The following is a 144,179-nucleotide window of genomic DNA, read 5'->3' as shown; positions in this document are numbered from 1 at the left end:
CTGAACCACGGACCATTGGCCTACTTATTTTATTCTTACATTGATACCCCAACTTTCCTCCAAGAAGCACCTGGTGATGTACATTCCCCATTTTATCCTTGCAGCAACTCTATGAGGTCGGCTAGACTGAGAGACTGTGACTGACCCAAAGCTTCATGGCTGGTTCCCCAGGTCAGAGTCCCAGGTCTGACAGGAGACTCATCCAGAAATCTGGAGGGCACAGAGTTTGTGAAGACTAAGGGGAACAATGAGGAACAGAGACTCCAGCTTGTGAGGGGTGTGGTCGAGGTCAATGGATGCCAATGTTCTAATCATTAGGCTTGCCAATAGACCAAAAAAGGCAGTCTAGCCTGCTCCTGTGCATTTAACAACTGCTTAATTTGAACTACAGCTTGCGGTGCTTGTTCACAGCTTAGAACAGGGGTCAGCAACCTTTTTCAGCAGGGGGCCAGTCCACCGTCCCTCAGATCATGTGGTGGGCCGAACTATATATTTTTTGCTCATGTTAAAACACCAGGCAGGCCCCACAAATAACCCAGAGATGCGTTTTAAATAAAAATACACATTCTACTCATGTAAAAACACGCTGATTCCCGGACTGTCCGCTGGCTGGATTGAGAGGGCGATTGGGCCACATCCGGCCCCCGGGCCTTAGGTTGCCTACCCCTGACTTAGTAGTACCATCGCTCACTACAGTCTTCAGCTCAAGCTCCTGTAAAATGGCACAGGAGCAGTGGCCAGGATGAAAAGTTGGCAACCTTTCCGTTATTAGACCATATATCCTTCCCATGCCTTTGTCAATTGGGAATAAAGGTATAAACTGGTGTAGGACTCTGGGAGGATGCGCTGGATTCTATCTCTCTCTCTCTCTCTCTCTCTCTCTCCTCCACCTTTCCTGTCTTTTCCCTTGAAATTCAGTCCACCTGTTTCTAAACAGCAGGGGGCTGAGTGAGAGGGATTTTGCTTATTCTGTGTTTGGCAGCTATGGGGAGTCTTTGTTTGCTGTCCTCAATGGAAGATAATATTTAATTAAGTGCTAAAAGGTACGTTTCCAGAATCCTATTAACTCAACATGCGTAGAGGTCGAATGCTTGTCTAAATCATGCTGAAAGAACAGGCAGTTTTATAGCTGGCAGAAGGTGGAGATGTCCTCTATTCAGGGCTGAAAAGTATCCTTCTCTCCCAGAACCACCAGCCACCATGGAAAGCACCAGTGAGAGCCATGGCTGCAATCTGTGCTGGAGAACATCATTCACAATTCACCCAATGGAGCCCCAAATCTAGGTAAGGTAAAGATAAAGGACCCCTGGACAGTTAAGTCCAGTCAAAGGTGACTATGGGATAGCGGCGCTCATCTCGCTTTCAGGCCGAGGGAGCCAGCATTTGTTCAAAGACAGCTTTTCGGGTCATGTGGCCAGCAGGACTAAACCGCTTCTGGTGCAACGGGACACCGTGGCAGAAACCAGAGCGCATGGAAACGCTGTTTACCTTCCTGCCCCGGCTGTACCTAGTTATCTACTTGCACTGGTGTGCTTTCGAACTGCAAGATTGGCAGGAGCTGGGACAGAGCAACGGGAGCTCACCCAGTTGCGGGGATTTGAACCGCCGACCTTCTGATCAGCAAGCCCAAGAGGCTCAGTGGTTTAGACCACAGCGCCACCTGCATCCCTGCCCCAAATCTAAACATAATGAAGACCCATTGGTAAAGCAAAGAGAAAAGAGAAAAGGTTATTTACCTTCAGTTTCTTCCTGCTTGCAAGGATGGCTTTGTGGGAAAATGATGCCCCAGTCAAAATATATACCGTATTTTTCACTCTATAAGACGCACCAGACCATAAGATGACCTAGTTTTTGGAAGAGGAAAACAAGGGGGGGAAATTCTGAATCCCAGTCCTGGCTTATGGGATAGCCACACGCAGCCTCTCCCAGGCAAGGGGAGCCGTCATCCTGCACGCAGCTATCCCCCAAGAGCTGCGTTCCCTTTTCAAGAGCACATGGAGCGGAAAAGTCCCCAAGAGCAGCACACACGCTCCACGCATGTGCATCCGCTCCATAAGACTCACCCACATTTCCCCTTGCTTTTTGGGAGGGGAAAAGTGCGTTTTATAGAGCGAAAGATACGGTAATTGCTAGGTGAGAAAATGGTTAGGGCTCATGGAGTTAAACTTAGCTGATTGCAGCTACAGGGTGAGATGCAGAGTTTCTCGATAGAGCTGAATGGACTGTGATGGAACGGCAACACAGGTGGGGGCGTCCCTAGGGAGGAGGAAGAGCACCCATTGCAAGAGGGGAAGCCCTGCAGGTATGTCGTGCCCAGAAGCAGGGCTGTCAGGAGGCCCGCTGTGTCATTGGAGTGGCAAAATCAATTCCATGCTCTCACCTCGGACACCGATTCTGGGCCAGAGAAGCTAGGACAGCAGTTGCTGACCTCAGAATACACCAAGGTGGCTGTGAAAGGTGCTTTGCACAGAATAATTCCTGCCACCCCTCAGAGGAGGGAGAGACAGGAGGAAGTGGACTCAGAAGAGTCTTTTTCCATTCTTGCTCCTGCAGTCAATCGGAAGCTACGGAAGCCGTGCCAGACGTTTGGGTTCCAAAGAACATTCGCAAACCAGAACACTCCAGGAGCCAAAATGTTCGACTTGCAAGGCGTTCATCAACCAAGGTATGACTGCACTTGCTACCTTCCAAGGAAATGATATCAGAGAAAGGGAATTGCAGTCTGGAGAAGGCAAGTTGAGAGGAAAGGAGTAAGAAGCACTCGATCCATAATGTTTTCTAAGAGGAATAAAAGGTAAAGGGTCTCCTGAACATTAGGTCCAGTAGTGACCGACTCTGGGGTTGCAGCGCTCATCTCGCTTTATTGGCCGAGGGAGCCAGAGTACATCTTCCAGGCCATGTGGCCAGCATGACTAAGCCGCTTCTGGCAAACCAGAGCAGCACACGGAAACGCCATTTACCTTCCCGCTGGAGAGGTACCTATTTATCTACTTTCACTTTGAGGTGCTTTCGAACTGCTAGGTTGGCAGGAGCAGGGACTGAGCAACGGGAGCTCACCCTGTCGTGGGGATTCGAACCACCAACCTTCTGATCGGCAAGTCCTAGGCTCTGTGGTTTAACCCACAGCTCCACCCGCGTCCCTAACCTCCAAGTACCCCGCCTCAAATTTTACGTCAATGTTAAGTTGATTGTCAAATTACAGAACCAGTCCACTTCTCCAATATCTCAGGGGAGGAGGTCACAGGTCCCACCTTAGCAGCTCCTGTTAAAAGAACTTCAAGTAGCTCAGCAGGACATGAGGACCTCCTCTGATTTCAGAGAGTGGTAGCCAGCCAAAATAGGCATCCCTCAGCCAGCCTAAGCCAGCTCTTGGAGTCCTGGATGTGGTGCAGAGCAGTGGCGTAGCGTGGGTTGTCAGCACCCGGGGCAAGGCAAGTAATTTGCGCCCCCTAACCCTAACCCCCAGATGTTGCGCCCGGTGCGGCCAGCCCCCCCTGACCCCCCACACTACGCCACTGGTGCAGAGCCTTGCCTCTCAGCCCTAAGCTAGCCTCCGCTCTCCCACTGTCCTTCTGTTCCATCATCTGTCATCCCTGTGAAATACTTTCCAAAACGGATGAGTAGTACATGAAACCCTTAGGTTAAACCACCAGCCTAAAGACTGCTTTGGAAAGCTAATATTTGATTTCTGTCTTTCCAGCTTGTTTGCCTATTTAATATAACAAACCCCTTTCACATATAAATACAGCCGCCTCTTTCTGCACTGAGCTGTTGCTGCTCGCGCACAGGAGACGGGAGCTCAGAGCGCCACTCCCGCTGCCTGGGTTTTTTCAGCTGGCAACATGGCCTCTTTCCACAACCAGCCAGCGGACAAGGGCTGGGTGAGAATCCTGCTCCTTGTCCATTGCCAGCTGGTTGGGTGCACCCATTGGTCGTGATTCCCCAAGTTGACAAAGCCTCATTTGACAGCAACAGTGTTATCAGCCCAGTTCTGTGGAACACTCTGCCACTAGAGCTTTAGCAGACACCTTATGTTTTAACGCCTACTGAAAACATTTTATTCCTTCAGGTGATTTTAACACTTTTATATTTTTAAAAACTATATGGTGTTGTGTACAATCGTTGCAAACTGCTCTGACTTTTTAAAAAGTGAATGCCAGCATATTTTGTAAATAAACATCAACAAAATGTCAGAAATCCCTTCATATCACCCATACAGCACTGAAGTCTTGATATGTAGCAAGTTTGTACAACTTACTGGAGCAGCGATTTGGTCCAAGCTCAAGAAGATGTTGTAAAACGGATGTTTAGAAAGGACACAGTTGACTGTTCCTGCCGGAGGATTAAAGACAAACCGCAAACAGTACTGCACTGTGTTTGAAACACGTAACTTTACAAAAACAAAAACCCACATTTGTTGATGTGCCTGGATCAGGGAGGAAATGGTCTTGGGTTGACCTCATGAATAACACTGGGGGAGAACTGTTTGCATTTGAAGCAAAGTCTATCAAATCCACACTCTCCAAAACAATATAAGAAATGAAACACAAAAACAACCTTCAAAATCTGCACGGATCCAAATTTTACAATGCATTTCTGCTGCCAAATAGTATTTACAAAACTGCATATACAGTGGTACCTCGGGTTACATACGCTTCAGGTTACAGACTCCGCTAACCCAGAAATATTGCTTCAGGTTAAGAACTTTGCTTCAGAATGAGAACAGAAATTGTGCTCCGGTGGCGTGGCAGCAGAAGGAGGCCCCATTAGCTAAAGTGGTGCTTCAGGTTAAAAACAGTTACAAGTTAAGAACAGACCTCCGGAATGAATTAAGTTCTTAACCCGAGGTACCACTGTACTGCATTCAAAACGTATTCTTTACCCAAAACTCCGAAGAACTTTCATGAGGATTTTTTTTTTAAAAAGAAAACCTTCAAATTACTATAGAAATGTAGGGAACTGCATTTAAGTTTGAGAAAAAAGCCAGAACTGAAATTGACAGGTCCTTCCATTCCTACCCATGAATTAACCCATGAATCACTCAAAACTGAGATTCTGAAACAGGAATCTGCCTTATAACAAATCAGCCGATTGCTCCGTCTGACTCAGTGTTGTCAATACCAACTGATGATGGCTCTCCAGGGCTTCAGGCAGTGCTTTTCCCCCCAGCCCTACCTGGAGATGCTGAGGCTCAAACCTGGGACTTTCTGTATGCAAAGCAGCCGAGGTTCCCCAGCATGACTACTGCAATGTGCTCTACGTGGGGCTACCTTTGAAGGTGACCCGGAAACTACAACTAATCCAGAATGCGGCAGCTAGACGGGTGACTGCCGAGACCACATAACACCGGTCTTGAAAGACCTACATTGGCTCCCAGTACGTTTCCGAGCACAATTCAAAGTGTCGGTGTTGACCTTTAAAGCCCTAAATGGCCTCGGTCCCGTATATCTGAAGGAGCGTCTCCACCCCAATCGTTCTGCCCAGACACAGAGGTCTAGCTCCGAGGGCCTTCTGGCGGTTCCCTCACTGCGAGAAGCAAAGCTACAGGGAACCAGGCAGAGGGCCTTCTCGGTAGTGGCGCCCACCCTGTGGAACGCCCTCCCATCAGATGTCAAGGAAATAAGCAACTACCTGACTTTTAGAAGACATCTGAAGGCGGCCCTGTTTAGGGAAGTTTTTAATGTTTGATGTTTTATTGTGTTTTTAATATTCTGTTTGGAGCTGCCCAGAGTGGCTGGGGAAACCCAGCCAGATGGGCGGGGTATAAATAATAAAAGTTGTTGTTGTTGTTGTTGTAGTAGTAGTAGTAGTAGTAATTCATGATGATGATGATATTGATAGTAATAATAATTGCAATTCATGAGACAAGTGCAAGATGTACAATTTAGCGGTCCCAGCCCACTCACAAGGCAAAGTGGGGCAGTAGCTGTCTTGTGCGCCATCACTTCCTCCTAGCAGTGTGCAGAAGTGGGTGTGGGGAGGAGGAGAAGGAGGGATTGGAAGAGGTGGCATATTTTGTTTTGCCTCTAGCAGCAAAGCGTCCGGGATTGGCTCTGCACTTCAGAGTTCCTTTGTGGCTTCTGGCTGCAGGTAGGTATGGCATACCCTCCTAACATTTCTCTGATGAAAATAGCAGCATCCTATTCAACAACAACAAGAATAGAGTCATACCTAGGGTTACAGCTGCTTCTTCAGGTTGTGTTTTTTTGGGTTGCGGACAGCCGAAACCCAGAAGTACCAGAACAGATTACCTCTGGGTTTTGGCATTCGCGCATGTGCAGACACGCTAACTCATGCTTTGCGCATGCACAGAAGCGCCGAATCGCAACCCGCGTGTGCACAGACATGCAGACGCAGGTTGCGAATGCTGCGGGTTGCGAATGTGCATCCTGTACGGATCATGTTCACAACCCGAGCGTCAATAATAATAATAATAATAACGCCCCAGCCATCTTACTTGGTTGCCCCAGCCACTCTAGGTGGCTTCTAACATATATAAAAACATAATGAAACATTAAACATTAAACAACTTCCCTAAAGAGAGCCAGTGTGGTGTAGTGGTTAAGAGCGGTAGTCTTGCAATCTGGGGAACCGTGTTCGCGTCTCCGCTCCTCCACATGCAGCTGCTGGGTGACCTTGGGCCAGTCACACTTCTCTGAAGTCTCTCAGCCCCACTCACCTCACAGAGTGTTTGTTGTGGGGGAGGAAGGGAAAGGAGAATGTTAGCCGCTTTGAGACTCCTTAGGGTAGTGATAAAGCGGGATATCAAATCCAAACTCTTCTTCTAAACAATTTCCCTATCCAAGGGTTGCCTTCAGATGTCTTCTTAAGGTTGTGTAGTTACTCATCTCCTTGGCTTGGGGAAAACTCCATAGTCTCCAGCATTTCTCTGATGAAAGTTGGGATGTCCTAAGGAAAAGCGGGCCATTTTGGGATCAAATCAGAAACTGGGATGGCGTCTGTAAATCTGGGACTGTCCCTGGAAAATAGGGATATTTGGAGGATCTGGCGTATGACAGCTGCATCACTGTACTGTGGTACCTTGGTCTTTGAACTTAATTTGCTCCAGGAGTCCCTTCAACTCTTGAAAACCAAGGCATGGCTTCTGATTGGCTGCAGGAGGTTCCTGCACCCACATGGAAGCGGCGTCGGATGTCCGGCTTCCGAAAAACGTTTGCAAACCAGAACACTTACTTCTGTGTTTGCGGAGTTGGGGAGCCAATTTGTAACTTTTTCTTGGTGCCCTGTGCAGCGAAGTTGTGTGAGACACAGCTCAATACGCCAGCGTCTGCTCTCTCCCTCATGCCAGCTCTTAATAAATTAATAATAATTTTTTATTTATATCCCGCCCTCCCCAGCCGAAGCTGGGCTCAGGGCGGCTAACAACCATCAAAATAATCCAACATTCTAAAAACATTCATTATAAAATTAATTAAAATCAAATTGATGGCAACCATTAAGCAAAAATTCTGTGCAGATTGCCAGAGGAGGGAGTCAGGCTGCGCCCTGACCAAAGGCCTGGTGGAACAGCTCTGTCTTGCAGGCCCTGCGGAAAGATGTCAGGTCCCGCAGGGCCCTAGTCTCTTGTGACAGAGCGTTCCACCAGATTGGAGCCGCGGCCAAGAAAGCCCTGGCTCTAGCTGAGGCCAGCCTAACCCCTCTGTGGCCTGGGACCTTCAGGATGTTTATATTTGCAGACCGTAAATTTCTCTGTGGGACATACCAGGAAAGGCGGTCCCGTAGGTATGAGGGTCCTAAGCCGTATAGGGCTTTAAAGGTTAAAACCTCTTCTAGAGGATTTTCTAACCATATAATCAGAGGCCCATTACTGGAAGTGTGGAAGAGGTATAAAAGAATGATTGAGAAAGGTATCCCGTGGTGGATCTCCCCAACTAATATCATTAAAATAAAAAAAATAAATATGGCAGATGAAAAATGCACGTATGAGGATATTCTAGAAAAGACAGAAACAGGATGGAGGGTGAAGCCTTATGAGGTACTGAAAGATAAAATAAAAGAATGGTTCCACTTTCACCAGATTTACGCCTTATGGGGTGAGCATAAGAGATTGGGCATGAATGAAAAAAAATCGAGGTTTCAGGTTGAAATCTTGGAAAGTAATAATAAACTCCTCTCAAAAATGTATAAACAACTATTGGAATGGGACACTAAGGAAGATCAGGTGAAAGGGGTTATGGTAAAATGGGAGAAAGACATTGGTCATAACATAGATTATAACAAATGGCAAATACTCTGGACGAAAGGTGTAAAATTTACAGCTTGTGTAGCTCTGCGGGAAAATCTAGAGAAAATGGTTTATCGCTGGTACTTGACCCCAGCAAAGTTAGGAAAAATGTATAAATCTGTTGACAACACTTGCTGGAGATGCAGAGATAAGGTTGGGACCTTCTTCCACATTTGGTGGACCTGTGATGTAATAAAAGAATTTTGGACGCAAATTCATGATGAAATGAAAAAAATTCTGAAATATAACATCCCAAAACCCCCCGAGCTGTTTCTTTTAGGATTGATGGGTAGAGAAATAAAGAAAATAGACCAAACTTTTTTTCAATATGCCATGGCTGCAGCGAGGATCCAAATAACACAAAAATGGAAAACCTCTGACTTACCTGCTATAGGAGAGTGGCAATTGAGGCTATACCAATATATTGAACTAGCGAGATTAACACAAAAAATAAGACAATACAACTCAAGTAAACTTAAAGACGAATGGAAAATTTTTTTAATTTATTTTGAAAATACCCAGGGAATAAATAACTTATCAGTAGACGATAGCTGAAATCATCGATGTATATTTGCTTTATTAATACTGCAGAAATAATATAAGAATTGGTAATTCCAAGACCGAGTTGGACGGAAGCTCTGTTAATTGTATCTGCGGCTTTGGTTTTACCGTTTTACTCTTTCTGCTTTTTTTCTTTTTCTTCTTTTTTTTCACCCTTTCCTTTTTTCTTCTTTTTTCATTTTTAGTCTTTTTGACGGAACTCCTTTTTATCTTGATGGATCTCTTTTAGATGGAACTTTTTTTTCTTTGTTTTTTATATGTTTGTACTTACAATACTTGTAACATAATGTTGATTGTGTATTTTTTCTCAATAAAAATTTTCAATTAAAAAAAAAAAAACCTCTTCTCTCTGACCAATCTGTTTACGCCCTCGACAAGTGGCCTACGATATCTCACGCCGTATTTGTGTCAGTGCGATGCGTTCGCCCTCAGAAAAGATCTAGCAAATATTCTGTTACGCTCATTTGAGAGAGAATTATTAACGACAGCTTACAAATTGCTCTCTGCTTTGCAGCAAATTTATATATTGCACAGCAGGGGGATGGCATTCCCATCTCTGCTCTGTGGCATTTTCAAGCCTGTCTTTTATTAGAATGATAAAAACATAGAATTGTAGACTTGGAAGGGACCCCGAGGGACATCTAGTCTCACCCCCCTGCAATGCAGGAATCCCAGCTAATGCTTCCATGATAGATGGCCATTCAGCCTCTGCTTAGAAACCTTCAAGGAAGGAGAGAGCCCATAAAGCACTGGGGTAACAAGGTACAGAATAATATAAACCCATCTAAAAAGCAGAGACATCACCTTGCCAACAAAGATCCGTATAGTTAAAGCTCTGGTTTTCCCAGTAGTGATGTATGGAAGTGAGAGCTGGACCATAAAGAAGGCTGATCCCCGAAGAATTGATGCTTTTGAATTCTGGTGCTGGAGGAGACTCTGGAGAGTCCCCTGGACTGCAAGAAGATCAAACCTATCCATTCTGAAGGAAATCAGCCCTGAGTGCTCACTGGAAGGACAGATCCTGAAGCTGAGGCTCCAATACTTTGGCCACCTCATGAGCAGAGAAGACTCCCTGGAAAAGACCCTGATGTTGGGAAAGATGGAGGGCACAAAGAGAAGGGGACAACAAAGGACAAGATGGTTGGATAGTGTTCTCGAAGCTACCAGCATGAGTCTGACCAAACTGCGGGAGGCAGTGGAAGACAGGAGTGCCTGGCGTGCTCTGGTCCATGGGGTCACGAAGAGCCGGACACGACTAAACGACTAAACAACAACAACAAATCTACTATTTTATGATTCATGACCCTCACTAGCCCATGAGTGTGGGTTTGTGAGCCTTGCTTTAAAATATCATTACCTGTACATGTCTTTTTTGCTTTCTTCCTTTTCCTGGACTCATCGGTCAGTTTGACTGAGTTTCGGAAGTCTGCCACTGAGGTTTAGGAACTGACCCAAGTGGCGAAGCAGGACTTAAATGATCTGCCACAGAGCAGAAGGTCTCGTGCATTCAAAGCATTAATCTTGCAGCCACCAGGCTGACCTTGAGTCCGGCCGTCCCATTTATCTCATAATCACACTGAGTTTCCAGATTTAAGTTCCAAGGTGGCTGTTTCCGGAAATTAAATCATGTCCTCCAAGTTGAAACCGGAGCAAAAACCTGAAGCATGAATTGTAATCAATGCTTCGAGTTGGCACTTCTCTTGCAGCCATAATGGGACACGATAAAGAGATTTAGCACCTGTGGAGGCCAAACCAGCCCGTGGTTAGCTCATCTCTATCAGAAATAATCTGCTTCTGGGCTCGCCCAAGGGGCACCTTCACAAAAGATGCCAGCCTCATTGCCTGACCAGGGGACCATCTGGTATCAGCTTTTGCAGCCAGGATTGTTCCAGCAAACAGGAGAGGCATTGTGGTGAAGGGAATGTGTTGAATCAACATCTGTGCCACAAGCTTTTCATCCAAATACGGCAGGGTGACATCCAGGGGTTTAGGAATCAGCCAGCTGCCAGGCATCTTCAGACAATTCTCTTTGAAATGTTGGTCTGGAACTAGCTTTGAACAAGGTGTGTGTGTGTGTGTGTGTGTGTGTGTGTGTGCAGCTTTCAAGATTCAGCCCAGCATAAGACAGATGCAAATTGCTAAATTGGTGGCTGTCTGCCTTCCTCTGCTCCTTCCTTCCCTCTCCCAATTAACCTCCATCTCCAGGGGTTAGCGATGGGAGCTCAGAGGAAGAAAACAAACTGGGCTGGGTTCAAGAGGAGAGGTTTGTGAGTTGGCATGAGCTCCTGATGTGGGACCTGTCCCATGGGACATCACCCTGAAATCTTAGGGGCTGGGATTTCCCTGACCTGGCAACCCTAAAAGAAGAGGAAACCTCCCTATCTGTTTTCTTCAAAAAATGTTCGATTTTATAAGCCTCTATTAAAGAAGGCTGATCACCGAAGAATTGATGCTTTTGAATTCTGGTGCTGGAGGAGACTCTTGAGAGGCCCATGGACTGCAAGAAGATCAAACCTCTCCATTCTGAAGGAAATCAGCCCTGAGTGCTCACTGGAAGGACAGATCCTGAAGCTGAGGCTCCAATACTTTGGCCACCTCATGAGAAGAGAAGCCTCCCTGGAAAAGACCCTGATGCTGGGAAAGATGGAGGGCACAAGGAGAAGGGGCTGACACAGGACGAGATGGTTGGATAGTGTTCTTGAAGCTACCAGCATGAGCTTGACCCAACTGCGGGAGGCAGTGGAAGACAGGAGTGCCTGGCGTGCTCTGGTCCAGGGGGTCACGAAGAGTCGGACACGACTAAACGACTAAACAACAACAAATTATGTCAATCTTTCGTCCTTTGATAAACCAAACAACCCCAAACATTTCCGCCTTTCCTCTTAGGCAGTGTTTTCTTACTGACCTAAGACCTGAAGGACATTTGTAGCCAAATGAGAGCCCATGTCATGTAGTGGTTAGAGTGCTGGGAGAGACCAGGGTTCGAATCCTCACTCACTGGGTGACCTCTGGGCCAGTCTCATGTACCTCACAGGGTTGTTGTGAGGATAAAACAGAGGAGGAGAAGTATGTGAGTCACCTTGAGCTCCCTGGAAGAAAGGTGGGTGTAAATGTGATAAGTCAATAAAATAAAATTTTGTTTCCCAACACTAGGGTTCTGTTTTCAGGGTCCTGCTTGTACTGGGGAGGAAAGGAAAACCCTTCCAGCAATAAAGAAGGGAAATCCTTTCAGCAACAAATAGGTCAGTTGCCCCTCCTGCCCCCTCCCCATCACATCTACCGTATTTACCGGAGTCTAATGCACCATCAAATCTAATGTGCACCTCAATTTTCAGAACCTTGAAACCAAAAAAAGGATTTGCTGGTGAATGTAAATGTATCATTGAATCTAATGTGCACCTTAATTTTCACAGCGTAATTTGGCCCAAAAACAGTGAGCGTTAGATTTGAGTAAATACGGTATCATCCTCGCTTCCTGCGGCTGCTACTTCCTTTCCTCTGGTGCTGGCCGTGGTGCTGAATACCAAACGAGGCAGCTCCCAGCCTGGTTTCTCCCTAGACACTCCCCTTCTTGGACTGTTTGACTCAAGCACTGCATATGTGACCAGCATATTTCCCGGATATATTTTGGTGGACGACAGGAGGTGTCACGGTGGTGCTGGGTCTCCCCGACTGAAGCTCTGAGACTCTCCTCCAGTGTCCTGTGATACGGGTGCCCCACTGTTGACCTCTCCTTGCTTGATTCAGTATTTATGGAGAAAAGGGAGTTCATAATAGAAAAGCCTCATGAAATTTTAGCGACCTGGCAGAATGCAATTCCCAGGGCTATTAAGGAAGACATATATTAAGAAATGGAACTTTGACGTCTGCGTTAGACACAAAAATAGGGAAATGATTTATCCAAGGTGCTGTTTTCAGCTAGGTGTTGAGGCAAGCACTGGTGGGAGAGGAGGAATAATATTTTTATCCACTACCACATAGTCAAAGGTCTCTAGGAGGGATAGGGGAGAGGTTTAATTTAGTCTGCTTTCCACAGAAGACCAGCCCAATCTGATTCTCCCAAGTTTGGATTGGGATGCAACTCCCAGATAGATTACATGCTTCTCAAATTTGCAATTTTCAAAGGTGTTTTCAAAGATAGGCAAGCAAAGTTCACATTTTACTAGTGAAGGCACTGAAAAAGCACTGGAAAATGTGCATTTCACACGGAAAGTGTGTGTTTTAGATAAAGCATGCACACAGAATGCGTATAATGGACCTGTGATTGTCAGTGAGACTGAGATGGGATGAAATCAGCCGCTCAGCCCATCTCTAGACTTCAGGATGTGTACAAGGCAATGGTAGCATTCAGTGTTCATTCTGTTACCTTCTCTGGGATTTTGGGTGGTCTATTCCCCCTCTCCAGCTCTAGTACCTACCCATCTGCACTCAATCTCGCCTGCTGAGAGTACTTAAAAAAAAATTGGCCTCACCTTGGCTTCCAATCTATCTTGCCCCTCCATTCGATGACCTGGCTGTCTAAAGTAGCCTATTCCTACCTGCACCCTGTCCTGCTCTTCTGTCCTGACCTCACCCAACTCCCTGCCTTGGACCCAGCTTCAGCTTTGACGGACAGCCTCCATACCGCACCCTCGACCTCAGACTGGACTTGGACCTCACCGCACGGTTAACCCTCGGGACCAGCACAGCATGAAAGTGAATCTCCCCAATGATTCGTCCTAAATGCCTACCTTAAAAGACCATGAATTCACAAGATCATAGAGAGTTGAATAAGACCTTAAAGGCAGCTGTGGAGGAAGCCTCTCAGGCACCTGGGGTGGTGTGCCAGAGGCAAGACGGGGCAGGGCGTGCGGCCCCCATAGGGACAGGATGGGGTGCGTGGCACCCATAGGGATGGGGTGCGCCACGGGACCTCAGCTGCCCTACAGCTTGGGAGGAGGCAGTGGGCGGACACCGTGGAGCCTGCGGGTGCAGGAGAAGTGTGGCTCTGGTGCCCTGCAGGCCCCGTGGTGAATGCTGCCCGCCATTTTATCACTCCCTCAGTGGGGACACCCAGGGCAGGCCGCACCTACCACACACCCCTGCTTAAAGTGTTGGAAGAGGAGGAGGAGGAGGAGGAGGAGGAGGAGGAGGAGGAGGAGTTTGGATTTGATATCCCGCCTTTCACTCCCCTTCAGGAGTCTCAAAGCAGCTAACATTCTCCTTTCCCTTCCTCCCCCACAACAAACACTCTGTGAGGTGAGTGGGGCTGAGAGACTTCAGAGAAGTGTGACTGGCCCAAGGTCACCCAGCAGCTGCATGTGGAGGAGCGGGGAAGTGAACCCAGTTCACCAGATTACGAGACTACCACTCTTAACCACTACACCACACTGGAAACACGCCTGGGAAGGCCGCCAACTTCCCAAGTCATTGGGGCGTCTCTCCGGTGGTCCTCCCTGGCTGTAAATCTCCCTCAGTCCAGAGAGATCTGTGATAAGCGACCCCTCTCTCCTGAGAAGAGCACACACCTCTTCTGGCATCTCATTGCAGAAGAAAGACTCAATCAGTAGCTCTAAAACTACTTTATTTACAGTCTATATTACAAAGACTCCATCAGCAGATCTGTGCTCTTTGAGCACCAGTACAGAACAGCAACACTTCCAGAAGTGAAACTAACTTCCAACAGTACTCAGACTTCCTGTCCCACGCTCACATGATGTATACAAAAACATAGTGCAACAGTACCACTCGCTGGAGCAGCTTGGATAGATAAAAATCCTAACATAAAGGTCATGTAGCCCAACACCTGCTGATGCAGGAGATCTGTTGCTACAGCAGCCTGAATAAAAGGTGGTCATTCTGTTCCTGCTTAAAAATATCTACCAAAGGGGTCTGTTGTTGCTGTTTAGTTGTTTAGTCGTGTCTGACTCTTCGTGACCCCATGGACCAGAGCATGCCAGGCACTCCTGTCTTCCACTGCCTCCCGCAGTTTGGTCAGACTCATGCTGGTAGCTTCAAGAACACTGTCCAACCATCTTGTCCCCTTCTCCTTGTGCCCTCCATCTTTACCAACATCAGGGTCTTTTCCAGGGAGTCTTCTCTTCTCATGAGGTGGCCAAAGTATTGAAGCCTCAGCTTCAGGTTCTGTCCTTCCAGTGAGCACTCAGGGCTGATTTCCTTCAGAATGGAGAGGTTTGATCTTCTTGCAGTCCATGGGACTCTCAAGAGTCTCCTCCAGCACCAGAATTCAAAAGCATCCATTATTCGGCGATCAGCCTTCTTTATGGTCCAGCTCTCACTTCCATACATCACTACTGGGAAAACCATAGTTTTAACTATACGGACCTTTGTCGGCAAGGTGATGTCTCTGCTTTTTAAGATGCTGTCTAGGTTTGTCATTGCTTTTCTCCCAAGCAGCAGGCGTCTTTTAATTTCTTGACTTCTGTCACCATCTGAAAAAGCCTGCCCCACTGTTGGACAGCTTGCACTGTCAGGAAGTTCTTAGACCCGTATGATTGTAGAGCTGGACCCTGAGGTCCTCTAGTCCAACTCCATGACATCTCAGCTAAAGAATCCATGACAGATGGCCATGCAACGTCTGCTTAAAACCCCCCAACGAAGGAGAGTTCACCACCTCCCGAGGGAGTCTGTTCCTCTGTCAAAGAAGCTCTTACTGTCAGAAATTTCTTCCTACTGTTTAGTCATAGAATCATAGAATCATAGAGTTGGAAGAGACCACAAGGGCCATCGAGTCCAACCCCCTGCCAAGCAGGAAACACCATCAGAGCACTCCTGACATATGGTTGTCAAGCCTCTGCTTAAAGACCTCCAAAATAGGAGACTCCGCCACACTCCTTGGCAGCAAATTCCACTGTCTAACAGCTCTTACTATCAGGAAGTTCTTCCTAATGTTTAGGTGGAATCTTCTTTCTTGTAGTTTGGATCCATTGCTCCGTGTCCACTTCTCTGGAGCAGCAGAAAACAACCTTTCTCCCTCCTCTATGTGACATCCTTTTATATATTTGAACATGGCTATCATATCACCCCTTAACCTCCTCTTCTCCAGGCTAAACATGCCCAGCTCCCTTAGCCGTTCCTCATAAGGCATCGTTTCCAGGCCTTTGACCATTTTGGTTGCCTCCTCTGGACATGTTCCAGTTTGTCAGTGTCCTTCTTGAACTGTGGTGCCCAGAGCTGGACACAGTACTCCAGGTGAGGTCTGACCAGAGCAGAATACAGTGGCACTATTACTTCCCTTGATCTAGATGCTATACTCCTATTGATGCAGCCCAGAATGGCATTGGCTTTTTTAGCTGCTGTGTCACACTGTTGGCTCATGTCAAGTTTGTGGTCAACCAAGACTCCTAGATCCTTTTCACATGTACTGCTCTCAAGCCAGGTGTCACCCATCTTGTATTTGTGCCTCTCATTTTTTTTTGCCCAGGTGCAATACTTTACATTCCTCCCTGTTAAAATTCATCTTGTTTGTTCTCTAATCTGTCAAGGTCGTTTTGAAGTGTGATCCTGTCCTCTGGGGTGTTAGCCACCCCTCCCAGTTTGGTGTCATCTGCAAATTTGATCAGAATGCCCTTGAGTCCATCATCCAAGTCTTTGATAAAGATGTTGAATAAGACCGGGCCCAAGACAGAACCCTGTGGCACCCCACTAGTCACTCTTCTCCAGGATGAAGAGGAACCATTGATGAGCACCCTTTGGGTTCGGTCAGTCAGCCAGTTACAAATCCACTGAGTGGTAGCATAGTCTAGATCCCTCTTCTTGCAATTTGCCCAAGCCTTTTCTTAATGTCGACTAGGCTGGTGGCCAGTGCATAGTCTTGTGGGTGGTAAATTCCATGCATTATTATTATTCTTTTGCAAGGCATCTGAAAACGGCTGAGCCACCCACAGCTGTGTGATATGCAGACTTGTTGCAGGCTGCATTCCAACCAAGCTGGCTGTTTTAACAATCCCCGGGGGCAGAAGGAGCCTTCAGAAAAAACTGCTGGCGGGAATAAGGAGGTGCCATGGTCAGAGTCGCAATCAGTCTGCTCTTGGCAGGAGCGGCTGTCAAATTATCTGCTTGCTTCCCATATGTTATTCGGCGCTGCTTTCCAAAAACCACATTGGAAGCATATTTAGCCTGTCTTTGGTTTGGAGTAATTTCATTAAGATTGTGAAATGTATATCCGGTAGATTTATAGGACCGCATTATCCAACACTGTCATTAAGTTAGTGAAACTAAACATCCTCAGTGACAGAAGGGAGAGAGAGAGAGAAGCAACAGGGAGGGAAGGTAAGTGAATTGGAGGTCGCCAAAAGGCTATGATGCCCACTGCCAAGAAGAAATTGGGTCCCCCCTGACAGAGGTATAAAAGGTGCAAGGAGAGAGGATAATACTGTATTAAGGATGGAATAACTAATAGAGTGAGTAACGCAACAATAACAAAAATAATAGTAGACAAAGAAGATCGCACACAGGTGGAGGGAAGTACTGGGTTGCTGGGGAGGGAGCTGAAGGGATTAATTGAAATTGTTAAAGATTGGTATAGGATTTAAGAGATTTAAATTTCCATAACGATTCTATAAGGAAAGCAGAAAGCAGCAAGAAATATCAAGTAAAATATCAAGTAAAGAAATATCAAGTAAAGGTATGTATATGTCAGGGATGTGTATACCTGTGAAGAGATCCAAGATTTAGAACCTCAAAGCCAAAGAGAGAGCATTTGGGTCAAAATTAAGGGAGAGAAGAATAACAGGGACCTCATTGTGGGAGTTTACTATAGATCCCCAAGCCAAACAGAGGACATAGATGATGCCTTCCTGGAACAGATGGCCAAGCATGCAAAAGGAAGGGAGATAGTAGTAATGGGGGACTTCAATTACCCGGATATTTGTTGGATGTCAAACTCAGCCAAGAGCATAAGGTCAAACAGATTCCTCACTGGCCTTGCAGACAACTTCATTGTCCAGAAAGTGGGAGAAGCAACAAGAGGAACAGCCATTTTAGATCTGGTCCTAACCAATGTTGATGATCTGGTTAGTGGGGTAGAAGTGGAAGGATCATTAAGCGCGAGTGATCATGCTCTTCTGAAGTTTACTATACAGCGGAAAGGAGCAGCCAAGCATACTAGGACTCAATTTCTTGACTTTAAGAAAGCCGACTTCATAAAACTTAGGGAAGTGCTGGGTGAGATCCCATGGACAGTAATACTAAAAGGAAAGGGAGTTCATGATGGCTGGGAGTTTGTTAAGAGGGAGATACTAAAAGCACAACGTCAGGCAATACCAATGAGACGGAAACATGGAAGGTGCCTAAAGGAGCCAGGGTGGCTATCTAAAGAACTTTTAACTGAATTAAGATTTTAAAAGGATGTGTACAAAAAATGGAAAAGGGGGGAAATCACCAAAGAGGAATTCAAACAAATAGCCAGCACGTGTAGACACAAAGTCAGAAAAGCTAAAGCACAGAATGAACTCAGGCTTGCTAGAGAGGTTAAAAGCAACAAAAAAGGCTTTTATGGGTATGTTCGTAGCAAAAGGAAGAACAAAGAAACAGTGGGGTCACTCAGAGGAGCAGATGGTGAAATGCAAACAGGGGACACAGAAAGGGCTGAACTCCTCAATGCCTTCTTTGCCTCAGTCTTCTCCGATAAAGAAAACAATGCCCGACCTGAAGAATTTGGAGCAAATGATTCAGCAGAGGAAACACAGCCCAGAATAACTAAGGAGATAGTACAAGAATACTTGGCTAGTTTAGATGTATTCAAGTCTCCAGGGCCAGATGAACTGCATCCAAGAGTATTAAAAGAACTGGCAGATGTGATCTCAGAACCACTGGCAGTCATCTTTGAGAATTCCTGGAGAACAGGCGAAGTCCCGGCAGACTGGAGGAGGGCAAATGTTGTCCCTATTTTCAAAAAGGGGAAAATAGAGGACCCAAATAATTACCGCCCAGTCAGTCTGACATCAATACCAGGGAAGATTCTGGAGCAGATCATTAAGCAAACAGTCTGTGAACACCTAGAAAGGAATGCTGTGATCACCAGTAGTCAGCATGGATTTCTGAAAAAGAAGTCATGTCAGACTAACCTGATCTCGTTTTTTGACAGAATTACAAGCCTGGTAGATGAAGGGAACGCAGTCGATGTAGCCTACCTTGATTTCAGCAAGGCATTTGACAAGGTGCCCCATGATATTCTTGTAAAGAAACTGGTAAAATGCGGTCTTGACTATGCTACCACTCAGTGGATTTGTAACTGGCTGACTGACCGAACCCAAAGGGTGCTCATCAATGGTTCCTCTTCATCCTGGAGAAGAGTGACTAGTGGGGTGCCACAGGGTTCTGTCTTGGGCCCGGTCTTATTCAACATCTTTATCAAAGACTTGGATGATGGACTCAAGGGCATCCTGATCAAATTTGCAGATGACACCAAACTGGGAGGGGTGGCTAACACTCCAGAGGACAGGATCACACTTCAAAACGACCTTGACAGATTAGAGAACTGGGCAAAAACAAACAAGATGAATTTTAACAGGGAGAAATATAAAGTATTGCACTTGGGCAAAAAAAATGAGAGGCACAAATACAAGATGGGGACACCTGGCTTGAGAGCAGTACATGTGAAAAGGATCTAGGAGTCTTGGTTGACCACAAACTTGACATGAGCCAACAGTGTGACGCGGCAGCTAAAAAAGCCAATGCAATTCTGGGCTGCATCAATAGGAGTATAGCATCTAGATCAAGGGAAGTAATAGTGCCACTGTATTCTGCTCTGGTCAGACCTCACCTGGAGTACTGTGTCCAGTTCTGGGCACCACAATTCAAGAAGGACACTGACAAACTGGAACGTGTCCAGAGGAGGGCAACCAAAATGGTCAAAGGCCTGGAAACGATGCCTTATGAGGAACGGCTAAGGGAGCTGGGCATGTTTAGCCTGGAGAAGAGGAGGTTAAGGGGTGATATGATAGCCATGTTCAAATATATAAAAGGATGTCACATAGAGGAGGGAGAAAGGTTGTTTTCTGCTGCTCCAGAGAAGCGGACACGGAGCAATGGATCCAAACTACAAGAAAGAAGATTCCACCTAAACATTAGGAAGAACTTCCTGACAGTAAGAGCTGTTAGACAGTGGAATTTGCTGCCAAGGAGTGTGGTGGAGTCTCCTATTTTGGAGGTCTTTAAGCAGAGGCTTGACAACCATATGTCAGGAGTGCTCTGATGGTGTTTCCTGCTTGGCAGGGGGTTGGACTCGATGGCTCTTGTGGTCTCTTCCAACTCTATGATTCTATGATTCTATGAAAGGAGATCAGTGTAAATGAAAACATGAGTCTTATGGTTTTGCTATATATGATTTTATTTTGGAGTTGTCTGTTGTAAAGAATGTATATTATGTGAATAAAATAATAATAAGAAAGAAAGAAAGAAAGAAAGAAAGAAAGAAAGAAAGAAAGAAAGAAAGAGGAGGTCAATAATGCCTAAGGCAAGACAAAAATCAGCACCTTAGAAAGAGATTCAGGTGGAAGTTTAGGACCATGGACAGTGCTTCTGCAGCTGAGACCAAACATCCAAGTTGCCTCAGCAGTATCCTGGAGCGACCGGCTGAGTTCACATAGCATGGCTAGGTAGACCTTGACTGAGTGCTGCCCCCTCAGTTCTGCCTCCAGTTAAAAGGCTGCCATTTTCTTTTGCAGTCATTCCTTCTTTGAGGTAGAACCCAAACCAACTGGTATTCAAAACTCTCCTATGAAGAAAGGTTACAGTGTCTGGGACTTTTTACTTAAGACAGAAAGCGAGGAAGAGTTGACAGGATAGAAGTTTATAAAAGTTTTCATGGCATGGAGAAAGTGGATAGATATTTCTCTCTCTCCCTTTCTCATAACACCAAAATTTGTGGACATCCAGTGAAATTGAGTGCATGCCTGGCTGCAAACAGTATTTATGTTACTGCACCTTGATTTTTAGGGACGCGGGTGGCGCTGTGGGTTAAACCACAGAGCCTAGGACTTGCCGATCAGAAGGTTGGCGGTTCGAATCCCCACGATGGGGTGAGCTCCCGTTGCTCAGTCCCTGCTCCTGCCAACCTAGCAGTTCAAAAGCACGTCAAAGTGCAAGTAGATAAATAGGTACCACTCCGGCGGGAAGGTAAACGGCGTTTCCGTGCGCTGCTCTCGTTCGCCAGAAGCGGCTTAGTCATGCTGGCCACATGACCCGGAAGCTGTACGCCTGCTCCCTTGGCCAATAAAGCAAGATGAGTGCCAGAACCCCAGAGTCGGCCACGACTGGACCTAGTGGTCAGGGGTCCCTTTACCTTTACCTTGATTTTGCAAGATAAGCCAGAGCTGCTTTATGCAATAGTGTTTTTTGGAGTGGGGTGGGGTGCTGGCTGGCCTTTAACTTCCTCTTTTATCCTCATTCCCTCTTTTCAAAATGTCTCTCCCGCCCCACTCTGCTAGAAGAAGCCACAAGCAGCCTCCAAGTGGTTGCTGTAGCAACGCTACCTCCAATTTCTAAATCTTGCTTTAAAGGTAAGGTAAAGGTACCCCTGCCCGAACGGGCCAGTCTTGACAGACTCTGGGGTTTGTGCGCCCATCTCACATCTATTGGCCGGGGGCCAGCGCTGTCCGCAGACACTTCCGGGTCACGTGGCCAGCGTGACAACGCTGCTCTGGCGAGCCAGAGCCGCACACGGAACGCCGTTTACCTTCCCGCTGGTAAGCGGTACCTATTTATCTACTTGCACCCGGGGGTGCTTTCGAACTGCTAGGTGGGCAGGCGCTGGGACCGAGCAGCGGGAGCGCACCCCGCCGCGGGGATTCGAACCGCCGACCTTTCGATCGGCAAGCCCTAGGCGCTGAGGCTTTAGCCCACAGCGCCACCCGCGTCCCTAAATCTTGCTTTATCACCCTGCAATTTTTTTAAAAAAAACTTTGGATGGGTGAATGTTTCTGAAGATGAAGGGAAATGACTCAGAACCCAAACAACGAAAGCTATGGACTTACTGGTTCTGAATTATGTGACTTACGACATTTCACAGTTATGAAGAAGAACCTGGATCAGGCCAATTGACCATTGAGTCCAACATCCTGTTTTCATGGTGGCCAACTAGACACCTCGACATGAAATCCACAAGGATGGGAGTGGAACAGAAGTCTCCCCACTTGTGGTTTCCAGAGGGCTACTGTGGAGGAACACAGCCATTAAGGCTAGGACCCATTCATAGTCTTATCCTCCATTAATTTCCCCTGTCCTCTTAACCATTCGAGTTTAAAACCACCCCTGCCTCCTGTTTAACTACGGTAAGTGGAGCATGCAGAAATCTCTTCTTTTATATGTCTTGAATCTTCCAGGATTCAACTTCATTGGATGTTCACAAGTTCTACTGTTGGGAGAGCAGAGAAGAGACTTCCCTGTCCCCTTTCTCTACGCCATGCATGTGGGATGTGATACATCAGTAGCAGTCAAGTACAACTTGAAAGACCTACATTGGCTCCCAGTACTTTTCCGAGCACAATTCAAAGTGTTGGTGTTGGCCTTTAAAGCCCTAAATGGCCTCGGCCCAGTACACCTGAAGGAGCGTCTTCACCCCCATCGTTCTGCCCGGACTCTGAGGTCCAGCTCTGAGGGCCTTCTGGCGGTTCCCTCACTGCGAGAAGCAAAACTACAGGGAACCAGGCAGAGGGCCTTCTGGGTAGTAGCGCCCACCCTGTGGAACGCCCTCCCACCAGATGTCAAAGAGATAAACAACTACCTGACATTTAGAAGACATCCGAAGGCAGCCCTGTTCAGGGAAGTTTTTAATGTGTGACATTTTGATGTATTTTTAATCTTTGTTGGAAGGTGCCCAGAGTGGCTGGGGAAACCCAGCCAGATGGGTGGGGTACAAATAAATAATAATAATAATAATAATAATAATAATAATAATAATAATAATAACAATTCTTTGTTTTCCTAGAATGGACATGTGATGGAATGTATGGTCCAGCCAGTCGAAAACTTCCTGTTTCCTCCTGGCTGAGACATACTTCCTTTGCATGTGACTAGAGGTGGGCATGACCTTACCTGTCCAGGTAACAAAAAGGACAAAGCACGCAGCACTTCCCCCCTTTTCACTTCCTTCTTCATTGGACAAACTTCTAGCTAGGACTGCTCTGCTTCCAGCTAGCAGAAGCACTGGGATCATTCCTCCCTATGGGGTAGATCCACATGTACGTATCTGTAACCAAGTCTGCCTTCAGGAATCCAACTGTGAACCGATGTGAGTAAACTTCTTTTATTGACTTTACACAAGATAGTGGCGTGTTCATTCTTTTAAGAGGGATATAAGAAGAAGAAGAAGAAGAAGAAGAGTTTGGATTTGATATCCCGCCTTTCACTCCCATTAGGAGTCTCAAAGCGGCTAACAATCTCCTTTCCCTTCCTCCTCCACAACAAACACTCTGTGAGGTGAGTGGGGCTGAGAGACTTCAAAGAAGTGTGACTGGTCCAAGGTCACCCAGCAGCTGCATGTGGAGGAGCAGGGACGCGAACCCGGTTCCCCAGATTAGGAGTCTACCACTCTTAACCACTACACCACACTGGCATAAGGGAACTTATCAGGAACCTGATAGTGAGAGGCTTACACAAGCCTGCAACAAGTAACCGCTGTGTGTTTAAAAAGGGGAATGTGAAACTCTGCTACGTAAAGGAACTCGCTAGCGCAAGTTAGGAAGGATATTAATAAATAATATATCCTCTCCTGCAGGAGACTCTTGAGAGTCTCATGGACTGCAAGAAGATCAAACCTATCCATTCTGAAGGAAATCACCCCTGAGTGCTCACTGGAAGGACAGATCCTGAAGCTGAAGCTCCAATACTTTGGCCACCTCATGAGAAGAGAAGACTCCCTGGAAAAGACCCTGATGTTGGGAAAGATGGAGGGCACAAGGAGAAGGGGACGACAGGGGATGAGATGGTTGGACGGTGTTCTCGGAGCTACCAGCATGAGTCTGATCAAACTGCGGGAGGCAGTGGAAGACAGGAGTGCCTGGCGTGCTCTGGTCCATGGGGTCACGAAGAGTCGGACACGACTAAATGACTAAACAACAACAAACATCATCTCCTGCCTCCCTGAATATTCCCACAATGCATAAGTTTATGGATGTCTATCATGTCACCTTTTACACCCTTTCTATCTTAACTAAAAAGCCCCAAATGCTGCAACCTTTCCTCACAGGGCAGTTGTTCCATCTCCTTGATCATTTTGCTTGTCCTCTTCTGAACCTCTTCCTGCTCTACAATATCCCTTTTGCTGTAAGGTGATCAGAACCGTCCACAGAATTCGAACTGAGAGTGCACCACAGATTTGTACAGCAGAGTTACGATACTGGCATTTTCTGTTTTCAATTTCTTTCCTAATGATCCCTAATATGAGTCTTTGCAAGACAATGACCTTAGCAGGCCACTTGGATGTCTTCATCAGCATCCCAAAAGAACGAGCTGAGTTGCTGCAGCTACAAAGACGTGATGGTGGCCTCCAGGCTAAGGGGTGGGCTTTTCCTTCGCCCCCTCACGTAGCTGCTAGGGAGGAGAACAAGAGCTAGAGTTTGGTGTATATGAGCTGGAAGCAGGCTGGAAGCTGGGCATAGAGACCTGCTTGCTCTGTACCCAGATCTAAAGTTAATGGATAAGCAGTACCTGTTGGGTTGTTAATGCTATGAGCCCCTCCAGCATATGCTGAGGTTGTATATAGCTAAAGGTAAAGGGACCCCTGACCATTAGGTCCAGTCATGACTGACTCTGGGGTCGCGGCGCTCATCTCGCTTTACTGACCGAGGGAGCCGGCTTACAGCTTCCAGGTCATGTGGCCAGCATGACTAAGCTGCTTCTGGCGAACCAGAGCAGCTCATGGAAACACTGTTTACCTTCCCGCTGGAGTGGTACCTATTTATCTACTTGCACTTTGACGTGCTTTCGAACTGCTAGGTTGGCAGGAGCAGGGACCGAGCAACAGGAGCTCACCCTGTTGCGGGGATTCGAACCGCCGACCTTCTGATCAGCAAGTCCTAGGCTCTGTGGTTTAACTCACAGCGCCACCTGCGACCCTCGAGGTTGTATATAGGTGTCAATAAAACCATATATCATAAAGACACCACAGTCTCCACCGACCTTCATTCCAAGGAAACCAAACCTGGGTAAGTGCTGGAATTCCTGGAGTTTCTCACTGCTTGGAGACTGGGGTGGTGTGTAGCATTATAGATACCCTAACAGTTCTAGATGAAAGGCAGGTCCAATTAACAACCCGGAAAATGAGATTTCCCCTACTGCCACACACCAGCCAAATATCCCGCAGCCAGCTTTTGCAGCTATTTAAATGAGATGGGGGGAGGAGGGGATGGTTAAAAATGTAAACCAGAGAGAGCCCTCGACTCATACTTTCATAAAAGCAATAAAATGTATGGGGAGATGAGAGTTATAAATCTGAAGAGCAATAACATTCATCCCTCAACAAAAGCAACATGTTTATTTATCACTTTTACTATTTTCCGTAAAATTTACCGCCCACAATCTGCCAGAATGCAGGAGCGATAATTTAAATGGGCTCTGAGCTTGGAATGCGGTGGTGGAAGGAACAAACAGCGATCAAATATGTCTTCCTTTTGTTTTGCTCGTGTCCAATTCTCAAACAAAAGGGGGTGATTTATCGGAGAGGTAACAAACCGCTTTATTTCAAGAGCCCGACAGTGCGCTAGGGGTTGTGGGCTGGGGGGTGGGGAAGAGAAACGCACTCCACCCAGTAATTATGGAAAGCAGTGCGCTAGAGCAAAATGGCATTTGTGTCGCCGAGAATAATCTCCCCAAATGTTTGCAATAATGTAGAATTGGAATGAATCCAGACGTTGAAAAGGAAGGGGAGAATGGTGTGCAGTCTTGCAGTAAGGCACCACGACAGACCAGCAACAGAACATTAAATGGGGAGGAGAGGCAATGCTGAAGCTCTGACTCACTCCAAGGAGGCAATATAAAAAACACAGTGGGTGGGTGGTTGCAGGGGGAGCAATTCAGTAAAAAAGGGCTGGCTGCTATCAGGTTCTCAGGGAACAAAGCCGAGGGGAGTTAAGGAGGGGTCTTTGGAACCAGAACACATCCAAGGGAGACAGAGTAGTTTATTTTCAGAGACGGCAACCCGAAACAATCAGGAGTCATCACAAATGGTACATGGGAAGTGGCCTTATATGGAGTTGTTGTAAATAAAAAATCTGCCCTTTTCCCTTATGGGGTATCCAATAGCCCATATAGAGTCCTTACATAGGTTCCCTATTGGTAGGAGAAAATAAGAGAGGCCAACCAGAGAATATTGAGAAGCAAAGCAGCTAGTAAGCCTGATCTTTACTGATCTGTTGCAACAGGGTGCTCCCCTCACCCGCAGGAAAGGAGGAGGACCCAGAAAATTGCTGTGCAAGGGCTTATAAAGACTTTTGAAATTCCCATCCTCTAGATCAAGACCACCCCCAGAAACATTATGCATACATCACAGATACATCCCAGAAAAGGCGGTCTAAAACAGAACATTTGCATGTTGTTTTTCTCCTGTCGCAGTTTATCTCCTGTCTGGCAAGTTACTTGACTGGATTTCCTGGGGAGTCTGGCCATTCTTTTGTAGTGGTAAAATACTTATTTCCTGTGCCAGGTCACAGGCTCACAGCCTATTCATATCTTAAATGTGTCCTTAAGACAGGATTTGTGAGGAAAGAGACAATGGGGAGACTTTTCCAGTTTGACCTTGCAGAGAAAACATTTGGTCAGTTTAGGAATCGAAATGGTTCCAGGTTGGCCTTCCTGTGCTGACCTATGTACGGGCGGTTATGAACATTACCATATATCTAAGACCATAAAACTCCTATTACAGAGTCAAGCATTGGTCTATCAATCTCAGAATTGTGTAGAGTGATTGGCAGCACCTCTCCAGGGCTTTAGGTAAGGAGTCTCTCCCAATCCTACCTGGAGATTGAACCTGGAAGCTTCTGCATGTGAACCAGGTGCTCTACCAATGAGCTACAGCCTGTTATGGACAGGCTGGATGCAGAGAAATTGTGGGAAGAACCTGCTGTGGAACCCCCAAGAGAAGAAGGCTCAGAGAGCAGGCACTGGTGGTGGGACTACGGAGAGGGAGAAGAGGGTGAAGACAGCGAGGAGGGAGATGTCAGAAGCTGAGGAGTAGCAGGCCTTAGTGAGCAGGGGGAGTCTGTGTGTGAAAGCCTGGGAATCTGATTCAGAGGCTGAACTGGAGGAATCCCAGCCTGCACAGGAGTCCCTGCCTCCGGGGCCAGCTGAGCCGGGGCAGGGGCTTGAATCTGAAGGGTCCTCACCTGTGCTGGATCCTCAGGAGCAGACACCAGCTGAATCTGCCTCCGGAGGTGATGGAGGACCCATTGCCTGCAGGTGCTCCACTCTCAGCCCCGTCAGGGGAAGGTGAGGTTGCCTCTGGGTCCGGTAACCCTCCAGCCTCTCCTGGGCTGCAGAGGCTCAGGGCAGAGAGGCGGAGGGAACTAAGTTCCCGCAGGAGGAGTGCTCACCTCCAGGCCAGGAGAGGCGAGTCACCTGTGGACTGGGGCCGCCCTATGCCTCGGGGCAGATAAAAGCCAGCCAGCCCAGCCCCAGGTTGCGGGAGCAATGTTGTTGGTAGCCTGTTCCTGCCGGCACCCTGTCCTGCTTTCTGCCAGAGTTCCTGTCCACACCCGACTCCCTACCTTGGACCCAGCTTCAGCCTCGGATCACGCCACACGGTAACCCCCCGGGACCAGCACACTGTGGCAGAGAGAAGTCCAGAATCAGAGGCAAAAGCTAAAGCAAGAAAGTGGGATGAGGGAGACCAAGAAGCAGAGATGAGTCTGGCTGGTGAAGCGTCACGGGTGTCTCGTCCTCCTACTGCGACAAGCTCCCCTCCCCCCTGACAAGCTCCCCTCCCCCCCCAGTCTCCCAGAACCAGAAGAGGCATGAAAAAGGTGGAGGAGAGATTGGTGATGTTCAGATACAGTCTCCAATTGCTCTGGAGAGGAGGGGATTTAGGCAGCTGTGAGGATGTGGGGACCTTCAGTCTCTGCAACTGCTTCATGGGGGCCAAGACCTGCCAGACATGAGCTGCTGTTCTCATTAGGCGTAACACTCCTGTGCCAATCGTGTTTTGGCTAGCAAAGAGTTAACTCCAAGTTGCAGGGTGTGATTTACTGCTGGCTCATCATGGACACAGACTTCCTCCTATGTGACCTTGTCACACGTATAGCGTGGAGCTCATATTGTCAACTAACACGCCAAAGCTGCCAAGAAAATCTGCAAGAAGCCCATCGAAAGCATTCAGGCTCCCTAGCCTATCTCCTCCCACTCTGACCATAGATACGGTAGAGAACTTTGATTTGGTTCTCATCTGAATGCAGAAGTGCCTTTCCCAAAACAATACCCCGCTGTCATTCGAAATCTGCACTTCTTTGAATTTTGCGGTGCTGTTTAACCATAGAATGTGCAGAGAAAATTGTGTATTGTGAGAAAGTCTGCCTAGAAATGCATATATTGGTGAAAAACAAGCATCATATTATAGGAAATGGCTAGCAAACATATTTATGTTAGACAAAATTGCATATAGAAATGGATGTTCCCCATGAAGACAGACTGACTGTTCAAACGCTCTGAAAATTGTAGCTCTGTGGGGAGAATTGAGGTCTCCTAACAACTCATGGGACGCGGGTGGCGCTGTGGGCTAAAGCCTCAGCGCCTAGGGCTTGCCGATCGAAAGGTCGGCGGTTCGAATCCCCGCGGCGGGGTGCGCTCCCGCTGCTCGGTCCCAGCGCCTGCCAACCTAGCAGTTCGAAAGCACCCCCGGGGGCAAGTAGATAAATAGGTACCGCTTACCAGCGGGAAGGTAAACGGCGTTCCGTGTGCGGCTCTGGCTCGCCAGAGCAGCGTTGTCACGCTGGCCACGTGACCCGGAAGTGTCTCCGGACAGCGCTGGCCCCCGGCCAATAAATGTGAGATGGGCGCACAAACCCCAGAGTCTGGCAAGACTGGCCCGTTTGGGCAGGGGTACCTTTACCTTTACCTTTTAACAACTCTTAGCACTCATAACAAACTACACTCCCCAGAATTATTTGGGGAAGAGACAGCTTGAAGTGGCATTCCAGTGCTTTTAATGTATGGTGTTAATGTGGCCTAAGATGCCAGTGAATTTTTGTGAGGTCTTTTAAGAAAACAGATGTGGAACTATGGTGAAATGAACTTCAGAACGGAAACCCCAATGGACAGATGCATCCATCCTGATCTTGTCCTTTTTTATGCCTAACAGCTGGACAGGAAGAGTTTATCTGTTTCTTTTTGCATTTCAAAGCTCTCCAGATCCCATCAATTGGGACTGATGAACTCCTGTTCTTGGGCTTCTACGGAAAAAAAAAAAAAAACAGCTTTACTTGCCTCTAGGTGCTTGTTTTTGAAGAACAATGGTTTCAACCAAGTTATCTTTGCGATTGTAAGATTATAACTCAGAAAGCAGTGCTTGTAATTATGTCAGGAATATGCAGGAGCCAGATTTCTTGAGAAGGAGAGGCGCAGGAAGGCTTTGTAACATTTAAGACAAGAAGGTTCTATCTTTCTTCGTCAAGATGAGCATTGTGTTGATAACCTGTAAAGTTAATTGATTGGATAACGACAACAATAAAATATCCCATTTATATTAATGTCCTGTGATTTCCTGCCATTAAGCGAAGAATCTCATTTAAGTTTTAAAGAAACATTTCTGCTTTGTGAGTGTGGGGAGCACACCTGTATAATGCAAACAAATATTTACTCCACACACACACACACACACACACACACACACACCATAATTAGACACACACCAGTGGGCCTCAGATTCCACATCCACTGACACACCAGATTCCAAATAGGTTCCATGGAAACAATCAAAATGGCAGAGAGGAGTTCAGCTCAGAGAGAAGTAAAAGGGGGACAAGAGACAGCAGGGAACGTGTGTGACTCCATCTGCCTTTCCCTGAACATGGTATAACCTTATCCCTGACATTGAAAGACCCTTTTTTTTTTTTGGTCTGGAGATCAGCCAGGATAGAATCAATCAGCTTATTGGCCTCTTCAGCCACATTGCAGCCGTGTGAAAAGGTGACTTAATACACTCACACCCAGTTCTTTCAATGCACATTTGTGTGGAACCGGAGTTTTGTGACACAACCACAGCTGTGGGTGGTGTTATTCCATGCACACCCTGGACTCAAATGGCTAGGATTCTGTAAGTGGAGTCAGAACCACCCTGCCTTACAGCATGCTATTGCGATAGGGTAGAGACAGGGTTGCTAGAAATTTGCGCTGAAAATGCTAAGCTCCCTGGGTGACTTTCAGAGAGGTTGGTATGTGTACCTGTTCAGGAAAAGCAAAGAACGAGTCTTGTGGCACCTTAAAGACTTGCATATTTCTTAAAAGTCTTCATCAGATACACCTGGCCAAAGTAGACTCTTTTGGCCATGAAAGCGGTTTCCATAACCAGTGTGAGAGCCAGACTAGGAAAGTTTTCAGCTACAGTGGTACCTCGGGTTAAGAACTTAATTTGCTCTGGAGGTCCGTTCTTAACCTGAAACTGTTCTTAACCTGAAGCACCACTTTAGCTAATGGGGCCTCCCGCCGCCGCTGTGCAATTTCTGTTCTCATCCTGAAGCAAAGTTCTTAACCCGAGGTACTATTTCTGGGTTAGCGGAGTCTGTAACCTGAAGCATCTGTAAAGGTAAAGGTAAAGGGACCCCTGACCATTAGGTCCAGTCGTGGCTGACTCTGGGGTTGTGGCGCTCATATTGCTTTATTGGCCGAGGGAGCCGGTGTACAGCTTCCAGGTCATATGGACAGCATGACGAACCAGAGCGGCACACGGAAACGCAATTTACCTTCCTGCCAGAGCGGTACCTATTTATCTACTTGCACTTTGACATGCTTTCGAACTGCTAGGTTGGCTGGAGCAGGAACCGAGCAACGGGAGCTCACCCTGCCGCGGGGATTTGAACCGCCGACCTTCTGATCAGCAAGCCCAAGGCTCTGTGGTTTAACCCACAGCGCCACCCGCATCCCTGTAACCCAAGGTACCACTGTATTATTATTATTATTATTATTATTATTATTATACCGCCCTATACCCGGAGGTCTCAGGGCGGTTCACAGAACAAAATCAAAATATAAAACCACAAAATATATAATCAAAATAAAAACAACAACCCAATAATGTCCCCCCCCAAAAAAACCCACCACACCACCTTTTAAAAGGGCATAGGATGTCAATCAAATCAATCAAAGGCTTGGTTAAAAAGGAACGTTTTTGCCTGGCGCCTAAAGGTGTACAGTGGTACCTCGGGTTAAGAACTTAATTTGTTCTGGAGGTCCGTTCTTAACCTGAAATTGTTCTTAACCTGAGGTACCACTTTAGCTAATGGGGCCTCCCGCTGCTGCCGTGCGATTTCTGTTCTCATCCTGAAGCAAAGTTCTTAACCTGAGGTACTATTTCTGGGTTAGCTGAGTCTGTAACCTGAAGTGTCTGTAACCTGAAGCGTCTGTAACACAAGGTACCACTGTATAATGAAGGCGCCAGGTGAACTTCCCTGGGGAGAGCCAGTGCAACTCATGGAATGGCCAATGTCGCTCCTGCCGACGATCTTGATGACTGAGTTGGGATAGCAGGGTGCCCCCTGGACCTAACTTGTTTGGGGCTTTGTAGTAGGTAGGCAACCAATGCAGGTGTTTCCACGATGGCGTCACATGTTCTTGGCTAGATTGTCCCCACCTGCAATCTGGCCACTGCTTTCTGCACCACCTGGAGCCCCACAAAGAACCCATTGCAGTAATCAAGCCTTGTGGTTACCAGTGCCTGGACTACAGTCCAAGAAGAGTTGTAGCTGAAGAACAAGACAAAGCTGGCCAAAGGCACTCTGAACCACCAAGGAAACATGGACCTCTAGTGGCAAAGATGTACATGACTATGCTCTCGTTCCTACTTGCATGGTGTAGAGGCACTCCCACCAACATTTCTCCAAGGAAAATAGGGGTGTCCTATTTATCATCATCAGCTTCAACATCATCATATTTTTATTATTTATACCCTACCCATCTGACTGGGTGGCCCCAGTCATTCTGGGTGGCTGCAAATGTACCTCGCTCTATAAGACGCACCAGACCACAAGACGCACCTAGTTTTTGGAGGAGGAAAACAAGAAAAAATATATTCTGAATCTCAGAAGCCAGAACAGCAAGAGGGATTGCTGCGCAGTGAAAGCAGCAATCCCTCTTGCTGTTCTGGCTTCTGGGATAGCTGCACAGCCTGCATTCGCTCCATAAGATGCACACACATTTCCCCTTACTTTTTAGGAGGGAAAAAGTGAGTCTTATAGAGCAAAAAATATGGTATATAAAAAGACAATAAAATATTAAACATTCAAAAACTTCCCTGTGCAGGGCTGCCTTCAAATGGTTTGGGTGTCGGAGAACTCCACATCCTCCAACATCTCTCCAATGAAAATAGGGACGTCCTATTCAGTTATTCTTATTATTCTTATTAATCTTATTATTATTATTATTTCATTATTGATAGCCCTCCATACCCTCCAATGAAAATAGGGACGTCTTACCATACAACATTACTCCAATCAAAATAGGGACGTCCTAAGAAAAAAGCCGGACATTCCGGGATCAAATGAGAAACTGGGATGGCTTCTGTAAATCTGGGACTGTCCCTGGAAAATAGGGGAACTTGAAGGGTGCTGTGTAGGGGGAATGCTTCGCCCCCCCCCGGCACTTGGGCTACATAGTTCCACAGGGCGCACTTTTTAACATCAGCATGAGCAAACATCTGACGTTTGGGAGCACTTCACAAAAGACACCCAAGAACACAGTAGAAATATTAAGAAAATGTTTGTTTAATGAGTGGCATTTGACCTGAGGATTGTTTAGAGAGAGTCCGGCAGCTTTGGGGCTACCCCACGAATGAAGGGGAAGGGTAGAAATCATATCATTTTCACTACAACTATTTGGTCTCCAAAAAACAAAGAAAACCCATAAATAATCTTGCTTCACAAAGGCTCAAAGCACACACACAAAAAAAACCCCACACTCCCCTGCCCCCCGCAATAACTTTGCTGTTGCTCCTTATCAAATACATTCAGGAACACAGGAGCTCTGTTGGAGCCTTTTGGTCAAACATCAAAACAATAAAAGAAAAGCAAGAGGAAATAAGAAGCCAATGTAGAGAGCAGCATCGACACACCCCAGCAGCAGCAGCAGCAGCCCCAAGCAGTGCAAACGGTCTGTGAGTCCCCCCCCCGCCCCCCACGAAGCTGCATAAAAAATAGAGTTCTCTTGCAACATCCGTCATTGCAGCAGAAATATCTTTGCTGTCCTTGAACATGGAGAGAGAATTGTGCAGCCAAGACTTTGGATCTAAGTTAACTGGAGATAGAAAAGAATCTGGGTTCGACATATGGCTTTTGCGTCTACATGTGGGCAGGAGGCGTCGAGCTGGGAAGTGGGGCCTCTTTGTCCTGCGCCTCATCTCAATCTGAGATGCACTGGATCGTGAGCAGAGCTTTTACATTCCTGGCTGATTCCATCCCCCCTGACCCTGCAAATACAATTTGCTTCACTGTTATGTACTGAGTTGAATAGGATCCAAAAGGCAGCAGTCTGATTGGTCCTAGAACAATAGGATTCAGAATGCAGCAGTCTGATTGGTCCTAGAACAATAGGATTCAGAATGCAGCAGTCTGATTGGTCCTAGAACAATAGGGTCCAGAATGCAGCTGTCTGATTGGTCCACAGGAGCCACCCAATCCAGCTCCAGGTGGAAGTGAATCCGCAACCTGATTGGCCTACAGGTGAATCCCGGAATTAGCCAATCACGTGGGGCCCATTGTGTAAATAATGTATATAAAGCAAACATTCTGGGGGAACTTCCATTCCTCTTCTCCACTATGAGCTGAATAAAGAGCATGAAATCCATTCTCGACTCCAAGTACATTTCATTCACCTTCACCTCCTTGTGAAAAAAGGAGAATTGCAAAAAGCTTGTCGTTTTTGAGATGCTCTGTAGAGACTGAGAAATGACAGTGAGGGAACAGCCACAACCTGGGGATTTTCTATCAACTGGAGGCCATTTTCTCTTCTAGGTCTCTGCAAACCTCATCCTTTTGGGTCTTTTTTTAACCTCCTGGCTCCTAAGAGGCCCTTATTCCAGGTTGGAGCACTGTGGCGTTTTGCCTTGTGCATGCACACCTAGGAGGTATGAAAGCAAAGAGAAACAGATGCTGGTAATTTAATCAGTTTCATAGGTCATTGTAGTGAGCTTTTGCCACTGCAACTGGCCAAGTGGAAGGGAGATTCAAAATATAAATATAAGATTCCATGTTTGTCAGGTGAGAAAAGGGTTAGGACACATAGAGTTCCCTGCAAGTTCCTAGAGGGCACTCTGTGAGGTCACATCCTCTGTTTGCCCAGGTGAGAAGGGTAACAATAGGAAGATAATCTTCATCATTTCTTCACACCTGAGGAACAGTCACTCTCATGTCATGAAGCCGTAGGGAGAAGGTGATCTAAACCAGTGTTTCCCAAACCTGGGTCTCCAGCAGTTTTTGGATTACAGTTCCCATCATCCCTGACCACTGGTCTTGCTAGCTAGGAATGATGGGAGTTGTAGTCCAAAAACAGCTGGAGACCCAAGTTTGGGAAACACTGATCTAAACCATGTATTTTGTAATCTAGAAGGATATTTTGCCTGATTTACTTATTTCACTGATATTTTCTGCTTGAATCGAGTCTGCAACTTTATGTAAGTAAACAATATTTTTATATCTTTACATTACAGACTTCTATGTTGTTATTTTGTTTAGAGGGATCAATAAAGGGGAAGAGCCAGTCTGCCACAGACATCCTGGATAATTCTAGAAAGTTACACAGCTTTTCCCCAATGCTGCAAAGGGTGGCATATTTTCAATTCTGCGAAACTAGACTTACTAAAGTGAATAGGATCTTACTAAAGTGAATAGGAGAGAAGATAATTAATAAATAATATAATAATAATTTATTATTTATAGCCCATCCATCTGGCTGGGTTTCCTGTCCCAGCTTCCAAATCCATCCCAGAATACATGAATTCCATGTGTTAGGGATGAGGCTGTTGTAACCCTCCAGATTTTGTAGGATTACAAGTCTCCTCAGCCCCAGGCAGCATGGCCAATGGCCAGGGAGGATGAGAGCTGTCGTCCACCAACATCTGGAGGGGTCACAGGATCCACACACCTGCCACACACCAAACATCATCAAGGAGAGCTCTGGACATGGAGGCAAGTGAACTAAGCCTTGATGCCTCCCAAGTGAATGCAATAAAAGGCGATGACCCATTCTGACATGCAAAACTGCAGGTCTGGCCCAGGTAGTTAAGTGGGACTGGAATGAGGAGACCCCATTCCCCTCACAGATCTGCACTTCCCAGAGTGGTTTAACAATGCGTCCCTCTTCCCAGGGAACTCTGGGAATGTGGAAAGGGCCATAGCTCACTGTTAAAGCATCGGCCATGCGCACAGAAGGTCCCGGGTTCATCCAAACAAAGAATCTGATTTCGTGTAAGGCAGCTTCCTGTAATGAGGAGGTAGAATGCTCAGGGTGGGTGGTACCACTTTTTGGGACGCTCCCCTACAAGCAGAAAATGAAGTCCGCAACAGGAAGAGAATGGCGACTTCGTATCCCTGAACTACCAACCACCAACAAATCAGGAACTTGTGTGTTGTATTCCCGCCCCACTGGAAGGGAATTAAAAAATGGCACCCTCCAGCTGAAATTTAAAGTGGTACAGCCCACTCAACCACCTCAGGTCTGCAACTGTACTGTACTGTATGAGTAGACCAGGTGTTTGTGTGCAGATATGTGAACCAGGCTCAATTGTACAGAGCAGAGGAACCCAGGATGTGCGTACAAGTGCCAGCCAGGTCTGAATGAAAGACCTGAATCTTGAGGAGTGTCAGGGCAGCCAAATGGACCACGGGTTTTTGACCAGGAATACAAAACTGCATGGTTCGGATAAGGCCCCAGCGACGCCTCTGCAGTGGCCCAAAAGATCTGGGTACTGCAACCATCTGGAACAGAGCTGAGGTGATCCGTATTATGAAGTGGGGCAGGAGAGACAGCACTCTTCCAAACAGCAGCAGCAAAGATCCAGCTTCATTTTGCAAACCTCCCCCATCCGTATGTTAATGTTGGTCCCTAGTGAACGTAGATCTGTGTGGGCGGGCTTGCCAAGGCATCTTCTACTGGCAATGGTGGATGTTGACTGTTATTTGCTCATGCAAGGGAATTTGTTAACAGCGAGCAGCAGAGGTCCGAAAAAGGGCCACCCACTGGGTGGAAATAGTGACTCGCCAGGTGAAACCAAGCCGCACCTGCTTGGGCAGATCCCGTTCCTCCCAGCCAAAAGATGTCCCTACCCAACACGACCATCATCTTGGGTAATAGTCCTCTGGTACCCCCGTGAGGTTTCTGAGTTTCAGGGCCGTGTCCACTGTTTTGATGTAGCCGTTGATCAGTTTCCTCATCTCAAGGGTATAGGGGTCGTATTCCAACTTCCTGAGCCCGGATCGCTTGAAGTTCCCATCCTTCTGGCCTTCCACACACAGAAGACGGTCCTCAAGGACTGCGATGCCCAAGAGGCTGACCATTCTCTTGAGCTGAATGAAGAGGTCTTGTTTCAGGTCCTCAAAGTGCACCACCAGGACGCTTTTGCCGTATTTGAGCCAGTCAAGGGTGTGCGTCGCCCACCAAGGGGCATAGTTCTTGACGAATTCTGGCCATTCTGAAAGAAGAGAGAGGGGCATCCTGTTAATCAGCAGCAGAGCACAGGGTGGGATTCTGAGCACATTTGGTGCCAAGTGCAATGGGACCCACAACAGACACACGTTAGAAACAGCTGGTCCTTTGTCCATGATGGTAGAAATAAGGTAGCTGTATCAATTAAGTGTTTTAAATTTGTTGTTAGCCGCCCTGAGCCCGGTTTTCTGAACCGGGAAGGGCGGGGTATAAATAAAAATTTATTATTTATTATTAGTCTCTGAACAGACCTGGATCAGCTCAGCTTCAAAAAGGTATGAGTGGGAGGCTGGCCAGAGATATTTTGCTTCCTGAGACCCAAGACAAGATTTTTTTTAAAATTGCTTTTTTCCATCCCCGCCCCCCCCATAAAATTTATATTACACTAAAAAACCCAAAAGGAACAAAACAATCAACTCATCCATGAAAACAGTTTAGAACAGCTGCACATAGAGCAGAAATTTAAGGCTAGAAAAATGGAGAGAGCTGCAATAAACAGGTTCATTTGTCCCTAAGACACAAACCTGAATGAATTCCTGCCCCATGTCTACACCCGGGCTATGGGTTTGGAGGGAACAGAGATAAGAGGATAGAGCCCTCTTATACTTGAACAAATAAGAAGGCAACAAGACACAGATTTTAGTCTGTGTGTGTCCCAGGGTCTGGGGCAAACCTACAGGAGATTGGTGGAACATAAGCTGGGGTAGCAAACTGGGGTAGCAAGTTGGATAAAGAAGCCCAACAATGAAAAGGAAGCCTGAATTCTTGTAGAGAATTCTTGTTCTGAAGTAGGACTATATGGGAGCTCTGTGGTTCCTCGTGTGGATAAGCAGAGCGAAGATGACAGCCACCTTGAGCTGCTTAGAGAAAAAGTTGGATATACAGTGGTACCTCTGGTTACATACTTAATTCGTTCTGGAGGTCTGTTCTTAACCTGAAACTGTTCTTAACCTGAAGTACCACTTTAGCTAATGGGGCCTCCCGCTGCTGCCATGCCGCCACCGCACGATTTCTGTTCTCATCCTGAAGCAAAGTTCTTAACCCGAGGTAATATTTCTGGGTTAGCGGAGTCTGTAACCTGAAGCGTATGTAACCCGAGGTACTACTGTAGATGCAACAACAATAATAATAATGAATAATAACCAGTCTGGTTGGCTGGAATCACTCATGTTGTGATTACTGCATTGCATAACTCGAAGACCCTTGGGATCCGTCCCAACTCTTCCATTCTTTGATTCTGTGTACCTCGGAACCCGTTTATAAGGGTTGCTCCAACCTCACTACCAGGGCAGCAACCCAGAGAGGAACGAGTTATTGGCTCCAGGCAGATCAGCTCCTGACGTGGGTCCAATATAGTCAATGCTCTTTTGCAGGGAAGGGGCTGATTGGGAGGGTCATCTCATCATGTCTACCTTACCCCTGTTGCCATAAACGCATCATTCCCTAAGAAAAAACCTTTCCAGGCTAGGCTCTTTTTGTTGATGATTGATACGATCTCATTAGCAAGCTGCTCCGTTGGCCACCAGGTCCTGGGCTCAGTTAAACATGCTCCCTTGCTTTAGAAAAGAAGGAGAGGAAATCTTTCAATTACCCCTGAGGTTTCCTGCTAATTGATCCTCGCATTAAAATCGGGTGATAAAATGGATAATGAACCAGATATAATCTGCCAGAATTCCGTTTGCAACTGTAACAGGCCCGATGCCTCATTTGCAGTGCAGGAAAAGTTTGGACCCTTGAACTTTTCGTCTTCGCCTCCTTGAGGAAAAGAGAACCTTGTCCACCCTCCCCTCCCCACATCCCTTATTAATCCTCTTGAACGGTGTTTTATCCCCCACCTCTGAATTATTAAATGGACTCTCTGTTCCATTAAACAGAAGCGGGACAATTCACCTTGCATAATCATATCACATAAAACTTTGCTTTGGAACCGATCCAAGGGATATCATAAAATTAATGCCATGGAACAAAAACACAGAACTTTTTTTTTTTTTTTAATAATGTAAAAATCACATAGACTTAAGCTTGGGGGAGCCAGGAGGAAAAGTGTGATCGGAAGGAAGGGAGCAGGGTAAGTCTGCAGCCTGGCACTAAGGTGGGCATTGAAGATCTGCCCATCTGACCACATGGTAGTACAACTGACAGCTGCAGCAACCTAGCAAGAAGCTGACTAGATGCATTTTTAAAGCCTGGAGTTGCCAGTGCAACCAGTCTGGTTTTATTTCTTTTGGCTGAACTTGTACAGTTGTGCAGGGCAATCTATTTAAATTCCCTTGCAAGGGTCAAGACATGGGGCAGGAATTCATTCAGTTTGTGTCTTGACCAGGGACAGTTGGATCTGTTCATTGCAGCTCTCTCCTTTTTTTTTTTTAGTCTTAAATTTCAGGTCTCCACATTTCTGCAACATTCTTCCACTAAAACAAAAACCCTAAGCCTAAGGCTATATCATGGATAGTTGAAACTTTGGTGATGCATTCAACGATACAGTTATTTGACAGTGTAAAGGTAAAGGTAAAGGGACCCCTGACCATTAGGTCCAGTCGTAGACGACTCTGGGGTTGCGGCGCTCATCTTGCTTTATTGGCCGAGGGAGCTGGCATACATCTTCCAGGTCATGTGGCCAGCATGACTAAGCTGCTTCTGGCAAACCAGAGCAGCGCACGGAAATGCCGTTTACCTTCCCGCCGGAGTGGTACCTATTTATCTACTTGCACTTTGACATGCTTTCGAACTGCTAGGTTGGCAGGAGCTGGGACTGAGCAACAGGAGCTCACCCCGTCGCGGGGATTCAAACCACCGACCTTCTGATCAGCAAGTCCTAGGCTCTGTGGTTTAACCCACAGCGCCACCCACATCCCTATGCCAGCCATAGTGTTTTACATATGTGGTGTAAATACGGCCAGACTTTGTGCTTGTGTGCTTTTGAGAGTTTTGTCATGCCGCCTTGTGAAGGCACTGTGCCCTAAAAGGTAGGTTAAAAAAATAATCTTTTAATAAGCAGATAGAAGCTGGTGGGGTGGATCCCCATATTTACCTTTCCCTTTCCAGTGGGCGTGAGCAGCAAACCCAATGTGGCCTCCATATTTCCGGTTGAATTCAGCCATGAGTGCTTTGTAGGGGTTGCGGATCAGCAAGATGGCAGCATCAAACGCCTCGATTTCCTTCTGCCCGCTCTCATGAGTTTTGATGCAGATTGTCCTCCCACTTCGCCAGTGGTCCCGTTCGCCTTTGAACCCTTGGTGGGGGGTGGGGGAGAGGAATAGAAGAGCAAAGAATGAGCTCTAGGGACAAATATGGGAAGATGGAGTAAAGCTAAAGAGGAAGAAAAGAATGAAAGAGGACCCAACAAACAGCTTACCCTTTAAATCATGGGTAGGCAAACTAAGGCCTGGGGGCTAGATCTGGCCCAATTGCTCCTGGCTTGGCCCATGACTTTGCAGGTGAGTCTTCAACAAATTGTTGCAGTTTTCCCTTAATCCCCCTAAGCTATTTAAAGGGGCATCGTTGTGAACCTATTGAGCCCAGGGTCTAAAGCATGGGTAGGCAAACTAAGGCCCGTGGGCTGGATGCGGCCCAATCGCCTTCTCAATCTGGCCCACGGACAGTCCGGGAATCAGCATGTTTTTACATGAGTAGAATGTGTCCTTTTATTTATAATGCACCTCTGGGTTATTTGTGGGGCTTGCCTGGTGTTTTTACATGAGTAGAATGTGTGATTTTATTTAAAATTCATCTCTGGGTTATTTGTGGGGCATAGGAATTTGTTCATCCCCACCCTCAAAAAAATATAGTCTGGCCTCCCACAAGGTCTGAGGGACAGTGGACCAGCCCCCCGCTGGAAAAAGTTTGCTGACCCCTGCTCTAAATGTCCGTAAAGCCCACACATTCCCTAATTCTCAGCAATGTTGTCTCTGCTATCTCCGACCAGCTGATTTTCCTGCGTTCTCCTTGACATCTTTGTGGCTCCTTACAAACACAAATCCTTTTCTCCCTTACCACTTCCCCACAGGACCGAATGCAGTGAGGGTCAAAGAGATTTGTTTCAATTGTGTCTTCCTGGCTAAGACATTTCAATGGGCCTCATAACTCAGAAAACGGTGGTTTGTGTGCATGTGTGTGAGAGAGAGAGGCAGAAAGAGAGAGGAGCTCTGACGAGAATTCTTAAAGTGAGGGAAAACATTTGAAAAGCCAACCAGCCAACATCTGTAACCATCCTGCCCATTAATGTCAAATGGCCTTTGTCTCTCTCCACAGACTGGTTCATCTTGAGGCTTTATAGCAGTTTGTTCATTAAAGAAAGAAGAGAAACTGGGGTGTGTGAGGGGGCACCCAATGCCACAGTAGCTGAACGGAAGGTGATGGCCTCATGCCACATTCCAGAGAAACAGAGGAATGGTCTGTTGGGGATGTTTAGTCTGGAGAATAGGGGACTAAGAGGTGACATGAGATCCATCACCTGGTACTTTGGGGGCTTAGGTGAATCATAGAACTGTGGAGTTGGAATAATAATAATAACAACAACAACAACAACAACAACAACAATAATATTTATTTATACCCCACCCTTCCCAGTTCAAAAACTGGTGTCAGGGTGGCTAACAACAAATTTAAAACACTTAATTGTAAAAGCAGCATAAAATACAGTATAAAAACATGAATAACAATAAAATTCAAAGTTCAGAAATCAATTTGGGGGAAATCCATCTAATAAGCATTAGATAGTCACCAGGGCTACCTGGCTGAAATGGTCCTATTTGGGCCAGCAAGGAGGCCAGGGGAGAATTAGCTGTGGGGTCTCAGAGTGGGTAATCTTCATAAAAGGGGAGGGGGAGGGAAGAGAAGGGAAATAAAAGATCAGGCTGGATTCAAATTAAAGGCCAGGTGGAATAGCTCTGTCTTACAGGCCCGGTGGAAGGAGGTTAAATCCTGGAGGGCTCTAGTCTCATGGGACAGAGCATTCCACCAGGTCGGAGCCATCACTGAAAAGGCCCTGGCCCTGGTGGAAGATAGTCTGACTTCCTTAGGGCCCAGGACCTCTGAACTATGGTTATTCATGGACCTTAAGGTCCTCTGCGGGGCATACCAAGAGAAGCGGCGCTGTAAATACGAGGGGCCTAAGCCACAAAGGGCTTTAAAGGTCAAGACCAGCACCTTGAACATGACCCTATACGCCACCGGAAGGAATCCCAAGAACCATCTAGTCCAACCCCCCGCGGTGCAGGAATCACAACTAAAGAATCGCTAACAGGTGGCCATCCAACCTCTGCTTTGAAAGCTCCGGTGAAAGAGAATCCACCCCCCTCTGAAGTAGTTCGTTCCACTGTTGAACAACTCTTACGAAGTTCTTCCTAACATTTTAGTTGTCATCTCATTTCTGATGATTTGAACCCATTGGTTCGGGTCTCAGCCTCTGGAGCAGCCGAAAACAAACTTGCTCCATCTTCCCTGGGACAGCCTTTCAGATATGGCCACAAAGATAGCTATCGTGTCACCTCTCAGGCTGCTCTTTTCCAGGCTAAACATCCCCGACTCCCTCTGTCATTCCTCATAAGGTTTGTTCCTTTCCTTTGCTGGGGCAACACCTCTGCTTCTCTGGAGCTTTCCAGGGTCCTGAAGGCTCCAACCTCTGGACACCTGGAATGTTCTGCATCCTGCCTCCCTGCATTGACCTGCTTCCTTGCGAGGGTCCAGCTTCTCTGCAAGTGACATTTAAGGCGAACGAAGCCCTGGGTGAGCATCCCTTCAATTGAGGGGTGGACAGGACTCCCTTTGCAATCCCTCCATCAGTTAGCCAAGTAACCAGTTTCCTTTGTGGCAGACAGTGGGCATCTGTCAGCACAATTTCTTCTGAAAACCATCTGTTTGGCTCTCAGTCAACACAGTCAAAGACTGACAAAGCTCAGCGATGTTGGGAGGGAGGACAGATTGGGACACTAACCCATGCTAGCTACTATTTCTAGCCAACGGGGAGAGATCAGATGGCAGGAGATACAAGATATTAATTACATACATGTAATTTGCTTCTTTCAATTAGAACATGCACAAAAGAACACACAAACCATGCTCAAAGCATGGAAAACGCAAATAGGCAAACTATCCCCAACCCCATCCCCATTAATCCCCCTGGCGTACCACCCACTATTCCACCATGCAGCACAAAACCTCCAGATAAAAACCTGGCGAGCCAAAGGCTTATATCGCCTAATAGACTTTTATAAAAATAACAAACCCCTATCAACACAAGAAATACAAGACAAACTAGAAGACACCCAAATGCCCTGGTTAACACAACACCAACTACATGCCCTCCTAAACAACCCAACAGTAAAATCAGCAGCAACTAGGCCCCTGACAACCTTCGAAAACCTCCTCCTAACAAAACCTCCTATATCCGCAATATACAAAATAATACTCAAAAATCCCGCAAATCCCCTAGACGCAATCAAAAAACAATGGGAGAATGACATAGGCTATGAGATTAACCCCACTCAATGGACCAGAATGTGGTCTAAACCCCCCTTTAAATCCATATCAATGAAAAGAAAAGAACTCACACTGAAACTCACCTACAGGTGGTACCTAACACCAAGGAAACTAGCGCTAATACACCCTGGAACCTCACCAAAATGCTGGAGAGGGTGCACCTCCACAGGCACATACCTCCACATGTGGTGGGAGTGTCCCAAAATCCAACTGTTCTGGACGACAGCCATACAAGAAATATGTACAATAACTAAGCAAGTAATAGACATCACCCCAGAATTGGCCCTACTAAACATCTTCCAAGACAACAATGCCCATTTACACCACAAAGAACTCATAACCCACCTGCTCTCAGCAGCCAGAAACACCATAACCAGACACTGGAGAGACCTGTCAGGAGTAAGCATGGACCAATGGTACCAAATAGTATGGGAAACAGCCCTACTAGAAAAATTAACTAATAAACTGAAACTGACACGGGGACAAACAGAAGAAGACACCTTCACCCCGGTATGGCTCCCCTTTATCACACACACAGCCCAACAGGACATTGACAATAATCCACCAACAGCATACAAATCAATATGGCTAATCTGATCCAAAACACCCACCCACCTCACTCACACACGAAAACAAAGATCACCACAGCCAATCACAAGCAAACAATCACACCCTAGGCGAACCTCAACCTCTCTCACCACCAAAGGAACACAAGTGAACAACACAAACAACGCTGACACCAAACTCTACACACATTAAACATAATAGAAACACCGCCACCCGACCCCACCCCCATCCATCTTCCCTCTCTCCACCCCCCTTTTCTTCTCTCTTTCTTTTTTCTTCCCCCCCTAATGCCTCAACAAATGAAATGGATTTGTAAAAATGTTACATGAAAAAAAAAAACAAACCAAAAACGAGGCACTACACTTTTGTAAAACAAGAAAATCCTTAATAAAATATTTAAAAAAAAACCTAAAAAAAAAAAGAACATGCACAAAAGAGTTTCATGGCAGCTACTTTGCTCATTGCTCGGATATGCTTTGACCCAGCGAGGTAAGCGGAGACTGGCTCAGAACAAACAACCGCCAGCTACCATCTCTGATATCTGGCCAGCAGAAGCAAACAGTCATAATGATTGGCCACCACAATTATCGTGTGGCAATGAGTTCCATAGGTTTAATCTCATAGCAATAATAATAATAATAATAATAATAATAATAATAATAATAATAATTGTATTTATATCCCGCCCTCCCCAGCCGAAGCCGGGCTCAGGGCGGCTAACAACAATCAAATAATCAAACAATCAAATAATCTAACATTCTAAAACATTTCATTATAACAATTAATTAAAATCAAATTAATGGCAACCGTTAAGCAAAGTTCTGTGCAGGTTGCCAGAGGAGGGAGTCAGGCTGGGCCCTGACCAAAGGCTTGGTGGAACAACTCTGTCTTGCAGGCCCTGCGGAAAGATGTCAAGTCCCGCAGGGCCCTAGTCTCTTGTGACAGAGCGTTCCACCAGATTGGAGCAGCAGCCAAGAAAGCCCTGGCTCTAGTTGAGGCCAGCCTAACCTCTCTGTGGCCTGGGACCTTCAGGATGTTTTTATTTGCAGACCGTAGGTTCCTCTGTGGGGCATACCAGGAGAGGCGGTCCCGTAGGTACGAGGGTCCTAGGCCGTATAGGGCTTTAAAGGTTGAAACCAGCACCTTAAACCTGATCCTGTACTCCACCGGGAGCCAGTGCAGCTGGTATAGTACCGGATGAATGTGATCTCGCAGCGAAGACCCCATAAGGAGTCTCACCGTGGCATTCTGCACCTGCTGGAGTTTCTGGGTCAGTCTCAAGGGCAGCCCCACATAGAGCGAGTTACAATAATCCAGTCTGGAGGTGACCGTCGCGTGGATCACAGTGGCTAGGTCAGGGCGAGAAAGATAAGGGGCCAACTGCTTAGCTTGGTGGAGATGGAAAAATGCCGCCTTTGTTATAGCTGTAATCTGCGCCTCCATAGAGAGGGAGGTATTGAAGATTACACCCAAACTCTTAACGGACGGTGCTGGCACTAATTGCACCCCCACAAGAGATGGGAGTTGCCCCCCCAATCCCATATCGTCCCGTCCCAGCCAGAGGACCTCTGTCTTCGAAGGATTTAACTTCAACCGGCTTCCACGTAACCATCCAGCCACAGCTTCTAAACATCTGGTCAGTGTGTCTGGGGCCGAGTCAGGATGGCCATCCATCAACAGATAGAGTTGGGTGTCATCGGCATACTGATGGCAGCCCAGCCCAAAACTCCGGACAAGCTGGGCGAGGGGGCGCATAAAGATGTTAAAAAGCATCGGGGAGAGTATCGCACCCTGAGGCACTCCACACACCAAGGAGTGGCGCGATGACAGTTCCCCCCCAAGCGCCACCCTCTGTCCCCGACCAGAGAGAAACGAGCGCAGCCATTGAAGGACTGTGCCCCGGATCCCCACGTCAGCAAGGCAGTGGTCCAGAAGTTCGTGATCGACCATGTCAAAGGCTGCTGACAGGTCTAGAAGAATCAGCAGCCCCGACCCACCTCGATCCAGCTGCCTGCGGAGATCATCTGTTAGGGCGACCAGAGCCGTCTCGGTCCCATGACCAGCGCGAAAGCCGGACTGGAATGGATGTGACAGTAGTGCTCATATACGAATATAATAGCTATACATTCTAATTCTAAATAAATAACTGTAAATCTTTGTTGTTGTTGTCACATAGGCTGCAAACTGTGCAATCAGCCCAAATTAAGGAACATAATAGGACTGACTTCTGAGTGGGCATACATAGGATTGGGTTGCATATATGCCAGGTATTAATTTCAGTGCTTCATTACGAGTCATCATTACTGCTATCACGTAGCATTCCAATGACTTTTATTACCACCGGGAATAAGTAACTCTTGGGTTTTATAATACCCGCTGGCAGTGAGCTGCATGGGGCATGTAACGCAAGACTGATGGTTAACAAATAAGAACATAAGAAGAGCTGTGCTGGATCAGGCCAGTGGTCCATCTAGGTCAACATCCAATTCTCACAGTGAAGAAGAAGAAGAAGAAGAAGAAGAGGAGGAGGAGGAGGAGTTTGGATTTGATATCCCGCTTTATCACTACCCTAAGGAGTCTCCTGCCAACCTAGCAGTTCGAAAGCACGTGAAAGTGCAAGTAGATAAATAGATACCGCTCCAGCAGGAAGGTAAACAGCGTTTCTGTGTGCTGCTCTGGTTCACCAGAAGCGGCTTAGTCATGCTGGCCACATGACCCAGAAGCTATAAGCTGCCCAGAGTGGCTGAGGAAACCCAGCCAGATGGGCAGGGTATAAATATATTATTGTTATTATTGTTATTATTGTTATTGTTGTTGTTATTATTGTTGTTATTGTTGTTATTGTTGTTATTGTTATTATTGTTATTATTGTTATTATTGAGTTAGAAGGTACCCCAAGGTCCAATCTCCTGTAATGCAGCAATCAAAAACAACTTCAAAATCTCCAAGAAATGAGAGTCCACCATCTTTTGAGGGAGTCTGTTCCACTGTCAAACAGCTCTTACCATCAGGAAGTTCTTCCTGATGTTTAGTTGGAATCTCTTTTCTTATCATTTGAATCCATTGGTTCAGGTCTCACTGTCTGGGGCAGGAGAAAACAAGCTTGCTCTGTCTTCTATATGACTGCCCTTCAGATATTTGAAGATGGCTCTCATATCTCCTCGCAGTCTCCTCTTTTCCAGGCTAAACATCTCCCACTCCCTTGACCATTCCTCATATGGCTCGGTTTCCAGACTCTTCATCATCCACCAGGGCCAGGGCCTTCTCAGTGATGGCTCCGACCTGGTGGAATGCTCTGTCCCATGAGACCAGGGACCTGCAGGATTTAACTTCCTTCCGCAGGGCCTGTAAGACAGAGCTATTCCACCTGGCTTTCAATTTGAACTTAGCCTGATCTTTTATTCCCCTTCCTTCCTTCCTTCCTTCCTTCCTTCCTTCCTTCCTTCCTTCCTTCCCTCCCCCTCCCCTTTTATGAAGATTACCTGCTCTGGGATCCCACAGCTAATTCTCCCCTAGTCTCCTCGCTGGTCCAAATAGGACTAATTTAGCCAGCTGGCCCTGGTGATCATCTAATGTTTATTGGATGGAATTTCCCCCTAAATTGATTTTTGAATTCTGAATTTATCGTTATCCACATTTTATACTGTATTTTATACTGTTTTTTGTTGCATCGATTAAGTGTTTTAAATTTGTTGTTAGCTGCCCTGAGACTTGTTTTCTGAACGGGAAAGGGCGGGGTATAAATAGTAAAGGTAAAGGGACCCCTGACCATTAGGTCCAGTCGTGATTGACTCTGGGGTTGCAGCGCTCATCTCACTTTATTGGCTGAGGGAGCCGGCGTACAGCTTCTGGGTCATGTGGCCAGCATGACTAAGCCGCTTCTGGCAAACCAGAGCAGCACACGGAAACGCCGTTTACCTTCCCGCTGGAACGGTACCTATTTATCTACTTGCACTTTGACGTGCTTTCAAACTGCTAGGTTGGCAGGAGCAGGGACCGAGCAACGGGAGCTCACCCCACCGAGGGCATTCGAACCACCGACCTCCTGATCGGCAAGTCCTGCCTTTGTGGTTTAACCCACAGCGCCACCTGCGTCCCTAGGGGTATAAATAAAAATTTATAAATAAATAAAAATTTATTATCATCATCTTGGTTGCCCTCTTCTGTACACATTCCAGCTGGTCCTCCTTAAACTGGCGTGACCAGAACTGGAAACCGGGGTCCAGGTGTGGTCTGCCTGAGACAGAATAGAATGGTACAGTGGTGCCCCGCAAGACGGATGCCTCGCAAGACGGAAAACTCGCTAGACGAAAGAGTTTTCCGTTTTGGAGGTGCTTCACAAAACGAATTTCCTATGGGCTTGCTTCGCAAGACGACAATGTCTTGCGAGTTCCTGCTGGGTTTTTTTCCTCCCCCCCTTTTTCTAAGCCGCTAAGCCGCTTATCAGCTGATCTGATCAGCAGATAAGCCACTAAAAGCCGCTAAAAGCCGCTAATAGCGCTAATCCGCTAATCCGTCAATGGGCTTGCTTCGCAAGACGAAAAAACCGCTAGACGAAGAGAATCACAGAACGGATTCTTTTCGTCTTGTGAGGCACCACTGTAACCTTCCCTGTTACAGTGAGGAATTTCCTCTACCAACCTTTCATTCACGTGGGCTGCCTTTTCCCTGTCCCTTAAACCGCCTTAGGGGGAGAAGTAAACGATGAGTTTGTTGCCCATGAAATATTAACTCTGTAAATAATTTCCCACAAGAACGGAAAGAAAGATGGCCTCTGAATCAGCGAGGGCATGATGATCCAACCCAAAGCATACAATCACACATCTCCACGCAAGATGGAGAAATGTGTTGCATTATTCCAAAAAGCTTTGAGCTGCAGTATTTGCTCTGGAGAAAGGCCCATTTGTAATAGATTTCTTTCTTGCCCAAACAAGCAGAGTGCCTGTGTGTAAGAGAGATTTACTGTACTGCTCTGCCAGGGAGTCTTCTCAAACAGTAGGAAGACTCGGGGTGAAATGACCAGCTTTGTCATAGGATTATGACTGAGCTGGAGGAGTCTTAAGAAAACCCAACTCATCTCTATCTCTCTCTCCACTCACAACTGAAGCCGAAAGCTGTCACCTGACCCTTCTCTCCCGTGACAGTCTCCAGCCATTGGTGTTGCTGCTATGATGTCATGGAACACCCAATACAGCTTTGAAGCTCACTGAGTGAGTTTTTTGTAAACCACTTTGAGGCTTTGTTCTTTTTAACTGTTATATAAAAGGAAGATTTTACAGCCTGGATCTTTGCTAACCCAAAAACTATATGAACCTTTTTGTAAGGAAACCAAGTACTTTTCTTTTTAAGTCATTTTGAACCTTTTTTTCCCCATTTTGATTTTACTGCCGATATATGGAGACTTGTATGCTGGAACTTCTGGAAACCAAGTAACACACCTAGAAACACAGATGCTAAGCACCTGTGATTTATTCTAGCCTAAGTATTTTGATGTGGAATGTTTGTTTTAAAGTGGATGAGGGCAGATGCAAACCTAACCAAATTTTAAAATGCTTGGAGTGATCACCATTGTGCTTAACTCTGTTACTGGAGAGCAGTCCTGACAGAAACATACCGGGGGTGTGTGTGAGAGGTTAAACTGACTGCTCCCCACTCCCCAAAACATTTGGCCTCTTTCACACCAGGATCTGAAGATATTCTTACTTCTCTCTTTTTTCCCCCAAGTAAATTTTTATTGTTTTCCTTACATATTCTTTCCCAACAAACCATATTAATGCCATACATTCCCTTTGACTCTGCCGAGTCGCGACTCCCCTCCCTCCCTGCAATTGGTATATTTAACCCTTTCTATCACGCACATCATTCTCACAATAGTACTATTATACACTGAAGGTATTATGTCAATCCTGCTAGTGTCTTGACCTCTTTACAATTCTCCTTTAAATATTCAATAAATTTTGGTATCTTTGGTCTTCCTGGTCCCGGATCCTCCCTGACAATTTGGCAAGTTCTGCGTATTCTGTCAACTTCACCTGCCACTCCTGAATGGTTGGTATGTCTTGTGTTTTCCATCTTTGGGCCAGGAGGGTTCTTGCAGCGGCCGTAGCATACATGAACAGATTTTGGTCTCCCATTTTGATTTCCATTCCTATTAAACCTAATAGACATGCTTCCAGAGATATTCTTACTTCTCAATTTGCATGTCTCTGTTTAAGGCTGTTAATCCTGCTCCCTGCTCTTCCTAGCTGGTTTTATGGTCACAAACAAGCTGCATGTAGCTGGCCCTGACTGTGCCAATAAGCCGAAGTCTCTGCACATCCCTCGCCTCTCTGGGAGATTATCGGAGATTGATTGATGTAATGGGGCTTTTCTTTGGTATTCTGAGTTGGCCTTGAGGATTCTTCCCTGGGTTCCCCAGGAAGACTCCTCTTGTTAACTGATCTGCTTTTGTATACCATGGATATTTTAAAGCTCTGATGATGCAGAAATTCCAAGGGAGTATAGCAGTTAGTTTCCAGGCAACCGATCGCAATTCACACAAAAGGGTCTGAAGTCAGCCTGTTTCACAGTGGCTCTCAGCCCTGGGAGAAGGAGCAAGCTTGTTTTCTTCTGCTCTGGAGGGTAGGACCCAAACCAGTGGCTTCAACTGACAATAAAGGAAATTCTGCCTAAACAGCAGGAAGAACTTGTTGACAATAAGAGCTGTTCAAGAGTGTTCAAGAGACCATAGATAGTCATGGCTTCCCACGAAGAATCCTGGGAGCTGTGGCCTGTTAAGGGTGCTGAGATTTCTTTGTTCTTGTTGTTGTTTAGTCGTTTAGTCATGTCTGACTCTTCGTGACTCCATGGACCACAGCACGCCAGGCACTCCTGTCTTCCACTGCCTCCTGCAGTTTCGTCAAACTCATGCTGGTAGCTTCAAGAACACTGTCCCACCATCTCGTCCTCTGTCGTCCCCTTCTCCTTGTGCCCTCAATCTTTCCCAACATCAGGGTCTTTTCCAGGGAGTCTTCTCTTCTCTTCTCATGAGGTGGCCAAAGTATTGGAGCCTCAGCTTCACGATCTGTCCTTCCAGTGAGCACTCAGGGCTGATTTCCTTCAGAATGGATAGGTTTGATTTTCTTGCAGTCCATGGGACTCTCAAAAGTCTCCTCCAGTACCATCATTCAAAAGATTTCTTAGGAAACCCTTATTTCCCTTACGAGAACTACAATTCCCAGAGTCATCTGGGAAGAAGGACTGATAGTTAAGCTACTCTGGGAATTGCAGCTCTGGGAGGAAAACAGGGGCCTCCTAACAACTCTCACTACCACAAACTACAAGTCCCAGCATTCTTTGGGGGAAGCCATGACTGTTTAAAGTATTATCATAATGTTTCGAATGGATGGTGCAGATGTGGATTCACTACAGGAAAGGGTTTCAGCCCCCACCCCCTTCCTGATTCTTTTTATATTAAAAACACCAATAAATTCCAAAAGAAAACAAGCACTCCCCTCTCACCTTTGTTATAAAGAGAGCCGTCAAAGTAGTAGCTGCCAGTGTAGAAACCTGTTGCCAGTTCAATGAGGTGCCTTGCCCAGGTATTGCCCGCCCCAGGAAAGCTTGCAAGGGCAACAAACTGCTTGGCCCGAGCCGTTAAAAATCTCCGGTCCATACAGCGGTTATCTGTGAGCAGATCGAAATGAAGGCGTTAGCTAGGAATGGAGGGATCCTGTGGTCACTGGGAGTGAATAAGTGCACAAAACGCCAAGTAAATCAAGAGGAGGCCTTGGACATCTCCCTGGAGAGGGAATCCTAAAAGTGAGGGGACAACACCGAAAAGGCCCCGCCTGTCTCTGCTAGTTTCTTTATTATTTTTTCATTCAGAAACCACTTCCTATAAAGTGATTTCACAATAAAATTAAAAACGTATTGTTGCATGCACCCCAATCTCTGAGTGGCAAGAGACACAAGGGGTTCTTGCACCTACCAGCGGGTTGGTTTACTTGGAATGAAGGCCGATGGAGAGACTACTGCGATGTTCTCTACATGGAGCTACCTTTGAAAATGACCAGGAAACTACAATTAATCCAGAATGTGGCAGCTAGACTGGTGACTGGGAGTGGCCGCCGAGACCATATAACATCGGTCCTGAAAGATTTACATTGGCTCCCAGTACGTTTCTGAGCACAATTCAAAGTGTTGGTGCTGACCTTTAAAGCCCTAAAGGGCCTCAGTCCAGTATATCTGAAGGAGCGTCTCCACTCCCATCGTTCAGCCCAGACACTGAGGTCCAGCTCCGAGGGCCTTCTGGTTGTTCCCTCACTGCGAGAAGTGAGGTTACAAGGAACCAGGGAGAGGGCCTTTTCGGTAGTGGCGCCCGCCCTGTGGAATGGCCTCCCATCAGATGTCAAGGAAATAAGCAACTAACTGACTTTTAGAAGACATCTGGAGGCAGCCCTGTTTAGGGATGTTTTTAATGTTAGATGTTTTATCGTGTTTTTAATATTCTGTTGGGAGCTGCCCAGAGTGGCTGGGGAATCCCAGCCAGATGGGCGGGGTATACATACATACATACATATATACATACATACATACTGGGGTGCAAGTAACAGTATGCATAGGATTTGCTGCCTAAGTTATTGGAACTTTGTTCCCCCTGAAATCCGCAGCACTCATTGTGAATGTCTTACATCCATTTCAACAGAGCCAAAAGGAGATTGGTCTGAATGGAACACATAGAAATGCAATGCATGAACAAATCCAGAGAGGGAACTGAGTTAATAGAGCAAGAAGAAGAAGGGAACGAGAGGGAAGTGGAGAAAGGAAGTGGGCAACCGCTTCTTGCAAAAGTCAAACAGCGGTTTCCTGCATCTAACCAACGGAGCTATGTATCTGATGGAAGCCGGAACTAATTACTGTTTCATTCCAAAGCGAAATTTATATCTTTGGTAATTAAAAGAAATAAAAGGGTGAGGTGCTTTTTTGTTTTTTTTTTTAAAAAAAACAATTGACTCTCTAAGGATTCAGACGGCGGTGGGCTGGGGATATTCCCCAGTCCTACGCAGATGCCAGATGGGTTGAGAAAGGAACCTTCTTCCTGCAAATCACTTCCATACAAATGAGCCCTCTACCTTGAACTTAAGGGGAAGTGGGTGGCACTGTGGGTTAAACCACAGAGCCTAGGACTTGCCGATCAGAAGGTCGGTGGTTCAAATCCCCGTGATGGGGTGAGCTCCCATTGCTCGGTCCCTGCTCCTGCCCACCTAGCAGTTCGAAAGCACCTCAAAGTGCAAGTAGATAAATAGGTACAGCTCCGGCGGGAAGGTAAACGGCGTTTCCGTGCGCTGCTCTGGTTTGCCAGAAGCGGCTTCGTCATGCTGGCCACATGACCCGGAAGCTGTACGCCGGCTCCCTCAGCCAATAAAGCGAGATGAGCGCCACAACCCCAGAGTCGGCCATGACTGGACCTAATGCTCAGGGGTCCCTTTACCTTACCTTACCTTGAACTTGAGTCTGATAAACGATGAAATACTTGGAGGTGCCACAGCTCTCGAATTCCTCGCCACTGCATTTTTGGGAGCAGAGCTGCTCATCTTCTCTCTCGTGCAACGTGAAGAGGGTTGTAGGGAAACCGCAGTGGCAGGTGGTGGCAGCCAGTGCCGCGAGTGGGTATTCCTGGTGGAAGAACAGGGGAGAATAATTTTGTGCATTGCCTTTGAGAAGGAGTGCACTTAGAATCATGAACTTTAGACGTGGAAGGGTTCCGGGGGGGTCATCTAGTCCAGCCCCCAGAAAGGCCAGTGGTGCAGGATGATGGAAGTTGTGGTCCCTCTGGAAGGCCAAAGCAAAGAAGAGGATGTACCAATGAAGGAGGAAGGGATAACTAAGATGATAGGTAAAGGTAAAGGTACCCCTGCCCGAAGGCCAGTCGTGTCCGACTCTAGGGTTGTGCGCCCATCTCACTTAAGAGGCCGGGGGCCAGCGCGGTCCGGAGACACTTCCGGGTCACGTGGCCAGCGTGACGAAGCTGCTCTGGTGAGCCGGCACCAGCGCAGCACATGGAAACGCCATTTACCTTCCTGCTAGAAAGCGGTACCTATTTATCTACTTGCACTTCAGGGGTGCTTTCGAACTGCTAGGTGGGCAGGAGCTGGGACCGCAGACGGGAGCTCACCCCGCCGCGGGGATTTGAACCACCGCCCATGTGATCGGCAAGCCCTAGGCGCTGAGGATTTACCCACAGCGCCACCCGCGTCCCATCTAAGATGATAGACAATGCCAAAATGGCAAAGACGACTGTGAAAATTTGGGACCAAGATGAAAAAAAAGTTTATACAAGACTGGACTGAATATATAGAATATTTAAGGTCCACTTACAGGTAGGTAGCCGTGTTGGTCTGCCATAGTCGAAACAAAATAATAAAATTCCTTCCAGTAGCACCTTAAAAAGTTAAAGGGACCCCTGACCATTAGGTCCAGTCATGACCGACTCTGGGGTTGCGGTGCTCATCTCGCTTTATTGGCCGAGGGAGCCGGCATACAGCTTCCGGGTCATGTGGCCAGCATGACTAAGCCGCTTCTGGCGAACCAGAGCAGCGCACGGAAACGGCGTTTACCTTCCCGCTGGAGCGGTACCTATTTTATCTACTTGCACTTTCACGTGCTTTTGAACTGCTAGGTTGGCAGATAGTGTGCATGCACCTGAAAGCTCATACCAGTAACAAGCTTAGTTGGTCTCTAAGGTGCTACTGGAAGGAATTTTTTTATTTTGTTAAGGTCCACTGTAAAGACTTAAAAACATTAGCAGGATTGACATAGCATCTATGAAGTAATGTGGATTAGGGTTATCAATGGTCTTGTAACTGAATGGAAAACTAAAGATGTGTAAGGTAGAAAAGGGGAGAAATTGGAAACTGGGAGGGGGGGTGAAGTCTAGAACAGGGGTCAGCATGGTTTATCTTGCCTGGGCCGGATCGGTCCTGTAGAGAGCCCTCAGTGGGCTGGATTGTGTGTGCACGTGAGCGCACACCCCTGGATTTTTGGCGTCTGTGCAAATGTGATTTTTGGCGCTGCAGAAGCGAGTCCCCGCACCGCGCTGCACCGGTTTAGCACAGCGGGCGAGTGGGCGGCTCGGTTCGGGTGCAGCTCGTGGGTCAGTCAAATGACCTCTGTGGGCTGCTTTCGGCCCATGGGCCTTAGGTTGCTGACCCCTGGCCTAGAAGTGATGAATAAGTAAGTAATTTGGATGTTAAATTGTTAAGTTATTGAAAATCAAAAATAAAATATGAAAAAAGGAAAGCCACAGCAATATCTGGAGGCCCTCATCGTGCTGGGTGCAGCTGTGGGGTCTTGGGTTCGAATCTCCACTAAGCTATGAAACTGAACTGAATAATTTAGGGGCACTTTCCATCTGCTGCTCTAAGACACCCCTACCAATGCATTCTATGTGGGGCTTCCCCTGCAATTGAACTGAGGCAGCAGAATGCTGCGATACAGTTTCTGACAAGAGCGAGACCATATAACACCCCTGTTTAGAGATCAGTAACTACTCTTTTCAGCACCTGATAAAAACATTTCAGTTTAGACAAGTCTACTTGGCTATGTAGAATGCTTATAGGTGTTTTGATCTGTTTTTAGATTATCATTCATTTTAATTATCTTCTTATAAATAGTGGCTTTTAACTGTTTGTACTGATTATTTGAGGGACGCGGGTGGCGCTGTGGGTTAAACCACAGAGCCTAGGGCTTGCTGATCAGAAGGTCAGCAGTTCAAATCCCCACGACGGGATGAGCTCCTGTTGCTCGGTCCCTGCTCCTGCCAACCTAGCAGTTCGAAAGCACATCAAAGTGCAAGTAGATAAATAGGTACCGCTCCGGCGGGAAGGTAAACGGCGTTTCCGTGCACTGCTCTGGTTCGCCAGAAGCGGCTTAGTCATGCTGGCCACATGACTCGGAAGCTGTACGCCGGCTCCCTTGGCCAATAAAGCGAGATGAGCGCCGCAACCCCAGAGTCGGCCACGACTGGACCTAATGGTCATGGGTCCCTTTACCTTTACCTTTACTGATTATTTGATAGTTTTCTTCCTTTTGTAAGCCACTTGGGTTTTTTTTAACAATCAAGAGGCACATAAATTTTATGGAAAAAAATAATTATATGTATATTTCACAGGGTTGCTTCCCTGCACATTCCCTCCGGATATGTGCAAATTTTTTTTGCACACAATTTCCCCTAATAGATGCATTTTTGAAAGCCATCCCCCTATAAGTCATGCGTTTTTGGAGGTAATTTTCACAAACGTACACTTTTTGTGTACCCCTTCTTCCTTCTTTGCACACATTTGTTAGCTGGATAACGCATTGCAAACATTTGCAGAAGTGCAAATTTTGAAGGTGCAATTGAGTCGATGCGTTTTTGCTCAGAAATGTGGACCAGGCAGGTTTGCATCATTGCAAATGCAAACCAAATTTCTTTCCCCACTTCTGCACAGCTGAGTTGAGGATATCCTCATGTCTCCCTTCCCAAAAGCAGTGGTGTGGAAATTGCTGTTGCCGTCAGGGAGTTATTTACTACAGTCAAGAGTTATACAGCCAGGCTTATGGCACCCCTTTCAAAATCACGGCCCAGTGGCACTTGGATAATGCACGAGTTTGTCACCTGGACGAAGGCCGCTTAAAAGCCCATGGAGTACGACATCCGTGCCCTCATTTGAGCCTTAAAACGCAGAGTTATGAAGGCCGTGGTGAGGCCTGACAGGCAATTTAATACCCAGGAAGGCAACAAGGCTGGGTTAATCAAAGGGCACGCCACAATGAGTTTGTGTTGCCGCCTCAGAGAGCTGGCTGACAACAGCAGGGGCAAGGCCCAAACTGTGTGCCGTAAGAAAGCAGAGATAGTCCATGGTGGGGTGTGGGAGACCAGGGTTCGAATCCCCATTTGGCCATGAAGCTCATACTCTCCAAGTCTCTGTGATAGGAATTTTGAGGTCTTAGATATATGGTAATGTTCATAACAGCACATACATAGATCAGCACAGGAAGACCAACTTGGAACCATTTTGATTCCTAAACTAAGTACAGTGGTGCCTCGCAAGACGAAATTAATTCGTTCCGCAATTCTCTTCGTCTTGCGGTTTTTTCGTCTTGCGATGCACGGTTTCCCATAGGAATGCATTGAAAATCAATTAATGCGTTCCTAGGGAAACCACCTTCAGACCAGGTCCGGGGACAGTCTGTCCCCCGACCTCTTCTGAAGGCTGGGGGGGGGACAGGGGCTTTTCTTTACACTGCCAGCCTTCAGAAGGCTGTTCTGAGGGCTGGCGGTGGGAGGGGAGGCCCTTCTTCCCACCTCCCGCCCCGCAAGCTCCGGGCGGCCGTGCTTCGGGTGACAGGCTGCCGCCCCGAGCCTCGCGCGCCCGGCGGGACCTCCTGCCGGGTGCGCGAGGCTTGCAGACACTCGCCCGAAGCAAGGGGAGCTCTCCGAAGGGCTCCCCGTGCTTCGGGTGACAGGCTGCTGCCCCGAGCCTCGCGCGCCCGGCGGGACCTCCTGCCGGGCGCGCGAGGCTTGCAGGCATTCGCCCGAAGCAAGGGGAGCTCTCCGAAGGGCTCCCCGTGCTTCGGGTGACAGGCTGCCGCCCCGAGCCTCGCGCGCCCGGCGGCACCTCCTGCCGGGCGCGCGAGGCTTGCAGACACTCGCCCGAAGCAAGGGGAGCTCTCCGAAGGGCTCCCCGTGCTTCGGGTGACAGGCTGCCGCCCCGAGCCTCGCGCGCCCGGCGGGACCTCCTGCCGGGTGCGCGAGGCTTGCAGGCATTCGCCCGAAGCAAGGGGAGCTCTCCGAAGGGCTCCCCGTGCTTCGGGTGACAGGCTGCCGCCCCGAGCCTCGCGCGCCCGGCGGGACCTCCTGCCGGGCGCGCGAGGCTTGCAGACACTCGCCCGAAGCAGGGGGAGCCCTCCCGAGGGCTCCCCGTGCTTCGGGTGACAGGCTGCTGCCCCGAGCCTCGCGCGCCCGGCGGGACCTCCTGCCGGGTGCGCGAGGCTTGCAGACACTCGCCCGAAGCAAGGGGAGCTCTCCGAAGGGCTCCCCGTGCTTCGGGTGACAGGCTGCCGCCCCGAGCCTCGCGCGCCCGACGGGACCTCCTGCCGGGTGCGCGAGGCTTGCAGGCATTCGCCCGAAGCAAGGGGAGCTCTCCGAAGGGCTCCCCGTGCTTCGGGTGACAGGCTGCCGCCCCGAGCCTCGCGCGCCCGGCGGGACCTCCTGCCGGGTGCGCGAGGGTTGCAGACACTCGCCCGAAGCAAGGGGAGCTCTCCGAAGGGCTCCCCGTGCTTCGGGTGACAGGCTGCCGCCCCGAGCCTCACGCGCCCGGCGGGACCTCCTGCCGGGCGCGCGAGGCTTGCAGACACTCGCCCAAAGATTTTAAAATGCTGGGGGTCGGGAGCGAAGCGTTCGCTCCCGCCCGCCAGCATTTTGGGATCGCCCGGGGCAGCGGAGAAGTCTCCGCTGTCCCGGGAAGGCAGGCGGGGGGGGAGCAGGGACCTTTGCCCCCCGCCGGCCTTCAGGAGAGGTCCAGGACCTCTTCTGGGGGCCGGCTGTGGGCGAAGGTCTTTGCTCCCGACCACCAGCATTTTAAAAGAGGTCCCCGGAGATTTCCCTATGGGCTTTCGTCTTGCGAGGCAAGCCCATAGGGAAATTCGTCTTGCGAAGCGCCTCCAAAGCAGAAAACCCTTTCGTCTTGCGGGTTTTCCGTCTTGCGAGGCATTCGTCTTGCGGGGTACCACTGTAAATGTTTTCTCTACAAGGTCAAAGTTGGAAACCTCCCCATTGTCTCTTTCCTCACAAATCCTGTCTTAAGGGCACATTTAAGATATGAATAGGGTGTGAGCCTGTGACCTGGCCCAGGAACTAAGTATTTATCATTACAAAAGACTGGCCAGGCTCCCCAGGCAATCCAATCAAGTAACCTGCCAGACAGGAGATAAACAAGGACGGGAGAAAACCAACATTCAAATTTCTGTTTTAAGACCGCCTTTTCTGTGATGTAGGTATGATGTATCTGAGGGGTGGTCTTAGGTTACACCCCTTCTGTGATGTATGTATGATGTTTCTGGGGGTGGTCATGATCTACAGGGTGACAATTTCAAAAGTCTTTATAAGGCCTTGCACGCCATTTTTCTGGGTCCCTCCTCTCTCCTGCGGGTGAGGGGAGCACCCTGTTGCAACAGATCAATAAAGATCAAGCTTACTAGCTGCTTTGCTTCTCAATATTCTCTGGTTGGCCTCTGTTATTCTCTCCTACCAATAGGGAACCTATGTAAGGATACCCCATAAGGGATACCCCATAAGGGAAAAGGGCAGATTTTTGTTTACAACATCTCCCAATTTGCCAGGGATAGTCCTGGAATTACAAAAGCTGCCTCCGCTTTCCTTTTTCCGGTTTTCTTGGAGAACAATCAAAAGCAGTGTGTGTAGGTGCAGAAACAGAGTCCTGTTTCTACGGGGGGGGGGGTGAGAATACCTGCACCAAAATGAAGGAAACTGTGAAGGTCTTCCTATAATTTAGAAGGAAAAGGTCACCAATCCACTTTAAATTTTCAACAGCCATGCTTCCACAGCCAGCCGTTTCTTAGGAAACACAGGGAGCGTTGATTCCTTTGTTGTAAATGGAGATTTACACTGTCTACTCAGAAGGAAGTCCCACTGTATTCAATGGTGCTTGCTCCCAAGTAACTGGGTCAAGACTGGGCAGCCTTACATGGCAATCCTAAGCATTTTACTCAGAACTAAGTCCCACTGAGTTCAATAGGATTTGCTGTCTCCTGATCACTCTCACAGTTTCTATTATTTCTTCTCCCCTTGCATAGCAGTCAAGTGTCCCTTATTTGAAGGGACAGTCCCTTATTCCAGTGCCATGTCCCGCTGCTATCCCTTATTGATGGATGTCCCTTAAATGTCCCTTAAATGATGTCCCTTAAATTTCAAAGGAAGCAGCTCCTCTCCCTCCCTCCCTGCCGGCCAGGGAGGAGGGAGACTCCAACTGTGTTGCTTGGCTGTGTTGCTCACCCAATAAGAAGTCTAAGAACGACTGGGGGGGGTGGAGCTTGCATGCCTTGTGTGTGGCTAGTTAATGCAAGCTGAGGGGTTTTTTGAATGCTGGACGCCATTTTGTTGCACGTGCTGCTGCAAACTTTGCAGTGCAAAGCCAGGCCGGGGATCCATCTTAAGTTGAGGCTGCATAGGCCTTGTGGTGCATGTGGTTCAGATTCTATTCAGTTGAACCTCTGGTTACAAAGTTGTTTGGACAGTGTTCTCAGAGCTACCAGCATGAGTTTGACCAGACTGCAGGAGGACAGGAATATTGGAGTGCCTGGAACAGGTGAGGCTACAGGTCCCTTCTTTTGGCTGCTGGTCCCTTATTTTCAAGGCTGCTGGTCCCTTATTTTCAAATCTGTAAGTTGACAGCTATGTCCCCTTGTGATTTATGTTAAATAGAAATTCAATCCCAAAATGATCTTGAAGGATGATGTTGGAATATATGTTGCAGTGGAATTGACAGTACAAGGTGAAAAGCTTTTGGTGCTTGGAATCTATGCACCAAATGAGGGCAGGTCAGAATTTTTAAAAAATCTACAAGCCACTCTTATGGACTGTTTGGATTACAAAATTGTCTTGATGGGGAATTTGAACTGCATAGTCTCAACAATGATGGATAGAACCCAAAGGCAAAAACTTACTAATGACGGGAGGCTACCAAAGACGTTTTTCGAGATGGTGGACAATTTTGATCTGATAGACATATGGAGATTGAGGAATCCAATGGAGAAAGGTTTTAAATTTTTTTTCAAATACACATCTATCGTGCAGTCGCCTGGACTATATATGGTTAACTAAAGACTTCACCCCAAAGAGTGAGTGACTAAATCTGAGATTTGCCCAAGGACTTGTTCTTGCGGTGTTGACAGAATTAAAATTGTCTCTGCAGGGTTCTTTTAGATGGCGGATGAATGATGCTTTACTGAGAAATGATTTGATTGTAAATAAAGCTCAAAAGACCCTCAAGGACTACCGTATTTTTTGCTCTATAAGACTCACTTTTTCCCTCCTAAAAAGTAAGGGGAAGTGTGTGTGCGTCTTATGGAGTGAAGGCAGGCTGTGCAGCTATCACAGAAGCCAGAACAGCAAGAGGGATTTCTGCTTTCGCTGCGCAGCGATCCCTCTTGCTGTTCTGGCTTCTGAGATTCAGAATATTTTTTTTCTTGTTTTCCTCCTCCAAAAACTAGGTGCGTCTTGTGGTCAGGTGCGTCTTATAGAGCGAAAAATACGGTATTTTGAGTCGAACCTAAATCCTGGCTCTGAAACTTTTCCCCTTCGGGGTTCCCAAGCTGGTGGCTCCCTCCTTTGTATGCAGCCAATCATTGACAGTCTCCTCCTTCTATCTGCAAGATCATACCCCTTGGGTTCCAATCCTTGGTCACACTGGAAGGCTTGTGACCCAAGCTTAGGACGTTGAGACACAGCATCCTTCATCTCTTAGCTAGCTTACCTTTCCCGTGCAGAAGTCAACGCACCGGTCCACAGACATGTTTCTCATGACCCTGCTCACAGGCAAAGCCAAGGAGATGTTATCCGGACGGCGGAAGCATCCGCGGAATATGGCGCTGCCGTCTAACCGGGAGAGGAGACAAAAGTGGAAGGAAGGAAGCATTTAATGGCTGAACTCCCAAAGTCAAAGGCACAGATGATCCTGCAGGATTCCCAAACTGTGCTGGCAAGCATCCTTTGAGACCCTGCTCATCTGGGCAGCTTCCAACAAAATATTAAAATTCAGTAATGCATCAAACATTAAAAGCTTCCCTAAACAGGGCTGCCTTCAGATGTCTTCTAAAAGTCTGGTAGTTGTTGTTCTCTTTGACATCTGGGGGGAGGGCGTTCCACAGGATGGGTGCCACTACTGAGAAGGCCCTCTGCCTGGTTCCCTGTAACTTGGCTTCTCGCAGTGAGGGAACCGGCAGAAGGCCCTCAGCGATGGATCTCAGTGTCCAGGTAGAATGATGGGAGTGGAGACGCTCCTTCAGATATACTGGGCCAAGGCCTTTTAGGGCTTTAAAGGTCAACACCTATACTTTGAATTGTGCTCAGAAATGTTCTGAGAGCCAATGGAGGTCTTTCAAGACCGTTGTTATGTGGTCAAGCATTGGGCCCCACACCCACCATCACAACATACAAAAAATACGTTTGAATCCAACCAGGGGATCATGTGACAAAGCCAACCATTTCCTTCCTGACAGAGTTCCCCACCCACCCACTTGTAGGCCATGGGTGGGCAACCTTTAGCCCTGTGTTTCAGAATACCTTTTGGCACTCCCCGTTTCTTCCAACCCAAACAGGACTATGGTGCCCATGTGCCAGTGTTGGGCAGGGGTGGTCAATGTGCTGTCTTCCAGATGTTACTGAACTACAACTCCCACCCTCCCTGACTAATGGGAGTTGTGGTCCAAAACATCTGGACTGCCTTTCTACAAACCAAGTCACTACTTCATGAGTTAACCAAACCATCTCTATCAAGGCTTCCTGAAATAATATTTGAACAGTCCTCTTTGCAGATTTAACCCAAATGACGACTCGAACTGGAATGACAGAGCGAATCCAAAATAGATTAGGCTTCATTCAGATGCTACAAATGCAAGGTGAATATTTGGGTCACTGTACATCTCTAGAGGGAGATGTGAAAAATCCTGTGGGTTACTGTGATGTAAGCAGACACCAAAGGATTGCATCGTAGGTTAATTCCTGGTTTTGTTTTGTTTTTTAAATTACCTAGGATTTATTGATCAACTGATAAGAGAGCTTTTCAATTACCATTTTTCTGGTCTTTTATAATGTACTAATATGTTGAAAATTGACCCCATTCAAAAATGAAAATGAAAATTAAAGTTCACAAATCTAGAATATTGGTTCTGTAAAGTTTGGCAAATAGCTTTCTTCAAATGAGAGATCAAAGAAAGTCGGACAGTTTTTGGCACTCTGGCATCTGTTGATTTTTAAAATAGCCAGGAATCTGGTAGAACAGTTCCAACTCTGTATAAAATGGTTTGGTATTTTAAAAGGGGAAATAGGATGAACTGAAGAAGGGTTAGATGAATTAAAGAAAACGAAATGTGGATTTAATTCACTGAGTCATTTTGATTTTGATTCTGCTATAGATTTTGGAGCATCTTAAAAAGCAGAGACATCACCTTGTCAACCAATGTCCGTATAGTTAAAGCTATGGTTTCCCCAGTAGTGATGTATGGAAGTGAGAGCTGGACCATAAAGAAGGCTGATCGCCGAAGAATTGATGCTTTTGAATTACGGTGCTGGAGGAGACTCTTGAGAGTCCCATGGACTGCAAGAAGATCAAACCTATCCATTCTGAAGGAAATCAGCCCTGAGTGCTCACTGGAACGACAGATCGTGAAGCTGAGGCTCCAATACTTTGACCACCTCATGAGAAGAGAAGCCTCCCTGGAAAAGACCCTGATGTTGGGAAAGATGGAGGGCACAAGGAGAAGGGGACAACAGAGGACGAGATGGTTGGACAGTGTTCTCGAAGCTACCAGCATGAGTTTGACCAAACTGCGGGAGGCAGTGGAAGACAGGAGTGCCTGGCGTGCTCTGGTCCATGGGGTCATGAAGAGTCGGACACGACTAAACGACTAAACGACTAAACATCAACAGCAGCAGCAGCAGCAACAACAACAACAAAGATTTTGGAATGCAGTTTCTCTGCGTCCTATATATCTTGAGATATCTTCCCCAAACTTAGTATGAGGGTAGATGAGGGGGGCAGTACTCTCTGTTGCTGTTTGGACATTGGCTGACATTTTGAATCAAAATGGTGGACCAAAACATGACTTCATCCATTTTTTGACATCGGTTTCGCCACCTCTTGAGATATTGTCACCAAACTTAGCACAATAGTTCCTGAGGTGAGATGGCAGGCTTTGTGACTGTTTGGACAACAGGCACCATTTTGAATCAAGACAGTTATCCAAAACTTCATTTTGGTGTGAACAGCCCACAAGGTTTCGACTGCCTCTTGAGATATCAACAAATTTAGCATGATGGTCCCAGAGGTGAGGATGAGGATCTATGTAGATGTTTGGATACCAGGCGCTATTTTGACTCAAGATGGCAGACTGAAATGTGGCTTTAACATGACTTTACTCCATTTTTGGTGTGGTGGAACTCACAAATTACACCATCCACTTAAAAACACAATATTTTTTAGTTTCTAAAAAATCCTGGGCAGCTCCAGGCATAGGCGATAGAAGAAGAAAAAGAATGATGTGAAAGAAAAATTAGTATTATCTACTATAAATTTTTGGAAAGCGTTTTGTCCATCTGTTCTCTTTGGGTTTGGCTGCCTCTCAAGTTATCATTGCCAAACTTAGCACAAAGCTTCCCAAGGTGGGGACGGCAGTCATAATCAATGTTTGGACGCCAGGAGTCATTTTGAAACAAGCTGATGGCTTGAAACATTTCTTTGGCATGCCTTCACCCATTGGGGGGCATAGGTTCAGTCGCCACTGAAAGCATGGAATCGTAGAGTTGGAAGGACCCCCAAAGATAATCTAATTCAGCCCCCTGCGATGCAGGAATCACAGCTAAAGGATCTTTTACAGGTGGCCATCCAACCTCCATTAAAAAAATTCTAACAACTGAGAATCCGCAATATTCCTAGGGGGTCTGTTCCAACTGTTGAACAGCTCCAACACTCAGAAGGTTATTCCTAATGTTCAGTTGAAATCTTTCTTGTCATTTGATTCCGTTTCTCCCCCTTTGATTCTGGTTCTCCCCTCCTGAGAAGCAGAAAACAACTTTGCTTCAACTTCCATGTGACAGCTTTTCAGATATTTGAAGATGGCTCTCATATCTCCTTGCAGTCTCCTCTTTTCCAGGTTAAACATGCCCAGCTCCTTCAGCCATTCCTCATAAGGCTTGGTTTCCAGTCCCTTGATCCTTTGGTTGCCCACCTCTGCACACTCTCCAGCTTGCCAACACCCTTCTTAGATTGTGGTGCCCAGAACACCAGGACACCAGATAGCGCATGACCAAGGCAGAATAGCAATATCATCGTCAGACTTGGCGCAAGCATTCCCAAGCTGGAGGCAATGGACTTTGTCAATATTTGGGTGCCATTTTGAATCAAGATGGCAGACCAAAACGTGAATTTGGCTTGACTTCACCCGTCCTTTGGCATAGGTTTGGCCAACTCTCAATATATCATCACCAAACTCGGTATGGAGGTGGGGTGAAGGTATTTGTTAATGTTCTTCTTTATTGAATTTCTATACTGCCCTTCATCTGAGGATCACAGGATGGTTTACAATATAAAAGCACAAGAATACAAAACATGGTAAAAAACAAAACAAATACAATACCCCCAGTTTAATTAATTGTTTAATTAAAGGCCTGGGAGAAGAGAAATGTTTTTGCCTGTTGCCTAAAGATTTGTAATGAAGGTGTCAGAGGAGTCTCCCTGGGGAGAGCATTCCACAAGCAGAGAGTCACTGCAGAAAACTATGGATACTGGGTGCTGCTTTGATTTAAGACAACGGAACAAAATGAGTCTGTGGCATGACTTCACCCATTTTTTTGGTGTGATGGTCAAAACTCACAAATGACATTGTCAGGGAACTTCCATTGGCTCAGAGGCGAGAAATAGAAGGGCAGTTGTGTTACAGGGAGCCTCCAAAAATCTTGCGTAGCAGTTAGTTCCTCTTCCGGGGAGGAGGGAAGCACCATCTCCAGGTGGGGAAGAGGTGCAAGGACCAGAGGGTGCTGGTGAGAGCCTTAACACCATTCCTGGGCAAGCCGGACAGGAGGCAAACACGCCCTTACCATCACCCATCCTGCGCAGTAGTCTAAGGATCAAAGAGGGAAGAAGAAGGCTTGGGGTAACGAAACGCTTATGTTAGGGGAGGTCCAAAAAAGGACCACTCCCGGATTCTGCTAGCGATTGAGCCAGACATGAGCTTTGGAGCTCTTCACTGTAAATAGTTTGCACCAAAATAAAACCTGTAAAACACAGGTTTGGAGTCCTGCCTGGTTATTCTTGAGCAACTGCAACAGCCATCTGACAGACACTATTTGGTTTTTTAAAAACACACACAATATTTTGGGGTTTCTACTGATTTCTGGGCTGCAACAGGCACTCCCCGAGAGTATATTTATATAGTAGATTGAATATTGTGTTAAATGGAAGATTCTTGTAGAGTATATTGTGCTTTGAAGAAATGTATTCTGAATCCTGAAATCCTGTTCAAAGGCTACCTTTGAAGGTGACTCAGAAACTACAACTAATCCAGAATGCAGCAACTAGATTGGTGACTGGGAGCGGCTGCTGAGCCCACATGACAATGGTCCTGAAAGACCTACATTGGCTCCCAGTATGTTTCTGAGCACAATTCAAAGTGTTGGTGCTGACCTTTAAAGCCCTAAACTGCCTCGGTCCAGTATACCTGAAGGAGCGGCTCCAACCCCATCGTTCAGCTGAGGTCCAGCGCTGAGGGCCTTCTGGCGGTTCCCTCCCTGCGAGAAGTGAGGTTGCAGAGAACCAGGCAGAGGGCCTTTTCGGTAATGGTGCCCACCCTGTGGAACGCCCACCAATCAGATGTCAGGGAGATAAAGAATTACACAACTTTTAGAAAACATCTGAAGGCTCAGGGAAGTTTTTAATGTCTGACATTTTATTATTTTTTTATATTTTGCTGGAAGCTGCCCAGAGTGGCTGGGGAAACCCAGCCAGATGGGTGGGGTATAAATAATAAAATTATCATAATCATCATCATTATCATCATTATTAATGGGGGATTTAATTTATATTTATATTTTAAGCAATGCTAATTTTAGTATAATAAATAAATAAATATAATGAAGAAAAAGCCGACCCCTTCCAATTTATTTGTCCAAGTTCTTTAACAGCACTATAAGCCATGAAGCCAACAGAAACTCTTATTCCTGTCATTTGGAAAATTGCATCTGTCACCAACATCCGGAATATTTCTAAGCAAGCTGCCATAGCTCCTCTTTCGCCGCTTTTATGCCAAACCACAGCTCTCCACTATTGATTTCTCCCTCTTTAGCAATCTTTCTCTCTCGAGGGAATTCTACAGTTCTCACGAACTCTGCACAAATCAAAAGCTAAAATTAATCTCTCATGGCCACTGGCCACCAATCGTTAACAGTCACTAAGGTTAGACCCAATGGGCTCCTCTTTCGATTTTTGAATTTGAAAAGCACTGGCGTGTGTGTGTGTGTTGGGAGTAACACAACAACACTTGTTGTTGGTTACCTGAACCAGTGGGGGTGTCAATAGATAGAAAGGTAACTTATTCCTCCAGCATCAACCCTTGTAACTGTACAGTAAGACTGCAACTTATGTATGTCTTATGCTTCCAGGGGTTGCACTTAAAGGCAAAATCATGCAAACTCAGAATGATCCCCAAAACTACCACCACTGTCAGAGATCTTATGAAATTGGGGGTGCAAAATGCAGGGGCTTTTGTTGCAAAACGCTGCAAAGATTCGCTGCTAGATTTGCTGGCTTCATTCTTCTACATTTTTCTGTGTTCCAAAATCTTAATAATTTCCATTGTATTCCATTCAGATATAATAATCCCTTATATGACAGCTACAATATTGTGGTTTCGTTCGTGTTGTTATGTCAGGTAATTTATAAAGTTTCAAATGAGGAACTCTGTAATCCTTATTCTTTCCTGCACATGACAAGTTTCTCCCCAGGATGTTTCCCCATCTATATATGGTGTTTTATTCTTCCTTCCTACAACTTTTGATGGTTTCTGCCACGCCTTGGGAGAAGCGGTTATCTCACAGTTTCCAAAAGTCACTGCATCACTTCATCCCGTGATTTGGCTTCCAGTAAACAAGCCATCTTCGCCATTTCTCCAGCCTAGGAAGAACGGTCTGAATCCAGACTGCAAATAGTTAATCCGAAAGTTTCTATTCCCGCAGCTGGTAGACTCCTTTCTTCCCTGCCACTGATTTATGGCCAATTGTCCTTATCTCAAACACACTCCTTTATGAATAACGGAGGTTTGGGAGGACTTTGCTGCATATTTTCAAAGCATAGCGATTCCCCCCACTTCCCTCTCAGTTCCTTTCTTTCACGCACACAGTTCCAGTTTTGTTAAATTCCAAATTTACATTCCAGTTTCTTCCTTTGTAGTGTAGATTGCATTCCAGGGAGGGTTGCCATATCATAAATGTAGAGAAAAACTGCACCGTCTCTCACTGAATGAAATCCCGTCTCAATCCAAACCTTTTAAATCCTTGTAGCTGGGTTCGTTTTCGCAGTTTCTCATCTCCAGCATGCGCCTGTAGTTTACCCCAGTTAAAAAAACAACAACCCTATTAGCAGGATTGACTGTGGTTCCAAGAATAGGATTGGAAGGTCGTGGCAGCCGGAATGCTCCATGCACCCAGTGCCTTTGCCTGCCCTCATATTCCACGGGGAAGCGAGTGCCAGGCCGCCAGGCAAACTGCGGGTGAGAGCCAGGTTCCTCTTTCCACCAAAGGGGAATGCAGGGAATGCCATTCCCCCATCATTTTCTGATTAGCTCTTTCTCTCTCTCTCTCTCTCTCTCTCTCTCTGGGGTTGGAAGAGGTGCCCATCCCCTGGTGCACAGGAAGTAGGAAAGGCACTGTGAAAACACCTTTTGGCCTTTACCTTCGCAGGCTTGCTATGGACAATTGTGCTTCCTCCTGCAGGTTGCCAGCTTGATCTAGCTGCCCCATGGCCCACCAAGGTTCCCCCATAATCTCTTCCCTTCCCCTGCCTGCCTGGATTCTCCTCTCTGCCGTTGACATTTAAGCACCAGCTAATGAGCCTCCCGGCCCACCTCCTTAACTACAGAAGACAGGGAGGAACGCAATGAATGCAAAATTAGAGGCGAGATGCAGAAAAGCCTTTGAGAGCAGGGAAGAGATCAAAAGCCTATTTCAAACTCATTAAGGCAGCTCAAGCACCTAGGCCTTCCTTTCCCTGCATTGCACTCAATTGGTCGGCTGAGAGTGCTCTGGGAGGGATTCCTTCCCTCCCACAAACACCTTCACATTTTCCAGTCCCAACTATCCAAGGCTGCAGATCGCCAGTGTTCACAAACGCACCTCAAGCGTAGGATTTGAGATCATGGCGCAGCATCCAAAGGACCTCAGCTTTGGTTTTGAAACCCAAGCTTTCTTGTTGTTGTTGTTTAGTCGTTTAGTCGTGTCCGACTCTTCGTGACCCCATGGACCAGAGCAGGCCAGGCACTCCTGTCTTCCACTGCCTCCCGCAGTTTGGTCAAACTCATGCTGGTAGCTTCGAGAACACTGTCCAACCATCTTGCCCTCTGTCGTCCCCTTCTCCTTGTGCCCTCCATCTTTCCCAACATCAGGGTCTTTTCCAGGGAGTCTTCTCTTCTCATGAGGAGGCCAAAGTATTGGAGCCTCAGCTTCACGATCTGTCCTTCCAGTGAGCACTCAGGGCTGATATCCTTCAGAATGGAGAGGTTTGATCTTCTTGCAGTCCATGGGACTCTCAAGAGTCTCCTCCAGCACCATAATTCAAAAGCATCAATTCTTCGTCAGTCAGCCTTCTTTATGGTCCAGCTCTCACTTCCATACATCACTACTGGGAAAACCATAGCTTTAACTATACGGACCTTTGTTGGCAAGGTGCTGTCTCTGCTTTTTAAGATGCTGTCTAGGTTTGTCATTGCTTTTCCTTGTGAAAATAAGAACACAGAGCCAGCTGGAACAGGCCCATCGTCCAGCATCCTGTTCCCACAGTGGCCAGCTAGGTGCATGTAGGAAACTAGCAAGCAGGACCCAGTCACAAGAGTTCTCTTCTTGCCGATGATTTACAGCAACTGTTAATCAGAAGCTTAACTGTCTCCAACCATGGAGGCAGAACATACAGCCATCTCTGTGCACTCCTGGAGGAGCGAGTTCCATAGTTTAACTACTGCCTAGTAACAGTAAGGTAAGGGAGGCGGGTGGTGCTGTGGTCTAAAACAGTGACCCTCTTGGGCTTGCCAATCAGAAGGTTGGCGGTTTGAATCCCCATGACGGGGTGAGCTCCTGTTGCTCTGCCTCAGCTCCTGCCAACCTAGCAGTTTGAAAGCACACCAGTGCAAGTAGATAAATAGGTACCCCTGTGGCTGGTAAGTAAACAGTGTTTCCGTGCACTCTGGTTTCCATCACGGTGTTCTGTTGTGCCAGAAGTGGTTTAATCTTGCTGGCCACATGACCTTTTTTTTTTTAACAGCCTAGTAAAATTACCAGAGGGTATGTAGCAGCTGCAGCTGTAGTGAGGGTACAGTGTGGAGGGTGTAGTGCAGGGGCCAGCAAGCTTACCGCGCCTTGGGCCGGTGTCTCCAGCGCCAATTGCGCAATGGGCCAGAGGGCGGGGGAGCGCATGCCCATACACGTGCACACACGCTATTTCCGGCACACTTCCGGGTTGGAGGAGCCCCGGAAATAGCTTGTGCGCATGTGCATGGGCCTCCTCTGACCTGGATGTGCACCGGAAATAACGCTTGCGCATGCGCAAATAACGCACAAGCTATTTCCAGTGCTCCTCTGACCCGAAAGTAGGCAGCAACACAGCGCAGCATCGGTAAGAGTGGGTGGTGGCAGCAAGCAGCGGGGGTCGCTGCGGGCCGGATAAACACGTCCCTCAGGCCTTATCCAGCCCACGGGCCTTAGTTTGGGGACCCCTGGTCTAGTGTTCTGCAAAGCCACTTCTGAGCTAGGGAGGAGTTGGGGTTGCGGGCTTCACGCCCCTCCCCACACTCGCGGGGGCTGGCTGATAGCCCCCGTAATACTAGGGGAATCCTTGGACGCGTCATCCCCCTGGCCAGCCAATCGGCTGGCCCGGGAGGTGTGGCCGGCCCTATTTAGGGCCAGGGCTGGCCATGCCTCAGCTGTTCAGGTTTCCCCTCCCACCCATTAGGCTAGGCTCTCCGACTTTGCTATGGACTCGGGTTTGTCGCCATCGAGAAGCCTGGTAGGAATTTTTCCAATTGGCAGATTGGCACCAGCCACTTAGTTTTCGCCTACCTCGTAGCAAACCGTCACAGCTCCTTGGTATTGGCGGTTAGGCATTGGTATTGGTATTGTTCTGTAGATGGAAGAGAGGAGGAAGCGCCATCACCTGCACCACATATTGAGGGGTATTCCTATAAAGGATTCCGAGGGGCATGGCCTTGTCCTAAGCCTATGGAGGTGTGGGCCCACAGCACGCCCCCAAGTGGTGACCCCGGGGAGCTCCTAGTTGATGTGCATCAGCAAGACTCCCCCTACTGGTGGTTAACCCGTGCCGGCTTTCATGCAATCAGGCTGAAGCCGGTTAGATGATAGAACCAATGCCTAAGCCAATACCGCCCAATTCCTGTAATCAATAAAGTTGTGGCCTAATTTGACCCATTAACTCTAATTCTTGTGTCTCGTGTCTTTATTTCCGAGGGGAGAGGTGGGAACTCACCACGCAGGACACATGCCTACACATCCCTAATAGCCAACAGCATCAGAGTTACTTCCCTTGAGCTATTAGGACACCTTGATCTCAATGCCATCAGCCCCAGGCTCTGCTCCCTTGGGCCGCCCTAGTTCTCGATCCCAAACGAGTCAATACTTACACCTCCTTGCAGACTCTTGGGCCAACTCCAGGCGGTAGATTGAGAGTCGGTTCACCCCACCACAAATGTTGCTCTTTTCTCCCTTACACTCCATGTTGCATTCCGAATCACTGACGTTCGCCGCTTGGATCTTGTGGCCACAATAGCATTCAGCCCCAAACTCTAGGCCTGCGAAGAGGTAACCCCTGGAAAGGAGAGGGAGAGAGAGCATTTTGTTTGGAGGTTTTGGTGGTGGTAGCGGCGGCCTGTGTTCAGATTCAGTGGCTGGACTTGGCTACCCGAAAGCTGAACGTTTGTGCAGCTGACCTTGGTCCTGAACAGCACCTTCCGAAATCTCATGCTGTGCAGCCCACCTAGAAATTGGCCACTTTGCAGGTAAAGGATGTCCTCCTTTTTTATAATATGCTGAGATAAAACAGCTGCTTAGTCTTGAAAGAGAACAAAGTCAGAAGGAAGGAAAGATAAGAAAAGGAGAAAACTAAAGAAAGAGAAAGCGAGAAAAAAGGAAAAGAAAGGGAAAAAACAAAACAAAGAAGAAGAAAAACAAAAGGACTTCTGGCTCTCTTTGCTGCTGCTACTTATGATATTCATTCCTTAAGATCCAACCATTCTATCTGCTATAAGCCACTATTTTTCCAATCTTCAAATACAGATATTACAAGTTCATTTTCTCTTTTCATGCGCAAAAAGTCCATAAGAAATGTCCAATCCTTAACAAATGTCACTAATGGCTTCCCTCTAATTAAACACGTTAACATTCCCATCTCAGCCACGTCCAAGAGCTTTATCAGCTGTTCTTCGAACATGGCTAAGCCGTCTTTGTGCAGATAGCAACCAGGCGAGGGATGCTTCCACCGTAACTGCCTCACCACAGAAAGGCTGCCTGCACACAGAAGTTGGGAATTGCTTTCTATGCGCAGGGAGCAGGGCCGGCCAGGGCTTGGTGAAGCCTTCGCCCCAGGCAGCAGGCTCCTGGTAGCTGGGAGGGGTAGCAGATCCAGCCTCTGAGAAGCTTGCCATTCACTGCCTCTTGGACTTCTGGGCTGTCTCCTCCTCCACCACCTGTCCTTCGCCAGCCTCCCTTTTCTCCTCTGCCAGCGCACTAGGCCTTCCCTGGCCCGTCCCCAGTCTCCTTGGGCAGCAGCAGGAGGAGGAGCTGGCCGTGGCAGTGCGGGACTTGTGGAAGAGGAGATTGCGCAGGGTGTTATTTTCAGTTTTGCCTCAAGTGGCAAAATGCCCTGGGCCGGCCCTGGCAGGGAGTTGTGTGTCAATGTTGTTTTTCATGGGGTAACACATTCTATGGTCCCTGGAGGCCTTTGCCTCACAAAATTCCTTTCCTTCCTTCTTTTTCTTTCCCACTTTCCCCTCTTTTCTTTTCCTTTTCAAAAATATTGTACGCTTCCGAATGCGGCGCTGCGTCTTCTTACGTTTCGTGGGACAACCTCAAAATTTCTCTGGCACACACTGGGAAGTTTCCCCTGTAATCCGAGGAGGCCCTGACCACTGAAGATTGGGATTGCCTAATTTTGATTCAGATTTGGGGGTCTGAATCTGGTTAAATCAGGTCCGTACTGATCCAAATTGAACCAGGACCCTATCTGAACCAGTAATCCTAATAGGCATAGAGCATTATATGTATAATAATGAAGATAATACGCAATAATTGTTTGTATTTTTAGTGAACCGGGCCAGGGATGGGGACACTCTCGTTGAGATTAAGCAGCAAGGGAGGGATTTTGGGGCAGGGTGGGTTAGGGCCTGTTCCTAATATCAAGTATATTTAGAAAATTCCATCCACATAGTCCCCATCCCTAGTACTACTACTACTAATAATAATAATAATAATATATTTATACCCCGCCCATCTGGCTGGGTTTCCCCAGCCACTCTGGGACGGCTTTCAACAAAGTATTAAAATACAGTAGTCTGTTAAGCATTAAAAGTTTCCCTAAACATGGCTGCCTTCAGATGTCTTCTAAAAGTCTGGTGGTTGTTTTTCTCTGACATCTGGTGGGAGGGTGTTCCACAGGGTGGGTGCCACTACTGAGAAGGCCCTCTGCCTGGTTCCCTGTAGCTTGGCTTCTTTCAGTGAGTGAACTGCCAGAAGGCCCTTGGCGCTAGACCTCAGCGTCCGGGCAGAACGATGGGAGTGGAGACGCTCCTTCAGGTATACTGGGCCGAGGCCATTTAGGGCTTTCAAGGTCAGCACCAACATTTGGAATTGTGCTCGGAAACGTACTGGGAGCCAAAGGAAGGAAGACACCTGGACAGTTAGAGAGCTGGGCTGTGGGCCATTGCCTGCCTCAGTTTCCTAGAGTGTTCCTCCTGCTGTTCCCTAGGCCTCAGAGCCTGCTATGTTTGGGGAGACAGGGGACCCTCTAGTGATGGGTCCTGCTGCTCTGGTTCCTGTGCACTGACCTCCACCCCCTTGCCATCCTCCATCATCCTCAAGAGTCCCATTATACCAACTAAGGCTGTGAGGAGACTGGCCTGTGCCATGGTCCAGCAACAGATACCAGACAGATACCAGATATCCTATACACCCAGTGTCCTCGCTACAGCCCTGCTGGAAATTGGTCCTCTGAAGATGCTATTTGCATTGCAAGGAAAGCTCCCGTTGTCATGGACACAAATAGCAGCTGTGGGGGGGGGGGCTGTGTTCACTGGGAAAATAACATGGGGGGAGGGTTAAAAACCTCCCCTCCCCCGCCACATGGCTGTTTCAATCTGGATTCCGCATCTGCAGGTCCTTTCTCAAAATCCTAGGCTGGAGTATTGTTTAGTGGTTTGGGGGGTGCTGTTAATTTTTGGTATCTTTATTTTGAATCTCACAATTTATGTCGAAATTGTTCAAATTGGTTGTGTACTTTTTAAATGTTTTGTTTATGACTGCAGTGGTATCTCGGTTACATACGCTTCAGGTTACGGACTCCATTAACCCAGAAATAGTGCTTCAGGTTAAGAACTTTGCTTCAGGATAAGAACAGAAATCGGACTGCGGTGGAGCGGCAGCGACAGAAGACCCCATAAGCTAAAGTGGTGCTTCAGGTTAAGAACAGTTTCAGGTTAAGAACGCACCTTCGGAATGAATTAAGTACTTAACCCGAGGTACCACTGTATTATTTTTGTTATGTTTGTAGTTATGTGTTTCTTTTACATGCTGTAAGACGCTTTTAACTTTGGAAAGGTGGCATAGAAATAAAATGATGGGTGGACATTCACAACTGAGTCATTCTCAATTCCCCTACTGAGCCCAACTAAAACACTCTTTGAGACCCTCAAAGACCTCACTGTGAAACAGTTTAGCACAATACAAAATGATGAGCCAAGACCATCCACCATCCCTCAGCCTGGCCTACCTCACTGAGTTGTTGTGAGGATAAAAATGGGTGTGTGGTGGGGAGAAGAAAACCATGTACGATAGCCCTAAACTCTCGGGAGGAAGGCAAAGAAAAATAATCCACGATAATTAATTCATATTTGAAATGGAATTGTCTTGGGCCAAATGTCCATTGGGCCAATTTCCTGTTGCAGTTCTTGCTGCACAGATGTCTTCTGTGCGAAGAAGCAATTTGGGTTGCTTCTTGGCGCTCGGTGCCGAATGATTTACTCAAAGCGAGCAGGAGGAAGCATCACTTTTCAAGAGAAAAAAATCTCCATGTGCCTTATAGATCATAGAGTGGGACACGAACACATTACTTAAAGGCTAGGCAGGTTGGGGAAGCCAGTATGATGTGTGTTCTGCAATTGAAGCGATAAGTAAAAGAGACCCAGCAGGTGCTAGTGATGTGGCAAGATCCTGGGCCAGAAAAACAAGGTGGGAAAGGCTCCAGAGATGTTTTCTTTTAACCCAGAATCCCACATCTGAGAAGTTAGCTACATCCTCACTCACGTTGCTCCACACCAGGGAAGCAGGTCCTTTGCCACTGCTGGTGTCATTGGACTCCAGCTTCCCTCATCCCTTGCCATTTGCCAATCAATCTTTGGCCTTTGCTTCTGCAAAATGAGATTTTAGGGAAAGCGGACCCTAACCATGTTTCTGCCACAGGCTAAACTTTCTCTTGGTACCCCAAGCTGCTGTGAAAGGTCCACAGAGACCACGTTCCCATCATACGTTTAAAGCACTATAGACTTGGGATAGCTCCGTTGCTAAAGCACGATATTCTTAATCTCTGGGTTGTGGGTTCGAGCCCCACGTTGGGCAAAATATTCCTGTATTGCAGGGGTTGGACTAGATGACCCTTGGGGTCCCTTCCAACTCTACAATTTTATGATTCTGTGATTCTGTGAATACCAGTCACGGCTTCCCCCAGAGAAGCTGTCATTTGCTAAAAATGCTGATATTTGTTAAGAGACCGCTGTTCCCCTCCCAGAACTACAATTTCAAGAGTTCCCTGTGGAGAGGAATCGGTTGTTAAACCATTCCGGGAATTACAGCTCTCTGAGGGGAACAGGGGTCTGGTAAAAACTCTCAGCTCCCATGGTTCTCTGGAGGATGTCGTGACTGTTTAAAGTAGCATCATGGCATGGTGTAAATATGGCCTCTTTTGAGCCTTATCTCCCAACTGAGCCTTGCCTGTGACCTTTGCTCCTTCGGTTGTTAGAAGACCCCTCTTCCCCTCCCAGAGCCACAATTCCCAGAGTTCCCTGGGGAGGGAGACGGACTTGCTAAAGCGCCCCAGGAATCATAGCTCTCGACAACTCAACAAAAACCACAGCTCCCAGAATTCTCTGGGGGAAGAAGCCATGACTTAAAATGGTTCCCTACTCTTTTTCTGCAGCTACTGCAGGTTCCTCTCCGCCAGCGTTTCTAGGCTCCCCGTCTTGTCGAGAGAAGGCCATTCCACTGCAAATGAGGCCTTGCCTCCCCCCCCCCCAGCGTGGAAAAAAAATATCGATCTTTCGAAATTATTGGGAGGCGGTGAGGGAGGAAGAAAAGCAACCACGGGGAAAGAGCCGAGCCTCCGGAGCTGACAGGAGAGAAATACATTTGATGCCTTGGAATTAATGAAGTCCCAGCTCTCTCTCGCCACCCTACCGTTCGGCGCAGTTGTCTTGGCAACGGAACAATGTCATTTTTTTGTAGTCAAAGAAGGACACTCCGCGCAGGGCTCTCCGGTGGGTGTTGTCGACGTAACAGCCGATGTATTTTGCTGCGAAAGGGAGACAGGTGTTAAAAGGAGCTGTTCTTAATTTTAATTTAATTTCCCACTACTGGTGTCACCGGCCCTTGTTGAGGGACACCACAAACAACCAAAATCATTCTTTATGCTTCACATTTTTTTATTCGGGGAAATCAGGGCAGTGTCCCTCCTCATGCACGTCAGAAGAACATGCTGGATAAGGCCAATCCTGTTCTCGCAGCGGCCAACCAGGAGCCCCACAGCAAAACCAGCAAGAGCATTGGCTCCCAGTACATTTCCAAGCACAATTCAAAGTGTTGGTGCTGACCTTGAAAGCCCTAACCGGCCTCGGTCCTGTATACCTGAAGGAGCGTCTCCACCCCCATCGTTCAGCCCGGACACTGAGGTCCAGCTCCGAGGGCCTTCTGGCAGTTCCCTCATTGTGAGAAGTGAGGTTATAGGGAACCAGACAGAGGGCCTTCTCGGTAGTGGTGCCCGCCCTGTGGAGCACCCTCCCTTCAGATGTGAAGGAAATAAGCAGCTATCCTATCTTTAAAAGACAGCTGAAGGCAGCCCTGTTCAGGGAAGTTTTAAATATTTAACGCTGTATTGTTTTTAATACTTGATTGGGAGCTGCCTAGAGTGGCTGGGGAAACTCAGCCAGATGGGCGGGGTATAAATAAATAAATAAATAAATAAATAAATAATAAGAGTCATCTCCTCTCCTAGGGTTTCCAGTAACTGGGATTCAGTAACCCTGCTGCCTCCAGCTATGGAAGCAGAGCCGAGGCTTGGTAATGGACTGGACAAGAGCCGTTTGACGCATGTCGTACAGGCACTAAGTCCCTTTCCGCAGCCATTTTTTGCCGCCGCCTCTATCTTCCACTTTTGCTAAGCCCCCTCAGAGCATTCAAAGACAGAGTTTAACGTTCAGCCACGATGACCTGAGTTGCTGCATCCGTTCCGCTTAGCGACACACGACACACTGGGTGCCTGAGAGCAGAGGCAGCGCTGCCTCCTCAGTAGGAACTCTCTCGTTCACTGCTGAGAAAGTCACGGGGGAGGCTGCTCTTAAAGGGATTGTGAGGAGAGCATGGTCCCAGCGCCTGGGGAGAGATCAGGCATTTAGCAATGCTGTCGTGTCCCAGATTTCTGTATTTCCTTTTTCAAAAATGAGCCTTGAACAACTTTCAGGGAAGAAATTATCCATTGTTGTGTACAACTTGCCCAAAAGCAGACATCGGTCACGACACGATGCCTTGCTGCCTTTTGGCAGGGAGGAAGTGGCGCGGGATTCTTTTGAACTAGCAGCACAACGAAATCACAACGAAACAGCATCTCTGAGCAGATCTATAGGTTTAAAGCATGGAATCAGATCCGTATAATTGTAGAGTTGGAAGCAACACCAAACATAATCTACAGTCGTACCTCGGAAGCTGAATGTCTTGCGAGCCAAACATTTTGGCTCCCGAACAACGCAAACCCAGAAGTGAGTGTTCTGGTTTGCAAATGTTCTTTGGAACCCAAACGTCCGATGCACGTTCCATGGCTTCTGATTGGTTGCAGGAGCTTCCTACAGCCAATCGGAAGGCGCAAACTTGGTTTCTGAATGTTTTGGAAGTCGAACGGACTTCTGGAACAGATTCCATTCGACTTCCAAAGTACCACTGTATTCCAACCCCCTGCAATGCAGGAATCTCAACTAAAGCATCCATGACAGATGGCCGTCCAACCTCTGCTTAAAAACCTCCAGTGAAGGAGAGTCCACCACCTTCAAGGTGAGTCGGAAAAGCCTTAAGGTCCATAAATAGCCACACCCTAGTCGTCCCGGGCCCTAAGGAAGTTAGATTAGCCTCAACCAGAGCCAGGGCCTTTTCAACACTGGCTCCAGCCTGGTGGAACGCTCTGCCTCATGAGACCAGGGCCCTGCGGGATCTGATTTCTTTCCGCAGGGCCTGTAAGTTGTTCCGCCTGACCTTTGGCTTGGAATCAATTTGATTCCCTCCCCCTCTTTCTTTTGTCTTTCTCCTCCTGTGATGAGGCTGCATTTTAATGTTTTAATGTTGTATTTTAATCTTCCCTGATTGAAGTTGTATTTCAATCAACTTGTTTTTATTATGGGTTGTTAGCCGCCCTGAGCCCGGCCTTGGCTGGGGAGGGCGGGGTATAAATAAAATTTATCATCATCATCATCATTGTTATGTACTGAAGTTCTCACCCTGGGCCAGCAGGGGGATACTGTAGATAGTTATGCAAATAAGGGATCGAAAGTGACGTTCAGTGATTGGATAGTTTTAGAAAATTGTTACAGTTACGTGGTACTGGAGCTCTATATAAGCAGGCTGACTGAACCCTTCAGTTCGGTTCTGTTCTGGCCTCTGAATAAACAAGAGCTGTTTGAAGAATCGCTGTGTCGTCTGATATGTTCACCCACAACTTAACAATCATCATCATCATCTCCGGCCAGAAACACGATACACATTTTCTGTGCTATCTGTAAAGTAGCCCAAAGTGAAAAGGCAGGACCAGGGTGGAAACTGGTGGGTTTCAAGTCTCCTATCGAGACAACCAGGCAGAAGTCAGCTTTGCCACTTGAGTCAGCATGATCCTGACTGGTTGGCAGAGAAGACAGCCTGCCTCCCCTTCCTGGGGGTGGCTCACTCTATAGTCCAGCGCAGTTGGTGGCAATGAGGAGGCTTGCAGCTATGGCTGGAATTTCTTGTCCCTGAAACAGCAGCTCAAGCGAAGCTTCATTTTCCCATCTTCAGTTCCTCCAACCCTCCCATCCACCCCTTTGGATGCAATAAAGAATGCAGCGGGTCCTGTTGGGCAGAAACTTTGGCAGTGCGCATCGCTCAGGCTGTTTGTTCAGCGAAGCGTAGCTACTGCCATTTCTTACGCCTATTAAGGGGGGGGGGTAAAGGAGGGGAGGACATTCCTCTCCAAGTGCCAGGTGGGCAGTCAGCTGTTCTGTAATCTGTTAAAGCCATGCCTATTAATATGGCCTGACAAGGAACCTGAAGTCTTACTGATTAGGACAGAAATTGCCAGAGGCAGGAAGCTGTGAAAATATCACCTGCTGAGCCAGCCTCGGAATCACAGAAATATAGAACTGGAAGGAGCCCACAAAGCAGACGAGGGTTTAGGGGAGCGTTGTCGGTTTGCCCGCACCGGGCGCCGAGCCGAGAGGGCACTGCAACAATGACTTAGAACAGGCTGTCTCAAACTCGGCCCTCCAGATGTTTTGAGACTACAGTTCCCATCATTCCCTGACCACTGGCCCTGCTAGCTAGGGATCATGGGAGTTGTAGGCCAAAACATCTGGAGGGCTATGTTCTCCGGCTATGTTCACACAGCAGTTTATTCCATTTTCATGACTTTTCTCTGACTGTCAAGCTCTGCTTTATATTTGAGCTTTCACACGATGTAAAAGCCACTTGTGGAATATAGCGCAGTGCCATGCTCGTTTCTGTGTCATTTCCTTCTGGGGGGTGGGGTGGGGAATTTGTTTGCAAATAATATGGAAACGAGTGCTAAACTTGTGCTATATTCAAGAAGAAGCATTTACGTTGTGCGAAAGCTCAGATATAATGTGGGAAATTAACACATTGTGCAAATGGAATTCGCTGCCATGTAAATGTAATCCTGATTTCCTCATTAAGCAACTACTCTATTCCGAACTTAAAAATGGAAAGCGTAATGCTGGTGGTCAACAAAAGAGTTTTAAAGACTGTCTCAAGGCAAATCTAAAAAAAAAAAGTAGTATAAACACAGACAACTGGGAAACACTGGCCTGCGAGCGCTCCAGTTGGAGAACAGCCTTTACCAATGGTGTCATGAGCTTTGAAGACACTTGAACTCAGGACGCAAGGGAGAAACGTGCTAAGAGGAAGGCATGCTTGGCAAACCCTCACAGTGATCAACTCCCGCCCGGAAACCTATGCCCCCACTGTGGAAGGATGTGTGGATCCAAAATTGGCCTCTACAATCACTTACGGACTCACTGTTAAAACCGTGTTTATGGAAGACAATCTTACTCCGCTACGAGGGATCGCGAAAGAAGAAGAAAAAAGAAGAAGATGTCCATTCACATGAAACGAAATTCACTTCAGGAAAACTAATGGAATACAATTAGTGCTTAGTGTCCATTTCCATGTTATTGGGATCCAGGAAAGGAAACTATGTTTGCAGCCCCTTTAGCCTGGAAAACCACGGGAATAAAGCGGTGGCTCCATGATCACTGCAGATGGTGACAGCAGTCACGAAATTAAAAGACACCTGCTTCTTGGGAGAAAAGCAATGACAAACCTAGACAGCATCCTAAAAAGCAGAGATAACCTTGCCAACAAAGGTCCGTTTGGTTAAAGCTATGGTTTTCCGAGTAGTGATGTATGGAAGTGAGAGCTGGACCATAAAGAAGGCTGATTGCCAAAGAATTGATGCTTTTGAATTATGGTGCTGGAGGAGACTCTTGAGAGTCCCATGGACTGCAAGAAGCTCAAACCTATCCATTCTGAAGGAAATCAGCCCTGAGTGCTCACTGGAAGGACAGATCGTGAAGCTGAGGCTCCAATACTTTGGCCACCTCATGAGAAGAGAAGCCTCCCTGGAAAAGACCCTGATGCTGGGAAAGATGGAGGGCACAAGGAGAAGGGGACGACAGAGGACGAGATGGTTGGACAGCGTTCTCGAAGATACCAGCATGAGTTTGACTAAACTGCGGGAGGCAGTGGAAAACAGGAGTGCCTGGCGTACTCTGGTCCATGGGGTCACGAAGAGTTGGACATGACTAAACGACTAAACAACAACAAACAGCACAGGGTCCTTTCCTTCTGTTTTCATGGGCGAAATCTCAGGAAGGGCAGAAGCAGGCATGTGTGGAAAGCGCAGTCAAGTAGCAGCAAAGCCCAGTGACATTTGTTGTTGTGCCTACTGGGAGTGAATGACAATTCACGCAACATGCCAGTAGACAGATCAACAAGCCACAGTTCCACAACACAGCAGGTCCTGCAGTGTGAAAGAAATGTTAGAAAACCGGGACAGAAATTCAAGCAGCGTGAACTCCATATATGCCCACTTGACTGTGTCGATTGGCAGAACTGGCATAGTTCCAGGTGCCATACGATGCCTGTTCTGCAGCTGAAAGAAATCAATATTTCAGTGTGGCAGCATTTGTACACTGTGGAACTCCCTGTCTTTGGACATCAGACAGGTGCCTTCACCCTTTTTGACGCCTGCTAAAAACACATTTGTTTGGAAAAGTCCACCCATATGTTCAGCTTTATTTATCCTACCATTATTTTAACTTTTCAAAAGTTTCAAATCATTGTTGTTCGTTTTTATTAGCAATAATTTTATTGCCCCCCTTTCTCTTAAACCCATTTGAGATTTTTTAAAACAACTGAGCAGCATATAAATAAATACTGTACTAAATATATAACAATGAGGAAAGCTAGCACAATATTCCCCACGCCCCCTTCTGCCTCCCATCTCTTTGCTGGACTCCAGTCATGTCACACCAGCACACAGCAAGGGACCCAAATTGAGCGTGGCTCTCAGAAGACCCTGCTCAGCAACTGTCCAGGATGAGGCCCTTTATCTGGACCTCCAAGAGGAGGAGGAGGAAGCAGCAATGGTGGGCAGCGTATGGCAGAAGACAGGGACAGGTTTGAACTTTGAGGGCTGTGGCTTTTAAAGGAGAAGTGAATTTTTCGCTTTGCGTATCTTTTCAGCAAGAGCAAATCAGGTTAGCTCACATTATTGAAATGTAAACAGCTGAATCCCCACCCCACCACTAGTGGAGCACCCCATATCTCCAGCCATCTCTTGCAAGGCTGCTTTCAATAATATCAAAGGCCAGCTGATCTTGGTCCCTGTCTCCTAGGAAGAAGCAGCAAAGCTCTGGAGCAGGCCAATATATTTTGCCAGTGGTGGCGGCGGAGGAGGAGCAACTAGGGCCTTCATACCCCACCACCTCTGCCCCTATTGCCTTAGGTGGACGCGGGTGGCGCTGTGGGTTAAACCACAGAGCCTAGGACTTGCTGATCAGAAGGTCGCCGGTTCGAATCCCCACGACGGGGTGAGCTCCCGTTGCTCGGTCCCTGCTCCTGCCAACCTAGCAGTTCAAAAGCACGTCAAAGTGCAAGTAGATAAATAGGTACCGCTCTGGCGGGAAGGTAAATGGCGTTTTCGTGCGCTGCTCTGGTTCGCCAGAAGTGGCTTAGTCATGCTGGCCACATGACCCGGAGGCTGTACGCCGGCTCCCTCGGCCAACAAAGCGAGATGAGCGCCACAACCCCAGAGTCGTCCGTGACTGGACCTAGTGGTCAGGGGTCCCTTTACCTTTACCTTAAGGCCAGTGGCGGCGGCGGAGGAGGAGGAGGAGCAGCTAGGGCCTGCATACTCCACCACCTCTGCCCCTGCTGCCTGAGGTGGCATGAGAAAGGGGGAGAAAGGGGAGGCTGGAGAGAAGCAGGCACTGGAAGAGGAACATTCAGGGCCGTCTGAAGCATATCCGGCACCGTGGTGCAAAGCTCCCTCTGGCACCTGCCCCCCTGTTTCTCAGAGTTTTTTTTAGGGAGGACGGCGCTGCTGGCAGGGCTGGAAGAGGCAGGCAGCGGCTGGAGGGCAGCTCCTCCGGCGGGGAAGAGACGGAGGCTGGACGTGGCGCCTCCCGGCTCAGCTGGCTGCTTCATGCCACAGTGGCCATGGCAGACGGAGGCTCAGGGCGCGGCGCTGCTTCGGCGCAGCATGGCAGAAGAGGGCGAGGGTGGTGAGCTGATACCAGGAGGCGCCGTAGCCATCCTCCACCTCTTCCCTGGTGCCCTCCAGAACTTGGCGCCCTGCGCTACTATCCTCCACTAGGGCCAGGGCCTTTTCAGTGATGGCTCCGACCTGGTGGAATGCTCTGTCCCATGAGACTAGGGCCCCTCAGGATTTAACCTCCTTCTGTCGGGCCTGCAAGACACAGCTATTCCACCTGGCCTTTAATTTGAATCCAGCCTGGTCTTTTAGTTCCCTTCTCTTCCCTCCCCCTCCCCTTTTTATGAAGATTACCTGCTCTGGGATCCCACAGCTAATTCTCCCCTGGTCTCCTCACTGGCCCAAGTAGGACCAATTCAGCCAGCTAGCCCTGGGGATTATCTAATTGATTTTTGAATTTTATTGTTATTCACATTTTTATATTGTATTTTTTTGCTTTTTTATAATTAAATGTTTTAAAGTGTTTCAAATTTGTTGTTTGCCGCTCTGAGCCCGGTTTATGAACCGGGAAGGGTGGGGTATAAATAAACATTTTATTTATTTATTATTATTATTATTACTAGCCTCTCTGGGTAAGACACCCCTGGGAACATTCAACTGCTATCCACAGCCAAAAGAGGAGCAGCAATGGTGTGTGAGATCTCCCCCCGCAAAAAAACACTGTCCCCAGCCCAGTGGCGTAGCGTGGGTTGTCAGCACCCGGGGCAAGGCAAGTAATTTGCGCCCCCTAACCTGTGGATTTGCGCCCCTTACCCTAACCCCCCAGATGTTGCGCCCGGTGCGGCCGGCCCCCCCTGCACCCCCCATGCTACGCCACTGCCCCAGCCTATTGGCTGGGTGGTTCTGCCCTGCCCTGGCTGCTCAGTGTTATTCCAATGTCGGCCAGCTCGTTCCCCCACCACACCAGCTTCATCAGTAATGTTCCTAAATGAGAGGAGAAGAGGAAACACCCAAATCAGCCAAGATCCAGGACTGAGCATGAGGGAGCAAGGGATTTTCCTCCCCTACGATGATGCCCAAGGATGCAAGGATCTGGGCCCACCTTCCATTGCCCCAATGATGGGGCGTTGCTATCCAGCACAGCCCCTTCGGACTCCATCTCTCCATCGCCACGGAGTGTCACAGAAACAATGGCCATCGCAAAGTGGCGTGCGAGCTCTCAGTCTCTCCCACTCTCCCAGCCTCTTTCTCCCCGAAAACCTCCACTCCCTGTCTGGGGAATCATCAATCATGGTGACAGCCCTGTTAAGCCACAGGCTAGGCATGGCTGCTGAGAGTGCTCTCTGGCATACTGACGATGCTTTGATTTACAAGCCATCAGGCTCTGTGAGGAAAACATGCTGGGTGTTCATTCTGCATCCGTGCTCCCGAAAGGAAAAAGAAAGAAATCTCTAGCCATTCCGTTTTTTAATAAAAACGGGCAAGTCCCTTCTGCAAAAATCTCTCCTTAAAAGACACCTCACCCGGGAAGGCTTTGGCCTAGCCTCTGAGCTGAACCAGAGCCCTAGGATGCACAAAATGGCTACAAGGGGGAGAGTCCATCCCCTTCCATTCCTTCCGCCTTTCTCTTATTCTCTCCTCCTCTCGAATTTTGACCTAAAGCAGGAGAGCTTCTGAAATTAATGCTGGAATGGGAGCATTCACAGTTTGCTACCACTTTCAGTTCAATTCCCTCGTCGCTCTGTGTTACTGACACACATATATCCATGGAGAAAAACACTGAGGTGATAATATGGAAGTACAGAGAGCCAAAATGCTACTAGCCGCAATGGCTGTGCTCTTCCTCTACAGTCAGAGGCTGAAATCCTTCTGAACACCAGCATTCCCTCCAACATTTCTGCAGTGAAAATAGGGGTGTCCTAAATAATAATGGGACACAGGTGGTGCTGTGGCCTAAACCACAGAGCCTAGGGCTTGCTGATCAGAAGGTTGGCGGTTCAAATCCCCGCAACGGGGTGAGCACTCGTTGTTCGGTCCCTGCTCCTGTCAACCTAGCAGTTCGAAAGCACGTCAAGTGCAAGTAGATAAATAGGTACCACTCCAGCAGGAACGTAAACAGCATTCCGTGCGCTGCTCTGGTTCACCAGAAGCAGCTTTGTCATGCTGGGCACATGACCCGGAAGCTGTCTGCGAACAAATGCCAGCTCCCTCAGCCAGTAAAGCGAGATGAGTGCTGCAACCCCAGAGTCGTCCACGACTGGACTTCATGGTCAGGGGTCTCTTTACCTTTACCTTTAAATAATAATAATAATAATTGTACTGAACCCATCTGATGGGGTTGCCCCAGTCACTCTGGGAAGCTTCCAACATATATAAAAACGTAATACAACATTAAACATTTTTTTAAAACTTCCCTATACAGAGCTGCCTTCAGATGTCTTCTAAAGGTTGCATAGTTACTTATCTACTTGGCTCGGGGGTCGGATAACTCCATACCCTCCAACATTTCTCTGATGGAAATAGGGATATCCTAAGGAAAAGTGGGAGATTTGGGGATCAAAGAAACCAGGAGACGGGTTCTGTAAATCTGGGACTGTCCCTTGAAAATAGGGACACTTGGAGGGACTGTACCAGTTGTGGGAAACCATCAGTGGCATAGCATGAGGGCAGGGGGACCCGTGGCCCTGACCGCAGATTTCTGAAGGAGTACAACAAGGCGCCCCCATGACAGGCTTCCTCATTGAGGCTGGAGCCGCATGGAGCCAATCCCTGCCCAGGCTGGGCCTTTGTTGCTGCAGTGACTCCTTTTCCTCATGGCCGGCAAAGGGTCGCCTCTGCAAGCCCCAAGCCTAGGCTACCCAAAAGGGAGGAGGAGGCCGCCATCGGCACCCACTGAGGAGGGAGAGGAAGGTGGGAAAGCGTTGGGATATCTCCCTCTTGGACTACTGCAATGCGCTCTACATGGGGCCACCTTTGAAGGTGACCCGGAAACTACAACTAATCCAGAACGCGGCAGCCAGACAGGTGACTGGGGGCGGCCGCCGAGACCATATAACACCGTTCCTGAAAGACTTACATTGGCTCCCAGTACGTTTCCGAGCACAATTCAAAGTGTTGGTGCTGACCTTTAAAGCCCTAAACGGCCTTGGCCCAGTATACCTGAAGGAGCGTCTCCACCCCCATCGTTCTACCCGGACACTGAGGTCCAGCACCGAGGGCCTTCTGACGGATCCCTCACTGCAAGAAGCCAAGTTACGGGGAACCAGGCCGAGGGCCTTCTCAGTAGTGGCGCCCTCCCTGTGGAACGCCCTCCCACCAGATGTCAAAGAGAACAACAACTACCAGACTTTTAGAAGACATCTGAAGGCAGCCCTGTTTAGGGAAGCTTTTAGTGTTTGATGTATTGCAGTATTTTAATATTTTTTTGGAAGCCGCCCAGAGTGGCTGGGGAAGCCCAGCCAGATGGGCGGGGTAAATTATTATTATTATTATTATTATTATTGCCGCATGCATTGCCCAGAGCGCCTAGCTGCAAGGACAGGAGGGTAAGGTAACACACTGGCGCCCCTGGTTTCATGTTTCTCCGCTCCCAGGTTGGGGCTAGTTTGCAAGCAGAGACTCTGCTGGCCAGTCTACCGGAGGTTGCAACATTTGTTCTGCCCCGGGTGCCTGCAACCCATGCTACGCCCCTGGAAACCAGGGAGCGTTGCTCTTGTGCTCAGGTCCTGCTCACTAGTTTCTCTTTGGAGCATCTTCTTGGCCACTGTGAGAAGAGGATGGTGGCCAGAGGGGCGCCCATTGGCAGGCTCTTTGGATACTCTTGCAGAGGAGCGGGGCTGAAGCCGGCTTTCGACGCAGCCCTACTCCAAACAAACACAGCCATCTAGAAAGGGGAAGCTGTTGCGTTGAATGGGGGAACGATTTGCATCTCCTCGCCCACCTTTTTACGAGAGTCAACGGAGGGGCGTGTGTCAGCGACAGACACTGCTCACCCACGTTGAGTGATGCCGTTATTTCCCAAGGCCAATCGCTGTCACCCTCATTAGGAATTAGGAGCCGTCCTAGCGGAGGTTAATTGTTGCAGACACCTTGCATATGGCTGGGAACGCGATGGCCGACTGTGCCGCCACTGACAGTTGAGTCTTCACTCACCATCTGGTAGAGATTCTCTGATTGTCATTTCAAATTAAAGTAATGAGCCCGGCCAAATATGTTCCCCCAAACGGGTCCAGCCCCCTCTCCTTTGTTCACAGAGCGTAGCAACCGAGCCAAAAACTCATGAGGAAGGAAATGTCGCCACTGTTTTGGTTTGGAGGGGAGCTGGCGTTGGAAAGGGGCGCCCTGGCGACTTCGAACGAGGGAAGCAAATCTAGAGGCAACTGGAGAATTCCTGAAAAGATGACATCAGGGTGTAACAAGCTTTTTTGCAAGAGGGTGGACTCTTTGATGGCTGTGGCAAATCAGAACTGCAACAAAATGCTGCAGCGTGAGCACCCCAGCTCCCAGCAACCACCCATGCCTTCTTCCAGGATGGGATGGGCAAGGGTGGGATGTTTCATATCCCCACCCACCCCTGCTATGCCCCACCATCACCCTTGGGAGTGTGCTACCCTCAGGCAACCGCCTCACTGTGCCTCACAGGTGGGCCGGCTCTGAGACTCCATTCCACACCATTTCCCAGATTGACAGCATTCTGTGCCCACTGAGCCTGCTAACCTTTTAGCGGGCTGTTCTGGATAAACCCAACCAACCACCCATCCTGCCGCCGCTGCCGATTCTTTCCGAAAGAACGTTTGACCTTCTGCAAACCTCGCCCTTCTCCTGAGTGTGCCGACCCCACAAACATGTACATACACTTATAGTTCAGTCAGTAGAGCATGGGACCCTTAATCTCAGGGCTGTGGGTTCAAGCAGGGTGTGCCAATCTGAGCAAAATATTGCGGGGGCTCAGATAAAACCCGCCCCGCACGATCCATCACATGACACATTGCGCGCACACACCATTTGAATGGGAATGCTCATCAACTTTGCGGCCCCCCCCTAATATTTTACTATGGGGGCCAACGCCCCCACAGCTCCGAAGAGTTGACTCTTATGGATTCAAGTCTCACACATTGCAGGGGGTTGGACTAGATGACCGCTGTGGTCCCTTCCAACTCTATTACTCTGTGGTCTTGTTCACAGGTGGTGCTGTTTTTGTGATGGGCGTATGGCAAAAGCCTTCAGTGCTGGTACCTAAAGATCATAGAATCATAGAATCATAGAGTTGGAAGAGACCACAAGGGACATCGAGTCCAACCCCCTGCCAAGCAGGAAACACCATCAGAGCACTCCTGACATATGGATGTCAAGCCTCTGCTTAAAGACCTCCAAAGTAGGAGACTCCACCACACTCCTTGGCAGCAAATTCCACTGTCGAACAGCTCTTACTGTCAGGAAGTTCTTCCTAATGTTTAGGTGAAATCTTCTTTCTTGTAGTTTGATGGCCAAGTGAAGCTTTGATGCTCGTCTAAACTGGGCGGAATGGGTCTGTCTGTCTCTCTGACTGACCCTCTGAACTTTCCATAGGACACGGCCCTTGCTGGCCTTCCCCCAGGGCCTCCTTGAGTCGCTTTATCCCTGAGCTGTGAGGATGCCTCATGCCTGGCACGTTTCGCATCCTGTGCTCCATCAACTATTGCCTCTGGCCACATGAAGAACTGTTCCCTCAGGCTGAAAAGGCTTCCCTGCCCTGGATCTCAGCTTTGCACTAATCCAGATATCTGGCATAATATTCAGAAACGCATGATATGAACATAAGAATATCAGGATATAAGGTGAGCCGGCTGAATAATAATATACAGTCATACCTCGGGTTGAAGTCGCTTCAGGTTGAGCATTTTCAGGTTACTTTCCATGGCGACCCGAAAGTAACAGAATGCATTACTTCCAGGTTTCGTCGCTCGCACATGTGCAGAAGCGGCAAATCGCAACCCGCGCATGCGCAGACGCGGGTTGCGTTCTGCTCTGGATGTAAACGGGGCTCCAGAATGGATCCTGTTCGCATCCAGAGGTACCACTGTATAATAATAATAATTTATTATTTATACCCCACCCATCTGGCTGAGTTTCCCCAGGCACTCTGGGCGGCTCCCAATCAAGTGTTAAAACAATACAGCATTATATATATTAAAAACATCCCTAAACAGGGCTGCCTTCAGATGTCTTTTAAATATAAGGTAGCTGCTTATTTCCTTGACATCTGATGGGAGGGCGTTCACAGAATCATAGAATCATAGAATCATAGAGTTGGAAGAGACCACAAGGGCCATCGAGTCCAACCCCCTGCCAAGCAGGAAACACCATCAGAGCACTCCTGACATATGGTTGTCAAGCCTCTGCTTAAAGACCTCCAAAGTAGGAGACTCCACCACACTCCTTGGCAGCAAATTCCACTGTCGAACAGCTCTTACTGTCAGGAAGTTCTTCCTAATGTTTAGGTGAAATCTTCTTTCTTGTAGTTTGGATCCATTGCTCCGTGTCCGCTTCTCCGGAGCAGCAGAAAACAACCTTTCTCCCTCCTCTATGTGACATCCTTTTATATATTTGAACATGGCTATCATATCACCCCTTAACCTCCTCTTCTCCAGGCTAAACATGCCCAGCTCCCTTAGCCGTTCCTCATAAGGCATCGTTTCCAGGCCTTTGACCATTTTGGTTGCCCTCCTCTGGACACGTTCCAGTTTGTCAGTGTCCTTCTTGAATTGTGGTGCCCAGAACTGGACACAGTACTCCAGGTGAGGTCTGACCAGAGCAGAATACAGTGGCACTATTACTTCCCTTGATCTAGATGCTATACTCCTATTGATGCAGCCCAGAATTGCATTGGCTTTTTTAGCTGCCGCGTCACACTGTTGGCTCATGTCAAGTTTGTGGTCAACCAAGACTCCTAGATCCTTTTCACATGTACTGCTCTCAAGCCAGGTGTCACCCATCTTGTATTTGTGCCTCTCATTTTTTTTTGCCCAAGTGCAATACTTTACATTTCTCCCTGTTAAAATTCATCTTGTTTATTTTTGCCCAGTTCTCTAATCTGTCAAGGTCGTTTTGAAGTGTGATCCTGTCCTCTGGGGTGTTAGCCACCCCTCCCAGTTTGGTGTCATCTGCAAATTTGATCAGGATGCCCTTGAGTCCATCATCCAAGTCGTTGATAAAGATGTTGAATAAGACCGGGCCCAAGACAGAACCCTGTGGCACCCCACTAGTCACTCTTCTCCAGGATGAAGAGGAACCATTGATGAGCACCCTTTGGGTTCGGTCAGTCAGCCAGTTACAAATCCACTGAGTGGTTGCATAGTCAAGACCGCATTTTACCAGCTTCTTTACAAGATTATCATGGGGCACCTTGTCAAATGCCTTGCTGAAATCAAGGTAGGCTACATCCACTGCGTTCCCTTCATCTACCAGGCTTGTAATTCTGTCAAAAAACGAGATCAGGTTAGTCTGACATGACTTATTTTTCAGAAATCCATGCTGACTATTGGTGATCACAGCATTCCTTTCTAGGTGCTCACAGACTGTTTGCTTAATGATCTGCTCCAGAATCTTCCCTGCTATTGATGTCAGACTGACTGGGCGGTAATTATTTGGGTCCTCTCTTTTCCCCTTTTTGAAAATAGGGACAACATTTGCCCTCCTCCAGTCTGCCGGGACTTCGCCTGTTCTCCAGGAATTCTCAAAGATGACTGCCAGTGGTTCTGAGATCACATCTGCCAGTTCTTTTAATACTCTTGGATGCAGTTCATCTGGCCCTGGAGACTTGAATACATCTAAACTAGCCAAATATTCTTGTATTATCTCCTTAGTTATTCTGGGCTGTGTTTCCTTTGCTGAATCATTTGCTCCAAATTCTTCAGGTCGGGCATTGTTTTCTTTATCGGAGAAGACTGAGGCAAAGAAGGCATTGAGTAGTTCAGCCCTTTCTGTGTCCCCTGTTTGCATTTCACCATCTTCTCCTCTGAGTGACCCCACAGTTTCTTTGTTCTTCCTTTTGCTACGAACATACCCATAAAAGCCTTTTTTGTTGCTTTTAACCTCTCTAGCAAGCCTGAGTTCATTCTGTGCTTTAGCTTTTCTGACTTTGTGTCTACATGTGCTGGCTATTTGTTTGAATTCCTCTTTGGTGGTTTCCCCCCTTTTCCATTTTTTGTACACATCCTTTTTTAATCTTAATTCAGTTAAAAGTTCTTTAGATAGCCACCCTGGCTTCTTTAGGCACCTTCCATGTTTCCGTCTCATTGGTATTGCCTGACGTTGTGCTTTTAGTATCTCCCTCTTAACAAACTCCCAGCCATCATGAACTCCCTTTCCTTTTAGTATTGTTGTCCATGGGATCTCACCCAGCACTTCCCTAAGTTTTATGAAGTCGGCTTTCTTAAAGTCAAGAAATTGAGTCCTAGTATGCTTGGCTGCTCCTTTCCGCTGTATAGTAAACTTCAGAAGAGCATGATCACTCGCGCCTAATGATCCTTCCACTTCTACCCCACTAACCAGGTCATCAACATTGGTTAGGACCAGATCTAAAATGGCTGTTCCTCTTGTTGCTTCTCCCACTTTCTGGACAATGAAGTTGTCTGCAAGGCCAGTGAGGAATCTGTTTGACCTTATGCTCTTGGCTGAGTTTGACGTCCAACAAATATCCGGGTAATTGAAGTCCCCCATTACTACTATCTCCCTTCCTTTTGCATGCTTGGCCATCTGTTCCAGGAAGGCATCATCTATGTCCTCCGTTTGGCTTGGGGATCTATAGTAAACTCCCACAATGAGGTCTCTGTTATTCTTCTCTCCCTTAATTTTGACCCAAATGCTCTCACTTTGGCTTTGAGGAGCTAAATCTTGGATCTCTTCACAGGTATACACATCCCTGACATATAACGCCACTCCTCCTCCTTTCTTGTCTGGTCTGTTTCTCTGAAATAGATTGTATCCCCCCATTATTACATTCCAATCGTGGGACTTATCCCACCAGGTTTCAGTGATGCCTATTATGTCATATTTAGTTTGCTGTACCAAGAGCTCAAGCTCATTTTGTTTATTTCCCATGCTTTGCGCATTAGTGTACAGACATTGAAGTCCATTAATCATTCCCCCGTGTCTCTTATTTAAGGATTTTTTCCTCCCACCACTAGGTCCGTGTGCTGTTTTCTCCATTTGGTCTATGACATTTGGATGATCATCTTCATTAATTGATAGGCTCCTAACTTCAGGAGCACTGTCTCCCTCCCCCACATTAGTCAGTTTAAAGCCCTCCTGATGAGGTTTCTGAGATTTTTGGCAAAAACATTTCTCCCAACCGTTGTGAGGTGCAGCCCATCACTTGCCAGAAGTCCATCTTCAAGAAACTGCAGTCCGTGATCTAAGAATCCAAACCGTTCCTGTTTACACCATTTGCGAAGCCAGCTGTTCACTTCCACTATTTTCCCCTCTCTCCCTGGGCCACGTCGTTCAACTGGGAGGACAGATGAGATGACAATTTGTACATTTAGTTGCTTCAATTTCCTGCCGAGAGCCTCGTAGTCTCTTTTGATCTTCTGGAGGCTATTGTCCCACAGGGCGGGCGCCACTACCAAGAAGGCCCTCTGCCTGGTTCCCTGTAGCCTCACTTCTTGGAATGAGGGAACCGCCAGAAGGCCCTTGGCGCTGGATCTCAGTGTCCAGGCTGAACGATGGGGGTGGAGACGCTCCTTCAGGTATATAGGACTGAGGCCGTTTAGGGCTTTAACTGTGCTTGGAAACGTACTGGGAGCCAATGCATAATCAGGCAAGTGGCCCATCTAGTCTAACATCCAGTTCTCGCAGTGGGCAACAAGATGCCCTGTGGCAAGCAGGATCTGAGCAGAAAAGTGGCGCTCTCCCCTCCTGTGGTTTCCAGCAAAGCCACTTCTGCACTGCAGAGGAGGTGGAGTTGAGGGCTTCACAGCCCTACCATGCGCATGGCGGCTGGACTCAAGCCCCTGCGCAATTGGGGGAATCCCCAGCCGTGTCACCCCCTGGCCAGCCAATCGGCTGGCTCCGGAGGCGTGGCCTGTCCTATTTAAGGCAGGCGCGGCCCGGGGATCTCCCTCTTTTGCTGCCTACCAGCTGTTCCTGTTTCCCACCTGTCCGTCCTATAAGGTTTTCACTCCTGGACCTTGCTATGGACCTTGGTTGGTCACCATCGAGGGGCCTGATAGGAAATTTTCCACTTGGCAAATTGGCACTAGCCACTTGGTTTTTCGCCTAACTCATAGCAAATTGTCACAACTTTCTTGGTACTGGCGGTGAGGCATTGGTATTGTTCTGTAGGTGGAAGAGGGGAGGAAGCGCCATCACCTGCCCCGCATATTGAAGGGTAGTCCGATAAAGGATTCTGGGGGGCATGACCCTGTCCGAAGCCTGGGGAGGTGAGGGCCTAAGACATGCCCCCGAACGGTGACCCTGGGGGAGTTCCTAGCTGATGTGCATCAGCAGGGCTCCCCCTACTGGTGGTTAACCCTTCCTGGACTTCTAGCGGACGGGCTGAAACCAGATATAGTTGGTTAGCACCAATGCCTAGGCCAATATGCTCATCACCTGTAGCCAATAAAGTTGTGGCCTTATTTAGCCCATTAACCTTACCATTAACCACACAACTGGCATTCAGAAGCATCACTCACTGTGGAAGCAGAGCATAGTCACCATTGCCTGGTGTCCATCGATAGCCCTCTCCTTTGCAAATTATAAGAACCTAAGACCCACCAGTTAGGATTCCTGGTTTTCACCCAGGTGGTCTGGGTTCAAGACCCGGTATGGGAACCGTGCAAATTTTTTACATTTGGGATAGCTCAGTTTGGTAGAACATGAGACTCTTGATCTCAGGGTTGTGGGTCCAAGCCCCACTTTGGGCAAAATCTTCCCGCGTTGCAGGGGGTTGGACTGGATGACCCTCGTGGTCCCTTCCAACTCTATAATTCTACGATTTGAGGAGGAGAGCCTGCTGGAACAGGCCAGTCCAGCATCCTGCCCCAAATGGAAACCCAAAAGTGTGACCCAAGCAGAACACTTTCTGCTCCTGGTTGGGGAGGCAGAACATAGTCATCCTGGCTAGTGGTCCTTGGTAGCCTTCTCCTCCTTCATGAATTTGTCCAATCCTCTTTGAAAGCCATCTAGGTACTTTCCCTAAGAAACCAGAGGCCTTTCTCTTGGGCATTGTCGGCCAATTGGTGTCAAAGAAAGATAGAATTTTCTTTATGTATGCTACGACAGCAGCAAGAATACTTATCGCAAAGTATTGGAAGACACAAGAGCTACCCACCCTGGAAGAATGGCAGATGAAAGTGATGGACTACATGACATTGGCTGAGATGACTGGCAGAATCCGTGATCAGGGAAAGGAGACGGCAGAAGAAGAATGGAAGAAATTTAAAATCTATCTTAAGGACTATTATAAACTTGATGAATGTTAAAATGTCGAGGTTTTGAGAAAGAAAGGGTTACAGTGATATAAAACTAGACTGAAGGAAAGATTAAGAGGACAGAGGCTTGACAGAAATATTTAGAAGTTGCTAAAAAACTTTGGACATTGGGATGCAGAAAGGGGAGGTATGGGGGAGTCTGAGAAACAAGGTTTATGAAAAAAAAGGTTATGAAACTATATAAAAAAAAATGAAAGCCATCTAGGTTGGTGGTCATCCCTGCCTCCTGTGGCAGGGAGTTCCAGGGTTTAACCCTGAGCTGCATGCAGAAGTCCTTATACGGCCTAGGACCCACGTACCTACTGGACCGCCTCTCCTGGTATGTCCCACGGAGGACCTTACGGTCTTCAAACAAAAATATCTTGGAGATCCTGGGCCACAGGGAGGTTAGGCTGGCCTCAACCAGAGCCAGGGCTTTTTCGGCCGTGGCCCCGATCTGGTGGAATGCTCTGTCACAAGAGACTAGGGCCCTGCGGGACTTGACATCTTTCCGCAGAGCCTGCAAGACAGAGCTGTTCCACCAGGCCTTTGGCCAAGGCACAGTCTGACCCCCTCCTTTGGTAATCCTCACAGAACTCCAGCCCAATGGTTGCCATTAATTTGATTCTGAATTGATTTTAGAATGAGTTGATTTTAGAATGCTGTGTTACTTTTATTGTTGTTAGCCGCTCTGAGCCCAGCTTCGGCTGGGGAGGGCAGGATATAAATTATTATTATTATTATTATTATTATTATTATTATTATTATTATTATTATTAATAAAGTCCTGGATCTTCCAATATTCAGGTTTCTTGGATGTTCTGGGATTGTGAGATGGGGAGAAAAAACTTCCCTCTGTCTCCACATTTTGCTTACGACATGTTAACAGGGGTTCTGGGGACTATGGCATCGGAATGACAGAGGAGCCTCTGATCTGCCCTTCTACTTTGTAATGAATGAAGCAGCGGCACGGCGGCATCCTCTCCTCTCCAAAAATATAAGCAACCTGTCAGGTAGAGTAAATGAGGCCTTCAAGACACTAAGTGCTCTCCAGACAGTCCCCATAAGTCACCAGTCAAAAGACACCATCAGCGGAGCAAAATGAAAGGGATGTGATGATGCCTGGGCTTTTGGCTTTGAAGAACACCCGACCTGAGCCAAATCAGCCGCACATCTGACTCTTGGAATAGGAAAACAAGGCGCTCCAGCCACCCCCAACACTTGGGTCCGGCCCTACCCTTAGGCAGAGTGAGGCGATTGCCTCAGGTGACAAATTCTGGGGGAGCAAGGACCAAAGGTTTTGGTGGGCAGAGCTGTAAGTGTTTTTCAGTCTTAAGTTTGGTTCTCTTAATGTCCACATTCATTTGCAATTGATTTGGTTTTTAAAAGAATTCATCGGCACGTTTTAATGGATGCTTTTGGAGAACAAATATTGTTTCTATTTTCCTATGAAATTGTTTCTAGGCCACCTTTGGGGCACTAGCCCACCCGAGGTGGTTCCCAACATTATTATAAATAAAAATAATGAAAGCTGATGAGGGCTGCCACATTTAACAGTGATTAAAAAAACAACAGATGGGGGAGGGGCAGTCTTATTGAAGAAGATGCAATTTGAAAAAGTGTGGCTTACTGTAACCTGCTTTAAAATCCACACCAAGGGGAGAGAATTCCATCACTGAGCAGACTGTTCTGGGCTACAAAGACCAATGTCCTGACTTTGAAGAGGAGAGCTGACTATGATTTCTTTTCATAGTATCAGAAAATCATCCAATTCACTAAGGCTGTATTTGCATGACTGCTGATTCCATTTTCACGACATTTCCATAACTGTTGATTTCAGCGTTATATTTGTGCTTTCATATGATGGAAAAGCCACTTCCAGAAATACAGGGAGCACAGAGAAAGTTCAAGCACTCATTTCCATATTGCTTCTAATATCTGGAAGCAAATTATATGGAAATAAGCATTAAACTTGCACCATATTCTGCTATATTTCTGGAAGAGGTTTCTATGTCCCATGAAAGCTCAAATGAAATGCAGAAACTCATAGTTAGCGAAATGCCACAAAAGCAGAATAAACTGCCTTGTGACTGAGGCCTAATTCAGTTTTGTAAGCAGCCACTCCCCCAGTCAACTACAACAAGCAGAAATCATAACCAGGTTACTGCTTGCTTCTTCTTTTCAAATTTTTATTCCAATTCTTTTTCTTCTTATTTTATTATCCACACTTCCCCCTATTTTTTGGCCAGAAAGGACCGACATGGGTCATTTATAAACATATTGAAATAAAATAGGAAAGTAAATTAAAGAAAGAAACATCTTACTTATGAAAGTAAAATAAAGAAAGAAACAACAAAACATTGATATATTTATTTGCTGGGCTCCCTGATTGGCTGGAACTGGCTGCACTGTGATCCCTGATTGGTCAGGATCACCAAACCAGGGAGAAGGAGGAAGCAGCAGCAAAAGTTCAGAATGGAACAAAAGCAAGAGACAGAATTGAATTTCAGATTCTGAATGTTTGGCAATCATTATTTTTGAGCCCAAATTCAAACCAGGGGAATATTTGACGTAGTCCTCATAAGGATGTGAGCTGTAGAGAGAAGACATTTGCAAAACAAACAAACAGGAAAGGAAAAGAGGCTGGATTTCAGAAAACCCGGCAAAACTTTTACGTTCCATTCCAAACCAAAAGCTTTCATTTGCCTCCCATATGCCATATTTTTCACTCTATAGGACGCACCCGACCATAGGACGCACCTTGTTTTAGAGGGGGAGAACAAGGGGGAAAAATTTTCCCCTCTCTGCTCAGCACCCCTTCAGCTAAGCGGCAGGAGAAGCGGAGCCCCTTCCCAGCTTCAGCAAAAGGAACCCGAAGACTTCGGAGTCTTGCTATTCCCAGTCTTGCTCTCCCAGCTTCAGCAAAAGGAACCCAAAGACTTTGGAGCACAGTGCGAGGTCCCGCTGCGCTCCAAAGGCTTCAGGCTGCTATCCCTGAAGCCTGGAGAGCAAGAGGGGTTGGTGTGCACCGACCCCTCTCACTCTCCAGGCTTCAGCGAAAGCAACGCGAAGCCTCTGGAGCGCGGGGGGAGCGCACCCTCTGTGCTTCGGAGGCTTCGCGTTGCTATCGCTGAAGCCAAGGAGCCTGCATTCGCTCCATAGGCCGCACACACATTTCCCCTTAATTTTTGGAGGGGAAAAGGAGCGTCCTATAGAATGAAGAATATGGTAACCGCTCAAAGGAGATGTTACCTCTATCTTCTTCCTTCTCTCGTACGTTCCTGCCCTTGAGAGCTCTACTCCAAGTCCCGCCGTAGTCCCCTATCTTGCTCCTCGCCGCTGTATCCTTGGAAGGGCTCTTAAACCAAGAGCCATACCTCCGGGCCACTGTCAATGATTCCGGTGTCTCTTTAATCTCCCGGCCAAGTTGTAGCGTCACCAAAGACTGGGCTTCCATCCCATTCCCGGGCCCGTCATTGGCCCTGGGTACATTATCCGTGACTCTCACCTCTCCGGTGAAGCTAGCATGGAGGAACACCAAACTCCCAGCCGTCAGGTAGAGGGCAATCAACGTGAAGAAGCGGATGGGTTTCCGCCGAAAATACCGCTGGAACTTTAGCAGGAGCTTGGCCATACCGGTTTCATTACGTTCCTTGACTGGGCACAAATCTGCAATGGGCAGAAAGGCTCCAGCTCTGAGCTTGCCCAGGAATTCCCAAGCAGGCGGAATAAATTGTGGTGGATGTCAAAGGCCAAAACGGAAGGGAGACGGTGTGCTATTGTCAATGTCTCAAATGCGGGATTTTGACATATTGGGTGCCCCAAACACCTCACGATTCTAATGGTCCCCCAGGCCTAGACTTGGAAAGGTGTATTGTCTTATTATAGAGATCAGTCTTGCTCTGAGATAAGGTGGTGCTTTCTCAAAGCATCGTTTTCTGTTGGCGCCTTTGCCTCCCCTTCACATCCCCTCAGAATCTGGCCCAGAGATTCCATCGACGGAGGGATCATGTTTGGGAGAGTGATGTGTTCTGAAAGCCGTTTGAAAGCCAACTGGATCCCCTTGGCTGATGGGATGGGTTGTTTTGACGTCACACCTCAAACAGAAGAGGCAGGAGGGACTCTCCTTTCAGGCAAAGAATGGCGACATATCCAGGGACTTCCTAGGAATAAAGGAACAGCTGGGAACTTTGCGAAACAAACCTCCGCTCACTGTGGCAGCATCCAAACGAGAACGCTCTACCTGGAAATCAAAGAGGAGAAAACGTGTTAGGAAGAGAGAGCAGGAGGATGAATTATACGCTGGAGGCTGGAAACCAGCGAGTGGCTGCTTATTATATGAAACAGGGAACTTCAACCATATTCATCTCTGGAGCTCCTGGGTTCTGTTGCCTGTTTTTCTTCCCCTCTCAAGGCTAAGCTACACATAAAATTGGGAGTATACCTGCGTCATGTTGGCATCAAAAGGATTGTGCAGGTAAAGGGGAAGCTTTCGCTTCATTGCCTGAACTCTCCCCACAAGAGTTCTCATAACAGAAGTGAGTTGGGGTAGGAGAAAGAAAGGACTTCTGGGACAACATGCGATTTATTTGTTTGTTTTCTTGATTTACTATGTTTAAATGCTACCTTCTTCTCTGAGGAACTCCAGGTGGCACACATGGTCTTCCCCCTCCTCATTAAACCCCCATAATTTAATCCCCATTACTGGAGGGCATCTACCCTCCCTCCCCTCCCAGTTTACCACCCCTAGGTCTCAGGATTGGGCCCTGAACTCTCAGTCTGGGGTGCTCTTTATACCCCCATTCACTGCTCAGGTAGTCTTTTGAATGTGTAGTGGCAGGTACAGCTGTGGCAGGAAGGTAAATGGCGTTTCCTTGCGCTCTGGTTTCCATCACGGTGTTCCATTGCGCCAGAAGCAGTTTAGTCATGCTGGCCACATGACCCAGAAAGCTGTCTGTGGATGAACACCGGCTCGCTCAGCCTGAAAGCGAGATGAGCGTCGTTAAGTACTTAACCTGAGGTACCACTGTATTTTCAGTGCTTTTTTCTAAAAAAAAATTGTTTAGGGGTACAGTGGTACCTCGGGTTAAGTACTTAATTCATTCCGGAGGTCCGTACTTAACCTGAAACTGTTCTTAACCTGAAGCACCACTTTACCTAATGGGGCCTCCTGCTGCTGCGCCGCCAGAGCATGATTTCTGTTCTCATCCTGAAGCAAAGTTCTTAACCTGAAGCACTATTTCTGGGTTAGAGGAGTCTGTAACCTGAAGCATATGTAACCCGAGGTACCACTGTACTCTCATTTTTACTCAAGAAAATCACCATATTATAGTTCAAATCGAGGAAAATAAATACAGTAAATGTACAAAAGCACAAAGACTCACAACATGTTTAGGTGTATGTGTCCGCACAGAAAAAAAGCACTGCATATTTTCACCATTTGTTACATTTCTCCTTTCTGGATTTCTACGTAACTTTTCAAGCTGTCAGGCTAATTCTCCTATTTCTTTACTTTTTGCAAGCCCTTCCACATGTGGGAGAAGATTTCTATTTGGTCCACGCTTATTATGGGGTATTTTGCTCCGCGACAAAACGAATTGCAGAGGTGGAAGTAAAGTTTACTCCGTTCTGGGCTGCTTCACCCCAGAAATGTTTATTGAGTGGAAAAAGCAACTCTTTGGTGTGTGTGTGAAAAGAAGTTTTAGCTTTAACACCTCAAAGAGCTGTTTAACTAACTGTGACTCATTTCACTCTTAAATACAGACACACAGGATGGAGGGAGGGAGTGGGGAAGCATTTTGATACCACAAAGACTTTGAAGGGGCCCCGGTTGTGTTGGGCCTCCCTGTAATTTCCCTGCAAACACCCAAACTGAAAATTAAAGTTAACCACTGCCAGAATTTAAAAGGGCAATATGGATTCCGCAGCTCATCTGGGAAAGGGGGGGGGGGACACACCCAGACAACAGACAGCTTTCTCTTTCCACATGAAACACAGCAACTGTCTCAAGGACTCAATAAATCAACAGGAGGCTCTTTTTCCACCCTTGCAATCTACTGTTCCCTGTCCTCAAACAACTTTTCAGGCAGAAATTCCACAGATGCAGCTGTTGTAAATAAAAACATGCCCTTTTCCTTTATGGGGTATCCAAGAGCCCATATAGAGTCCTTACATAGGTTCCCTACTGGTAGGAGAAAATAACAGAGGCCAACCAGAGAATATTGAGAAGCAAAGCAGCTAGTAAGCTTGATCTTTATTAATCTGTTGCAACAGGGGGCGCTCCCCTCACCCGCAGGAGAGGAAGAGGACCCCCCAAAATTGCTGTGCAAGGCCTTATAAAGACTTTTGAAATTCCCATCCTCTAGATCAAGACACCCCCCCCCAGAAACATTATGCATACATCACAGAAGGGGTGTAACCTAAGACCACCCCTCAGATACATCCCACCTACATCACAGAAATTTAAATGTTGTTTTTCTCCTGTCACAGTTTATCTCCTGTCTGGCAAGTTACTTGATTGGATTGCCTGGGGAGCCTGGCCATTCTTTTGTAGTGGTAAAATACTTATTTCCTGGGCCAGGTCACAGGCTCACACCTTATTCAAACAGACATATCCTTGAGACAGGATTTGTGAGGAAAGAGACAATGGGGAGGCTTTTCCAGTTTAACCTTGCAGAGAAAGGATTTGGTCAGTTTAGGAATCAAAATGGTTCCAGGTTGGTCTTCCTGTGTTGATCTATGTATGTGCAGTTATGAACATTACCATATATCTAAGACCATAAAATTCCTATCACACAGCTCTCCCCATCTCTGCATCGCCCTGCAGGGAATAACAGCACCTGTTGAATTTATATCTTTAAAAAGTCATCTGAAGGCAGTCCTGTTTAGGGGAGCTTTTAATGTTTGATGCATTACTGTATTTTAATATTTTGTTGGAAGCTGCCCAGATGAGCAGGGTATAAATTGTTGTTGTTGTTGTTGTTATCTTTTCATGCAGATAGTAAAGACATTGTGCAGGAGAAGCTGTGGCTGCCCAGATGTTGCTGGACTCTGACTTTCCATCACCCTTGGCAATCTCTTAGTATTGATTAGACAGACCTACATTATGGGGCTGTTGTCAGCATTGTGGCAGTACAATGGACACTCCCAATGTTGTGAAAAGTCCTAAATAAATGCATAATTAGTAACATTTTTTTGCGTGCTCCATGAAAGACACTCTGACATTTGTAGTGGCGAACTCCAGCTCTGGGCATAGCCATTGTTTACCTTTATTCCTTTCTTTCCCACAAGAAAGAAAAGAAAAAATATGACAAATGTCCAAAAATAACCGAGAAGAAAATAAATGGAGAACATTGAATGCCATTAATTTAATAGGCCCAAATGTTCCACCATCTGTCTTGAGATGATTAAGTTTAAAATATCGCTGGTGTAGACGGCATGGAGTATAAATAAATGTTTTAATTCTGCTTCCTCGTGTAATTATTCAAACACATCTTGGTCTCTGAAGCGGGAAGTTTATTGCGACCAACTTCAGGGCCCTTTCATTGTTCCAAGAGGGAGGGGGGATAGTGTTACGGAAGGGGGGGGCATGTCTTCTTCACTACAATATATTTGCTCAATTTCTCTAGGACTCCATCACCCCTCCCCTGGCCTCCATAATCTCTCAAGTAATCCTGTCAAAATCACTCTGCCAAACCTTTCCTCTGGGCAATGCCAGGTGACAGACTATGTGTACATGGACCATTGTCTTCTCAGGATGTGCTTATCTGCGCATATCTCCAGCTCTGCATATTCCCCCTCCCTCCTCCATCCGGCTCTCTGCATATTCACCCCCTCCCTCCTCCATATGTTAATCTGTGTAACCCAACCTCTCCTTAATGTATTCATGATGTAACTGGGATGTATTTTGCACTGTATTCTGGGATATGGAGGGAAATTTCAAAAGTTCATTTCACCCCTTTCTGGCTGTTCAATCTCGCCTTGAACCTGTTGCGCAATAAACTTGGATCTTCTGCAGTTTGCTCCTGCGTCCGGCTGAGCTCATTTTCTTCCGCAGGGACCCACGGACTTAGTCCGATGAGCTGGGTGGCAGAGTAACCCCGCACCCAGATTTCAGCCGTAACAGTTGGCTGCCCAACGCGGGGCTTGTGGTTCTCCCGAGCTGCTGACTGGGGGCCCCGAAATCTTCAGCCGGCTCCAGGCCATTTTGCCTGGGAAGATCCTTTTGGACCCCCAGCCATCTTCTGGGCGGTAATCAAAAGCCCTAGGAGTTCAGCCGGGGAGCAAAAGAGGGATCCAGCCGGCTTATTCATCGATCCCGGGATCATCATAGAAGACGCGTGAGTATAAGGAAAAAGGAAAATCCAGTGCACTGGTGGGAAGGGGGTGGAAGTCTCCTGGCAACTGAATTCTCTGCCCTCCTCTCTATCGCTCCTTCTTGCCTTTCTCTTGGTCCGGTTAGTGAGAGAGACCGTGGACCACTGCTCAACCCGAAAGGGGGGTTCTGAGCTCTATCCCTTTTCCTAAAATCTCCAGCCAGCCGCACCAATTGGGAGCCCGAAAGTAAGACGGAGAGACCCGACTTGAAAGATAGCCGACTCTCTGCAACGGGCATCCCAGTTGAAAGCAAGGGGTTGGAGCTCTCTTTCCGAACTTCCCGAGCGTCCTTGCTAGGGGGCAGGAAGTGGTCTTGCTTTCTGTATCAATCCCAGCCGCACCGGTCGAGCTACATACCACGTGTACTGTAAGCTCGCTTCCGAAAGCAAGGGGGATTTTCGACCCGAAATTCTATCCAGGGACCACCCGATCTGGCACCGCATGGCGCGGGCGTCCAGTAGGGCCCCTTTTCCTGAGATGTGACGATAGGTAGGAGGTTGCCAGGAGGGATAGCCCATGAGGAATTGGGCAGGACCGGCAGAGTGGAAAGAGACCCCAGGTTATAGGAAATAAGGAAATAAGGAAATAGGAAATGGAACGCAAGGAACCGGATAGCTAGAGCTCTCTAAAACCCACTAAGGAAGTTGCCAGGCAACTAGAAGCCCCTTCTCCTCTTTACTATACGTCCCTGTACTAAGCATACCAAACCCCTAGACATACCAATCCTAATCAACCCCTCTTTTTTCCCCTTCTCTATCCCAGACACCCCCCAAAAAAAGAAAAAAGCAAAAAAAGCAACAACAGCAACGCATGCATCTATAAAGGGGTACCCAGTCAACCAAGCGTTGTGAGCCCTACCAGTCTGATTACCTGGTGGTGTGTTTGAAGAGGCAAGGAGGCTCATAAAACCATGTGGGACCTTCCTACTAATTTCACTTAATGAAGCCAAAGGTAGTGGCCCATCTCCTTGCAATAACCAACTAAAGGATGAGAATATATATGTTTACATGTTGTCTGTTATGTGTGTTGTCTGTTAATACATATATGAGAATATGTATGTTTACATGTTGTCCGTTATGTGTGTTGTCTGTTCCTTCTGTCTCTGGCAGACTGCCTTTCTTAAGTGTGCATAGTTTAAACTGCAAGCTTGCTTCAAAATTTAAATCTAAGGAAGCCATGCTGGATCTTAGCAGTCCTAAATAAGAGAAAATGAGAATGAAGTGTGCAAATGTTTACCCCACCTCTTGCTTTGCCCCAACTTTTGAGATTGTGAGTCTACAGTCTTATTTTGGAAGGTGCTGATAACCTAATGTTTCTGCTGCAAAAGCCTAGTTGAGCCAACTGCTCTCAAGCTAAAATGCAGTGTATGTATTTCATTAAGCATATGCCTATGAAAGTATGGTGTTCCTTCTAAGAAAATATCTGAGTCCAGTTTTAACTTTGATTTGGTTGGACAGAAGAGTTATTGTAAGGCTCCTGATATCAGTCTCTATAAGACTTCCTGGCCTCTTTTCTTAGAAAATGCCCCCCCCCCTTGTTTCATTCTGTCTCTTTCAGGGTTTTTTTTTTCCCCTTCTCCTTCTTATTCTGTGCCAGGTAAATTTACTCCTGAGTAAGCTTCCTTTAAAGGAAACTGCAGGGGGGGGGCATAGATTAGGCTTACTATTGCTCTGCAAGTTCAACAAAATTGTCAAATCTATGGCTGTTGTAATTATTTGTGAGTGGTTATATCAATTGAATTAACTTTGCTTTATAAAAGATCCTCTCCCTATCTTAGGAAAAATGTTAACTTCAATCTTCCTTTAAAGATAATTTCCATAGGTATGTGTGTGTTTCTGGTAGTACAAATCTTGCTATGAACCCTGTATTTTAGGGTTGGACTAGATGACCCCAGGTCCCTTTCAACTTTCCCAATTTGTGGCTGATGAGTTGAAATTCAGCCCAGGTTGGCTCTTTGTTTTTTAAAAGGTGTGATGAGAGGTGAAAGCCATGATGTTTGAAGCAGAACTGGTGATATCAAGCATTTAAGTGATTACAGTGTTTATCATTTTGTCTATTATTTACAAAAATCAGACTTAAAAGTCTACTCAAAGTTTAAGCACATACAAATGGATAATCAAGTAGAATTAGCCTTGACCAATCCATTTGTCTGCAAATGGTAAGGCCGAAATGACTGAGAATGTTTAAAAAAAAAAAATTCCTATGAATTCTAACTCTCTGGCCATTTTTACTCATAAATAAGAGAGCGGTTGATTGTTCCGCGAATGGCCAGAGGGATATTAGCCCTTTCCTGTACATAAAGGAAGCAGTCTCGTTTGCTTGGGCCGAAATCGCTAGCTTTGGTAAATACTTAAATTGCTGAGTTTCTCTTTTTTGTTTAAAATCAAACCCTGTTTTCAAAATCTACTCCATACCCTTCCCTTCCCTTATTCAAATGTTAATTTAGCCAAAGGATGCAACATTTTCAATAGTACAAAAGGTTTGCTGAGACATGAACTCTGCACATGCACAGAGGCTAGATCAGCTAAAGAAGAGAGAGAGAGAGGACGGGGGGGGGGGGACTGTAAGGAGGGAGAGGAGGTTTCTTCCAAATGTAAAAGAAAAGTCAGAACCATTGAGGGAAATCACCCTTAATCTGTCTTTGCTCCAGGGGCTACTTAAGACAAAAGGCTACAAAAAAAAAAACAAAACAAAACAAAACTAGCCCATCAAAAGTCAAGAGCTTTCCAGGTTCCAAATCTTAACATGCAAAATTCTTTTCACAGGTAAATATCAAAGCATTCCCCCCCTCAATGGGAATTTTAGGAACAGCATTTCCTGACAGGCTTCTCACATGAAATAATTTTCCCTTTTAACAGGATATGTGAACCCCGATAACAAAGTGTTTGTCCCTTTTCCTCCCACAGCAACTTTCTTTCTGTTCTGTGAAACAAGTCTGAATCCCTGCTGTATTAGTGACCTCTATCTCTTTGTGCCTTTGACATTTTTTTAAGTTACAAATAATCTGTTTTCATTTATTTAATCAGTTTCTCCATGATGTCTATGAAGTTAATCGAAGCACAACCAAACATTGTTTGTGGAATGGTACTTGTTTACCTTTGGCCTGATCATTTCTTACTAATTCTGTCATTTTGGCTAGTGCAAGGTACCTGCACAACTTTAAATTGCCATTCATTTTATTGGTATTAACTCATTTCCCAGTATTCCGCTATTAACATTACAGCTGATGTCACATCAAGAAACACTTTTATTTTCATTTGGGATGTTAGAATGCCAAAACAGATTACTTCAGGTTACTTATTAATTGTGTGTCTTAGCATTTATTTATTTTTGGTTCCTCATAGCTCATTTTTGTGTGTTTGTGTTTTACTTTGGGGGACATGTTCATCACATGTTGAAAGTCAGTCTCATGAAGTTCTTTTATTGAATAGCACATGGTGAATTTTAAGTTTTCCTCATTGTTTTTCCATTTTTTTTTTCAGTCCAGTAGTAATATGTGTGGTTTTGATAATATCTTTGTACTATTTAATAATAGTTATTTTCTGAATCTGATGTCTTTGTGTCAAGTCCATTTTCATCTAACTGGTAATCTAATTTTTTGCTTTCTTTTTATTTTTTAACCTTTGTATTTTTTACAGTTCTCTTTCTATACATGTGGAGTAATTTTTTATTTTATAATATGAAAAGAACAACAACAACAAAAATTAAGTGAAGGAAAGCAAACAAACTTAGCAGATAATAACAGTAATTATATGGAAATGTGATAATGAATAAAATGTTTAATCCACTAAGATTTTATTATTTGCAACTTCCAACAGAAACCGAAGGACATCCTTTTCGCCTTTTGCCCCCTCCCTTTTCTAACTGTCTTTAAGCCCCAAAACCCTGCCCCTTACAGGATATCACTTCTACAGATGTGCAACGATGAAAAGCAGCAACAACCCCTCATGGCTAAGGGGAGGAGTTGAATTGCAAGGACATTTTCTCACTTTTGAACCTTAAGACTGTGCTCCAGGATTCAAAAGATACATGCATAAAAGATCACAATTGTGTCAAGATATGTAACTGATATTTAATTAGTTTGTTTTGTATTATGTGTTATTATGTAAGAATGTTGAAATGTGTCTGACAGTGTGATTTCCACAAAGGGGGGCAATTTTTGTGTGTAATTGTTTTTATGTTTAATGTCTTATTGCTTACACACCAATGGAGAATTCTCATGCATTTTATACTTTCTAATAGCTCACACTATTGTGTAGTCCAATGTTTAGATCAACTTATAACCACATTTAATTGTTCCACCTGGCACCCTGCCAACTTTCCCTATCCATTTTAAAATGTGTTAAACCTCGTTTTGCCAAGGACAAGCTTCTGGATCCATAAAACACCAGGTACATGAAGGTGCATATGCTTTGGTTTAGCAGGAATGATCCCTTATAGAGTTAAATTGACTTATTTGGACAACTGCCCTTGTTAAGAATGGTTTTCTTTTAACAGATTGGTTTGAAGAGTTGAGAACCATGGGGCAAGATAAATTCAAATTGGACTCAGTTTGAATTGGGCACGTGTATCCAGGCTGCAATTAGCCTTTTGGTCCTTTAAGTGCAAGTGAGCAACCCCCATGCGTGCAAAACCACAGCCTATAATGGAATCCCATAGCTAAAGGCCAAGGCGAAGAAATCTCCCTCACGAGATGCCCAAACCTGTGCCAGCTATGGTGAATGCCAGGCAACATGGTTAAATGAAAGCCCCGAGGGGATTCAACAGACAAGATGTGTTGCTGTAGCACTATGTCAGTGTGAGACCAGAAAAGAGCTAGCTTGACACCTGAGAAATACACAAAAATGGCGAAGGACAAAACACCAACTGCATTTTTCAGTCATTAGTGGACCTTCCTGCCTAAATGTAAAGCATAGATCACTATTGAGAAAATATTTCTTCCAAGGTGCTAGAATACCACAAGTAACTGAGCAACAAAATATTAATTTACGTGATATCCTATGTCTAGCTATGTGTACTGTTACACCATTATATTTCTGTGCAAATATCCTTAAAGCAGCATGATATCTAAGTCCCTTTCAGGTTTGCATAAAGCCACACATCCCATTCACCGAGATTTAGGGTGCGGAGAAAAGATTTGCAAGTTCTTACAGAACTTTAATGCAAATCTATCTCCGAATGGGGGACTGTTACGGAAGGGGGGGCATGTCTTCTTCACTACAATATATTTGCTCAATTTCTCTAGGACTCCATCACCCCTCCCCTGTCCTCCATAATCTCTCAAGTAATCCAGTCAAAATCACTCTGCCAAACCCTTCCTCCAGGCGATGCCAGGTGACAGACTATGCAAACATGGACCATTGCCTTCTCAGGATGTGCTTATCTGTGCATATCTCCAGCTCTGCATATTCCCCCTCCCTCCTCCATCCGGCTCTCTGCATATTCACCCCCTCCCTCCTCCATATGTTAATCTGTGTAACCCAACCTCTCCTTAATGTATTCATGATGTAACTGGGATGTATTTTGCACTGTATTCTGGGATATGGAGGGAAATTTCAAAAGTTCATTTCACCCCTTTCTGGCTGTTCAATCTCGCCTTGAACCTGTTGCGCAATAAACTTGGATCTTCTGCAGTTTGCTCCTGCGTCCGGCTGAGCTCATTTTCTTCCGCAGGGACCCACGGACTTAGTCCGATGAGCTGGGTGGCAGAGTAACCCCGCACCCAGATTTTAGCCGTAACAGATAGTTAACTGGCCTTCTAGAATCTTCCACTTCAACCTACACAAGAAAGGAGAGGAGGACTGGCAAACTCTGCCAGGGGTTTCTCTGAGTAACCAAACATTTAAACCCCTGTGTTGCAAACAAATATCAGTAATATTCAAAGGGAACATGATGACCAAGTACAACAATGCGATGTCAATATAAACTCTTTATATAATCTATACAGAACATTGAACAATATGAAATATAAGAAATATGCACTCTCTGCAAAACCAAATAAACAGAAATCTTCTAAATCTCTGAAAGTCACAAAATATGCACTCTTGATGGATTCTCTTGAAAACATAGAACCAAATAAACATAAGTCTTATAGGTCTCTGAAAGTCTTTGTGGGCTGTGCAAGTCTCTGAAAGAAGCAATGAGTCAGATTCTTATCTGGAGAAAAACAAGCCATAAAACTTTGTTTTATGACATCCAGTGATTCCGGATATACCCACTGTTTCATGGAATTCTTCTTCAGCACAGCAGAAGGATACAGAAATGCTTCCTAAACCCATCTATATGGTGAACGGAATTGTAGAACAACAATTGCTATGGAGCAGTGCTTGGATTCGGTTTTGCGGGGGTTTCTCTGAGCCAGGCAGAGGTGCATGGAGTTGCATGGATGTGGACTTCGCGATTTTCTCTGCTGCTGTGCAGTGGCAAAGCTGCATGCTCTGCTACCGGGGGTGGAGAGCAGGCGGGGGCGTGGCTGGCGCCCCCGGGGGTGGCGCACATCCCAGGGGTGTGGCCCGCATTCTGGGGGTGTGACGTGCCACCTGTGGGGGCATGGCACCCGGTGCATAGGGGGGTGCACAGCATGTGTCGGGGGGCGCCGCAATGGCACCCTATCGGAATAGTGGTGCCAGGGACGGTCCACTCCCTCCGCACTCCCGTTCCTCCTCCAGTGTTGCTGTGCGACCAGAGATTGAACTGCCTCCAAAAGTGGCTGGCACTCATTCCTTAGCTGTGACTCCTGCCAGGGCCGTATTACCCATAGGCGCTAGAGGTGTGGGGCACCCGGGCACCGGGCTCTGAGGGGCGCCAGGTTGAGAGTCCAGGGCCCGAGAGTTGAGTCCAGGGAAGAGGCCGCCCATCGGTCAGATCTCCGCGGCAGGCTCTTCTGCTGTGGGTGGCTCTCCACCCCAACCCTCTGCCCTCCTGCCCAGCGACTGAGGGTGGAGTTGCTGCACATGCGCTGCCCACTCTCCACCTTAGAGCAGATTTATGCCACAAGGTGCCATAGGAAGGCACTGGACATAGTAAAAGATCCATCGCATCCTGGTCACTGTCTCTTCGAGCTCTTGCCGTCGGGACGGAGATACAGGACGATGAAGACAGGAACGAGCCGTCTTAAGAACAGCTTCTTCTCCAGAGCGATCTCAGCCCTGAATGGGAAGCCCAGACTTTGAAAGTCATCTAATCTCCCTTGCTGTAGTATACTGTATTGTTTAATTAGTGTTTTTAAGGAGCAGTCAAGTAATTTTGTTGTCCCCGAAGGGGGCAATGACAATAAAGATATTATTATTATTATTATTATTATTATTATTATTACATAGCGGTTTGCTGCCAGTGCAGTGATCCTCTGCTTGCGGCTGCAGCCGCGAATGGAGAATCCTCTACATGCGGCCACAGTGGTGCAATGGCTGCTCACGCCACCACAAGCTGCCACGGGGTGCCTTCTTGTCACCCCCTCCCCAGACATGGCACCCAGGGCGAACCGCCCCCTGCCCCCCCTGTTGCAACGCCACTGCCTCTACGTCTGACCGCCCATCAGATCCATGACAGACTCTCAGATCACTGGCTCTCCTGGAGGAAGGAAACAATCTCAAGGGCAATAGCTAGGGTTGGTTAGGCATGGAACGGGGAGTGAAAATCACACTTCTCTACTCTGTCTCGGAGTGGCTAGGAGCCTGCCCACCCCTGCACTCCCTGGGCTGCTCCTCCGCTGCTCTGGGAGAGACGGGGTGTGCGTGGCACCAATGGAGCTCCTTGCCAAGGATGCAAAAGAGCCTAGGTACGCCTCTGTGCCAGGCAGGGTCTCTTCCCTGGGGATCACAAACAGGCATGTAAGAGAGAGAGAGGGAGACAGGGAGTTCCCCAAGGCCTCCAATTGCCCACAGTGAGGAAGGATGCTAGATGGATTTTCTCCCTCCAGAATCTCAGACGCAGAATCCTACCCAAGCCCTCTCCCCTGGTAGGAGGAGAAGCAGAAAGAAGCATGTTGAAGCAATGCTCGCCTCTTGTTTTGGCTGGTTGCATAATTCCCTTTGTTTTAAATGCTACAGCCTGGCCTCAGCCAAGTGCCAGCTTTTGTTCTGTGGACCGGCAACGTGCCATTCAAGCGGTTTGTCTGGAGAGTAAATTACAGATATTCAGATGGGTAGTTTGCTTCTCTGCATCCTCTTTGTTGTGCAGCTGCCCTTCTCAAATGGGGGCCTGTTAGCCTGAGGAAAGGATGGGTTGCCATATTTTGAAGAACAAAAAAAGAGGACACATTTGCCGACTTTTACTCTTAATTACGGATCACTATGATGACTCTCATTTACATACAAACATACAGTGGTACCTCAGGTTAAGTACTTAATTCGTTCCGGAGGTCCATTCTTAACCTGAAGCACCACTTTAGCTAATGGGGCCTCCTGCTGCTGCCGCGCTGCCAGAGCACGATTTCTGTTCTCATCCTGAAGCAAAGTTCTTAACCCAAGGTACTATTTCTGGGTTAGCGGAGCTGTAACCTAAAGCATATGTAACCTGAAGCGTATGTAACCCAAGGTACCACTGTACTGTTGTTGTTGTTGTTGTTGTTGTTGTTGTTGTTGTTGTTGTTGTTGTTAATACCCCAACCATCTAGTTGGGTCTCCCCAGCCACTCTGGGCAGCTTCCAACAGAATATTAAATATACAGTGGTACCTCAGGTTACATACGTTTCAGGTTACAGACTCCACTAACCCAGAAATAATACCTCGGGTTAAGAACTTTGCTTCAGGATGAGAACAGAAATTGTGCAGCAGCGGTGCAGCTGCAGCGGGAGGCCCCATTAGCTAAAGTGGTGCTTCAGGTTAAGAACAGTTTCAGGTTAAGAACAGACCTCTGGAACGAATTAAGTACGTAACCAGAGGTACCACTGTACAATAAAACATCAGACATTAAAAACTTCCCTAAACAGTGCTCCCTTCAGATGTCTTCTAAAAGTCAGGTAGCTGTTTATCTCTTTGACATCTGGTGGGAGGGCGTTCCACAAGGCAGGCACCACTACTGAGAAGCCCCTCTGCCTGGTTCCCTGTAGCCTCACTTCTTGCAGGGAGGGAACCACCAGAAGGCCCTCGGCACTGGACCTCAGCATCCAGGCTTAACGATGGGGGTGGAGACGCTCCTTCAGGTATACTGGGCCGAGTATGAAGAGCAGCCTACCGTACAAACATAAGGGTCACATCCTTTGCTCTGCCCACATTTTAAACAAGCACGCGGCCCCCAGAAGGTTCAACATGAAAGAATGTGGCCCTTGGGCTAATAAAGGTCTCCTGACCTTAATCGAAAACTGCACAGAACGAGGCAGAATTTTTGCATGGAGTAGATTAAGTACAAGATTCCATCTCTCGTGAAACTGGAGCTATGTTGCATTTTCCTGAACAGGAACCTTCACCTCCAAGGCCTTTTGAGGAAACAGAAAAGCTTTGGGAAGCGGGGCAAGTTTCAATGCCACTAAGTTCACCAGGTGAACTTAAGGAAGTCACTGTATGGCTACCAGAGGGATTCAATCCTTGCGCATTCCCTTACAAAAGGACCTGATCCCACCCCTCTCAGACTTGCAAACCCCCCCCCCCCATTTCATAGTTCTCCCAATGGTGCAACCGAGCCTTCATCTGTATCAATGGCCTTCACCACATGAGAGACAGGGGAGGCTTGTTCCTTGTTGCTCCAGATCTCAGGAGAGGAAGGCAGTGGGTGGGTATTTCAGGAAAGCAGAATTTGATGAAGCATTTGGAGAAACCTCCCAAGAAAACCACTTCCGAACTTGAGAGGAGGTGGGGTTGCGGGCTTCACGCCCTCTCCACGTGCGCGGGGTCTGGCTCTCAGCCTCCGCGCGATTGAGGGAATACCCGGCCGCGTCAACCAGCTGGCCCGGGGGGGCGTGGCTTGCGCTATATCACACTGGCGCGGCTGGGGATCCCCCTCTTTTGCTGCCACAGCTCATCAGGTTCCCACCCTCCCGCCCTTTAGGTTTTCCTTTTGACCTTGCTATGGACCTTGGTTGGTCGCTGTCAAGGGGCCTGGTAGGATTTTTTTCCACTTGGCCAATTGGCACCAGCCACTTGGTTTTTCGCCTACCTCGTAGCAAATCATCACAACTTCCTCGGCATTGGCAGTTAGGCATTGGTAGGGGTATTGTTATGTCGATGAAGGGGGGGGAGGAAGCGCCATCACCTCCCCCGAATATTGAAGGGTAGTCCGGTAAAGGATTCCGGGGGGTGTGGCCCTGTCCGAAGCCTATGGAGGTGAGGGCCTAAGGCACGCCCCTGAGCGGTGACCCTGGGGGAGTTCCTAGTTGATGTGCAGGTCTCCCTCTACTGGTGGTTAACCCTTCCCGGTCTTCAAGCAAATGGGCTGAAGCCATAGCTGTCAACTTACAGATTTGAAAATAAGGGACCAGCAGCCTCGAAAATAAGGGATCAGCAGCCAAAATAAGGGATTTTCAGAACACAGGTATGTTCGACTTCTGAGCCCCTCCGAGCCAAAGGCAGAAAGCCCAGCCAGCAGCCAAACAAAGCCTCAAGCGGTGGTTCCCACAGCGCAGCAACCCGGCAAAGGGGATGCAGCAAGGAAAACCACCGTCACCTCTCCGCTGGGAAGCGCTGAGCAAAGGCAAGTCCCCAGGCAACGCAGCTGATTTGATCGGCACAAGGCATGCAAGCTACACCCCCCAGTCGTTCTTAGACTCCTTATTGGGTGAGCAACGCAGCCAAGCAACACAGTTGGAGCCTCCCTCCTCCCTGGCCGGCAGGGAGGGAGGGAGGGAGAGGAGCTGTTTCCTTTGAAACCCGGTAAATTTAAGGGACATCATCAATAAGGGACAGCAGCGGGACACGGCGCTGGGATAAGGGACTTTCCCACCAAATAAGGGACGGTTGACAGCTATGGCTGAAGCCGGATAGTCGGTTAGGACCAATGCCTAAGCCAATACCGCTCATTCCTGTAACCAATAAAGCTGTGGCCAATTTTAGCCCATTAACCTAGATAATTGTGTCGTGTGTCTTTATTCCCACCCGGGGGGAAGCCGGAACTCGCCACACAACTGTCTTAGGATGGGGCAGGCTGCCTTAGGAGCTGGTGAGCTCTTCTTGGCTACAGGCTGGAGAGCGGTCCATCAGGGATCAAGCAAGGAGATGGACCAGACGGGCCGCCAAGTGCCCTCTCAAATCTTTAATGTCAACAAACCAGATGCTGGAGACCAGGAGGAGAGGACCACCCCTCCTGCCTTGCTTTTGAGAGCACTTCCCAAAGGCTGGAGATCGTTAGACAGCAAAGTAAGAGACTCTTGGCCTGGTCTGGCAAGCTGCCTAGATTTCAAGAATCAAAGAGACTTGCTGCATCAAAGCAAAATTCACAGGGAACAGAACCAACAAGCTCCTGGCAGATGTTTCTGGGAGCACACAAGCTGAGCACAGAAGGCAATGGGCACCTCCACTGGTTTCATGCCAGCATCATGACCTTGTCGATATCAGCATGATATCTCTACTGCACAGAATGGATGGTTATAATAGGAGGCACTATTTAACTGTCTTCTGTCAATCCGCCATCTTTGATTTGAAATATGTCTTTTAATTTTTTTTTTAATTCAAAATTAAAACAAAACATATTATCCAGAAACATATCATCCTTATTCCATCCCCCCCCCATTTTTCCTCCCTCCTCCCACCCTCCCACACAAACCCCACCCCACCCCCCGACTTCCCTCAGTTCCAGTCTTTGGTTTCTCTGAGACTGCTGTTTTCTGCATGTTACAAAGTTGTAACATGTATAGATGTATAGATCCTCAAACTATTTAGCTGATTACTATCAATAAAAAGTTTGTGAATGTTTATTCAAAGCCAGCCAAGGAGTCCAGTTCGCTTTGTTGCGTCTTCAAAGACTTGGTAAAGGGTTCCCATTCATCTTTAAAATCACAGTTATCCTTGTCCCGTAGCTTATATGTCAGTTTTGAAATATTTCTAATATTTCAAACTTTCTCAGCAGATCCTAGTGCGACTAAGATTCAGTGGGAATAAAATTCACACAGCACTGGAATGCAACTTGAAAACAAAAGAATACAAGACAACAAAATGAAAACAGAAAAGGGATCAAAAACAGAACAAAAACTTAAATTCTAAAAAAAAAAAGAACTAACGACAACAAAAATACCTGGGCGCATATATATATATATATATATATATATATATATATATAGGTAAAGGGACCCCTGACCATTAGGTCCAGTCGTGACCGACTCTGGTGTTGTGGCGCTCATCTTGCTTTATTGGCCAAGGGAGCCGGCGTTTGTCTGCAGACAGTTTTTCCAGCTCATGTGGCCAGCATGACTAAGCCGCTTCTGGCAGCGTATGGAAACTCCCGCCTATTTATCTACTTGCACTGTGACGTGCTTTTGAACTGCTAGGTTGGCAGGAGCAGGGACCGAACAACGGGAGCTCACCCCATCACGGGGACTCGAACCGCCGACCTTCTGATCAGCAAGCCCTAGGCTCTGTGGTTTAACCCACAGCACCACTGCCCCTCCTGTAGCTTCTGGCAACTGGTATTCAGAAGAATTACTAACTCAAACTGTGGAGGCAGAGCCATCGTGGCTAGTGGCTATCGGAAGCCTTCCCCATGAATTTGTCCTATCCTTTTTTAACGCCTTCCAAGTTAGTGGCATTCGCCGCCTCCCTGTGGGAGGGAGTTCTGCAGTTTAACTCTGGGCTGCGTACATAAGTCCTTTCTTTTCTCCTCCTCAGTCTCCCAACATTTGACTTCATTAGATGGTCATGAGTTTTCATGTCATGAAAGAGGGATTCTTTAGCTGTGATTTCTGCGTTGCAGGGGGCTGGACTCACCTTCCAACTCTAGATAGAGAGCCAGTGTGGTGTAGTGGTTAAGAGCGGTGGACTCGTAATCTGTTGAACTGGGTTCGATTCCCTGCTCCTCCACATGCAGCTGCTGGGTGACCTTGGGCTAGTCACACTTCTCTGAAGTCTCTCAGCCTCCCTCACCTCCAGAGTGTTTGTTGTGGGGAAGGAAGGGGAAGGAGATTGTTAGCCGCTTTGAGACTCCTTTGGTAGTGTAATGTGTATGGGTTGCTCGTGCATAAGTTGCCACCTCTCCAAGCTTTGTTGCCTTGCTAAACCTTTCAGTCTGGGCAGCCCTTCACTTCGTGGCTGCCTCAGTCGCTAGCAGAATCCGTCAGTGGGCGTTTCTTAAATCTTTTCCAACATAAAAGTTGTTTGACACCCAGTCTCCTCCTACTCTCTCTGCGCAGAAGTCTTCTGCGCAGGGTGGGCGTGGGTAGCAGAGGACCCGTGCTCTCCCCGCTGGTGTCCGGTGAAGAGTCCTGGAGCCCTCTCGCTGATTCCCCCATTAGCCCCTCCATATCCCTGGTGTTACACTGATTTGCTTCCCCATCTGCGGAGCTGCCTCTCTCCCTGCTGGGCCCTTCTCCAGCATCATTTGAGAGCCTTCCCTCCGCCTCTAGCTCCGATGTCAGTTCCCTGACAGGTAGTGATAAAGCAGGATATCAAATCCAAACTGTAGATAGGGAGAAAAACATCTCTCTGTCCCCTTTCTCAACGCCACACATCTTTTTATACACTTCGACCGTGTTGCCTTTTTCCCTTTCTCTCAAATCAATTGTGTTGGTCCTGGACCGGGAAAAGAAGCAACATTAGCCCTGTGTTCGGCAAGAAAGGGTGCTGAGGTCAGGATCTTTGAGAACAAACCCCTTGCTTGCTTCATTAAGCAGGCTGCTTAGCCACCTGTGGAACGAAGAAGCCTGCACTGGGTTAGTCTGATAGGTGCTAGTTTCAGCATGAAATAACATCCCCTGGCATGCTTAAGAATGCTGCATTCTTCACTTGCAAGGTGATATTCCGGTGGAACAAAACAGCCGGGCAAAGGAGAGTCCAACATCGCAGACCAAGATACCTTTATTGCTAAGCAGCTGTGCATTTACTTACAGATCAAAAGGAAAACTGTGCTCTGAGTGTGCCGGGTAAATCACTGCCCCTATGTATTCTGCCTTGCATGCAAATCATTGAATCGCAGAGTTGTAGAGTTGGAAAGGGATCTAGTCTGACCCCCTAAGGATGAGGATGGTGCTGTGGTCTAAACCACTGGACCTCTTAGGCTTGCCAATCGGAAGGTCAGTGGCTCAAATCCCCACGACAGGGTGAGCTCCTGTCGCTCTGTCTCAGCTCCTGCCAACCTAGCAGTTTGAAAGCACACCAGTGCAAGTAGATAAATAGGTACTACTGCAGCGGGAAGGTAAACGGCATATCCATGCACTCTGGTTTCTGTCGCGGTGTCCCATTGTGCCAGAAGCGGTTTAGTCATGCTGGCCACATGACCTGGAAAGCTGTCTGTGGACAACCGCCGGCTCCCTCGGCTTGAAAGCAAGATGAGCGCCGCAGCCCCATATTCGCCTTTGACTGGACTTAACCATCCAGGAGTCCTTTACCTTTTCACCTTTAGTCAAACCCCCTGCAATGCAGTTAAAGAATCCCTGACTGATGGTCGTACAACCCTCTGTTTAATAAGCAGAAGCTGTGTAATAAGCTTCACCAGGTTCAGTGGATCTGATCTCAGATTTGCACTCAGGTTGATTTCTAATAAGATTGGCACCATGGACTCTTCTTTTGGGAATAGCTAAGGGGGAAGACGGGAACACGGGTGGCACTGTGGTCTAAACCATAGAGCCTAGGGCTTGCCAATCAGAAGGTCAGAGGTTTGAATCCCCACAACGGGGTGAACGCCCATTGCTCAGTCCCAGCTCCTGCCAACCTAGCAGTTCAAAAGCACGTCAAAGCGGAGGATATCTTGCATGTTCAATGGAGAGCAGATGAAGCCCGGATTCTACGTGTGTCCATCATCTCATTCCTGGAGCATCTCTCCTTGGTGGTGGAAACTATGGACCTGTTTGGGACTCCTGTGGCTTGATAAGATGGTTGCAACAGGAAGCTTCCCCATAGTCTTGGCTGGACTCTGGACTTGCCCATGGGCTACTGATGTCAGAGGAGGCACTGAACATGCCATCCTTAGAGCCAAGATATTGCTTTGTGTTCTGTAGCCAGCGGGGAACTCTTTGGTCTTGGATACTCTTGGACATTGATAGATTTTGGGTGCTGAGAAGCAGGCAAGTCTGGGACTGTATCGATGTAAGATAAAGTACATAGAATCTGGAGCTTTAATAAATTGTCCATTGTGCTTTAAAAAAAAAAAAAAGCACATCAAAGCGCAAGTAGATAAATAGGTACCACTCTGGTGGGAAGGTAAACGGCATTTCCGTGCACTGCTCTGGTTTGCCAGAAGCGGCTTCGTCATGCTGGCCACATGTCCTGGAAGCTGTCTGTGGACAAATGCCGGCTCCCTCAGCCAGTAATGCGAGATGAGCGCTGCAACCCGAGAGTCGGTCACGACTGGTACCTTTACCTTTTTACGGGGGCACTTTGAAATTGACCTCTAGACCACTGGACTTTTAACCAGAATCATGCAGAGTTTGAAAATATGAAAATGACGCTGACACAACAAAAACTACATTTCTAATATTCCAACTCTTTTGCTTAAAAAAGGGTGTGCGGTCCATCAACTATTGCACCCCTGAAGTACACCTAGTGGTGGGCATGTTGCTCAAGACATCCAATAAGCAGGGAGTTGAACCCATCACTAACTCATCTTGCTGGCCCCCAGCCTTGGACATTCAGAGTTACTGCCCTGAACAATTTAGTCATCACAGCTGAGAGGTGATTGACAAGGTGACCTCCCTGAAGGCACACAGAAACAGGCCTCTGGGAAGTCAAATCCCCGCAATTTGATGAACTTCAGGAAGGAAGGGATTAGGGAAGAGGAAGAAGTGCAGTTGGGTTCACATGTTAATGAACAAAAACGAGGGTGGCTCCGGGATTATTTTACACCCACCCCTTGCTCTTGAGCTTGTGATTCTGGGAATGGTGGACTGATGTTCGCCACCACTGCTGCAATTCTGCCATGTACAAAGTTAGCTTTTCTGCATTTTTAAGTACAGAGGTACCTTGGTTCTCAAACGCCTTGGTACTCAAACAATTTGGAACCCAAACACTGCACTGCAAAGTGTGTGTTCCGATTTGCGAATATTTTTCAGAAGCTGAGCGTGCTCCGTTTTGAGTGTTACGCCTCCAATTTGAGTGCCACACTTCCAGTTTGAGTGTTACGCTGAGGTCTGTCTGTTTTTGCTATTTAATTTGCATTTTTGTTTCTGCGACTTCTTTGTTGTTTTTGTGACTGTGTGGAACCCAGTTCAGCTATTGATTGATTGATTGACTGATTGACTGATTGACTGCAGTACATTGTTTATTGCTTTTATTTTATGGATCAATGATCTCGTTGGATAGTAAAATTCGTGTTAAATGGCTGTTTTAGAGGTTGTTTCATCCAATTTGCATTACTTTCTATGGGAAAGCGCACCTTGGTTTTGGAATGGACTTTTGGGAGGGATTAAGTTTGAGAACCAAGGTACCACTGTACAGTATTCCTCTCTGGGGTCAAAGGATGGAGCACTCTATGGGAGCACTCTATGGGAGTGCCATTGCTCTGTAGCTCTATTGACATTAGCTTGAATATGCGATTCTCCCCTTACGTAATATAATCGTTTGAACTTTGCTGCTTCATTTTGGTTTCACTGCCTGGGAAACTGATAAGAGGACGGGAATGAGAGACGGGAACTGTTTCAACCTGGAAACTGAGCGTTAACCCGAAGCCTTTCTTTTAGGAACCTTAGGTGCCGAAATCCCAAGGGAGCAGAAAATACTATTTATGTATGTGACCACGGCTGCGCAGATGTTATTGGCCCAGAGGTGGAAAGAAGATAAAGTCCCGACCAGAGAAGAATCGCAGATTAAGTTGAAAGATTATGCTGAAATGGCAAAAATGACCAGAAGAATCAGAAATCGGTGTTGTAACATCATCACCTCATTTCATGTTTTACACGTGCGCAATTTGTTGTTGTTTAGTTGTTTAGTCATGTCCGACTTCGTGACCCCATGGACCAGAGCACGCCAGGCACTCCTGTCTTCCACTGCCTCCCGCAGTTTGGTCAAACTCATGTTGCTAGCTTCGAGAACACTGTCCAACCATCTCCTCCTCTGTCGTCCCCTTCTCCTTGTGCCCTCCATCTTTCCCAACATCAGGGTCTTTTCCAGGGAGTCTCTTCTTCTCATGAGGTGGCCAAAGTCTTGGAGCCTCAGCTCACGATCTGTCCTTCCAGTGAGCACTCAGGGCTGATTTCCTTCAGAATGGAGAGGTTTGATCTTCTTGCAGTCCATGGGACTCTCAAGAGTCTCCTCCAGCACCAGAATTCAAAAGCATCAATTCTTCGGCGATCAGCCTTCTTTATGGTCCAGCTCTCACTTCCATACATCACTACTGGGAAAACCATAGCTTTAACTATATGGACCTTTGTTGGCAAGGTGATGTCTCTGCTTTTTAAGATGCTGTCTAGGTTTGTCATTGCTTTTCTCCCAAGGAGGAACGTGTAGCTACGCTCCAAAGAATTAGAGAGCTGGAGCTCTTCTTGGAAGCAACAGAGCACACCATCCCCACCAAGGAGGAGACAGGGGACTCCCCTGAGAAGGAGGATAGTTCACCAACACAGGAGCCAGATATATGGAGTAACGTGACTCAAAGAAGTAGGAGGCCCAGGGTTCACTCTGATGGTTTAGAAATACACAATCGCTTTGAGGTCCTCTCCCCTAGCATGGAAGACGAAGAGCGGACTCCATTTGAGGATCTCTCCCTCATTACAGTCGATAAGGTATATGAAGACGAGCAGCAAAGTCAGTCCTCAGGGAATGTGCAGGCGACCTTGGAACGGACAGCTCACGGAAGAACCCCAACCAAACCCAAGAGGAGGCGTGTAGTGGTGATAGGGGATTCCCTACTGAGGGGAACAGAAGCAGTGATCTGTGGGCCTGACAAGATGTCTCGGGAAGTGTGCTGTCTCCCCGGGGCTAAGATCCAAGATGTAACTGAACGACTGCAAGGAATCATAAAACCCACTGACAAATACCCCTTCCTCTTGGTTCATGTGGGAACCAATGACACTGCAAGCAATAGCCTCCAGAAGATCAAAAGAGACTACGAGGCTCTCGGCAGGAAATTGAAGCAACTCAATGCACAAATTGTCATCTCGTCTGTCCTCCCAGTTGAACGACGTGGCCCAGGGAGAGAGGGGAAAATAGTGGAAGTGAACAGCTGGCTTCGCAAATGGTGTAAACAGGAACGGTTTGGATTCTTAGATCACAGACTGCAGTTTCTTGAAGATGGACTTCTGGCAAGTGATGGGCTGCACCTCACAACGGTTGGGAGAAATGTTTTTGCCAAAAATCTCAGAAACCTCATCAGGAGGGCTTTAAACTGACTAATGTGGGGGAGGGAGACAGTGCTCCTGAAGGTAGGAGTCTATCAATTAATGAAGATGATCATCCAAATGTCATAGACCAAATGGAGCAAACAGCACGCGGACCTAGTGGTGGGAGGAAAAAATCCTTAAATAAGAGACACGGAATGATCAACGGACTTCAATGTCTGTACACTAATGCGCAAAGCATGGGAAATAAACAAGATGAGCTTGAGCTCTTGGTACAGCAAACTAAATATGACATAATAGGCATCACTGAAACCTGGTGGGATAAGTCCCACGATTGGAATGTAATAATGGGGGGATACAATCTATTTCAGAGAAACAGTCCAGACAAGAAAGGAGGAGGAGTAGCGTTATATGTCAGGGATGTGTATACCTGTGAAGAGATCCAAGATTTAGAACCTCAAAGCCAAAGTGAGAGCATTTGGGTCAAAATTAAGGGAGAGAAGAATAACAGAGACCTCATTGTGGGAGTATACTATAGATCCCCAAGCCAAACGGAGGACATAGATGATGCCTTCCTGGAACAGATGGCCAAGCATGCAAAAGGAAGGGAGATAGTAGTAATGGGGGACTTCAATTACCCGGATATTTGTTGGACGTCAAACTCAGCCAAGAGCATAAGGTCAAACAGATTCCTCACTGGCCTTGCAGACAACTTCATTGTCCAGAAAGTGGGAGAAGCAACAAGAGGAACAGCCATTTTAGATCTGGTCCTAACCAATGTTGATGACCTGGTTAGTGGGGTAGATGTGGAAGGATCATTAGGCGCGAGTGATCATGCTCTTCTGAAGTTTACTATACAGCGGAAAGGAGCAGCCAAGCATACTAGGACTCAATTTCTTGACTTTAAGAAAGCCGACTTCATAAAACTTAAGGAAGTGCTGGGTGAGATCCCATGGACAGCAATACTAAAAGGAAAGGGAGTTCATGATGGCTGGGAGTTTGTTAAGAGGGAGATAGTAAAAGCACAACGTCAGGCAATACCAATGAGACGGAAACATGGAAGGTGCCTAAAGAAGCCAGGGTGGCTATCTAAAGAACTTTTAACTGAGTTAAGATTTTAAAAGGATGTGTACAAAAAATGGAAAAGGGGGGAAACCACCAAAGAGGAATTCAAACAAATAGCCAGCACGTGTAGACACAAAGTCAGAAAGGCTAAAGCACAGAATGAACTCAGGCTTGCTAGAGAGGTTAAAAAAAACAAAAAATGCTTTTATGGGTATGTTCGTAGCAAAAGGAAGAACAAAGAAACAGTGGGGTCACTCAGAGGAGAAGATGGTGAAATGCAAACAGGGGACACAGAAAGGGCTGAACTCCTCAATGCCTTCTTTGCCTCAGTCTTCTCCGATAAAGAAAACAATGCCCGACCTGAAGAATTTGGAGCAAATGATTCAGCAAAGGAAACACAGCCCAGAATAACTAAGGAGATAGTACAAGAATATTTGGCTAGTTTAGATGTATTCAAGTCTCCAGGGCCAGATGAACTGCATCCAAGAGTATTAAAAGAACTGGCAGATGTGATCTCAGAACCACTGGCAGTCATCTTTGAGAATTCCTGGAGAACAGGCGAAGTCCCGGCAGACTGGAGGAGGGCAAATGTTGTCCCTATTTTCAAAAAGGGGAAAAGAGAGGACCCAAATAATTACCGCCCAGTCAGTCTGACATCAATAGCAGGGAAGATTCTGGAGCAGATCATTAAGCAAACAGTCTGTGAGCACCTAGAAAGGAATGCTGTGATCACCAATAGTCAGCATGGATTTCTGAAAAATAAGTCATGTCAGACTAACCTGATCTCGTTTTTTGACAGAATTACAAGCCTGGTAGATGAAGGGAACGCAGTGGATGTAGCCTACCTTGATTTCAGCAAGGCATTTGACAAGGTGCCCCATGATATTCTTGTAAAGAAGCTGGTAAAATGTGGTCTTGACTATGCTACCACTCAGTGGATTTGTAACTGGCTGACTGACCGAACCCAAAGGGTGCTCATCAATGGTTCCTCTTCATCCTGGAGAAGAGTGACTAGTGGGGTGCCACAGGGTTCTGTCTTGGGCCTGGTCTTATTCAACATCTTTATTAACGACTTGGATGATGGACTCAAGGGCATCCTGATCAAATTTGCAGATGACACCAAACTGGGAGGGGTGGCTAACACCCCAGAGGACAGGAGCACACTTCAAAACGACCTTGACAGATTAGAGAACTGGGCAAAAACAAACAGGATGAATTTTAACAGGGAGAAATGTAAAGTATTGCACTTGGGCAAAAAAAATGAGAGGCACAAATACAAGATGGGTGACACCTGGCTTGAGAGCAGTACATGTGAAAAGGATCTAGGAGTCTTGGTTGACCACAAACTTGACATGAGCCAACAGTGTGACGCCGCAGCTAAAAAAGCCAATGCAATTCTGGGCTGCATCAATAGGAGTATAGCATCTAGATCAAGGGAAGTAATAGTGCCACTGTATTCTGCTCTGGTCAGACCACACCTGGAGTACTGTGTCCAGTTCTGGGCACCACAATTCAAGAAGGACACTGACAAACTGGAACGTGTCCAGAGGAGGGCAACCAAAATGGTCAAAGGTCTGGAAACGATGCCTTATGAGGAACGGCTAAGGGAGCTGGGCATGTTTAGCCTGGAGAAGAGGAGGTTAAGGGGTGATATGATAGCCATGTTCAAATATATAAAAGGATGTCACATAGAGGAGGGAGAAAGGTTGTTTTCTGCTGCTCCAGAGAAGCGGACACGGAGCAATGGATCCAAACTACAAGAAAGAAGATTCCACCTAAACATTAGGAAGAACTTCCTGACAGTAAGAGCTGTTCGACAGTGGAATTTGCTGCCAAGGAGTGTGGTGGAGTCTCCTACTTTGGAGGTCTTTAAGCAGAGGCTTGACAACCATATGTCAGGAGTGCTCTGATGGTGTTTCCTGCTTGGCAGGGGGTTGGACTCGATGGCCCTTGTGGTCTCTTCCAACTCTATGATTCTATGATTCTATGATTCTAAGAAGAGCAATAAGCACTAGCAATTCCTGCTGATTAAGGTCCGATTCCCACTGTCTTCTGTTACGTTGTGTTAGTGTGTATGTTGGGAACCTGTGTTACGTGGAGCCATTTGCACCATGTAGCAACTTACGTTCTAGCTTTGAGCTGTATCTTTTTGATTCACATATTAGCTGTATTTCTGCCCCAATGGGGGGCAGAAACTTGCAAAATCATCAGTTCCATAAAGTAGCAGGCTATCATATTCTATTAGAAGCACACTCAAGGATTTACATTATCACATTTATTGTGGCCCTTTGGGCCACCACTACATTGGGTAAACCAAAATTTTAATAAGAAATGGGGAAAATTTATAATTAATCTTAAAAACCATTGTAAACAGCTGAAACCATGAAGTAGGATTGGAATAACACTTGTAGCTTAATGGTAAATTTTGGACATAATGGAGATGTAAAAGATTTGGATGATCATATAAGATGCAGGAGGAAACGATTACAGTAGGACCCACAAAGGAAGTCCAGGAGATTCCTTGAAATCTTGTTTTTATTTGTATGTTGGATATGTGATTGTAAAACTTTAATCTGAAAAACCAAATAAATACATTTATACACTGTATTAAAAAAGGAAACTGAGCGTTGTGCATGCCAGTCTACACTGTAGGAAATTTAGGAACTCGTTCCCAGTGCGTGAGTCCATTGCATTGTGCCATTTTGTGTGTTAGTTCCTAAGGGGCGGGGGCGTGTTCATGAGGATGTTTCTTTAAATTGGAGAAAAAAGCAAATTGCTGCAGAAATGTGGAAAACTGAATTGAGGATTAGAACAACAAGAAGCTGAGAGAGAAATTGAGGCATCTTTCCATCCCTCGTTCAGAGCCAGCCAATTACCGGTGGCTCCTGACGAACTTGCCCAGTTAATCTGACTTGGTATAAAGTAGGAGATAAGTCCTGCTCATCATTGCCACAATGTTCTGCCTTTAGACTCCCGCAAAGGTCAAGCCAGAGTTGTGCTGACAAGCGATTAATTCCCCCTCCTCCCCACCACAGCCAACGAGGCTCTCGCCGTTGAAGGAGACTGATTCAAGCTCGCCTCTAAAAAGTGCAGGATCGCCTTGGGCGGACACACCAGCTTCTTCTCTGGCTCCAGAGACTTCAGATTAAGTATGCTCCTATGATGGTGTCAGCCAAGGGGTGGAAAGGCACCTTATTATCTTCTGTTTGCAATATAATTCTTACAAACACGAACATACCAGAAACTGCAAGCATTTTTACAGAGGAGCCAAACTGTTTTGGCTGTGCCACCATCGATATTTGCAGGGCAGGGACTGATGCATTTCTGTCAAAGAGCAGACACACACTATCTTTTCTTTTCTTTTTAACATGATTTTTATTAAGTTTTCCATATTTCATTACATTTCCATATCAAAAAACAAAAGTCTATAACAAGACCTTGCTTAAATAAAGCATCAGCCTCCTTATCTCTCTCTAACTGACTTCCACACAACTTTACCAATTTCTCACATTTCTATATCCACTTTTTTACCTTGTATCAATCTTTTAACATTCACCTTCTTCTATGTAAATCAGCTCCTTGTTTTCCCATTACCAAACATTTCAACTCAAACCTACAAACGTTTTCAACTGTTTACAATTTTCTTTTCTTAAAGGTAAAGGGACCCCTGACCATTAGGTCCAGGTGTGGCCGACTCTGGGGTTGTGGTGCTCATCTCGCTTTATTGGCCGAGGAAGCCGGCGTACAGCTTCCGGGTCATGTGGCCAGCAGGACTAAGCTGCTTCTGGCAAACCAGAGCAGCGCATGGAAACGCCATTTACCTTCCTGCCCGAGTGGTACCTATTTATCTACTTGCACTTTGATGTGCTTTCGAACTGCTAGGTTGGCAGGAGCAGGGACCGAGCAACGTCCTAGGCAAGTCCTAGGCTCTGTGGTTTAACCCACAGTGCCACCCGCATCCCCTTTCATAGAAAGTATAAATTTGCTCCAGTCCTTTTGAAAAAGTTCATCACGCCGATTCCGGATCTTCCCCGTTAGCTTTGCCAACTCCACGTATTCAACCATCTTTACCTGCCAATCTGCCAATGTAGGAAGTTCATTGACACACTATCAATTTTAGAGTTGGAAGGGACACTGAGGGTCATCCAGTCCACCCCCTGTTGTGCAGGAATTACACCTACGATATCCCCGATGGATGGCCATCCACTCTCTGATTAAAAACCTCCAATGAAGGAGAGCCCACCACCTTCCAGGCTAGTCCTTTCCCATGTCAAACAGGTCTCACTCTCAGAAAACGCTACCTAAAGTTTAGTTTGAATCTCCTTTCTTGTCATTTGAAGCCATTGGTTCGGGTCCTAAAGCAGCAACAAAACAAACTGGCTCCATCTTCCACGTGGCAACCCTTCTGATATTTGAAGATGCCTCTCCTATCGCCTCTCAGTCTACTCTTCTCTCTCTTTTTTTTTTAAAAAAAGATATTTATTAAAGTTTCAACATATTACAAAAATAAGAGAAAAAAGAGAGAAGGGGGAAAAAGAAAAAAAAGAAAATGAAAATACAGGGTAAAAACAGTTAAAAACAGATCAGTTTTTCCATATCTTGTCCTTCATTTGCTTGTTTCCCTGACCTCCTCACACCTCCCTTTTTTGTATTCCAGTTCAATTAGTTAATTCAGCAAATCCTTTCCCTCTTTGATTTTATCTTAATCTTTTATCTTAATATATTATGACTTTAGATTATCACCTGTTTACAATCCATTTTTACATATTCCTTTATAACATTGCTGCTAAAAACCACTTAACTTCAATCCAACATCATTCTAACATTCATTAATTTTACAATATTTCTGTAGATAGTCTTTAAATTTCTTCCAATCTTCTTCCACCGACTCTTCTGCCTGGTCTCGGATTCTGCCAGTCATTTCCACCAGTTCCATATAATCCATCACCTTCATCTGCCATTCTTCCAGAGTGGGTAAATTTTGTGTCTTCCAATACTTTGCAATAAGTATTCTTGCTGCTGTTGTAGCATACATAAAGAAAGTTCTATCCTTCTTTAACACCAATTGGCCAACCATGCCCAGAAGAAAGGCCTCTGGTTTCTTCAGGAAGGTATATTTGAATACCTTTTTCATTTCATTATAAATCATCTCCCAGAAAGCCTTAATCCTTGGGCACGTCCACCAAAGGTGAAAGAATGTACCTTCAGTTTCTTTACATTTCCAACATTTATTATCGGGCAAATGATAGATTTTTGCAAGCTTGACTGGTGTCATGTACCACCTGTATATCATTTTCATAATATTCTCTCTTAAGGCATTACATGCCGTAAACTTCATACCTGTGGTCCATAACTGTTCCCAGTCAGCCATCATTATGTTACGTCCAACATCTTGTGCCCATTTAATCATAGCAGATTTCACCGTTTCATCCTGAGTATTCTACTCTTCTCAGGGCAAAACATCCCCAACTCCCTCAACCGTTCCTTGTAAGAGACTGAAGGAAACGGAGTTGTCATACTGGAACCTAATGAAATTTATTGGCAGTAGGTCCAGAACAGGGGACGCGGGTGGCACTGTGGTCTAAACCACAGGGCCTAGGGGTGAGCTCCCGTTGCTCAGTCCCAGCTCCTGCCAACCTAGCAGTTTGAAAGCACGTCAAAGTACAAGTAGATAAATAGGTACCGCTACGGTGGGAAGGTAAACGGCGTTTCAGTGCACTGCTCTGGTTTGCCAGAAGCGGCTTAGTCATGCTGGCCACATGACCCGGAAGCTGTATGTCGGCTCCCTCGGCCAATAAAGCGAGATGAGTGCTGCAACCCCAGAGTCGTCCACGACTGGACCTAACGTTCACCTTTCGGTCCAGAATAAACAAAAGGAAGATGTTTATCTGGGCATTGGTTTTATCAACCACTGCTCCTCCCAAAGGAGGCTGAGGTGTTCTATGGCAAAGATAAAACAACAAAGCCCACCAGTAAATAAAATACATGCAAAAACTTTAAAAATAATCCATAAAATATCAGAATAACTAGAAACACAGAAACACATGCTTTTGTTAGGCATTGGAAAACTGTGGCTGCCTGTCTTGCACTCAGAAGAAACTTGGTTCAATCCTTGCATCTCTGGCTGTGGGTTGGAATACCCTCAGCACTGAAAATTTGCCAGGCAGCACATCCTGTAGAATTCTATCCATTATATATCTGTGTAATCAGAATGCATTTCAGGAACTGAAAAGTCGAATTGAAAAATACGACCTTCGAGCCGTCTGGCCCAAAAAGCGCAACTCGGCATTCCTTTTTCCGGACTGTAACCCTGGTTTCGGTGACAGCAGCCATGAAATTAAAAGACGCCTGCTTCTTGGGAGAAAAGCAATGACAAACCTAGACAGCATCTTAAAAAGCAGAGACATCACCTTGCCATCAAAGGTCCGTATAGTTCAAGCTATGGTTTTCCCAGTAGTGATGTATGGAAGTGAGAGCTGGACCATAAAGAAGGCTGATCGCCGAAGAATTGATGCTTTTGAATTCTGGTGCTGGAGGAGACTCTTGAGAGTCCCATGGACTGCAAGAAGATCAAACCTCTCCATTCTGAAGGAAATCAGCCCTGAGTGCTCACTGGAAGAACAGATCCTGAAGCTGAGGCTCCAATACTTTGGCCACCTCATGAGAAGAGAAGACTCCCTGGGAAAGACCCTGATGTTGGGAAAGATGGAGGGCACAAGGAGGACGACAGAGGATGAGATGGTTGGACAGTGTTCTCGAAGCTACCAACATGAGTTTGACCAAACTGCGGGAGGCAGTGGAAGACAGGAGTGCCTGGCGTGCTCTGGTCCAGGGGGTCACGAAGAGTCGGACACGACTAAACGACTAAACAACAAAACCCTGGTTTCAGGAGCCATTTGGTGTCTAGCTCATATACCTGAGTTTCTAACAGGTTTTCAGTTTCAGTCTGCTGAAAACCCATTTGGCGTTTGTTCCAATTCAGCAGTCAACAGCTGGTTTTCCCAGGGGACAAGTGGAAGGGTGGACAAGGCCTCAGTAAGAGGCAGCTTCCTGTATTCCTATGAAGCCGTAAAGGCCTAGCTAAACAAAAACACCTTCAACTTTAAATGCAAGGATAGATAGATACCGTTTTTGGGGAAGGGCATGCAAGTGTTGAAAGTGTCCCTGAACCACCATAAAGGTAAAACATTATCTAGAATGTATGATTTGTTGCTTGAATGGTACACAAAAGGATGGTGATTGTTTTCATATGTGGTGGACTTGTGACAAGGTGAAGAAAATTTGGGAGTTAATCTATAACGAGCTTAAAAAGATATTTAAGTACACCTTTCCCAAAAGACCGGAGGCTTCCTTGCTCGGTCTAATGGGAAGGGAGGTTAAAACAAAAGATCAGAATTTGTTTATGTATGCCACAGCCGCCGCAAGAACTCTACTGGCCCGGAAATGAAAAACACGAGATATACCAACCATCAAGGAGTGGCAGGTGAAGATGACAGATTTTGCGTAACTTGCCAAATTGACAGGAAGGATCCGGGATCATGAGGACCAGAGACACAAGAATAATTGGAGTAAATGTATTGAGTATTTAAAGGAGAACTGCAAAAGTTTAAAGACACTAGCAGGACTGCAATAATACCTTCAATGTAAAATAGTAGAGATATAAGAATAAAATGATGTATGGAAGTGAGAGCTGGACCATAAAGAAGGCTGATCGCCGAAGAATTGAGGCTTTTGAATTCTGGTGCTGGAGGAGACTCTTGAGAGTCCCATGGACTGCAAGAAGATCAAACCTATCCATTCTTAAGGAAATTAGCCCTGAGTGCTCACTGGAAGGACAGGTCCTGAAGCTGAGGCTCCAATACTTTGGCCACCTCATGAGAAGAGAAGACTCCCTGGAAAAGACCTTGATGTTGGGAAAGATGGAGGGCACAAGGAGAAGGGGACGACAGAGGACAAGATGGTGGGACAGTGTTCTCGAAGCTACCAGCATGAGTTTGACCAAACTGCAGGAGGCAGTGGAAGACAGGAGTGCCTGGCGTGCTCTGGTCCAAGGGGTCATGAAGAGTTGGGCACAACTAAACAACAAGAATAAAATATGTGATAAGATTGTGATAATTATACCAACTGAGGGGAGGGAGGGAAGTCAGGACTTGGCAGAGTCAAAGGGGATATATTGTGATTGTATGGACTGTTGGAAAAAGAATATTTAAAGAAAACAATAAAAAATTATATTTTTTAAAAAAAGAAAGTGTCCCTGAACCACGAGTCCTAGGCTGAACCACAAACAAAGACCCCTGCCCCCTGCTAATCGCAGGTTCATTCGGCCAGTGTTGTATTTTAATGCCCACAGCAAAAGTCAAGCTGAACTTTTCACATCCACAGTTCCAGCTGAATGGAGGAGCACTTTCCAAAAGGCTGAGTGAGCAAATGACGAGAGGAAAAGGGCAATGCAATCATGTGACCCATTAGAGGATCTTTCCAGCCGATGACGATGGATGCACTTTCAAAAATTAACTAGGTGGGGGTGAGAGAAGCCAGGCACCCCAGCGCGGTAGCACATCTGCCCGTTCCAGATATGCAGAACCTGCCATTCCATCTGGAGACTGACATGTGCCACACGTGGATTATTCAATCTGGAAATTGGAATGCATCAAGAAATTACAATCCAAACACGTTAACTCCAAACTGGCTGGGTGCTCTACAAGGTCCCTGAAGAGGTGGGACATTTTCCAGGACGTTTTTCCAGAATCAAAGAATTTAAAGCCTTGGGAGGTCAGCCCCTTTCAAATCCCAAAGGCTTTCAGACCCCGGCAAGTGGCCGTCTGCTTAAATGCCTCCAGTAAGGAGATGCCGCCGCCTCCCATTTCCTAAACAACCTGTAGCATTAGGAAATTTAAGGAATAAAAAATATTCTGATAAAAGAAATTACTTCTTCATGCAGTGCACAGTTGAGCTATGGTGAAGGCCACTAGCCCAGATGGCTTTAAAAGACAAATTCATAGAGGATCAGGCTACCAACAGCTTCTATGATGGCTAGGATCTGCATCCATGGTCCTTCTGAATTCCACTTGCTGGAAACCAAAGGAGTGTGCTTCTGCACTTTGGTCTTGCTTTCGGGCTCCCCACTGAGGCATCTGGTTGGCCAATGTGAGAACAGGGTGCTGGATCCAGCAGTACTCTTAAAAGGTAAAGGGACCCCTGACCATTAGGTCCAGTCGTGGCAGACTCTGGGGTTGCAGCGCTCATCTCGCTTTATTGGCCGAGGGAGCCGGCGTACAGTTTCCGGGTCATGTGGCCAGCATGACTAAGCCACTTCTGGCGAACCAGAGCAGCGCACGGAAATGCCGTTTAGCTTCCCGCCGGAGCGGTACCTATTTATCTACTTGCACTTTGACGTGCTTTCGAACTGCTAGGTGGGCAGGAGAAGGGACCGAGCAACGGGAGCTCACCCCGTCGCGGGGATTCAAACTGCTGACCTTCTGATCGGCAAGTCCTAGGCTCTGTGGTTTAAGCCACAGCGCTACTCTTAAGTTGCTCCTAATTTGAAGCCAAAATTGGCTTCCCTACAATTTGCCACTCAATGGTTCCAGCTTTGCCACTCTAGGGCCACAGAGAGCAAGCCTGTTCCATCTTTTGCGTGGCCAGCAGCCCTGCAGCTACCTGGTGATGAAGACTCCTTTTCATCTTCTCCTATGCAAATTTGGGCTAACTAGCAAACAGCAGTACCCTGGTACTCATTCCCCACATGCAGTTTTGTAACGCCAGTTCCCTGGAGAAATGCATGTGTGATGGAAGCACAGAGGAAAACATCCCCATCGCTCCCCAACACTCCTGCTTTCTGGTGAAGGGGCTTCGCAAATTCTGCACTGTGTTGCAAAAACAAGTCATGGGCGTGTTGCTGAGAAACTGGCTTGCCGTTTGCTCCTCTGTAGCCCTGTTTGCCTTAAGAACATTGGAAGAGCCTGTTGGATCAGACCAATGGCCCACACAGTCCAACATCCCATTCTCACAGTGGACAACCTGTAGCCATCGATAGCCCCCTCCTCCATATAGGTGACAACTCCCTGGGGCCTTGGGTGCCCAAGCACCCACACAATTCCCCATTAAGGGGCTGGGTACCCACAAATTTCAGGGCCAGGGCCATGCACGCTGCATTGGACCCACAGCCCTGGGCACTCACAGTTGCAGGGCCAAGTTGGCACTCCTGCTCCTCCATGAATTGGCCCAATCCTCTTTTAAAACCATCCATTCATTGCTGCCTCCTGTGGGAATGAGTTCCACAGCTCAACTGAGTGCTTCATGATTTATTGTTCTTTAATCAATCTGATTGGCGGCATCAGATCCTAAGAATTTGATGGGCATCCAGGTCCAGGGCTCAGCTTTGGGTGACTTTACATTGCTTTAAAAGAACCCAGGCCCCGTGGGTTTGGGTTGGTTTGAAAGCTTGGTTTGAAAGAAATAAAGGGCTTGTTGCCCATTTGGGTACATTGCATACCCATTAATAACTAGGGCACACAGACAGTGAGCTTTGGTGTGGCCTGGTTATTGATGGGAGACAATGAAAGCTAATTCACTGAAGGCATGACAGGATGGGGCAATATAAAGCTAAAGGGACCCCTGACCATTAGGTCCAGTCGTGACCGACTCTGGGGTTGCGGCGCTCATCTCGCTTTATTGGCCAAGGGAGCCGGCGTACAGCTTCCGGGTCATGTGGCCAGCATGACTAAGCCGCTTCTGGTGAACCAGAACAGTGCATGGAAATGCCATTTACCTTCCCGCCGGAGCGGTACCTATTTATCTACTTGCACTTTGAGGTGCTTTCGAACTGCTAGGTTGGCAGGAGCAGGGACCGAGCAACGGGAGCTCACCCCGTTGCAGGGATTCGAACCACCAACCTTCTAATCAGCAAGTCCTAGGCTCTGCAGTTTAACCCACAGTGCCACCCACGTCCCGTTCACTGAAGGCATGACAGGATGGGGCAATATACCTCATTATAAATTGAGGACCGATCAGAATTTATTGATACATCCAGTCCCTCCCCTCTGCCCATTCCTGCTTTATCCTCGCACAGATTCCTCCATTCGCACACACAAGTGACCTTGTGTCATGTAGCATGGCTGGCTTACAGGAGCTACGCATCCTACAGTTTCCTTTCCTTTCTGCAGTGTCCCTCATCCCCTGCTTGCTCTTGTTGAAATTGAATGAATGGGGGGGGGGAATTGCCGCACTCAAATCAACAAGGGCAGCCCATTCTTGGCCTCCTGAGTGTGTCTCTTGCAGGGTTCTTTTTTTCTAAAGGGACACACTCCAAAGAATGGTCACACACAGACTAGAAAATGTGCCCTGGAGAACTCTCTCTCTCTTTCTGGGAGAAGACAGCAATGCCAGGATACCAGGCACATGACCACCTTTTCACAGCTATGGGCAAAATTCACTGTTGTAATGCACTGCAAGAAAAGACAAGCTCTCTGCTCCAGTCAAACCAGTTGTTCTTCTGTGCCCACAACCCACGCAAGATGTGGTCTGGTCCACCTTTTTCCTTCATCCCTCAATATCCCCAGTCCTACGTCTTAAGATGATCAGGTTTTTCAGTCATGCCCACTCACCATATAACTTTGATACATCTCTCCGGGAACAAACACAGCCTCTTAATTTTTATTTTATTTTTTTTAAAAAAAAATTGTTTCCAATGTTTAATTTTCCATTAATTCAGCTGTACTCTACCCATCCCTATTCCACACACAGAAACACACATGTTAATCAGCCCCGAATATCTAGACCATCTTTGGTTTGTTCCACACCCGACATCACAAACAGCTCCATCACACCCATAAACATGCCTTCCAATGTTCGGGGGGGGGGGTTTGGAGATGTGTCTCTGACCACCACCACCCCAACTCTGAGACCAAGAAGTTGTTTATAAGGTCATTAAAGGGTGATTCATCTTCGTCAAGTTGCCTTGAGTTCATCTCGCGCATAGCACCGCGCATTTGAGAAATGTCTTAATAGACCCGAGTGCCAACAGAATCCCAAAAGTTAACCTGAAAGACTGACTCGTACCCCCATCTGTACAAAGTCTAAACTGGTACTATGGACCTTTTCCCCCTAGGACCAGAAACCCTTTCCCCAACCCCTTGCAGCAGAAATCAGCATGAGCACCGAGTCGTCTGCAAAAGGTTTTATCTGCTACCTTTTCCAGAAAAGGATGCTCTGTCATTCCAGATGCCCATCATTCCACCTGAGGTTTAAAAAGCCTTTGGGAGGTCCGGGGGGGGGTTGCAATGACACCTGACAGCCTTACGGCAACCTGCCACCTCCCACACCTTTCCCATCTTGGTCTTTCGGAGGGACTTGCAGGAAGCTCCACCGACTCCTAGAGAGAATTTCCTACAAAAAGTGTCACAAGCCCACAAGCCCCTTTTGCTTGCCAGGGAAAGGAGAAGAGCAGGTAAAATGAGGTCGCTTCTAAACCATCAGAACTAGCCAGAGAGTGAAACTTTTGCCCATCAAACCTCTGGCCCGCAACCTTTTTCCTCTGTCTCTGCACGCATCTCAAGGGCCAAAGGTCCCCGAGTCTTCACTCTGCCGGCAACACACTGATGTCCACCCGCCTTGGCCCATCTTACCTGAACACCGACGCCTTCATGGGGTCCTCAAGAGGAGGAACATCCATCTTCTCGCCAACTCTGGGCTTTCTGCTGAGGAGGCAGCAGTTGCCTGGCTCCCTTGACGGCTAGCATGGAGAAGCTCAGACCACCGAACCTTCGAATCCAAGTTCTGCCGGCCCAGAATCTCCTCTTTTTTTGCCTTTCACACCCAGATCACAGGGACACCTTCTCGGTCGGCCGGATGCATTTGGCCGGAGCACCGGAGACAGCCACCCTGCTGCCAGATTCGCTTCTGGAAAGATGGTCACGCTGAAAAGACCAGTCACTGCAGAGTTCCCCGGAGCCGCACACTGGCTTCTCTCAGCTGCTCCGCACCCAGAGATCCCTCCTTGCCAGAAAAGATGGTCTTCATCACCGCTGCTGGCTCACCAGCCCAGGAAAGGAGGGTTGGGATGCCCTCCTGCCTCTGGGGATGCTTCCAGCTCTCAGATGCAGAGCCTAACTGCTGCGAGGTGATTTGCTGGGCTCCCTTATTTAACATCTCTATCTGGCAGCCTCTCTCATTTCTTCTCCCTCCCTCCCTCTCTCTTGCTGCTGCTGCTGCTGCCACCACCGTCTTTGCCAGAGCCACAGAGCTGCAATCTATTTGCAGGCCTCTAGCACTGCCTACTGCTTAACTCCTTAACTGCCATCTTTCTCGCGCTCCCTTGCAGGCAGCGGCTGGCTGGCTCCATGCAACGGGCAGATAACATTTCTCACTGGCCTGGTTCACGCCGAGAGGCTCCTGATACCCACAAACGGGCTCAAATTGCAAAAGAGGAGACCCCGTTATCTCCCTTGGCTCAAGTGTGCCGAGCCTAAACAGCAGGTTAAATGGGAGCAAAGAAGGAGGCTTTATGAAGGCAGACAGAATAGACTTTCTTGTTTGCGTGTCAAGGTAACTATGGCTGACATTGGGGTTTTGCTTGTTTTTTTCTTCTCAAGGCAAGTCTCTACCCTTAGGAGGCTACAGTCTAAATTTTGAGGATCAGAGAAAAAGGGAGGTGAGTTAAGATGGGAAGGTGGTGTGCAAAAGAAGATATCCAGGCTTTGTTTTGGTCATGGTCATTTTTATCTGATTTTTAAAAATTAAAACTTGTAACAAAAGCAATTAAAAATCCATATAAAGAGATCGCTCTGAATCTTAAGACTTCCTTTCCATCCCCTCCATGGGTCCTAATGACAATATTTACAACTGCATATCAATCCGTTATCCACATTTTTAATCTGTCTAAATGGTCCATAGTCAAAATAAAAAAATTCCTTCCAGTAGCACCTTAAAGACCAACTAAGTTAGTTCTTGGTATGAGCTTTCGTGTGCATGCACACTTCTTCAGATACACTGAAACAGAAGTTGCCAGATCCTTCTATATAGTGAGAAGGTGGGGAGGGGTATTACTCAGAAGGGTGGTGGGAATGGGAGATTGGCAGATAGCTGAGATGAGCCTGGTGACGACTCTTAACGACTGTAATAGGTCTTACAGGAAAAGGCAAGGGGTGAGAAGGTGAGAAATGGCTTAGTCATGTATAATGGGATAAGAATCCAATGTCTCTGTTCAGACCAGGTCTCTCCATGGTTTTAAGTTTGGTCCATAGTTTTTGTTACCTTACAAGTGAGATTAAAACCCTGCTAATGTTTTCATCTGCTTACAATGGTCTCCTAAATAAATTATAATTTCCCCCCATTCTTTTATAAAGTTCTTGTCCTCTTGGTTCCTGAGCTTTCCAGTTATTTTGCCCTTTCAGCATAGTCCATCAACTTGCCTTGCCATTCTTCCTTGGTCGGGATTGTTTCTTCTTTCCATCTCTGGGCTAATAACATCCGTGCCACTGTTGTCGCATACAGGAAAAGTCTTTTCTTTGGAATCTCGGTACCTATAATTCCTAATAAAAAAGCTTTTTGTTTTTTTGAACATTTTTTTCATTTCATTATGTATCATTTCCCAGAAAGTTTTTGTTACCTTACACATCCACCACATATGATAAAGGGTACCTTCTTTTTCTTTACATCTCCAGCAGGTCTTTGTGCTTCTTCTATACATTTTTGCTAACTTAAAGGTAAAGGGACCCCTGGCCATTAGGTCCAGTCGTGGCCGACTCTGGGGTTGCGGCGCTCATCTCGCTTTATTGGCCGAGGGAGCCGGCGTACAGCTTGCGGGTCATGTGGCCAGCATGACTAAGCCGCTTCTGGCAAACCAGAGCAGTGCATGGAAACGCTGCTTACCTTCCCGCCGGAGTGGTACCTATTTATCTACTTGCACTTTGATGAGCTTTCGAACTGCTGGGTTGGCAGGAGCAGGGACCGAGCAACAGGAGCGCACCCCGCCGCGGGGATTCGAACCGCCGACCTGACGATCGGCAAGTCCTAGGCGCTGAGGTTTTACCCACAGTGCCACCCGCGTCCCCAACTGCACTATTACCAGTTACTAAATGCTACCACATGAATATAGGCCCGTCAACAAATGCAGCAATACATGCACATGCGTTAGCTGAGACACAGATGAACGCCTCCCACGTGTCTCTGCAAATCCGGCAGTTCCCATTATCGCATCCAGGGGTGATTCACCCTACATTCCAGTCACGACCTTGTATATGTGCAACCTGAAAACCCCTTACGGACAAGGGGTCTTCATTTGGAAAGTGGCATTGTGGGAAATGTTAACTGCCCCTGCCATGGGGTGGGCAGATCTGTCATTTTGGTTTTTCCTCAGTTTCTCATATTTCCAATCTTAATTTTGAATCTCCATAGCTCTGCGATTTTTTAAAAGTCCTGATGAAAATTAATCAGCAACTTTCTCCTAAAGTACATGTTCTTTTTTAAGAATTTTTTTTATTGATTTTAACATATAAATTATAAAATGTACCACAAAACTTATCACTTATGCAATCTTTTTAGACTTCCATCAGCACCTCTGATGATCCACCGTTTAAACCACTTCTTATACATTTCTTAACTTTATATTGCCTTTACATCTCTTAACAAATCATCCTCCCCCTTCTCCAATTTTGCAATACTTCTAATAATACTCCTCACAAAACTTCTTGCAAACCTACAAACGTCTGATCTTCACAAATACTTTTCAAATAGTCCGTAAATTTACTCCAGTCTTCTGTGAATTTCTGGTCCCGCCGGTTTCGAATCCTTCCTGTTAGTTTATCTAGTTCTGCATAGTCCATTAACTTCATTCTCCATTCTTCAATCGTCGGTAATTCTTCTTGCTTCCATTTTTGGGCCGGTAATATTCTTGCTGCTGTTATTGCATATAAAAAGAGCTTACATTCCTTTCTATTTATATCACTCCCCACATAAAGTACATGTTCTTATGCCATTTTATTTAATATGCATTTTTGCAAAGGGATTTTCCATGATCTAGTGAATTTGAAAATTTTATTTTCACCAATACATGCATTTTATGAACACCTGAGTAGAGGTGGCAACCATTTCCCTTGAAATTTCTGTCCCTGGCCCTGACACATGTGGGCGGAGCATGCCCTGACCCATTATGCCCCGTTCTGCCTTCTTCAGGGTCCAAAAAAACCCACGCAGGGGTCCCAACTTGAATAAAATATTGGGACACCCAGGAAAACCCCGCCCCACATAACTAATCACATGACACAGTGCATGCACACCAGTTGACTGGTAAAGCCCATGAACTTCAAATATTTTATTGGAGAGTGGAGACCCTTCAGAGTTGGCTCCTATGGACCTGCACATTGGTGATTGCGCATCAACTGGCTGTGGGTGGCGCTGTGGGTTAAACTGCAGAGCCTAGGACTTGCTGATTAGAAGGTTGGCGGTTCGAATCCCCATGACGGTGTGAGCTCCCGTTGCTCGGTCCCTGCTCCTGCCAACCTAGCAGTTCGAAAGCACGTCAAAGTGCAAGTAGATAAATAGGTACCACTCCCTCAACCATTAAAGCGAGATGAGCGCCGCAACCCCAGAGTCGGCCATGACTGGACCTAATGGTCAGGGGTCCCTTTACCTTTACCTTTTATGGCTATGCCTAAAAAGGTTGCCACCTGTATCTGATAGGCGCATCTGATAGGTATGTGACTGCGCATGTGCGCATCACGCCGAACCCAAAAGTTACTTGAAAACTTCATAAAAAGGGGCGGAATGAGGGGCAGGGGCAGAAGGGGTTGTTTGCAAGCTTTTTCAATTGTGTTTCAAATATACGCTATTTCATTTAAATGCACGTTGCCTCAGAACGTATCTCCCGTGTGAATGGGGAGTTGCTGCCTGTATGTGATTTTATTTGACAGGAGAACTACTATGCAAAATTCAGAGAAGTGTCGATTTTGGAGATTGGCTGTGTTTTGCTTTACATTTTGTTTTGGAAAGCGCAGATTAGGTCGGTTTGCATTTAAACATGAACTGAATTGAATTCCGTTTGCTCCTGGTCACACACAAACACAGTCCATTGCTATCCATTTAAATGTAAATATATATAAAAACAACCCACAACCAAATCAAATGTCATCCAGTTAGGTTTTGTTTGGGTTTTGTTTTCTAAGAAAGAAAAAGAAAGAGTGAAGGTTGGGGTGGGGGGCAATAGCAAAGGTAAAGGGAGCATTAGGTCCGGTCGTGGCCAACTCTGGGGTTGCGGTGCTCATCTCGCTTTCTTGGCCGAGGGAGCCGGTGTACAGCTTCCGGGTCATGTGGCCAGCATGACTAAGCCGCTTCTGTCAAACCAGAGCAGCGCACGGAAACGCCGTTTACCTTCCCGCCAGAGCGGTACCTATTTATCTACTTGCACTTTGACGTGCTTTCGAACTGCTAGGTTGGCAGGAGCAGGGACCGAGCAACAGGAGCTCACCCTGTCAGCAAGTCCTAGGCTCTGTGGTTTAACCCACAGCGCCACCCGTGTCCCTGGGGGGCAATAGTTTGTTTATATATACTGTACTTCTTGTGCCTTTTGGTCAAAAGTGAGCTTCAGCAAAAGTGACTTCTGTAGAGCAGAGAAACAAAAGCCGCCTGAGCTGTTTCTGGACGTATGACTTTCATGCTGAAACAACACTCGCTAATCATCATTATTTTGCTGCCCAGTCTGTTTTCTCGTTGATACATTTTCTACTTTTGCCACACACCTGGATCTGCTGCCCTTGATTCACAATAACACAGAGGAGGTGATCAAAGGGAATGCTGATCCAGGAATCCATGGATCCTACAAGTTCAGAAAATATGCAGAATTTTGTCCATGGCGTATCGAATTCAGCCTCCTGAGAATCTCAGCTTCTCTGACTGTGTGTTTTCAGGAGGCAAGGAGCTAGTCCTCATGGCTGGTGCCAGTTACAATCTCCAAAGCCTCTTTTTACACACTGGGATTGTAACGCTGACACATTCGCTAAATTGCAAAGGGGTGGGAGCCTTGAATCACCTGGAGTTTGTTTTTTTTTTTTATAATAATTTTTATTACATTTTTTACAGAAATAACAAAAAGATCAAAAAGTAAGAAGAAAAAAAAAAGACCAGAAAAAAAGGAAAAAGAAAAACACGACCATTTCGATAACTCATTTCAAATTTCCATTGGACTTCCCCCATCCCTCGCAGAATGCATTTCTTAACAATAAATTTATCAGCAAATTATATCCTTATTTCATATGTTTCTTTCTATTTTCAATTACAGTTTAAATTTAAATCTCTTGATCAATATATACTCTGAGCAATATACCATAATATCGTTTTTACCCATTTAAACCTTAATTCTTTCATAAATCTTGTCAAATTTCATAAATAATTAAGTTTTGTTACTGGGGCTAGATTCCCAATCACACGACATCTTATGTTTCATATAACTTATAATACTTTTGCAAATAGTCTTTAAATTTTTTCCAGTCCTCCTCCATTGCTTCTTCTCCCAAGTCTCGAATCCTTGCAGTCATCTCGGCTAATTCCATGTAGTTCATCAGTTGCGTGTGCCAGTCCTCCAGTGTGGGCAAATCTTGGGTCTTCCAATGCTTAGCGATAAGAATTCTTGCTGCTGTTGTAGCGTACATAAAAAAAGTTCTATCCTTTTTAGACACCTTCTGGCCGACAATGCCCAGAAGGAAGGCCTCTGGTTTCTTGGGAAAAGTGTACTTAAACACCTTTTTTAACTCATTATAGATCATTTCCCAGAAGGCCTTCAGTCTTGGGCAGGTCCACCAGAGGTGAAAGAATGTTCCCTCAGCTTCCTTGCATTTCCAACATTTGTTATCGGACAAATGGTAAATCTTAGCTAGCTTAACCGGGGTCATGTACCACCTGTATACCATTTTCATAATGTTTTCTTTCAAAGCATTACATGCAGTAAACTTCATACCGGTGGTCCATAACCTTTCCCAGTCATCAGACATAATATTATAACCAATGTCCTGAGCCCATTTTATCATTGCTGATTTAACTGTCTCATCTTGAGTGTTCCATTTAAGCAGCAAGTTATACATTCTCGATAATAACTTGGTCTTTGGTTCAAGCAACTCTGTCTCAAGTTTCGATTTTTCCACCTGGAAACCTGTTTTTTTGTCTAGCTTAAAAACCTCATTAATTTGGGCATAATGCAGCCAATTTTGCACCTTATCCTTTAGTTTTTCAAAGCTCTGCAATCTCCAGTTACCTTCAATATTTTCTATTATTTCCCAATATTTCGGCCAATAAGCCTCCATATTGGTTGTTTTCCGAGCTTTGGCCTCTATTGGTGAGATCCACCTCGGAGTTTTGCTTTCCAATAAGTCTTTGTATTTTTTCCAGACCATATATATTGCTTTTCTGACAATATGGTTTTTAAACATTCCATATGATTTACCCTTGTCATACCACAAATACGCATGCCAACCTAACGAATTGTTGAAGCCTTCCAGATCTAGGACATCAGTGTTTTCTAATAGAATCCAATCTTTCATCCAGCAGAAGGCTGCCGCTTCATAGTATAGCCTTAGGTCCGGCAGGGCAAACCCCCCTCTCTCTTTTGCATCAGTTAATATCTTAAACTTTATTCGGGGCTTTTTGCCCTGCCAGACAAACCTAGAAATGTCCTTCTGCCACTTTCCAAAGCATTCCACTCTGTCCACAATCTGCAAGGCTTGAAACAAAAACAACATCTTTGGCAAAACGTTCATCTTTATAGCTGCAATTCGGCCTAACAAGGATAATTTCAGTCTTGACCAAATTTCTAAATCTTTTTTAACTTCTAACCAACATTTCTCATAATTATCTTTAAATAGATTCAAATTCTTGGAAGACAGATTGACCCCCAGGTATTTCACTTTCTTAACAATATTTAGTTCTGTCTCTTTCTGAAACCCTTCTGTTTCCATGGCCGTCAAGTTTTTCCCTAAGACTTTAGTTTTTTGCTTGTTCAACTTAAAACCCGCCACCCGACCAAATTTCTGGATCAGTTCTAAAACTCTTTTTGTACTGGGTTCTGGCTCCTGTAGTGTTAAAACCAGGTCATCTGCAAATGCTTTCAGTTTATATTGTTTCGCTCCGACCCGTATTCCTTGTACCTGCCGATCCTCCCTTATCATGTTCAGCAAAACCTCCAGGACTGAAATAAACAATAAGGGGGATAGGGGGCACCCCTGTCGTGTTCCTTTTTCAATATGAAGTTCTTCTGTCACCACATTGTTCACTATCAACTTAGCTTTTTGTTCTGAATAGATTGCTTCTATTCCATTCTCAAACCCCCTTCCCACTCCCATCCCTTCCAAATTTTTCTTCATAAATTTCCAGGAAATGTTATCAAAGGCCTTCTCCGCATCAATAAAGATCAATACTGCTTTGGTGTTAATATTTGTTTGTAAAAGTTCCAAGATATCAATAATGTTCCTGGTATTGTCAAACAAATGTCTGCCTGGGAGAAAGCCGGCCTGGTCTTTATGGATTATCTCATTTAATACTTTTTTAAATCTGTTGGCCAGAATATCCGCAAATATTTTATAATCCACATTTAGGAGTGAGATGGGACGGTAGTTCTTGAGTTGAGTCTTTTCAGTTTCCACTTTAGGTATCAATGTGATGAATGCTTCTTTCCACGTATCTGGTGCCTTCCCTCCCCCCATAATCTGGTTACAAACCTCCTCTAGTGGTTGTATCAAATAGTCTTTTAACGTCCTATAATACTTGGAGGTAAGTCCATCAGGTCCTGGAGATTTGCCCAGCTGCATATTCTGAATGGCATCCTCGATTTCTTGTTGTGTTATTTTACAATTCAAGGTTGATCTCTTCTCTTGAGATATTTCTGGAAGACCATTTTCTTTCAAAAATTGTTCTATCTCGGTTACATCCTCGGGTCCTTGTGTATACAGCTTTTTAAAGTATTTCTGGAAACACTTTCTAATTTCTCCCGGTTTCTGAATGTTCTTTCCTTCAACTTCTAGATTGGTAACGTAGTTTAATTTTTGTCTCTTTTTCAACTGCCAAGCTAGCAGTTTCCCACATTTATTCGCCGATTCAAATGATCTTTGTTTCATTTGTTTAATTCTCCATTCCACTTCTTGGTTAATCAGTTGCGCATATTGTGACTGGTGGAATTTAATTTCTCTTAAGGTCTCTTTGGATTTTGGGTTTAATCTTAATTTTTTCTCGCCGTCTCTTATCTTCTCCAATATCTTGTCCTTTTTACCATTCCAGAGTTTTTTCTTAATCGTATTCTGTTGTATCAGAAACCCTCTCATAACAGCTTTGCTCGCGTCCCAGATTGTTCTTTTTTCCACCGAGGTGTTCAAGTTGATTTCAAAATAGTCCTTTAAAGCTTTTTGGGCCTTCTTTACAATCTCTTGATCTCTTAGCAGGTTGTCATTCATTTTCCATCTGAAGGAGTCGGCAGTAGTAAATCTCATTTCCATTTTCAGAGCGTTATGGTCGGAGCAAGTCTTTGGGCAGATTTCTATTTTTGTGGTCTTAGGTGCCAGCCCTCTAGTTGTCCAAATTTGGTCGATCCTTGTCCATGACAGGTGGGCCTCAGAAAAGAAAGTTCCTTCTTTACCTAGGGGGTTTCTCGTCCTCCATGAGTCAATTAAATCCATATTGTCAGTTAGTTCAAAGAAAGTTTTTGGTAGTCTTCCATCTTTAGTCAAATTCTGGTTCTGTGACTTATCCATAAAAGTAGAGACAACCCCATTCATGTCTCCCATCAT

General features: G+C 46.7%; 1 protein-coding gene across 1 annotated transcript; it reads right to left on the bottom strand.

Annotated features, from left to right (window-relative positions):
- Nucleotides 1-32,691: 32,691 nt before the first annotated feature.
- Nucleotides 32,692-135,768, bottom strand: WSCD2 (WSC domain containing 2). The gene is made up of 9 exons (XM_082230143.1): nucleotides 135,042-135,768; nucleotides 97,878-98,868; nucleotides 76,389-76,503; nucleotides 71,351-71,535; nucleotides 61,210-61,331; nucleotides 53,176-53,350; nucleotides 51,194-51,358; nucleotides 39,678-39,878; nucleotides 32,692-36,632 (listed from the first exon to the last, which is right to left on the bottom strand). The coding sequence occupies exons 2-9, from the start codon at nucleotides 98,257-98,259 to the stop codon at nucleotides 36,280-36,282; spliced, it is 1,698 nt and encodes a 565-aa protein (XP_082086269.1). The 5' UTR covers nucleotides 98,260-98,868; nucleotides 135,042-135,768; the 3' UTR covers nucleotides 32,692-36,279.
- Between the last annotated feature and the right edge of the window lie 8,411 nt (nucleotides 135,769-144,179).

This window comes from Podarcis vaucheri (assembly GCF_965113315.1).
Source record: "Podarcis vaucheri genome assembly, chromosome: 7".
Classification (NCBI taxonomy): Eukaryota; Metazoa; Chordata; class Lepidosauria; order Squamata; family Lacertidae; genus Podarcis; species Podarcis vaucheri.
The sequence above is the reverse complement of the archived record's forward strand: the minus strand, read 5'-3'. Positions and strand labels throughout refer to the sequence as shown.

Excerpts from the sequence above, each read along its gene's own strand:
- WSCD2 (XM_082230143.1), bottom strand. The coding sequence starts at position 98,259 with ATGGCCAAGCTCCTGCTAAAGTTCCAGCGGTATTTTCGGCGGAAACCC. Across the intron at positions 71,536-76,388 it reads CAAGACAACTGCGCCGAACG|GGGTTACCTCTTCGCAGGCC; the intron begins GTAGGGTGGCGA and ends TCTCCTTTCCAG. Across the intron at positions 51,359-53,175 it reads TTATCAGACTCAAGTTCAAG|ATAACCGCTGTATGGACCGG; the intron begins GTAAGGTAAGGT and ends ATCTGCTCACAG.